Source organism: Melopsittacus undulatus, chromosome 4 (genome assembly GCF_012275295.1).
Source record: "Melopsittacus undulatus isolate bMelUnd1 chromosome 4, bMelUnd1.mat.Z, whole genome shotgun sequence".
Classification (NCBI taxonomy): domain Eukaryota; kingdom Metazoa; phylum Chordata; class Aves; order Psittaciformes; family Psittaculidae; genus Melopsittacus; species Melopsittacus undulatus.
The window spans coordinates 29,902,315-30,046,493 of record NC_047530.1 but is presented as its reverse complement, the minus strand read 5'-3'; the positions used below and the strand labels follow the sequence as shown (position 1 = coordinate 30,046,493).

General features: G+C 37.5%; 2 protein-coding genes across 3 annotated transcripts; one reads left to right on the top strand and one right to left on the bottom strand.

Annotated features, from left to right (window-relative positions):
* Positions 1-32,886: 32,886 nt before the first annotated feature.
* EFCAB11 (EF-hand calcium binding domain 11) lies at positions 32,887-92,528 on the bottom strand. Its single transcript, XM_034061304.1, has 7 exons — positions 92,470-92,528; positions 91,982-92,165; positions 90,666-90,763; positions 84,202-84,233; positions 82,958-83,061; positions 81,486-81,574; positions 32,887-32,986 (listed from the first exon to the last, which is right to left on the bottom strand). Exons 1-7 carry the CDS (start codon positions 92,526-92,528, stop codon positions 32,887-32,889), a joined length of 666 nt encoding a protein of 221 aa, XP_033917195.1.
* On the top strand, positions 92,208-139,388 carry TDP1 (tyrosyl-DNA phosphodiesterase 1). 2 transcript variants are annotated; one of them, XM_031049428.2, is made up of 16 exons: positions 92,208-92,260; positions 93,083-93,636; positions 95,149-95,192; positions 95,855-95,910; positions 96,888-96,984; positions 99,057-99,091; positions 99,808-99,900; positions 101,424-101,594; positions 102,796-102,874; positions 104,300-104,482; positions 105,165-105,213; positions 108,072-108,138; positions 113,712-113,819; positions 115,335-115,437; positions 125,611-125,725; positions 138,912-139,388. In XM_031049428.2, the coding sequence occupies exons 2-16, from the start codon at positions 93,087-93,089 to the stop codon at positions 138,983-138,985; spliced, it is 1,824 nt and encodes a 607-aa protein (XP_030905288.2). In that variant the 5' UTR covers positions 92,208-92,260; positions 93,083-93,086; the 3' UTR covers positions 138,986-139,388. The 2 variants fall into 2 exon arrangements, with proteins under 2 accessions (XP_030905288.2, XP_005149556.2); XM_005149499.3 differs by having other exon boundaries at positions 92,208-92,267.
* Positions 139,389-144,179: the final 4,791 nt, after the last annotated feature.

Below are 144,179 nucleotides of genomic sequence, written 5' to 3'. Positions count from 1 at the left end.
TCATGAAGCTTTGAAAATAAAGACTTTGTAAGTGTTAAAAGATTGCTGTCCTGATGTGTCATCAGGATATCAAGGAGTTACTATTTGCTCTGCAAGGTGCAGTTACTTCAGGTGATCCTGCACAGCAAGTTGTATTTTCCCCACTCGTGCTAAACTTAGAATCTGATTGGAGAATAATTTCAGTGAAAGGTGCAGGAGTCTTCTTTTCTTCCCAGGCTCCCCACATTTGCATGGGCCATGTCCCCACTGCCCCAAGATTGTGTCACGAGCCATGGTCCTGGAAGATTTAAGCTTTCCAACACAATTTACTGCCGGAGAAATGACACTGCCAGGATGCCAAGAAGAGCAGATGCAGCACACCTAGCTCTGTTTTCTGCTTCTGCGGCAACAGCATGCTATATTGGTCCAAACAGACATCTCTGTGGAGCAGCTTATGGGGAATCAGGATGCAATTGGAACATCTTTGAAGCCTGGTTTGTGGCTGACTGCTCAGTTCCAGCCTTATGCAACACACCACTAATTTGCTTTCAGTTGTCCCTAGTACCTCTTCTCCAGCAGTGACAGAAACAAGAGAAACTGTCAGGTTTGGAAACCAATTCACCCATAAAAATGTACAGTTTCAGAGAACGATAAGGGTACCTACTGTAGTACCCCTTCCTAGATACATATAATCAAGAACTGTTTGTAGTGTATAAGCTGCAGTTCAGATGCCTGTGGTCCAACACACTTGCGCTGGACACAATTCACTGCCTCTGGAGCATGGCCTGGCTCACGAGTGAGTTGAAATCCTTCTCTTGGAAGATAAATTAGTCCTCATTTAACCCTGGATGTTTACGGTTGGTTGTAACTCCAAAAGAGCTGTCAGCTCCAAAGCACATTAGAAACTGGAAATAACATTTGATGAAACAAAAGGAAAACAAAACAAAACTTTTCTAAGCTTTCAGTGAGAAGAAAGCCAATTCATTGGCGGACACAACAATGGAGGGCTGCCAAGCACACCGGTTGGTCTTAATATTCAGATGCCCAGATTTTAAAAAGCAGGACCTGGAAGCAGGTATCAAGTGTTATTTGGTGGTATCTCTTGCTACCCTATTTCTAATTGGTGAAGCCAGTATTTTCTAAGGGAGAAGCTGGCTTATTAGGATATAACAATCCTTCTAGTTGGACATGGTTGGAGAACCTTAGAAAAGCTCTACAGTTCTCTTCCTCTGGAAAGAAGGATGGAGCTTTACAAAATTCAGAATAATTAGTTCTTTCTCAACCCCTCTGGTATGAGATTTTATAGGTGACTTAGGTAAATGCATTTCATTATTCAAACACAAGTCTGTAGAAATTTAGGCAAACGTAAGATGTTCCTAGAAATACTATAATTCACTAAATGTTGTGTAATGTGGACCTAAAACAAAGCCCAAAGTTCTGAACGTTTCCTGGTTTGTGTCTTAATCACCCAATATCTGCAGTTTTATGGAAAGCCAAAGATGCTAGTCTCAACATATTACACATCCAAAGCCAGAGGTGGCAACATCATCTCAAATGGCTGCTGCAAGGAGTGTTTTCTATACCACATGCATTTACTCAAGCTGGAGGACTTCTAAAGCTTGTGAAGCTCAACTGTTTAAGAATTAGGTGAGGTTGCTTTCTGATCTTTTCAGCTGATTTTCTTGCTTAGCCTAGAGAAGAGATATCTCTGGTTTAAGGGATCTCTTCAGAGCAGTTGCTGAATTGGGACCTCAGGCAAAACAATCTCCAATCTGCTCTGGAGAGGAGACTAATACATAAGCATAAGGTTTTATGATTTTATCCACATAGATAAAAGTCTTTTGCCCTTCTAGTTTTGGAGGAACAGGCCATGCTGCAGTGATACCAATTGAAAAACTAAAGGCTTCAGCATTTTTTATAAAAATTCCCCAAAAATTAAAAGCTTTGTGCTATTAAGAATCAGCTATACAAACATCTGCAGAAAAGCAGTAGCTACAGAAACAGACTTAGACAGATGACCACTCACTCTGGCTTATTGTTTATCTGACAAAGAAACTACCATGTGCTCTCTCAGCCAAAATGACCCAGATAAGGTAAATCTGCATTTTTGTAACCATAACTGACTGAGACATAAAGCTAGAAATCCCAGCAGGGCTGTTTCAGCTACAGCAGCATTCCTCTTGCAGTTTCTGTTTTTTATCCTTATGCCATTCACATCTTCTCAGCTCCAAAATGCTGCCTATTTTTAGTACACAATTTGAATTAAAAATTAAACAAAATGGGAAATAGACTGGAAATCACTGTCCCAAAGCACTGTATGCTAATTGCAGACACACTACATGTCTTGGCCTCATTCTCTTTCCACTGAGTTGAACGCAAGTTTAACAGATCTTCATTCCTCACCTCTGCATTTGTCTGTTGTCCTTGTTTTGCTCAGTATATACTTGGTTCCTTCCTTTGCTTTTGTCTTCTCTTAGTTTCCTATTATTTCATTTTCTCATAACACACTGGTTCTTGGGCTAATTCCTAATGTGCTTGTAACGATGAAGCTCCTGTTGACTAATATGCTGAGGAACAGCTAGGGGCAGGGGGGACTGGGAAAGACTGGAGAGGGACAATGACTTCATACAGATGAAAAATTTAAGTGGCACAAATAAAAAGTAAAGCTGAAGCATAAAGCTTTTACTCACCCAGAGCTGCTTAGAACTTAATAGAAAATAAAATCCTTGTAAGAACGCATGAGGATACAATCACTGTCTATTACTCTCTTATATATAAAGCACAGTCATGTTGCCTGGTAATGCACAGGTGAATAAAAGGGGAAGAGTTTAAATGATGGAAATACTGAGTAACTTCCTGGAGCAAAGCAGTTATTCCATCAGGATAAATGCCTTCAAAGTTGGGTCCCTATTCCAAGAGATTAATAGCATTACAGTCTGCTCCAAAGACCTCCGAAATCAGTAGAGATCTTTCAGTCTGTTTTATCTGGCTTTTGATTAGCTTCTTAGCATAGACTGAAAACATGACAAGGTACAATAGAACTGAGAAACAAGGAACAGGGAAGGAAAGGTTTGCCAGATTATTACAGACAACCCTCATTAATTCAAGAGAATTATGATGTCAAGTCCCAAAGAGCTGCAAAATGTTTGCACTAATATGTTCTTTCTAATCCATACTTTATTTTTAAAGTGGAATCATTATGCAAGTGTCACCCAAAAGACCTTCACTGCTTGAGTTTGCTGCATTAGCCTTAAAGTTAATGCATTATTAGAATCCAGGATTACCAAGGTTAATCTGCCAATAGCTCTGCCCAAAACCACCGCAGGTTACATCTCTCCTGGCTACAAAAATCAAAGTCCAGACTCAGGCTCAATGTACCACAGAGCCCAAGCCCATCATGGCCACACACTGTGGCAATTGGCACATGCAATATTTTGGCAGATTGGCTCCCATCTCCTGTACCTTTTGTTTCTGAGTACAGAGGACATGCAGGCAGCACATGTCATACCCTTAATCTCCAGCATGGCTTTTGATAAACATCCTGTCCACTTTGGCCTATCAGAATATACACAGCTGAGAAGCCATATACATAGCAGCAGTATGTACGCAGATGGCCCTTTTGATACAAGCGGGTACCACGTTGCACAGGGGTGCCAAATTGAGAGGTCAGCTCAGAACAGTTTTTCTGAATAAGGTTCAAAGTATAAGCCATGCTTGTATGTCCAGACTGTACTATTGCCTTAGACAACACAGCTACCCTCAACTCAGCCAAGCCCAGCACGGAGGAAAAAAGCCCGCCACAATCTGAACGTCTGGAACACACCATTCCACCCAGTATTTACAATTGCCAAATACATAATGCTTACACTCAAAATGGCTTTGCAAACTACATTAGCAGCAGCATATACATGTCAGTGACGTGTTACAATCTGCTCAGAGAACCCTAGTGCTATGTGCACACAATAAATTAAAAAAAACCCAACACAATACAACTTTACCCCAGTTTAAATGGCCCAGGGAACATTCAAGCCACATCACATACTCTACTACAACCAAGACATTGTACCTTTTGGTCTCTTTGCCACAAGTCTGCATATCTATTGTTGTTGCAAGTAGTAGAAGGAACAGGATCAGAGTACCAGACTATCCAACTCCTCACAGTACAGATAGTCACAATCACCTTAACCAGGGCTCAGGCCTGATTGCTCTGCTAAAAAGGCAGTATATTAGCAGGAATACTACCCATTCAACACCTCACAAACAGGGCAGGTGTTTCTAGTGTCCCTGATGGCACAGTTAGAATATGTTGAAGAGCTGGATCAAGCCACGTGGGTGGTGCTGGCACCTGTATCACTCTTAGGAGTGAGGTTTGTCCACTGGCCAGCTTCAACCCACCCGTACAGGTTTAGCTGCTTGCAAGCACACTGCAATGATCAACCAATCATGCAGAAATGACAAATGCAAGCATGATGTTAGCAAAGAGTGGGCTCAACTCAAAGCTGATAAGAAAGTGTAAAGGTAGCCAGAGATACCATTTGTCTGCTTAGTCTTCTCAAGACAAAGCATGAGGTCCATAAATTCTAACTGGGTTTGGTTATAATGTATGAAGATCTTTTTTTACTGCAGTTAGCATGCACACATCACTGCATACAGAAAGTGTATGGAATTCCCTACTTTGCAAGCTTAGTGGTTATTTTCCAAACCTGAGTATTTTGGTCACCTGAAAACATCAAGTTATGACAATCCATGCAATGTGTTAGGGACACGTGCTGAGGCCATAGCCCAGTCAAGCCTGCCATACGTGAACCTTCCCATGAACTCAGGGCTAGGCCCTTTACTTGAAGAAGTAGCATAGGAGACTTTTGCACACAAATCACTTTTAATTTTGACAAAGAAATTAAACTCAGATGAGTGTTCGAGGAAGAAAAAAAAGGGTTAGAGTATGTTTAAGGAGGGGAATGACCACAGCTCCTCCCCTAGAGATGGGGAGTTATTGCCAAGTTCCTTTAGTGCAACAAAGCACAGTAATGGTGTGAGAAACTCATTATTTATATGAAACTAAGCAAAAACCTCTTTCCAAATATTGGCTCCAAAGGACACTTTGCTGCCAAGGCATACTGTGGACATGAGTACTTTGCAATGTGCCCTGCCTTTTGGTCCCTGGGTTCCTGGGGTGGTTTTCTACACCCTCCCTGCCCTCCTATGTGTCCAGTTTTCTTTGCATGGGAAGAAACATAAGAGTGGGGAGGAGATGCTGTATTTTCAGCTTGTACCTGTGCATGGGGTTTGCATATATCCTCAGAGCAGACACAGATAGAGTTCAGCGGATCAGCCTTGGGAGTCAAGGTACACGTGATTCTGCTGTCTTGACTCAGGCTATTTCTAGAGCTACAGAAACACTATAAAGAGTTGAACAGAAACAGTTCAATGCATGATTACACTGACTGGTATTTGATATGCAAAACTTGATCTATGTTCTTTAACAGACATGTTCCACAGTCACTCTAATATTGTGCCTTACAAAATCACCCATGCATAAAGCACTCCAGAAACACCAACACAGTGTCCACGGAGGGGAGCTGTTGCTGGTCCAACTTCACAGAGCAGCATGGCAGAGGTACGCAAAGGTGAGTGAACCTGTCACAGCAGGAAGCTCAGGCTTGTGTTTACCTAATATTTTGGGCCATATCAGAGCAGAAAAAATCACAGTATACCCAGGGAACTAAGTAAACAAGGAAGCTGCTTTAGGGGTGGTTAGTGGAGAGATGAGTATGTTTGCTTTAGCATCACCCATCAAGGGTTAGTGCATGGCTGCCACAAGGCAGGGCTCCACAGCTGTTTCAGTTCGTTCAGTCCTAAATGCATGCACACAGATTCTCCAGGGCATTCAATGCTTCACATGCTCAGCATCACTGCCATCCCTGTCAGGTTGTGCCTTGTGGTATCTCTTCATCGCACCTTTTCCTTACAGTGCACATGCACCAGCGAGAGTAGAATGAGAAACTCATGGCAAGACTTGGGGGGGAGAGAAGGAGGACCTTTCCCAGGGTACTGGGGTGTTGGGGAGCTTTTGTGGGGCTCCCAGGCTATGCAGCATGTCCTGAAGCTCAGTCCTTCATGGTTACCTCCAGCTTTACTTCCATCACTTCACAGGGCAGGGACCATCACATGCTGGCATGTGACCCATGGTGCTGTTGGACAAGGGATGAAATGCACTCAGTGCACCAAATCTCAGCCTTGCTCCCAGGTCAAAGACAGGCAGAAGAACAAGAAAAAGAAAGATGCTGAGGCCTTAATCAGTGCTGCTCCCCGGTGGTACCTTGTGGGGCACTGGCTGAAACTTGCTGCTGAGCTTTCAAAAGTGTGTAAGTACTAAATCCACTTCTGGGTATTTAGATTAAATTTTCACAAGTGGAAAGTATCTTGGACTCCCATTCCATGTCAACACATGGGACCATTTTAATAAGGAGATAGATTCTGTGTTCCTGTGCTTTTCAAGATATTCTCTCACTCTTCACCTTTTGTTTTATGCTTCAGATGTCATTTGAATAATAAGAGAATATATCAGCTGTTTCCCTGTTCTCTAATGCATTTTGAATAGCATTCTTTTCTGTTCTTTTAAGAACAATGTTAAAGGCACAAATCTGGCATGCAATTGATGTAGAAAATGTTTCAAATAATCAGCGATCAACAGGCATGTTTTTAGGACTTTCTTTTTTAATTCCTTCCACTTAAATGTGTTTAAACACAAATAAGTATGTCCTGACAGTATTTTCTAATTGAACATGGAAATATTGTTGTATCATTGACAGGAAACAGATACAAACAAAAGTGCAATGCTATTAGATGCAGAAATGTAAAAAGTAAACAAACTGGCTAAGTTAAAGACCTGAGCTCAGTTTTCTAAGCTTCATTGTCACAATAAAATGAGAATAGAAGAACTAAAATGTGTTGTCTGATATGATTGTTTCTCATAGCACAGAAATAGAGAAACCTCTATTCTAGAATTCAATAGGTTGAAATTCAGTGCTCCAACCCTCATCTCCACAGTGACAACCAATTTTTTATCTTTTTTTAACAAATACTCTTCTTTATCTTCTTTTTGTTTTAGCACCTTTTGAGGTTTTTTTTTCAATTTACATTGCATAAACTTTAAGAAGTTGCTTCTTTCAATGTGTTTTATGCTAAAATATTGCTTTTTTGGTTTGGTGGTTTTTTTCTGCAAATCCCACTTTGTAGTACCTCTGGAGAATATATACCTTCACGAGCAACAGCCACACAGCAGGAATGTGCACTCTTATTAGGCTGACTGGAGGCATGGTCACAAATCACCCAGATGAGTTCATTGTCCATACTCATTTTATCCACAGAATTATAGTTTGAGGTGCTTTGTCCAAGAAATGTGAAGGCCTTCCCTACAATGTCAGAAAATAACCAAGAGAAATAATGTAGCAGATGTAAGTACCTGGCCTGCACCACGTAAATATTCATCTACACATTTGAAGGTGAAATTACCCACACGGTTTTCAGGAGGATAGCGGGAATCATATCAATTCACTAGCATGCAGTCAATTCAGAAATAAGAAGTATGCCTGCTGGGCTCTCCTAACGCACCTTAACAGAGGTATAATAAAGTGCTATGTGAGCAGACGTTGTTACTGACTGACCTGGAGCACAAATGCTAGTGAGTTTTAAGGGGAGATGAGCTTGTTTGCTGGAGGAACTTTTGAAATTCCCACTTGCATTTTCTCAGTTGTGCCTAAATCTTATAATTTGCCCCTGGAACTGAATCAAACCATGGAGAGCAATTTGGGTTTATTGTAGTAATGGACAAATTGATGTTGCCTGAAGACAGCAAATGCTCCAACTGCCCAGGCAGCATCTCACACTTGCTGTGAGAAGCTGAAGAATGTATTTTTAAGCTGCAGAGCTGGGCAGACTTTGAAGAGGCTTGAAAATTAGATTGATTGAGCGTCATACACAAGACCATTATTCTTATAAAACTCTTCCTCTGTACCCAATAGAAAGATTGTTGTAAGCACAGAAATGTAAAGTGCTTTGACAAGAAAAAGCAACAGCAAGAAGTAGACATTGGCTGACTTCTGTAAACCTGAAAAGAATTAATCTTTTGAAAATAGGAGTCAGATTCTCAGCTGTGGGATAAAAAAGGCTCAGTTCTACTGTCTTCAACATAATTGTGCTGTCAGAGCCATCGACCACTGTGTCATAGTCACAACACATTCTTGTACTATTATCACATATTCCTTCTTTTTCAGCATGGGCGAAGAGACTGCAGGGCTGGATATGGTGGGGAGAGAAGTACAAAACAGAGAGGGAGGAGGAAAAAACACCATAGGGAAATAAAGAAATGCAATGAAAGAGCCCAAGCAACTGCGATGTTAGTCACTGTGTGGATGGGATTGCTTTGAGTACACAGAGTTGTCATGAATTTTAGAAGAGCCACACAGCATACTGAAAGGTCTGCCCTCAGACCAACTTTCTCCAGGGCATCAGGAGCAGGAAGCCAGTCTTCTAGAAACTCACCTAATGCCCCAGTGTCAGAATACATAGAAGGGAGACAAATAAACAGAAGACATATTCTCAGCCTACAAGGTACCAGAGGTTGCAACTAAGAGATGAACGCCATGTTGCTCATTTCATAGGGATTAACAGGGAAAACAAGCTCAATTCATGCAATAAGTAGGATTTCAGGAATGAATTAGAGAAAAAGAGCTTGGTCTAGTGGGGTTCAATGACTGTCTGCAGGAAGGGCCAAAGTAGGGTTGTAGCACAAGAAAGGCACAAAAGGGGCCTGGCTGGAGCCTGGCCCTGGGACTCCAGAAGTTTGTGTGCCAGTTGGGACACCAGCAGAGGGCACCAGGAGTGGCTGAAGCCGCTGTCGCAAAGGCCTTCTCTGTGTTCAGATGTCCCCTGCTACGAAATTACTTTCTTCCCCTTGTCCTTCCTTGCTGCCCTTCTCTACAAACCCACCCTTTCCCTGTCACCAGCTGTCTGTATTGAAAGCCTCATCAGAGTGCCCACATTCACATCATCCCCTCTAATTCTACAGCATACCTGCTAATTCTGCCTTTCCTTTTGCTGCCACTTCTCCCAGACACCCTCACCTAACCATGTGCATTAAAGGGGAGATGCTGGTGGGGTGGTGATATCTGCAATGCCTGGGGCACCTTAATTGACTGTGCATTACCTGCTCTGCCAGTTTTGACCACAGGTTTCTTAGGAGCGGGCACTATCATCAGCTGGAATCCCAGGACATGAGCCTAACAATCCATGTTCTGTATGAAGGGTCAGCACCTGGAAGCTGAGTGGTGAGTGCAAGAAGAGGCTTTTTCATGGCTCTGCTTGTGGGAGGATGGAGAAGAAGGACGTGAAGCTTGCCACAAGCCTGAAATGGGCAGCAGAGAATTTGTTTGAGTGGGACAGCAGCGTGTCTGTTGCTGACTGCCCAAGGAAACTGTGGGAGCTGTGGTTCAGAGCAAACTGGTGCTTTTGCTGGCTGCTGAGGATCCATTAGATGACCCAGCATGGTTGCTCAGCCAAGGAGGACCAGAGGCTGCAGCTTGTTGGCCATCTGTGCCTGACAGACTCCAGCCAAAACAGCGCCCCACAGGAACCCATGCTGATGCTCACTCTTTTTGGCAGGTAAGGAGGTAGAGACGAGGGAGGAGTGGTACAAAGCTCTGTCATAAGGAGGATTATTAGCATCTATGAATTTCTGTTTTCCTGTAAGAGCTGTGACTGATTGCACAAAACACCTCTTGCAGACAAAATCTGAAAAGCTGAAGAGTACAACATAAAAAATGCATGTGTTATGCAGAACCATACTTGTCTTATCGCTCTCCTACCTGCGGCACATCCTGTGTGCTACTGGCTTCATTTAAGCTATATTAGATTGAGGACTTATTTTAAAGGAACACCCACTATCTAACTGAGAAGCATTAATTCACATGGATACTTACATTCAAGCATCAAATATTGAACCCCTCATCTACTGAATTCAATGCCTGAGTAAAGGCAAATTTGTATCTGAATAAAAGCCTCTTGCATATTTATGAGACTAACAATTCTCCATGAAATATTAATGTGTCTGTCTAACTATCTACTTGCACATTAAAACTTCACACTAGCTTTCCTAACACATATGGCTGGACTTTAAGAGCAGCAACTTGTGAGTAATTCTCAGTTCAGCAAGGCATCAAGTGCCTGTGAGCATTTTTACTCCCTGAGTGCAATACTCCACACTTCTCCCAGCCTACGTATGGCTATTTACTTGTTCCCTTCTCTCTGCTTTAAACATCTGAGACAAAAAAAAAGTGGAGAAAGGGAACTGGGTAAACAGTATCCAGCATCCATCTGGCTCCCAGCTGTGAAACACTGCATGTGCTGTGAGTTGTATTTTTCCCTCACCTTCAGGTACAGAGGAATTCTCCCAGCACATCCCCATGCTGTGAGGAGCACAGTCTGATCACAGACTCTTCACATCCCTCATTCAGGGAAACCTCCTGGCCACTTCAATGGGAATCTGAGGAAACACCTCAGGCTTCCCCAGCTGCAGGCTGCAATGCTATAGCCACATGGAGTTGCTTGGAGCCATGTTTGCCATGACTGAGTCAGACCAGATGATGTAGTCAAAAGATAATTTGGGATTTGTAGATAATTTTAAAATGAAATTACATTGAATGAAGCATCAGCTTCATCAAAAAGCCAAATTATGCTGGAGTTAGCAAACATCACTCAGCTATGAACAAAACTCCGTGATTCCTTCTCTGTGCTTATTTGCTCTTTTCATGTCCTCTGCGTTAATTTCCCTGGAGTTTCCTCCCCCTGAGTACTGTCTGATGAGGAGAGTCTTGCATTTGGCCCCTGTTACACGATCTTCTGGCTGCCTGGTGACAACAGACATAATTAGCCTGAACAGGAGGGAACAGTAGAAGATAATCCTGAAAAATGACAGCTGCAAACATCCCGTGTGATAGCCCTCAGCGTGTGCTAATGACTATTTTCAACACATGCCAGGGAAACACAGTGCAAACATGACTGTGGAGTAGGCATTCATGAGACCTGGAGAAAGTAATGCAAAATCTTCTACCAAATGATAAACATGCAAAGAATCATTGTAGATAATTACTTGCTGACATATACAAGCAGACAGATCTTGGTCCATTTCTGCCCTCAATTACGTGGTACAGTGATCAGGCAATTTAAGGGGGATGGCACCTGTGTTAGTGACGGCACCCTGGATCCTCCGTATACTATAGTTACAGGAGGCAGGGCAAGTTTTCAAACTTACTTAAGCACAACTTACACTTAGTTCTGTGAACAAAGCATATTAAGCCTGCTGATATTTCTTTATTGTTCTAGTTTTATATATATTAATCATATCTAAGAAAATAAATTCTAATAATTATGCTATTATTACTAATTAAGCAAATACAAAGCACATAGCATTTTGTTACAGAAACGTACAATTTTTTGATCTTCCCATTCCTAAGAGTACTTACCTTAGTCCAGTGAATCATGTCTTTCATCTCCTCAGCCTTTCAGAGGATGTATCAGATTAGAAGAAGCTGTAACTTATCTTTACTGTAAAACCACTGAAATGACTTGGGCTTCTTGAAGATCAGTTGTTCAGCTACTTGTACTAGCCTTAAGAAAGGGAACAGATTTCTGGAACAAAAAATGTTCTGCATGTTGGAATACACCTATACATAGGCATTAAAAATGTATGTCTTCATTGCCAGGTAGGCAATGTAACTAAGCTGTTAAGTCCAAGTCTATTGATAATGTTTTCTGCTTACTACCACTAGTAATAAAATGTCAAACTAATTCTATAAGTCAAAAGTCATGGTTTTAATGTGGAGAACAAGCAAATAGCAAGTCAGACTGTTTTGGGGGACAGCTCAAGTCAGAGATTTTGCTATGTGGTGAGGAAAAGGGAATTTGTTACTTGACATGGCAATGCTTTTATGATTGTTGTGTATATTGACCTACAAGATTTACTGTGAGGCTTGCACAGTCTTTCAGAACTAATTTCCTTGCTTTTAATTCTTGTTTTGTAAATGCTGTGATAGATAATTATCTGTAGTCATTTCACAAATGTGGCTTTTGTAGGTGTCCATTTTCTACATTTCCTGGTTCTTCAGGTGTATTTTTCAGATTTTATTTTTCTGATAGATAGCTAGACAAAATAATAAAATAGATGGAGTCATGAAGGTCACCAGATAATTAAAAAAGAGTGAAGGTAGCAGAGGCTGTAACTGGATATTGATGTCCCATTGTAATTATACCTGGAAAGCATCAAAGAGCGAAAGTGCACTATCTGCACAGTATATGAGTTGTTGATGTACTCCCAAAGGTGTGGGGCACTGCAGCTGCTGGGTAGCACACTGCGTGCCAGCAGCACCCCAGCCAGGCTCTGCACTTTGCTCCCAGACGGCACGGACAGCAACGACATGCAGCACTGTGCAATGCATGCTCTGCTTTGACATCAGCTCTGCTATGGAGATATGCTCGCAGTTCTCAAATAAAGGCAATTCCCTCTCCATTGTACTATTTCTCACCTTGAATACTGTGTGATTTAGTATCATAGGCCTACCTATCTGTCTACTGGCATCTCTAAAGCACTTGTCTCCATAGTGTGATATCTTAACATTATACATGGAGTAAAATAATTACAGTAAGATTGCCTATGGACAGCTCATAATGGTGGCAAATATTTTCATTTATGCTACTATTTTGATAGGTAGTTTTGAGATAAATGATGCATACTTGTTCAGCTTCCTATGAAAAGGTTTGTTAGATCTTTTCCTTTTCCATTTTCCCATTTCTCCTGAATTTCCTCCCTTACTTCTTTCACATTGCCCCTGAAAGAAATGAGAACAAAGAAAAAGTCAGAATCTTTTAAAAGAGCATTTCAAAAGGCTTTCTAAAGAAAATCGTTGTGCTGGCTAAAAGAGTGTGAATTGCATCTGCTGTTGCTTAAATCACAGAGGACACTCACCTGTTTTAATTTTCAGCAAGGCATAGGACTAGATGAGGCTAAATAAGTACGTGAGCTCTTTTGCTGTCTGAGCTTATATTGTCTAAGGTTTAGTTCCATCCACTAATAAACAAACAGACCTGTTTTTACTGTTACTGTTTCTCGTGACAAGATCAAATAAATACCTAAATACAAATGGGTCTATTTAAAAACAATGATTAGAAGATAGGCATGGTTATACCTAACATGATATAAACCTGAGAAAACTATGAGTTTTTATCCTGAGACAAATGAGACACAAGACCTCCTTTTTTGAGGGACCACACTCAGATCAGAAAGGAGACTTAGACATAGTTATGCAAAAGGGACAATTCATTGAAATTATGAAAGCCTAATTAGAAAAAAGCTTAAATCATTTAAATTGTTTGCAGTGATAACCTGCTCTCATGCAGCTTACTTTTAAAAAATATGAAGTGTCTTTCCTTCTATTTGTATACTTTCCATAGACCTTAACTGGAATTGGTTTACCCCTTGGAATCAGATGCAGATCTATCCTTTTACCATATGGTTTAATAAACTCCCGAAAACCTGCTGGGACTCTAAAAGGCCTTTATTAAACTTCAGCAGATAAATAAGTATCATGTACATAACAGTTTACATTCCTATTTACAATCAAGTAACAACCACAACTTACAGCCATCTTTCTTCTCCAAGAAAAAGAAAGAATTAATTGTTGAGATTAATGGGTAAAAAGAGCTGTCATGGTTTAAGCACAGCCAGCAACCTAGAACCATGCAGCCATTTGCTTACTCACCTCGCTTCCTCCCACCGTTCCCAGAGGGATGGGGAGAAGAATAGAAAGAACGTCATTCCCACGGGTTGACATAAGAACAATCCAGTAACTAAGGTATAACACAAACCACTACTGCTACTACCAGTAATAATAATGATAAGGCAAATACCAAGGGAAGAGAATACAACTGCTCATCACCTGCCGACCAACACCCAGCCTGACCCAAGCAGTGATCTAGCCCTTCCCAGTAACTGCACTGAGTTTTACATCCTGGGCATGACATGCTATGGTATGGAATACCTCTTTGGCTAGTTTGGGTCAGGTGTCCTGTCTTTGTTTCCTCCTGGCTTCCCCTCCTCCCTGGCAGAACATGAGACTCAGAAAGTCCTTGGTCAGAGCAAACATTACTGAGCAGCAACTAAAACCATTGGTGTTATCAGCTCTGTTCCCAGGCTGAAAGTCAAAACCACAGCACTGCACTAGCTACTACGAAGGAGAAAAAATGACTGCCACTGCTGAACCGAGGACAAGAGGAAACTTGTAATTTACCTGAATCCAACAGGATCAAAAAAGAATTCTTAAAAAAACATTGCACATCTTTATATATTTTGGTAGGACAGTTGGCTGGGAAGCCTCCTCAGCTTGGGGGCACCAGACAGGGCCCTGGAGGACACTGGGGGTTGGCAGCAGGGAGCACACCCAGAGCTGTGCGGACTCAGGGAGCAGCAGGTTTCACGGGCTTCATGGGCTTCTCAGTTTAAAAAGACACTGAAATAATAGGATTGGAAATCCAGGCTTGAGGAAGAATTTACCCTGCAGCAAGACAGGGGCAGGAGGGAGACTGGTTTCCAAACCTTGTGCTCCATTTTGGGCCAGAAAGCTGAGTTTATCTATTGAAAAAGGTTATCTTGGTTTAGCTTAATATTAAAGCATATGAAAAAGACAAAGCTTTAAAGCCTGGACAGTGCTGATGTCTTTTCACGTGCCCACTTTGAAGAAAGAGAGGGATGTCCTTGACGTCACTGGTAAGCACTAGTTCCCAAATTGCTGCTCTGCTGGAGAGGGACGACTCAGGCTCCTGGTGGAGTAAGAACAGAAATGCAAAGCAGAAATAAATAAATGGATTAAAATTACTTTTATTGTATTTTAATTTATCCCTCATATCATTACGTTCTTAATGCATGCAGCATTCAGAAACAACATACATTACTAATAGAGAGAAATTTCAGATTCTCAGCAATTGATATAAATAAAGAACAGGTCTCTGTCTTTGAGCAACCGCTATTCTCTTTGTAATCATGATAGATGGTAAAGGATTTTCAGGGGTACAAAGACCAGTATAATCTATCAAAATTCTGCCATATGAATGAGATAACACACCACGTGCTGCTTCCCAAAACCCAGCAGCTTCATATGCTTGTAACTGGCAGCATCTTGGCAAATTCTTCTGGACACCTTAAGCAAAAAGAGGGCAGAAGAAAGTTTCTGAATGGCAAGTGTCAAGCTCTGCTTTCAGAAAGCTGGGGGCACAGGGAAGAGCAGTCCATGGGTTTCCATCAGCTCATCAGCGCAGCAAATGAGAGCAGCATCGCATCCCACTCACTTCCATCTGGTTCCAGGGAGCATTCAAACATTATCAAGGCAGTCAGAGTTCCATCTCCTTCACTAAGCACCTCTCTTTGAACAGAAAGTTTTCAAAATGGAAGCAGCCACAGCTTCCACTGAGATCGTTGGGGGTTGTAGCAACTTTGGATGTGTAAAAGACTGGGGGATTTTAATTTCCACGTTTAAATATTAACTTGGGTGTCTAATTTCAGGTGCCCAAGCCTTACAATGGGAGTCAAAGCAAATAAACATGTCTGCTCCCGACTCATACTTTTTGGAAAGCTGAGCTCATCAGATAGTAATCATGGGAAAGAAGGCTTCTATTAGTAAAACTGTTTTCACATAAAGATTGCTGAAGCAAAGCAATATACTTTTTTTTTTAATTTAAGTATTTCTTAATGTATTTACTCATACAAAATAACAGTCATTTCTAATATAGAACCATGTATGCAGAATAAATAACATAGTGGACTGGAAATTTTTCCAGCACATCTTTTCATATCCTCACTTCTGTTTAGGTTGGAAGCATAGTGTTGGAAGGGTGTAATGAACATCTACCCAGTAATTTATGTGACAGGAAATTGAATAACCAGTTCCTCAGCCATTATTTCTATGAATTTCCCAAGTTGTAAATGTATCAAAAGATAACAGGAAAACATGAATTCTGTTGAGAAAAAGTTTTTGAGGTATGCCTACAGGCATTATGAGAAAAAACCCCTCAGAATTATTCCGTTGACAGAAAACCTGCAAGACCAAATGTTTACTCATCTGATGATGCATTATCATGGTGCCTAAAGCATCTGAAAATGTTAATGATTTTAGATGCCCTGTCTTATGGGATAGCAAAAATCTAAAAAAAAAAAAAATAAAATTAAATGTTGGTTTCAGAAAAAAGCCACACATCTGCCACCAAAACCTCAGGCCTTTTACAAAATGTTTCAGATTGGGGGTCCAAATTGCTGGATGCTCAAAGCAGCTCAAACACTCAAATTTTAGCCAGTGGACTTGGCAATATAGAAATGAGTGGTTCTTGGTGAGGAACATTACTCTGACATGTCCAGAACTAGACTCTCCAGTATCATCTTTCAGATGTCCTGCAGATATAGGGCTCAATTTTACTTACCCAGAATTAGGATCAATACCATTGGGATTTCATAGAATTGGTTTTAAAAACTGGAAAGAATGACTAAACTTGTGAACCTGCCAGCCATAAATTTATAATCTGATTAACTATACTAGAACATGGAAAACTGTGGTTTCTTCAGTAAAGTTTAATTCCTGGGTGTGCTTAAGTTGCCTGAAACATCCTACATCAAAACCCTTAGCAGCAGCAAGCAGGAAGGTGCCTGTGTCCATTGAGCAGTAAAAGTATAAGATCCAATTCTATTTTTTCACTTTGACTGCCAATTTTATGTCACTTCATTTAAGCCTGAATCTCAAAAGAACCAATTCAAATTAGCCTTATAATTTTCCCCAAAGAATCTGCTTTAAAATAAATTGAATAGGAACATAAGATTTAGTAAATGAGTATAAAATTCAAGTGAACTTCTCTGAAGGAAAAACACTCTTAATCAGAAGACAAATAAAGCTCAGGTGCAGTAATGTATGACAGCTTTAAAAATAGTTTGTCCTTTCTGGTGGTTTAACATCAAACAAACTTCATGTAGTTGAGATGGCTACGTGTTTCATGCCATGTTGAGTTGCTACGTAAGACTGTCTTTTAAGGCAGTCATAAGACTCTTTTTTTTTTCAAGAACTATCATTTCATCAACTCTTAATGATGCATGGCAGAGCACCAGTGCTTTTGGACTTGTTTTTGTGTGGCTGTGGTTCAGAGTGAGATTTATGCAGTTTTTCCATCACTGACGTTGGCGTGATTTGTTACAACTTTGAATGTTTTCTGGCACCTGTGTGCCAGGGCTTATCCTCCCTAAGCAGCTGAGAGGAAGTCAGGGAAATTAATACCTGTGACCAGGTACCTTGATCACAGGCAGCGGGCACAGGCTCCCGATGACAGAGAAAGTGGGACCATGCAGCAGTCATCTCTCAATTCAGCTCAAACAGGAGGAGTAGAGCATGTCTGGCACTGGGCTGGAAATGAAGGCACAAAAGCATAGATAGCAGCCAGCAGAGTTGGCAAGGACAGCTGAGGATGTTCACCTAAGGTGATATTAACAGGTTTTAACCAATGACTGGATGTTCATCGGAGCACTGAGCCCAGATGTGAACAGCCCTTCTGAGTCTTATCCCCATCATTAATTTTCACTATGTCTCCTTGGCAATTCATTTAGCTTTCCCTTATAGCTCTGAATAGCAACTGCTGAGAAAGTGCTAAGTTTAATTATCCTACCAGATATACACAAAAATCATTTTGCATTCTACTTATACACAGCTATGTTCAAGGTGGAAAGCTGAGATTGAGGTAAAATTAATTCCAGACACTGTTTCCAGCTGCCAGGTGTTCCCGGTAATCTGCTTAGAGAAGGACGGTCAGGAGACAGGGATATTCTCCTGTGGATTCCTGTGGCTCTTGCCCTGTTGTAATCTTCAGGAAGTTTACTGGAAATCCATCTGAAGGAGGTGTCTCCTGCTTCCTCAGCACAGCAGCAGAAATCCAGGTCTTGCCTCGCTCAGTGCTAATCTGATGCCACACATTTACAGAGGTACCAAGTAGTCACTCGTGTTGTAACCTTTTTCCAGTAAAACAAATCAGATTACCTCCAATTTATTCCTTAAAAAATGCAGGGAGCAGGTGAATGTTCGGCAATGTTCAGCACTGGCAGATGCAGGACTGAGCTGAAAGTAGCAGTTCCCTCTCCTCGCTCTGTCCTTAGCTGCTGCATGGACTGTGAGAAGAGTTGCCCTTCATGCCACCAATATACCGACATTTTGAACCTTTGTTGCCACCATCCATTGCAAAATCATTACATATGGAAGACAGAATCTACATCCAAGATGCTGCCAAGACATGGCATTTGGGAGGAGCTGATGAGGGAAGGGCAGAATTACCTCAGGAGTCCTAAACACATGAAGACGGAGACTGGATTTTTTCTGCTGCAGAGGAGGCCTGGTATCTTTCCAGGTGGCCCAGCAGGACTGTGTGACCACCCAGCGCTGCACAGGGTGACCCGGTGTGGGAGACCATCTGCATCCGGGAGGAGAACAAACCCCACAGCAAGGAAATACAAATGCCCCAACAATTCACAGAACTCAGTTTTGTATCAGGACAGACTGTGCAACACTTCCAATGTAGATCCTCTACATTTCTTCTGAGCTTAAAAGAAACCACCTCACAGCGTGTTGAGGCAGCATGGGCTGGTGGCTCCCTGAGGGCCGTGGGAGCTTCCTGGGGTGGTGGGGCAGGGCCTGGCAGCCAGGGCCCATCCCATGGTGTCAGGGCAGGCCAGGGCACCAGGGACAGCCCCAGCCTGTGGACAAGGCTGTGCCAAGGCTGGGATGGGATATGGGCCTGCAGGTGAGCCCAGCTTGGCAGGGCCCACGGCCACGCAGGGCTGTGGGGAGCTGGAGACTGAGCCTGTTGCAGCCTTGCTGTGGGCAGGAAGGTGAGCTCAGGGGGAAGTCAGGAAGGGGCAGTCAGGCCTGTTGGTGTCCTCAGGGACATCACACCAGTTCTACTATTCTTATGTTTTACCCTCTCATGCAGGCAGATGCAGTACTGAAGAGCGAAAGCTCCTCCATGTATCTGACAATCTTCACTATTATTATTTTTGTCTTCTGCTTGAAAAAATACATTGCTAATACCCATACGGGCAATATGATGCCCAAGATGCCCAAGAGAGAACAAACAACAGGAGTACAAACCCTCCATAGCTACAGTCAGAGAAGTCTTCATTAAGGACACCTCATTATTTGCTTAATTATGCATTTTGTTCATTTACAGTAGAGATATTACACATAATATGGTGCAAATCCCTAGCATGCTCAAATACTAGATGCTGATTTTTCTATCCAGTCAAAGGAAAAACCAAAGCATCACTGTGAGAATGAACAAAAAAGTCCAATTAAATCCTTTGCCAGAATGTTAATTTCCCAAAGATAAAAGAAGCAAATTAATAATAAGCTTCTAGTCACCTCCCTTATCACTTCTGCGTACATTGAAACAACAGGAATCTGTGTTTAAAATGAACACTATCAGATAGGCAGGCAAATTTTAAAACTGATTTTAAAAAAACAAATGTATCATGATTCACCATTTTCCTATCTTAGATACAGGTCAAAGGGAAGAACAGCTAAGAGCACTGCTGCTTTGAATGACAAGTTATGCACAAATGTTGGTATAAAGGCACGGGAGATGAGAATTCTTCATGCAGAAGACAGAGGACCCAGCAGGGGCTGGAAGGATCTCAGAAGTTATTCTTTCATCTCCCTGCCCCATGGCAGAATGGACTAAGCTTTTCTTGGCAGGTATATGCTCAGTCTGTTCTTAGAGCCCCTCTGTTAATGGGCATTTGACAACTGCTCCAGGCAATAGATCCCTGCCAGTCATTCCCTGATCATTAAAGAGTTTTTCTTGCTTTAAAGTAAATCTCACTTTCCCCAGTTTAATCACGTTACTTTTTGCACTATTGATGGACATGAAGAAAAGGATTGTTTTTTTTTTTCATACCTGTAAGTCTTTTGTGTGTTTGAGTAATGTAACCATGTCTTTGCTCAGTTTTCATTTCTTCCTGGGATTTTGTCCAACTGGTCTGACAACACCCCTTGATTTGGGGGGACAAGGGCAATGCCACACACTCTTGTGTCAAAGGGAGTTTTGCCATTTACAGCAGTGGACTCTGGCCTGAGCCTCAACCACCTTTGAACTCTGCCATACCCTGCCATTTCCTCTGTGCTGTGAAAGTCCTAGCAATGTGTGATAAAATGGGCTACAAGTTTCACACTACCACTCCATGTTCCCAGTGAAAATTGAAATTTTCAATCCCCAAACTATTAGGTATCTTTCAGCCATATTTTCATTTCCTTTGTTACACTTACTATTAAATGCACATTTCTCAAGAAGTTTTGACAAGGCATTGCTCTTTTTTTTATATCAGGGTCCTACAAAATCAGGCAGGCTTACATTAGACACACTTCTATTTCATGTGAGGGACCATATCAGTGCTTTCATTACCAATGAGCTGCAAGCATCTTAAGCTGCAAGCAGATGGCACTTGAGCAATTATGCACATACATTATCTGGTGCAGGGAGGAGAAACATCAAACATGGTTTGCTAACCTACTGTTGCCCATGTGACTTTTGTGATAATACCGGAGACTGTTTCACAGAGGTGAAATATTTAGGTTTTTTGTTGATTGATTCAGGAAGGGGCATTATGGGTTTTGTAAAACCTGCAAAATTTGCAGCATTTGCATAGCTGGAGACAAGCAAAACTGGTCAGACAACAGTGGAGTAAGGATGTTATCTCAGCAGGAAGAAAGATAAACTATGTACCTTGTTCTTAGAGGCAGAGACCCTTTTAGACATGCGTGTGGAGTACTTTACTTTGCCTACTGGGATGCTGTGCAAGAACAGTTACTGCTGCACTAAATATTCCTGAAATAGTGATCTAGTGTGTTAAAGAAAATAATTTTTTACTGGATTAAGTGCAGTTTCTAGCACAGAGCCTTTAAAAGTCATAAAAATACAAAGTTTAAGATCACCTAGCCCTATATTGCATGTAAGCGAACACCGCATATATATTGTAATATACTGTAACAGTGTAACTGTAGAGTTAGATTAACTGCTGTGCTCTGAAAAGTGACTATAAAATGGAATCATGGTGCTTCTTGTTTACAGGACAGCAATGACTTTTGAATCAAATATAAGTTATAAGTAAAAAGATTCTTTGTGTAGTTGCAAATCTTCCAACAAAATTTCCAGCAGAAGTTGACACAACTAGATGTTTTCATGCACTATCATCAGAATTCAAGAGTCTGCTGACAAAATCTTAATTGACAACTCTGATTCCACTGACTATAGATGGGATATTGAAAAATGTCCAGGGATATTTCTCTGCTGTGGAGAACAATTCTAACACCCACAATGCACAATAGGTGAACTAGCTGAGATATTGCAAGCAGCTTAGCTTCAACAAATTTTCACTGACATGTCCTTATGCCTTGAGTCAAGCCCTAAGGTATTCTACCTTCACTGGTGCTGATTACAAATCACCAGACATTATTAATATTGCTATTAAAATCATGTCCATTGAATAAAAATGTATCAAGAAAAAAGATTTATGTTAATATAATTGCTTTTGTATGAAAGCAACTATTTAATTTGTTTGTGTATTTCCCTAAGTACTTCAGCTGCATTTCTAGTGTAATTTTCCAAGGTTTTCTCAATTCCCCTGAGATGCTCTGGTCAGCCTGATGTGACACTGACAGGTTTGGTCTAGTTTGTTTCTGGACCCTTTTCAATTTTATTCTTCAAGATAGTGTCCTTTGTAAGTCTCTATCAGCATTTCTGCTGCACAATCAGCAGGACTGCTTATAGACATTAATGTATTGAAACCTCTTTGTGTATAACAACTTTATCAACAGAAGTCTAAATTTTGTTTAGAATAGTGTAAACTAAATTCCTGCTGTTGAAAAGTAAATAGAATGTAGAAAGGAATTTTAAGCACTTAATTTTAGAGTATGAAGAATCAGGCTACCTCTGGAAAACATGAAATACAATCTGTTTAACATTTGTCTTGGCTTCAGATTCTCCTTCAGAAGAATTTTTAGGTAGACTTCCAAGGATATATGCTCAAAGGGTCCTTGCATTAACTGAGATTTTATCTCCTGGAAATCTCCACCTTTTCCTATCATAACAGGATGTTACATCTATAACCCCTGTGTAAAAGAAAGAGTGAAGAAAACCTCTGAAGTGAGAGATGGAAGATAGGTACTTCAATTATTGCCATCCACTTGGGAAGATGTAGTATTTCCTGAAACCTGAGGTACTCCATAGAAGTTCTCAGGGAAACCCTCAAATTTAAACACATACAAATTTACATAAAGATAACTATGCTTATGATCATCCTTTGTTCATTTTATACCTTTTTAGGAATAAGAAAAATGAGTCTAAGCTACATTCACACTCATTCTAACATTCTTTTGCAGCTTGAAAATGAAATGAAAGGGCTAAATATAAATAAGAATTGCAGATAATGCTTGAGACAATCCATTACCCTGTCAATAAGAAATCATAGTACCATACTTATGTCAATGGACACATTTCAAAAGAACAGATCTTGTTAAACAAACTTGATATGATTTTCCTATGAAACGACAAGTCTGGTGTATTATAGTTTTTTTGATATGACAGCCTCTTTGAGGCATTTGACTCAGTCCTAAGCAACATTTGGATTTTGAAATTACTGTATAAAAGCAACACAGCATGCACTATAAGGGATTCAAGTGTCTGGAAATGCCCTCATTTAAGTTTATGAGGAATCGTTTTCAAAATATTTTCTGGAAGACTCATTTTGTGATCTTTCTTTATTAATATATTATTCTTTAATGATTGTGCTAGTTCACAGATCAATGAAGACTTGCAAATAATGAAGTGCGCACCTCATTTTTTACCACATTTAAACACTTGATGCAACATGCAAACCACATCAGGCACATCTTTGTGAAATATAGGAATATGTCATTGGGAAACAAACAAAAAAAAACCTTTCAGCCTGAATAGATAGAGATTTTGAAGTAAAATACAACTGAAGGATTTTCTATCTCTTCTGTGTGCAAGTCCATCCTTGGATCTGTCCATCTTTGATACCAAGGTCCCTGTTAAAAGTTATAGCTTTGCTGAAAACATAATAAAAGTCATTAAAAAGAAAGTAGGTGTAAGAGAGAGCAAAGCTGCCACTGAAGAATTTCCTCTGTTGTCAGAGGCAGTGGAACATTATTTATTAGCAGCTGAAATCTCATCTCATTTGTATGCTTTCTAGAAAAAAGGAGTATGCTGTAAAAGAACAGTAAATGACATATCTATATAAAAGATCATAAATACACTTTGAAAGCCTTCTACTGTTTACATTTTCTTATGAGAGTCTACATTTTGCTTTTTCAATGATGACTGGAAGGGCCCAAGCCATTTCAAGTTTAACATAGCCTGTGTTTAGCAGTTCTTGTAAATGTAAAAGGTTTTTTGCCTTGTAAGCCTTTAACATTAGCAGTGTGTCCTCCAGGTTTCTTAATCAGTGACTGTGGATGCTGGGCCAGTATGAGGGGGCTGAACTGCAGGCAGCATCCAGGCTTGTGTACTCTTTCTAAATAGCATTTTCCATGGGCACAGTTGGAGACAAGCTATTGAACTAGATGGAGCATGGACATGACCCCACAGGGCATTTCTGAAGTTCTTATGATTTCAGTATGAAAAAGGTTACTGAACTTCTTTATGTCCCTAGGCCTATGTACACCATTTCTACACTTTTTTGTTCCATGCTACAGTTAGAGGACTGCCATAGAGAACAGAGAACTGCAATGATGAATCACTGCAATGGAGAACTGGTACAAATCAGAGAGCTACAAATATTTTCTTTATGATCCTACTGTTCTTTTTGCCATGACCAGCTCTCAACTAGAGAATCAACGTGATTTCTCACCCTTGACTTACAGTGCTCAGTTCCATATGTCTCAGAACTGGTCTTTTCCTAATCTAAATTTTATTACGTCATTGCAACTTGTAGATTCTGAGAGTTTTCATAATTAGAAGAAAAATATTATAACCATGACCATAATATAAACATAGTTTCTTACCAGTCTTTGTCAAGTGCATCTAATAAGTTTCATTACTGAATGATATTTTTAATAAATCTGGATGACTCACTTTCCTAAGTTCCAGAAAATTCATGTGATTTGCTAAGTTTAGAAATCTACAGCTGTTCTTATGGATTGCTCTGAACAGAGAAAATCTCTCCATGAAGTAGTCCCTGTCTGATCATAATACACCCAGGTTGTGGTACTGCATAAAGCTTTGAATACTACTTGCCTAGTAAGGTAGATTAAGCATGGGAGACCATTGCAGAGGGCTCTCGGCAGATGCCAACGAGGACTGCTCCACCATTTGGAGCAGCACAGCTGTCTCAGCACAGCAGGGACCAGGGCCCAAACCATGCTTCTAGGCAGCATTTTGCAAGATATTGCCCTATAGTGTATGAATACACCAGTGGTCAAGTACGAGTCTGAGGTCCTACCTCATGTCCTCAGTGAACTGTGGGCGTGAGGCTGCCTATGATAGGTGTCTGATGTTTAAAATTATTCTTTTCCTTATTTATTCATATGAAGTGTCCAATTTTTAAAACCTAACAATGGAGGCTGATTCCAGGAGGATTTTCAAAGCTATGTGCATAGTTAGTGCATGAACTATTACATTCTATGTGCATGAACTATTAGCTGGCACATAGGTTCCTCAATTGTTTTGCAGATTACAAGAACCGTTTATTTAGGTGCTTAAATATTGCAAATAATCTGACTTTTAATCTTTATTTCTTATTTATGATAGTAAAGTTATATCATGTATGAATAAAGGTCGTGGCAAAAATAAAGAAATCCAAGTACTTCCTAATATAATTTCTGAATGATTAACTGTAGATCCATTTCACTACTGAATCTTTAAAACATTATTATGAAAGTTATAAAACATAAAATGGGAAACATTGTTATGCTGCTATAAAAAGCCACAACTTCAGGAGTCAGCACAGCTCTGATCATCTCAAAAAGACTGTAGTAGGATTAACAAAAAACACAGAGAAAGGAGTAAATGTGATTCAAGACAACACCACTTCTATAATACAAGACATAACAGAAGGGTGTTGTTAACCTCTGGCTACTGGACACACAGAGAAATGTGTTAGGGAAACACCCCTACTTGGAAGAGGTGGACCTTAGGTCTGTCATGTACGACAGTTATAATTTTCTGGCATTTAGGTTCAGTTTCAGGACTCTGCTTTTCAGTTTTTATGTAGTGAAATTCTGTCTCTGTCCAGGTAGGGCTTTTGGGCTCCATCATCTGCACTATTCTGCAATTGTCCCTGTAGGTCTGAATTCAGAGCAGTATTAAAAGCTCCAGTAAAATGAGTTCATTTCACAAAGCTAGCTACGAAAAAGCCAAACAACACTGGCTTACCACACAGCGACCTGTCTTCCAAATGGGGACTTGGAAAACCTAGGGTACTTGGGGTCCTTCTTCAGTGCTCCTGTCTTTGGGCACAGCATATCTGTTCTGGAATAGGCTTCCCTCTTCCAAAACAATGCTGTCAAAAGTCAGAATTTCAAGTCATTCACCTTCCAAGGCCTTTTGAGACAGTGAAATGAGTCTGTGTGCTGCTTCTGCAGCAGAGTGGGTATGTAGAACATCAAATAAGTTGTTATTTGCACTCTTTTATCACTAGGATTTCATATTGCTAGCTCTCAAAATTGCCCTTAGCCACGAATAGGAATTCCAACAAATATATGACACTTACAAAATTAGTACAACGTTTGACTATGACATGATTCCACAGCATCTGTTACATCTCAGTATGTCACTGAATATTTCACAACTATTTAACATCTATCACAGCTTTCTCTTACAAGAAAAAATAAGCATTTCAAAATTATTTATAGTGTAAATACTCTGCAGCTACTAGGGTTTTCTCACTAGGCCTATCTCAGGTCTTTTAATGCAGCAGCTCACACTAAGATGAGCAATTGTAAGTGTCTTCTTTTTCATAGCTAGTTTGTAAGCCAACTTTATCTACATGCTTCAACTTTTTATTGTATTTAGTAAAGTCAATAGTAAAAGAAACAAATTTTTGACTTTACATGTTAGATTTATTTCCATTAGAACAACTCGAACAGAATTATATCTCTAAATGCAAATTTGACTGGAGTACACATAGAAATACCCTTCCTTGCTGTTAGTGAGAAATTTAATCTGACTAAGGCTGAGATTCCCACCATAGCATAGGTATCAAAGCCATTTTAAACCCCTGACTCCCTGGCTAACTCTACTTTAGCAAACACTTCAGTGCAAAAGCAGCAGTTTAGTGTTATGATACCAGTGATGCTGAGTCATTAGTTGAAATGTCCTCACCACACATTTGGTTCAAAGTTGTCTCAATAAAAGCTATGCCACAGAACTATGGCTTTCTTGTCCTCAGGATCCTCCACCCTAGGAATCTCCATGCCGCCCTTTTGTCTGTCTCTTTCAGAAAACAGTAGCATGTCAGTGCCATGTCCTCTTATGGTCTCAAAATGGAAACCAGCTTTATTCCTGTTTCTGCTCATTTCTTGCTGACACCATGATGCTGGTTGCCCAACTCTGCCCCCAGTCTAAGTTTGATCAGTATCCAAAGGTCCCACGGAATGGAATAACGAAGGTCTGGAGCCCTGGAAACAAATCCAAGAGGGCACTCTGGAGGCAGTGACACTGACATTTCTTTCAAATGAAAAACTATGCATTGAGAATGGACTGCCTTGCTGCTGTGACTATTTTGCTGATGGTCAGCTTGATATATGCTGGAGGACTTGGAGAACTTCATGGTGGTGCAAGCCTGTCATCATTCAGAATTACGTCTCCATGAGGTACTGAAGCATGTTTCATGTGTGCCCAGAGAGGTCTTTCAGTTTACATTCCTCCAAAGTGAATCTTGATTTGCACACACCATAATGCTTTGCAAATTCAACCAATGCACAGAATGTGGGGAAGATGAGGGGATTCACTTCAGAACCACACGATGTTTTGAACATTAACGCATGTGCAACTTCTGGGATCCTTCAAAATTCATCACTAATTTTTTATTTTTTGCAAATAAGAGGCTCAGATATAGATCTTTAAACAACTGTGGGAAAATGGGGAAAATTGGAGACCACTTGCTCCTGGCTCCCGAAAGTTACATTATAACGCTAAAGAGTACTTAGGGGAAAAGGCAGCTGCTACTTCCAGGGTGGAATGCAGCTGGCATGCACAGAATCTACCCTATGATAGCTCCCTAGGCAACCCTGCAACCTTGGCATATGTGAAGATAAACTGAACAGAGAGTGGAAAGGAGTGAAGGCATCACAACAAAGCTCTGTTATACTCCATGCAGGAGTGGGAACTTGAAGACACCATGTCCTGATAAACCACACAGCAGCTGCCAAACAAGGAAATTAGATTTGTATTTTTAAAAGCAAGGCATGAGAATGTTACATCCTTCAGTAACAAAGTATGTATGACTAGAGACACTCAAACTCCATAGGCACAGGCTCTGAAAATTGAAACTTGTGTTACAATGGAAATGCCTGGACAAGGGCCTGCTACAAGGTCAGGATGAACAACACTCACAAACAAAGAACTGATAGTGGGAGAAGAGGCTTTGCCCTTATGTAGGCAGATTAAGAAACAGGGCTAAAGAATTTCTAATCAGGAAAGACTATGTTTGAAGACTGGCACATCCTGGAAGCATATGAACACCAAAATATGGCTTCATGTGTCAGCACAACATGATTAGGGTGTCCTTTCAATGAATTATCCTCATTATACCCTCATTATAATACTAAAAATCACACCCACAGGTCAAAAGACCCCTGCCCAGGTCAAAAGACCCTTCCCTGAGCACGTGCAGTAAGAAAATCAATGATGTGACCTTATGCAAATTGACTGACCACTCTGTACATAGTAGGAGCGTTACAGGGAGTTACTAACCTGAAACAAATTGTATAAATATGAGAAATTAGGAAAGGAAAAGGAGGGAAGACTCCATCATGACTTCTGGGATCAGACAATGGGCTGAAACTATCCCCTCCTCCATAGGGACACCTATTGGGTAAGAACTTTATCTTCCATGGGTTGAATGATCAGCTCATGCTAGCTGTTATTAGTGATTACAGTCTGGCTGTGTATCACTTCAAGCTTGTTTTTGCAGACAGTACCTTATTACTGGCAATTGCTGAACCTTATCCTGTTACAAACTTGTTTTTTATGTAATAGAAGACTTCAGCTGAAGTCTGTTTTGTGTAAGTCTCCAGATACTTGAATATTTGAAATAAAGGATTTGACTTGGTGATGCTGCTGGTGCAGGTCCCTGAATAGGTCAGACGTATCACACTCTGATTCAGTGGGCTGTCTAGTATGCAGATGGGTTGGCTGAGGACAAGGGTCTCGTCTTTCTCATGAAACTGGCAGGCTGGTCAAATATGAAGGGTTTGAGGAAACCCCTCTTGTAATGTGACAGTATTGGCATCCGAGACAAATTTGGGTAAGAAGGTGCAAGCATTAACACAACCCTTAGACATATATTGTTGGTCAAGTCTGAGCCTAGGATTGGATCCAGCCACATCCAGCCTCTATAGTATCTGAGGATGAGCTGGAAAGCAAAGGGGTCCTTTCTGAATCTCATGACTCAACTGGAGGGTCTTCCTAACACATTTGTACACTGGCCTAAGTTGACCACCCATTCCGCAACAACAGCTGTGATTAAAAATCCACTTGTTATTCCTGCTTCTTATGGACAATGGTACAATGCATTTTCTTGAATTTCTGTTGGCAATCTTTATACAAAAAGTTATACAAACAGGTCTGATTCTTCTTTATATTTGGGCAGCCTTCCTAAAGAACAGTGTTAAGGAATCAAAGCAGGAATGCAGCTAGTCTAATTCATTCTGATTTTAAGATAGTGTTTCACTGCCAGAGAAGTTTAAAGCTGATATGTTATAGTAAATGAGAGTCATCCCAAATCTTTTCTTTGAACTGTGACATTTTGTGTATCAGCTAGTTACTAGGTTTGACTTGTCAGCCACCACGAACTCAGCTGATTAAAGATAGAAGGTACAGTAACATTGTGGCAAACATAATATACTATCTTTACACAAAGTTTTATTTTGGGAACCTTATAGGGACATACTGCATATTCTACTGCGCATCTTAATTTTTTATTCTTATTGCTGAATAGAAGGATGAAATATTCATTATTTGATATACCAGGAGAAAAAAAGTAAACAAAATATTTCAGTGAGGACAATCATGATACTAGGCTTAATTGTTTGCATTCTTTTTCAGTCAAATCTCTCCTAGATTTCAGTATACTACATTGTGCATGCTATCAGGAATGTCATGTTGCCCAAAGACCATAGTTTAACAGCTGCTCATTCAATCAATAAATAGAACCATTGAATGGTTTGGGTTGGGAAGGATCTTTAAAGATCATCTTATCCAACCCACCCTGCCAGGGGCAGGGACATCTTTCAAAAGATCAGGTTGCTCAGAGCCCCATCCAACCTGGCCTTGAACACTTTCAATGATGTGGCACCCAGAATTTCTCTGAACAGCTTGGCCAATTTAAATCTACCCTATTTCAGTTTAAACAGCTGCCCCTTGTCCTGTAACTACAGATCCTGGCAAAATGTCTAAATCATCCAAACCCTTTAAAAGGATGTTACAGATTACTAGATTTCAACAACTATAGTGAATTACAGAAGCCCCAGGGGAACAAAAGAAATATACTTGGATAGTATTTATGATTATATAATCTATTTGCTATAAATTGGAAGCAATAAGCTACATGTGTAAAGGATCAATTTACAGATAGTTTAAACAGATGATTCTTTATTTGAAAACTTGAAAAAAGTTAATATTCTTTTTATGGATATTTTTAACAAAGAAATCCTGCTTGTTAACTAACTAAATGAGGCATCAGAAAACAACAAAAAGTCTAATAATAATAAAGCAAATATGCTCATAAACTTGAAAAATACAGTATAACATGCTGGTAAGTAAATTCTGAAGATCCACCTCTGTTCTGCTCTGTACATGAACAACTATTTGTTAAAGAGCTACGGCTCTCTAGCTACTGCAACTCACTTTTTCAGTGCTAGGACACAATTCAGTTCCTAGGGTTGTGCCAAAGATGGCAGCCATCAAAGAAAAGAAAACGTATCTGAGCTCATATCATTCATATCATTGATGTCCTTCCTTCCATGCTTGGAAACGTTGCAGATAAGAATTTAACCTGCAATAGAGAGCATATAAAAATGAAGAGCATGTGGCCTCTTTCATCCAATAGCTGGGTAGCTATTCCTTTTATTGTTTCCCAAATCATTACTGAGAATAGGCTACCACCTAACCCACTTAATAAATGTCACTCCTAATTTTATCAATTTGTAGTGATAGCTGAAATGTTTCTGCAGTTTGTTAGCCAAAACCCACATAAGTACCAGTTAGCAATTTTTATTCAACTATTAAGTAGGAAGAGTGACACCAGGGCATACTCAGGCCCACTCAGCTGTGGTCATCTGCAGCTTCAGTCTCCATGGGAGAAGAAGCCAGAACACTTTGAAACCTTTCATACAGTTTTGTTCTAACATGGTAAAATAAATTCATTGGCCTCTCCTGGTGTTTATGTTCTCAGTAATTCAGGTTCATAGCAACATTCTAAATCCTTGAGAAAATTATGCTTGAGAGCATGAAGAAACAAAGGAGATAGAGAACACTTTCCCCTCTAGAGTTCCTTGCCATATATACAAGACACGTTTTTCTTAAAATTAAAAGCATATAGAGACTTTTGTCAGTTATAATATTTAACAGAAGACTATACTTGTACAATATAGCAGATATATTGTCAGATATTTAGACAACAAACTGCAGCTGCTCTAGTAATATAAGCCAGAAGCCACAGATTTTTTAATGGTTACTTATGAACTGAATAATTATTTTTCAAAAGCAAAATAATTAATAATAACAAAATTATATATCATAATAAAATAATACTTCATGGATTCAGTGTCTAGGAAGGGCCTAGATACCACAGAAACTGAAGTCTACTGACCAAAAAAAATACAATGCATGTAATATCACAGCAAACCATCATACATTTTTTTCATTAATGTGTCTAGACCTGCAGTGACTATCCCTTTGGGATGATAATTCAGTATCCTGCATCTCAGAAGAAGCTGGGATGATATTGCTAATTAATAGCCATGGTGATGATTCCGTTATAGAAACATTCATCTACTGGGAAATGGCATTTCTAAGGCAAAACCTCCAATCTAGTTTGCTCCCACTGATAAGCACATAAAGCATGATATTTGAGTTACAGCTCATTTCATCTAATGGATATCTGGTTTTTTTTTATATAGTATCAGATATACCTCCTGATATATTCAGTGTCTCCAGCTTCCTCTTGTTATTTATGTGTTACCTACCTTGGAATTAAAAAAATTAATAAAGATTTTACTTTGACTGTACCTACTGAGATACACACATATAATGGGAACAGAAAACACAGATAGATACCATTTTACAGGTACTTTACCTGTAAATTGTAACCTTGAATTCTTCACTAAAATTTGAAAGAAATTCATGACCCTCTTTAGAATTGACACTGTTTTTCTTACTGATAATTATTATTTGTTATTTATTTACAGATGTATTAAGTATACGCTACAGGCTGTAACTTTAAATAAAGAGGGGATTTATTCTGGATAGTTTCAAAAGAAATCTCTGATCCAAGCAACTTTACAACTGGCAGGTAAATAGAAACGAAGTGATTGAATGGACCAGATGATAGGACACAGTGCCTATAATGAAATCTCTATTACCTGTTACTATTAATATGAATACACAAAGGCAGTAGAAATCAAGTGTTCACAGATAAAATAAAGTGAATAAGAAAGATTTATTTCACTACAGCACAGCTGGGCTGGATGCATGTAAAAAGTTACAGCACACAAGAACGTCTCACAGTTACTGGATAAGAGAGAGAGAGAAGACAGCTTTGTTGGTAATGATAGATTCTACATTATGCTTACTTACCCTTAACTCCTGGAAATTCTCTAATCTTGCTAGAGTATATATATTCAAACTCTTCCCTGAAAGTCAAATGGAAGTTTGAATACACAGAATTTTCAGCCTGTGAAACTGAGGTTTATACTCTAAAGATTTCTTAACTCCATTTAAAAATTTGTTAAAAAAAGAAAGCTAAATATTTATGCTTTACTTTCTCACATACACAATTCTTTACAATTATTCAGAATTAAATAATGTATCTAATTAACCAATAAATATTAAATTAAAATAATGTATAATACATAAAAAGAGCAATATATGAGAGGGAAATAATAAAGGAAAGACAAATATATTACCGATTAAAAAAAGCCCAGGCATTAGTTGCCATAAATTTAATCAGTTTCTATACATGAGATATTTTGGTCTGTCAACAAAGAACTGTTGAAGCGAACGAGTAAATTTCAAAGTAACTGGAAATCGGAGTTGCTCCTTTTTCATCTGTTAAGTCAAAAAGAAAAAGTACAAAGTTTCAGTTCCTAACTAGAGAGATTGGGAATCAATTGAGATTTCAAATATTTTAAGTATTCTACCCACACTCATGTAAATTAATACACCCAACTTGTCAACAGTAGAGCTTCAAAGGCTGTCCTTCAGAACTACATTTACAGCCAAGGTTCTTAAAATGCTGGCTGAAACAAATGAAGATTCATTGATTTTTAAATATCTTGAGATCTGAAGTTTTCACTTTGTCTTTTCACCAGAGAATATTCCTTAGGCAAAGTACACTGGTGATACTACATTTTGTCCATACTTCACTGCAGATTCAAACTCTCTGAAGCTGATGCAATCATCAGAATCCCGATCAACTTCTCTGTAAAAGTAAAGAGATTTGGTACTTAAAACCCGAAAGACATTATGTAAAACAGACATTATATTTAGTTGAAGATTTCCAACACCAGTATTGCTTTTGAAGAGCTCAAGAGGTCTACTACTTGAATTTTATACAAAGAATTAATGAACTAGAAAAATGCTTTTTGTGTAGTACAACTCATACAAGGATCTCAAAGGTTTCTCAACAGGACAAGTATCATCATGTGTATTCAACGGGAGGTAAAAGTTAATTACAATATGACTTGTGCAACTTTAGCACTTTCTTTACAAATTTGGTTAGTAGACCTTATCCTTAATTCCCCAAATTCAATCACCTGTGGCAAAGTTCCACAAAATTCCATAACAGAACATGCAATCCAAGACCTCTAGGTCTTTAGATACTGCAAACCTACATTTAAAATTTCCCAAATTTCCCCTGACCTTCCACATGCTGCAAGCAGCTTATTTTGAAACAAAGATTATGTTAACAGAAGACCTGCAGCCCAAGGTTGTAAGAAAAGTAAGCTAACTTGTATATTTGTGTATGCTAAAGTGAATATTCCAATAGTCAAAAAAAGTCTTTCTTTGAAACATAAAAGCTGTTAATATTTATTTCCACAATATAAGCTGCTGGAAGATGGCAATTTGATAGATGCCATTGACACACAGGGTTTTTTAACAAACAGACTTTGCAAAATTATTTGATGCAGTTACAAACAAGGCTGACATACTAGTACTCTGTAAAGTATTTGTCTTAGTTCTGTTGAGCTTTCTTACTAGAAATATGACAGTTACAAAAAAATTAAACCATTAAAATGATTAATCGTCGTATCTCAACATCCTCTTATCAACTAGTAAAATATTTGATTGGTTTATACCAATGTACAGTCCACAATTTTATTCATAACCTGGAATAAAATTTACGATTACTACTGATCAAATTTACAGGTGACACAAAGACTGCTAGAATTATAGTGCTGCAAACTTTGCCATCATCATTAGTGTCCAATGACACCATTCCTACCATCTTGGAGCATGTAAAATGGGATGTATCTTCTACATAGACAAAATTAAAAATTCCAAAACTATCCATTCTGTTTAGCAGAGACACATTTTACTATCTTATGAATGCCAAGGAAGTTTCAAAGAAATTCTCTACCCTAAAGAAGTAGTACAGTAATTCAGTTTTAAAGAAAGCCTTACAGAAAGGGATAGAATGTCCTGTTTGACACTTATTCTAAAACCAGGCTTGACAAAAGCCTCTGTAGAACAGAAAATAATTTATTTACAACACCTTCAAATGCAGAAACACAGTTACAAAGGTTACCAAGACTTATATGAGAAAACAGAAAACTGTTTACATCCTCACCTCAGTTGCAAGCAGCTTCTCTAGATTATCCAGCTTTTGAGACATTAATGACTATCGAATCTTGGCACTAAAGAAAGATTCTGAAAATTATACTACATCTTCAATTATGTCTTTGCGGAAGAGGGTCTCTGTTTGGAACATGGGCTGCCCCTTTCCCTGAAGATTAAAATATTATTCTCCCCCTCAATAAAAATGACAAATCTTACATCTTTCTCAAGAATCACTCAGACTACAAACTTCCCACCTCTTTGGAACTTTTAATGTCATTTGGTAAGATTCATTTCATCTCTTGGCAATAAACAATTAGAAGGAGTGTTTAACTTTGTTATCAATGATCTATTAACCTCTTGTGAAACAGACTTGGACAGACATCATACAAAGTTCAAGCCTCATGGTGAAATGAGAAGCTTTACATGGCCTTAAACTAGACAAAATGACACCCTGGCATTATGGAAATATTTAAATGCAATTAAATCCTTCAGCTCATTGTTGGCTGTAGATTAAGATTAAAACATGATGATATTCTATTGCTTTTCAGATAAGGACAAGTTTGATATGATGATCACCCTTAATCAAGTCTTTACGGATAACATGACAGCTGGAGATGACCAGTCATGCAGTTTCTTATTGAAAGATATCCTTTCAAACACCGTATCACAAATAAATGCAAATTTATTCACTAGTGAAGGATGACTGCAGGTCACAATTACAAAATTGAGATGCTGCCCTGGAAAGCAGTGACTGAAAAAGACTGAGTCATATAAAGTTATCAAATGAAGTCTTATCTTCTATTGTGATGCTTTGCACAAGAGGGTGAATATGATCCTTCAGTGTATAAGGATAATATGCAAAACAAACACAAGACTGATTTTAGTTCAGAATACAGCGTTAGGAAAATTATGAAGAAAATACTACTTTCTGGTGCATGCACTTCAAGATGAATACTGTGGAACTTTAACTGAGGAGAACTTAAAAGAATTTATATAACTAGCATATTTGTAAGAGTACTGGAAAACGTCTTATAACAATAAATCAAAATATTCTGTTCAGAAAAAGAAAGATTGGAGAACTGATCCAATCAAATCAAGACCAGAAGTGTATCTCTAGGGAAAATATTTTGGGTAGCAAATATCCTTGTAAGCTTACAAGGAAAATCATGATGATAGGCACAAGTTGAAGCCAAAGCTAGAAAAATTTATGTTTTATTTTTTTTTAGAGATTGATCAGCTCTTGAGGTAACTTGCCCAGGGATACAGGAAGCGATACTTCATTGGTCTACCCTCCCTTGGGGTATTCACTGTACATTCAGGTATTTCCTAAACCACATATGTATGTCTGCATGTAATTATTCGTGATGAATATTTATTGCATGGATCTACCTAACAGCTCTTAAACCTATGTGAAACCCATGGCTTGAACACCTGCTCTAAGATTAAGTACCGCCTCTTATTTGTTTTGAACCTGCAGGTCATTTGATGATCTTTATAATTTATGTACCCTTCTCAGTGACTATTATGCATCAAAGGGTGCATAAAAGGAATCTGGTTTTAAAGATCATCAACTGAATATTTTTTTTTAACAAAAAGCCTATTTTAATGACAGTAATTATTATTATAACCTGTGCCATTTGCAAGTAAATTAGTTCATTCAAAGAAAAGGTACAGACTTAAGTACTGAGAGAATGTGTAATACTCAAGTAGCAATATCTATTTTCCTAATATGCTGATGTATTCTCAGAATTTAATTCTGGAAGATCACAAGTGTTTTAGAAGTTAGTGCTGACACTGGCTAAACTGAAGGTAATGGGAGTTTTACCATTAATTTTCACCCAAAATATCTGAGTTATGAGCATAAATCAGATCTTTAATGTTTGCATTCACTACATGGTTTGGGTTTGGAAGCTGCTTTTGAAAAACGAATCTCAACTTTACGTGGTGTTTATTCAACATCCTGAAAGTCACTAATGGCTCTTTGAATTAAGAATCCCTTTTTGAGTAACCTTTCAGCAGAGATTAACAAGACATGTTGTGTGATAAACAAATTACAAATAAACTGATAAATTAGCTGTTGTAATCTGAAGAAACACTACATTTATTTAAATGTTATGGATTTTTGGAATCTTGCCAAATGTAATCTGAATGCGAAAATGGCCTTGGAGTGTTAAATTTTCATTTTCATCTAGCTGAAGCAAATGATATATTCAACCTTGTGATTATGAAACTACTGTGTCACAGCATATTGACCTTTATTTCACAGGTCACTATTCATTTAGCACTCTTAGTAAAATGTATATAGATAGTTCAAGGTATGTAGTGCCTCGGGCAGATTGTCTGATCTTTCACTGAAAATTGAGTAATAATCAGCATTACAAGTTACTGACAGTGAGATATAAATTATTCTCTTATACAATTAGATAATTGAAGACTCCCAAAATCACCTAAGTGTATTTTCATAGGAAACTGGATTAGATAAATGGTACTTTCCTTCTGACAGGAATATTTTAACCATAAATCTAAGTAGAGGAAATGAATAACCTAAAAGACTAATGTTTAATATGTTTCCTCTTGAAGTTTCATGTTTATTAATTCACTGAAATGAGTACCCATCAGAAAAGTATCCACATGCAAATACATCCTATCCTTTTGTATTATAAACAGCTGTATATATTAATCAGTTACTTAAGCTTTTTCCTGACTAACCTCAAAACAATATGGTCAGATCTTGTAGTTACTGAGGTAAAAACACTAATACAGAATTTGGCCATAATATTTCATCTTTTTGTATGGAAAGACTCTCACATAAGCAGTACCTCTTAAAGTAGGAACATAATTTCTAATATACTGTATCTATCTGACTTATACACCTTTTAATTATTATTAATCAATCATATCTCTCCAAAACATGCAGACATTACCACTGAGTTGGCTTTCAACTCGTTAGCTCAGTAGGACAAGCCCCAGAAATCAAATAAGAATCAGGATAAATTAAACTTTGCTCAGATCTCTGATGCTATGGCCATACATTTGATATATGTAAGTGAAAAAGGTGTCTTTAAACTAGTTTATATTTCTCCACTATGTAAACATTTTTAGAGATCATTAATTATATGACTAAAGATGGATGGCTCTTACTTTTGCTTTGAAAGAACTGAAGTTAACCCTCAAGAAGGAAGTTTTCATTTAATCTATTTTATGCAGGCAGAAGTTTTCATAGAGATCAGTAAGATCAGAGACCAGATACATCACATAAATTAAATACAGGAAGAGAAATATAACATATGGGATACACCACTGAGAATGAAAACTTCAAGGCTCCTTCTCACAGCATTCTACACGAATAGGGGTTTCCTTTTGTTACTGCTCCAAATAGAAAAAATGAATATTTCTTTAGAAGTGATAGAAATGGTTATTTGACTTTCCAAATAACTTATTCTCTAATGCAGGACTTAAAAACATTAATGATACATTTAAGTTTGTGTAAATCAGCCCTAACAGATACCATAGCTAAATATAAAAGACTTCTGTGTACAAATAAAGTTAGAAATGTGAGGAATTTTAAACACTTGTTTCCAAACACCTTTAGTTTCCAGTTAACTGAGGTATTATGAGAAACAAATTACAGAGGTCCCTACTTTCCATGCACAGTTGCAATTTATTAAATGCCTATGTATGGAGGCATAATACATGGCATTTCATGCATTGCTATGTAACAACCATTTTCTCACAGCAGATAAAAATGAGATATACCACATGCATGAATAACTGTCCATGAACTACAGTGATTTTCTTAATTGTACATAATTTTTCTTGCATACTTAGTCAACAAAAACTTAGCGATATTATATACCAGTCCTCCGGAATTAGAGACAAAAGCATGCCAAGCACACAAGGCTGTGTCTTCAAATTCCCCTATTTATTGTAGCCTTACATATGAAATTTGTACACTTTTCTAACATACGTTTCCAAAACCTACATATCAAGTTCCCTGATATCTCATTCTCATAATTTAGGTGTATATTGTGAGTAAAAAGAAGTTGTGCATTTTCTTTAAATTACTTGCTGTAGATGCCCCATCCCTGGCAGTGTTCAAGGCCAGGCTGGACAGGGCTCTGAGCAGCCTGCTCTAGTGGAAAGTACCCTGCCCATGGCAGGGGGGTTGGAACTATATATCTGAGGTCCCTTCCAACCCAAACCATTCTATGATTCTGTTTCAGAGAAGTGCTAAGGAGTGCAGTTTCCTGAATTACCATGCAGATATCTGAACTGCTTTTAAGTACTGTGAATTCAGCCGTACTGTCTTGCAACTCTCACAATACATTTCTTGCCTCATTAAATATTTTCTACACTTCACATGCTGCATCTTACTTAGACACCAGAGGCCAGAAGGTTTGCTGGCTATGAATGATTTAGGCCTCAAGTCCTTTTTGCAAGTATTTCTGAGCATAGTTCTGTTTAAGTTCCCAGCACCATTCAGATCTAGCAGCTTCACTCTTATGATGTAGCTGTGACAATCCAAAGCCCATTTTCTATTAAAATAACATTTGTCATTGAACTATTTATGGAAATCTAATGTGAACGTCGCAGGGAGCCAGACTACACAGGAAACCCATGGTGTTTTCATAAGGTGAAGGCACCTAAGAACATCACTACTTCTTTCACTACGGTCAAATTATGTTAGTATTTGGTCCAAGGAAGCAGAAGCATGGAAGTAATGCAACTCACCTTGTGATCCAGGAATCTTCCTTTACTGCTCTTCTACTGTTTCTGACACTATCTTTCCTCTGTCTCAGTCAGAAAGTCTGGATTCAATTTCTAATGGAATTATTAGTTAAAAATTTATCATCCATTGCATGCACCCCAGTGATAAAGTTTTCAAAATTATGTTTGTCTACTGTATGCAAATTCTATTTAACCTTATTACTGATAGCCTTTTTTTCAACGTTGATTTGTTCTGTAGAGCCACTTCTTATAATGATCTCCCAAACCTCCTTGATGCACTGACATTCAAAACAGTATGGGTAAACAAAACTTGCCTCTCATCCTGCTGGCCCTCAACTTACTCTTTGTGACTTGACCAATGTTAAAAGCTTTGTTGGGTAATCTGTTGCATTCCTGCCATGAGTCGGACATGACTACTTTACTGCCTCTTTCCTCAAATTAAATGTTAAGAACATGGGGCTCAGAATTTCCTTTCATGTCTTCACTATCTGACTGAGAACTTCAATCCTGCATTCTCTGGGGATTACAATACTAATACCACCACCAACAACAAAAATACATATTTTTTAAGTCCATTTACAAATTCCTACTATATGTTCCCAGTTTTATAAATCAATACTGGCTCCAATAGGCAACTATTATAAACTAGAAAAATAAGTCATATTAACTAGAAATCCCCTTTTATTCTTCCCTGCTCTGCAAACTGCTTATGAAAACAGCAATAAAAAGAACAGAACATTTTCATAGACTTTCCAAATTACCAGCCTGTGACACAAACAGATTCATAAAAATATTCCATAAGATAAGAATACAATGCCAGAGAGTAAGCAGAAATATCACTTGAATATACATTAAACTATAAAAGACCATACAGACCTGTGGGTCTACAAGAGCTGCAATCCTGTATTTCACATGTGAATTGCTCTAAGAAACTCACTGCTTGACAATTATTCAAAAAAACCCAATACCACCCAGCAGCAAATAACTTGAAAACAATTGCTAGAAACAGCAGAAATTGATCTTAACAGTTTAAGAATAAAGTTTTCACATCCATAGTTTAAAATTTACTGTATCTTTTACACCCAAGTTTTATTGCTGTTACATTTATTTAATATTTTAAAATTAACTATCAGAGAACAATTTAAATCAGAGCCAAGTCTTCCACTGCATTTAGAACCAATCTAGAGTCACACTGTCACACTGATTGAGCAGTGAGAGTAAAAATTGCACATCATGCAAGGAGTCCCTGCCGAGGACAAAATGACCCACCAACTGAAGATTCAAGGATGACAGCTTCTTCAACAAGCTGCCTTCTCTTCTGATTAACCAGCTGGTTCTTTCTACTCAACCTGCTTGCTTCCTTTTCGATGGGATTCCTGCAGAGCTCCACAGCTGTTCTGTTACTAATGTGTATATTAATTTCACTTCTTTAAAACCTAAGTGTTGAGAAAAGCCATTCTGATCTTTAGTAAACACGGAAGAATTATGAAGGTAACCCTGGTTTTGCTTCCTGAAATGGGACATGCTGTTGGAGTACTAGCAGTCAGAAGTTTCAGTTAGGTAGGACTGTTTACGGAAGCACTTAGATTGGCATTACTATCATGGCAGAAATGCACTTTACCTTACCTTCGATGCTGTTCAAGCTTTAAAGATTACTTTTAAAATTAGAGAACAAATTGTTTACTAGCTGAGGGGAGAACTGCACCAACAATATGCTACCTTCAGTTGTTTGTTCTTTGGGATAAATGCTAACTAACTTGCAGACTGCAGGAAGACACACACACATATATTTCATGGGTTTTCTCTTTAAAGCTGCACTCTCAGATCTTGCAGGCTAGGTAGAATCAGATCTCAACAGTTTCAAATAAAACATATGCATTTTAAAAGAACAGAGTAATGATAGTGCTCCAGCACCCATTCCTCTAAATCATTCTTAAAGCAATGTTCAGCATGGACAGAATAGATACACTGTGGCATAGGATGCTATCTTTCTAAAAAGATTTAAAGTTAAGTACTGAAGGTCACAAGCACACAAATAGGCTGAGAGGTGGTGAGTTGAACTCGCCTGTTTGTCTTAAGCTGCAAACCCACAATGAAAACTTTGACAGAAGTGCAAATGTCCGTCTTGATGAATGACACAATGTTCTCACACTCTTAAATGTTTCTTCTTCATGAACAGCCTTCTTTTTCCTCATGCTTTCAAATGCACATCCGCTCATCTCTCTGTGGCTGCCATGTTGTGGCTTTAAGCTTCACAAGACAGCACACTGATGTGGTAGCACTACATGCACACACTTTAATCCAATGGCACATTCAAAAGATATTCTTGCTAGATCTTATTATATTCTTGTTGCCTACACTTTAAACTGAATACTACCAATCACCTGTCATGGTCTGAATTTATTACGTGACAGAGGATAGAAAGAGCATTACTGTCTCTGTCAGGCAATGTACAATATGTACCTCGTAGTTCCCTTTTTCTTCAACCTCATTTAAAATACAGGCATAGAGACTAAAAGAACTGTAAAGGTTTCATGACCTCCAGTGAAAACACAATGTAAGCATTACCAAGTTTCATCCTTTTATCATATTGCATCACTTGCAGTAACACAATGTCACCAAACTGCCTTAGTATTTGAGCTTATGGATAAAAAGCAAAATGTGGAAGCACAAACTGAGAAAAATATAAGTTGGCCATGATGTCAGGAAGGAACACTTAATGGAGCTTGTGGCACAGTGAAGCACCTACTGGCTGACATTCCACACTCCCATTTTGGCAAGTCAGTCTATAATTCAGAACTGATCCTGGACTTCTCTCTCTGACAGTAACTCTAAAACAGGTACAAGAATTCATCTTGCCTTTGCTGTTGATGATTTGGCTTCTGTAATACATGTTTTTGTCACCTTTCAGCTGGACTACAGCAATGTCATATACTGGGCATGAAGCCATTAGCCCTTAGGAAACTCGAAATAGTACAGAACACAGCAGCACATTTCCGCTGCAACCCAGGGTACTATAAGCACATCAAATCTGCTTTAATCTTCTACACTCACTCCATAAAATACTGAGTCAAGTTTTATGTCTTTGTCATTATCTTAAAGGTGTCCAAAAGTATAGGAACAGAATACTTAAAGGGTCAACTGAGAACCTGCAGCTCTGTCCCATTAACAAAAAAGCTTATTCTGTGTGGCAGATAGAGCTTTAACAGAGAATAGTCTAAAGCAGAGGAACAAATGCTCATAAGATCTAAAGCATCATGACTTGCTGTTGAGCACAAGAAGTAATTTTTGGATCTTAATGTCGATAACTAGTTCTTTTGTAATACTAACACAGCAGTTAGATTGAAACAAATTCACAAAAATCTAACAAGTTTCTCTTTGCTGTAATAGGAAACAATGAAGGAAAATAGAATCACACTTACATGTTACCCCTATTTGATCTGGAATTTACTTGGTTACAATGATAATGAAGTACATGTAAATATCAGAGTAGAAAAGCATTCTCTGTTTCTTCCAAATGTAGCGGCACTGCATGTCTTGCATGAACCAGGATATTCCATGTCAGTGGCAATTAATCTAATTGCAAAAAAAAAAAAACCCACAAACAAAACCAAAGCCAAAACATCAGAACAAGGTGTTTTAGAGCCCTTTAACAAAAAAGCAAAATAATAATGGAATGATAGAATCATAGAATAGTTAGGGTTGGAAAGGACCACGAAACACGAAACAGCATTAAGAGCCAATGCTCTACAATGTATACTGCTCCTCTTATGTAGCACAGTAGAATCACAGAATCATAGAATAGTTAGGGTTGGAAGGGACCTTAAGATCATCTAGTTCCAACCCCCCTGCCATGGGCAGAGCCACCTCACACTAAACCATATAACCCAAAGCTTCATCCAACCTGGCCTTGAGCTCTGCCAGGGACGGAGCATTCACAGCCTCCCTGGGCAACCCATTCCAGTACCTCACCACCCAAACAGTAATGAATTTCTTCCTTAGATCCAATCTAAACCTCTGCTGTTTAAGTATCAACCCGTTACCCCTTGTCCTGTCGCTACAGTCCCTAATGAAGAGTCCCTCACCAGCATCCCTGTAGGCCCCCTTCAGATACTGGAAGGCTGCTATGAGGTCTCCACGCAGCCTTCTCTTCTCCAGGCTGAACAGCCCCAACTTTCTCAGCCTGTCTTCATACGGCATAATAAGAGGCAATGTAAAAAATTCCAAAATACTTTAAAAGTTTGAGGACTAAAGTGAGATTTATTTTCAGGAGACAGAATTGTGAGTGCCTAACAGACCTAAAAAGTAATATGGGTGTTAGGCATTTTTAATAAGTCTATTTAAATTTTATAAAGACAGTAATATATTTCAGGTGATATAAAAAGCTGAATCTCTCATGCCATATCTTGTGTGCAAAGATTAAATAAAAAAACCATGGAAAATCCAGAAACATTCTATTCAGCAAAGGACAAATATAAATGAAAATTTCTTCAGGGACATACTAATTGTAGTGTCTCTGTACTAATTGTCAAAATGGATGCCATACAATATTAACAAAAATATTGGTTTTATCGACAAAAACTGTTCTGTAATCAATTCACCTTAGGAATACAAACAATGATATAATCTTCATGCAAGAAAAGCTTTTGAAAATTGAGGATTATTTAAGTAAAAGATCCTGCCTCCTATTAAGCCTTCTCTGAGACATCCAGTTCCCCTTCTGTATACCTGATTCAGTTACAGAAACATGCCTTAATTTCTTAATTGTATTTCTTAGTTTCAGTAAATGAAAATTGAAAACTTACCTCTACCATATCAGCTCCTGTTAGACAGACTTATACTCTAAATATCACTCAAGTCTTCAAGTAAGGGATAGTTACAAAGACTCATAAATAAATCTTAACATTAATGGAAAGAAATCCATCTGCCTTAAGCACTGCAATATGAAAAAGGAGATCAAATAATTTCTATTATTTCGAATATGAAAGTACTTCAATTGAACTATATAGTACCATCTTGAAGTTGATTATAAGATGAGAAATAGGACAGAGATTATAATCATTTAATCCCTTAAGAACAGGTATTCTGAAGAACTTTTGTGCACTTTGTGCTCAACAGTATTCTAGTATGTTATGACCCAGGTAGAAAAGAATTATAATGATGAAGAAAATTATGTTTCAAGTAACAGAGAATTTTCGCAGTAACAGTAAGTTCTGAAAAAAAGACAATATAAGAAAATTAACCCATTTAACAGATGGTGCCATACATGAATGCACCAATGCACTAATTGACAGTGACAAGTTCATGTTATCAGATGTGGTGAGGAGTTTTAACTTCAGAACTAATGTAGCAGAGATTAATACATACTTTTTAATCCTGAATGCTGAGGATATGTGTATATGGGACTGAGAGACAGCATGGTTTTGACTGTATGTTCACTGATACATTCAAATGAAATCCTAGCTCTGATTCCAAAACTTAAGGTGCAGACAGATGACACATGAATACCCAAGCAGCTTTGGTGTAGGAAAAGGCAGTATGTTTGCTCAAGAGGGAGTTTCATGAACCCCTTGAGAACAACTAAGTGCAACCTATCTGTCAACTTGCTGGAATTCTTTGCTGCTAACAGACCACAATGGAGCCCAAGGGAAGGGCATATCTGGGATATCCCAAGGTCTGCAGGAGCTGTTACTATTACTTTCAGGGAATCCTTCCTCCAAGGTGAGCAGCAGAATACCTCTTCAGAATAACTCCCTTTCTACAATGTATGTAAAAGAGCGTGAAAATGACTGTATAACCTTCCTATCACATAATATTTTTTTGCAACTGGCTTCACATTTTCAATTTCAATTTTGAATTACTTTGGAGAAACTTGTCTATTACTGTGAAATGTTTTAAAATGTTTTAACTAGATGCTTCTTAGTGGCTGAGTAAACAAAGAACCAACAGTGCCTCGCAGGGTCAGTCAAATTTGCATGCAGTCTAAAAAACTAGTATGAAGAAGAAAACTAGTAAAAATATCACTAAAGCAACTAGGACAGCAACATGTGATCAAACTTGATTTGTATGATCTGTTTTACATACAGGTTACCAAATAGTTATGATTAATTTATTTTTATAATACAGTATGTGGTCTAGGGAGGACAGCATTCAATATATGTCATCCCTTTTAAACCACAACACAATTTTCTTAAAGAACAAAATAAAACAAAACCACTGGAAAATCAGAACTAATATCAGTTGCTGATAGCGTGCAGGAGGTAGGAGGCATAAGCTTTTCATCACTGGCAACCCCGCACGCCGGGCCTGCTCACATCTTGTGATATGTTGGAAGTACTCCATCATATATGACCTCACTTGGAGTATTGTGTGCAGTTCTGGTGTCCTCAACATAAAAAGGACATGGTACTGTTAGAACAAGTCCAGAGGAGGGCCATGAGGATGATCAGGGGACTGGAGCACCTCCCATATGAAGACAGGCTGAGAAAGTTGGGGCTGTTCAGCCTGGAGAAGAGAAGGCTGCGTGGAGACCTCATAGCAGCCTTCCAGTATCTGAAGGGAGCCTATAGGGATGCTGGGGAGGGACTATTCATTAGGGACTGTAGTGATAGGACAAGGGGTAATGGGTTGAAACTTAAACGGGAAGTTTAGATTGGACATAAGGCAGAAGTTCCTTACTGTAAGGGTGGTGAAGTACTGGAATGGGTTGCCCAGGGAGGTTGTGAATGCTCCATCCCTGGCAGTGCTCAAGGCCAGGTTGGATGAAGCCTTGGGTGATACGGTTTAGTGTGAGGTGGCTCTGCCCATTGCAGGGGGGTTGGAACTAGATGATCTTAAGGTCCCTTCCAACCCTAACTGTTCTATGATTCTGTGATTCTACTGTGCTACATAAGAGGAGCAGCATACATTGTAGAGCATTGGCTCTTAATACTGTTTCGTGTATACAGCTGGTATTAATACACAACCCTTGACTTAATGAATCACAGAGATAGAGTTGTAATAGATTTCTATTAATGCTTCACTTGGTAGACTTATCACACTGCATCTTCTGTCTTCAGATTTACATAACTCTTTTCCTAGACTATGCATGAATTGTAATATTATTTTAAAGATGCAGTTTTTAAGGACAACTTCAGATACACAACTTTCCTATAGTATTTTATAGAAAAAGGAAGAATGTGACCATTGTGTTACATGCACTACTGGAAAAATGTCAACAGGGCTTCTTTTTAAAACTCTAGCATTCTTAAGAGATTTTGTAACTTGTAGTTATTAGCTTTTAATAATGATGATTGCAATAGATAAGAAAGGTTGTGGGAAAGAGTAAAAATAGCAAGATGTTTGCAAAACAAGAATCTGAGTATACACAGAAAGCATAATTTTCCAGAAGCACTCCACATTTTTTTTTTTAAAAATGCATCCATTCCTACAGCAACCTATAGAAAGCTACTTCACATTTTATAGATAAATGTTCTGGTACAATTGCACCTTCTAATATGAGGATTTAATGCAAAATCTAATCTAGTTGCATAGAGTGAACTAGCTTTCCCTTTAACCTTTTGTTTTCACATTAGAAATAAAGAATATAAACACAAAAATTGCCACACTTTATCAAATAATTGGTTTTATCTTGTACTCAGCCTTTGACAATTATCAATAGGAGGTATTTCAGGACAAAATACTAAAGTATTTGTAAGTACTTTTAAGTACTTTAAAGTATTTGTAAGTACAAGTACTTTTACTTGTATTGGCAAGAAGTACTTGCCAATAGTGCTAAGTATTGAAACAGGTATTCACAGAGGACTGTTCTTCCTTGTGAAGTGGCTGCCTTATATTCTAAGTGTTTGTATTTAGTTACCTAAATAAAAATCTACTTAACATCCTGTATTTTTACTCTTCACAGAAGCAAAAGCTTAAGCCTTTTCTGAATACTATTGAATATTACGATTTATATGTGTTCTGTGTTCCTGCAAGCTTCATTGCATTTTTTCACACGGTGTTTATATTTTTATTACAATAAAAGATAAATACTAGTTCAGAAAGAGTCCCTTGTCTTTTTTAACATCCTATTTTTTGTTTCTTTCAATCATGTATGTTCTTATTCAGTTATTTAAGCTAACTGATGTTAATCTTTCCAATTTCTTCTCACATGCAAGTTTGCCCTTATCTATAATGCTTTTTGCCTATTTCTGGATTTTTTTCATTAAAACCAAAGCCTTTCCAAGTCAGGAGGTAGAATTTATATGGTTTAAGTTATCATCAAAAGTTCTGTCTGCTTGAAACTAGTTATCTTGGTTTTGTCTAGCCACTGGAAAGAGGGAGAGGGACTTCCTGAGAGGAAGTCATGCAATCCTACCATAGGCATCTAAGATATGTGGGATGAATCATCTCCTGTAAATAGTCCTTAAAAGAAGATGAGAGATGAGACTATCTGTTTCCACTGAATCACATGGAACACCCAAAGGAAAGGAATAACAGTAGTTTACATCAGTATATAACAAATATTACAATATTGCTTTTTTCCTTGTTTCTTTTTCTTCCCAACACTATATTCATGTGTTTTCCATAATGCTCTATACAAGCAGAGATGTGGCTATGATAGTATGCAGATCATTTTCTTGAGTAGCTGCAGAGTTAATTTAGAACTGAGCATGCATGTGACTATTGCAAACCATTTCTTTGGCTGTATATAAGCTTGATTGTTTAGGTAATGGTGCTAATTTCCAACTAGGCTACTAATTTACTTTGCACTGAAGGTTCCATTAGATGTCTTGATAAAATTCACAATCTCAACAAAAATAATCTGACATTCTTTATTAACCAGTAACCTTGATATTCACCTCCTTTTAGTTAATAAATATACAAAAGGAATATAAAATTCAATCAGATGCAATCTCTCTATTCAAGTCTCATGTTTGCAGTTTACTGTCTTTTTTATGCATGCATTTTTCTGTTTTTCAGACATAGGCATACTCCTATGTCTACAACCCTAATCCTGAAAGCGCCCAAAGCTCTGATCAGCATGGAAGCTTGTATGGAACAAAAAATTAAATGTCCATAGAGAATCTGTAGTGTCTATGTGGAAAGCTACTACAGTGTATTTTTTCCCACCCTAAACTCTCTTTCTGAAAGTAAGTGTGGTTTTTCTCCTACTTCCACACCTGTTAAGACTAGGTAAAAAACAATTTAAATTAAAGACATGAAAGCAGTTAGGTACGCTGGATCTCCTGTACTCAGAAGTCCCAAGGAAAGTTAAAGAAATACTATTATATAGCAGTGTAGATTGCGTAAGAGGAACATGTGAAAAGGAGACAGCCAAATTGCAGTGGTATTTTAGAAAATTTAGCAATTCTTCTACCACATGATACTATTAACTTACATGTAAATTTGCTTACAATTATCTTTATTTATCAGAATTTGGTTTTCTCAATTACAAGAAATCTCTGTGATCAGATGAAACTGTTTATTTTATGTAGAAATACTGCAAACAAACTGTATAAGCTCTATAAGCAAAACAGAAAAATGAATGAAAGCAAAGTAGTAAGTAATGTCTATTTTACTCTTTAGGTATAAATACTATATCCTTTCCCATAAGTAGCAAAAGGCTTGTAGTTGCTCTGTAAATGAGTTACATTTCTGTTTCTCAAAGGAAATCATATACAATTGGAAAGGCACAGCATGAACAGCATCTAATTCCACTTAAAAAACTGATCTACGAATTCAATAATCAATCATAGAATCATAAAGAAGAAATATGGCTGGCAGACAGTAGGAGTAGTGTAGAACTGGAAGCCTGTGTTCAGTTACTGGTGCTTGTATTTATTCCATGTGTAACACCAGCCAAGCCATTGCATCTACTGTGCTCCAACTTTCCTGTTTATGACAAGGAGAGAATGCAACCTTTCAATCCCCCAAAACCTCTCATTATACACCTTAAAAGTGGCTGTAAGATACATCCTAGTCTGAGGACATAAAAGCTCCTAAGAAATTTACTGCACTCATCACTAAGTTAATTCATAACTTTCTTATAATATCCAACACAAGAAGACCTTTCTTCCCCATTTTGTCTAACATCAAAAAGATAAAATCACAGCTGCTTAGTAGTTTAACCACTAGCCAACTACAGTTAAGGGGTTGTTTTCCTCTTTTTGTTTCTACTTATGCTCCTTTTCCCCTGTTTTCACTCTTTTTTTATGGTTTTTTTTTTCATTGCAGCTACAGAAAAGAAGTTGAAGTAAGGAATTTGTATTTTGTTCCTGAAGACGAGACCAGGTCAACTTTCTCTTTTCTTGTAAGAGGTTTACAGCTTCTTCCCTAGTGTTGAGGAAACTCACCTTTGTATTTCACAATGGATTTAAGAGTTAAAAAGTCACTACTGAAATTTGGAAGTACTGCCTCCAGCACCTTTTACTAGTAGTAAACATCAGCCTGATGGTCTTAAACAACTTATCTGAACACATGGATTACTATAGTAAAGACTACAGATGGGAATTGCAGCAAATATCTTCATTACTTCATGAAGGCAAGCATCTCTGTAGCACAGCCCATATGTTGTAAGACAGAATGTAGTTTTCTATTTATTTGTATATGTACAAGGAAAAAAAAGTCTGTATCTGCATATTTCTAGCTCACCCAGTAATTATTTTTTAATAGAAACAATACATTAAATGCAATATTATAATTTAAAAAGAAGTAAGATAAAGTGACGTTTAACAAAACCAAGGGGAAAAAATAGTACATGCTAGATTTTAGCACATTTGGAGGCCACCAGTGAAAGTTTTTTTATGTATGAGATCAAAACAGATAAGGTACATAAAGCTCTTGCTTACAGGGAAAAACAATGCGAAATAATGGTCTAAATGATAAAAGAGTGCCTATACCTGACTTATGCAACACTTACTAGAGGTAGTGAAGATATTAATTCAGAATTTCATGAAGAAATTGCATGTGAATTTTTATTTTGTCAAGATATGACAATAATGGCAGGACTTTGGAAGGAAAAATGTTTGGTGACCATCATTCTCCAAAAGTAATTTTCTTCATTGCATTCTAGGCTTATTCATTTGTGCAGAACATAGTGTATTTAGTATTTTAGAAATTACACTTTCAACCATCATCAGTCCAATAAAACAAAATACTAAAGTGCTGAAAAGTGTATAGCAGTCTATGAATTCTGGTACGTAATTATGCAAGACAAACATTATACATTCATAGTGAATGGTATTTACCTTCTTTCCATCCAACTATTTATATGTTATAGAGAAGAGTCATGCTTTTAATTTGTAGCTTCTCACATTTTTACTATGCAAAGCAATGAAGCAATAAATTTGTTTGTAATGAAGGAGTATTTCTGCCTATTGAAATTTTAATGGTAGTGGCATCACAATACATGTTTAACCTCGTAACTATGAAAGAGAACAATATAACCAAATTCATATACACTCCAACATATCCACAAAGAAAATACAGTTCTGAAAGGTACAAAATACCATTAAACCTTTACTATGACTGTATTGCTCAGTTTATTGCTCACAGGTCATAAGTTCACCATATTTTCCAGTAGATTACTTTTTAAATACTTCTGTGCAGATAATATTGTTTTGATAATAATTTTTTGTATGAACTGTTTCAGAGAAAGAAAAACAATCTTTCTCATGTGTGAATGGGTTAGAAAGCAGATATGCAAACTAATAAAAAAAAAGAAGTCCATTTAATGTATCAATACAGTTTCACTCTACATGCTACCTGCTTCTCCTTTATTAACACAGTGGCATTTACAGCCAAATTCCCCCATCATAATTCTTGATTTTTTTTCCTTTCTTTGACTTTATATTTTAAAATCCATATTCAGCTTTGCAGACTACCTTATCTTTCCTACTATAGCTTAAATCATTAATGCTGCTAAAGAAAATACATTCCACTTCATTATTCTTTCCTTCTTGCCATCTCCTTCCTAAGTTCCTAATAAAACCTAAGAGTTGTATTTTGAACAGTAGCACCTGTATGCAATTTTCTTTGTTACTCCAGTTGAAAAACTTACTAGAAAATTATGAAGTTGTTAAGTTAGTAATGTTGGAAGATAATTATAGCTAAATGGTCTAAGTCAAATGATAAACATTTTGGATGTACAGCAACCATTTCTTTATCACTGTCTTTGGAGGTGGATAGAAATTGCCAAAGTCTAGATGGGTTGATAAGAATACTACTCCAAGTAAAGTACTATAGGAGCAATGGAAAATAGGTATTTCCGTAGCAGAAGATTCTGATGAAGGATATTTTTATAAGGATTTCAATACTGAGAAAACTAGCTGTTTTGAATCCAGCTTAGTCTTGGCAAGCAAGAACTAAAGAATGATGCTACAGTACTAAAGTGTAGGACATGGCTATGCCAGAACTGAGGTTCATAACATCCACAGATAGGACTGTCAAGCAGATTAAAGAAAAACTGACAGCAGAACTGAGACTTGCAAGCAGGAGTGATAAGGAATTGTGTATATAAAAAGTTCAGATAGGAAACTGAGATACTAAGTCATCTAGCCTCTGTACTTCCCTACCAAAGAAATTCTCTAAATTCTAACTGATTTGATATTGAACCTTTTAGCAAGTGATTCTGATTTTTATTTGGCAGCTGTTGCCCTGTCTGCTTACTCTTGCAGACAGGCCATTTAAAAGGTCCTTACTAAACCAAACATCTCATTTTGATACAGTGAAAAATTCAAGAGAAAGAGAGCAAAGTAATAAATATTTAGTATTAAACAATAAAATTCTTCACAAACAACATCAGACTGGCTCTATCGTTTCTCAAAAAATGACCTTCTTGAACATTTCCAATATTTAGATTACCACATATGTAAACACATTTTCAAAAGTTAATTAATAGCATTATTTCATATAGGTATAATGGTTTACAGGTAGCAAAAACATTGCTTACTACATCAAAGTCCTTACAAAAAGAAGAGTGTTTTTTCAAAATACAGAAACATAGTGTTTCAAATGATTCTCCATATGACAAGAGTGAAGTTGCTCTTTTATTATCCTGTAGTTGCCTAAAAAACCTAAAATTCAACAGATTACAGATGATTAACAGATTTATGGGGTTAAAACTAAAATGGCTTGCTATAACCATCTAATCTTTCCTGATGCATAACAGGCCTCAAAATTTCCAACCAATAGTGCCTCTGATGCAGTAAATGATTCAGTTCAGCTTTACAGTTAGTCAATTTAGGTTTTACCTTAGATATAGATAAAACAGCTTTATTTTCAGCAACCTTTGAAGAAATGAGAGCTGCTTTCTCTGGGATAGGTATCTATATATTCATTAAGTGTTTTAATGAGCTGGTTTAGATAAATGGATGAAAGCAAACAGCTTTGATCATAAAATACTATTTTACTGTTGGAAACCATCTCCTTCACTATAACCTTGAATTATATAGTTAAGGAATGTCACTTTATAGCATTTTATCCTGTTAAATTTAAACAGTATCATTTTATACTGTTTATGTCTGAAGTATTTGCATACATCAAAATAGTGTGTGAAATACAACATTGAAAACCCTAAATTTTGGTTTAGTAGACTCAGTCATTAGAATGTTTTGTGATAAAGATAAAAGATTAGCTTAATTTACAAAAATCCACTTCTGGAACACTTACCATGATGTGCAGCACTACCGGTCTATGAAGGAGACTAAGTGACATTTCTCATTTTCCTTGTACCTCAGCAGTACTGAGGTATAATTTTTACCTCTTTGAAGAAATAAGAAGTCTGTTACTCCTGCACCTCAACTATTTCATTTAGGAATGCTTTAATTCTTATGGATATTAAGCCTGCTTGAGTCATTGGTAAAAACTTTGGTTTTTACATAGATTTGAATAAACCATAATGCAGAGTATATTATGTTAGCAAGGGACTTACTTAAACATATACTGAATGCTTTCCATCACCCACAGACATTAGCCCTTTGTACCTAAGGAATCTAAAGTTAGCAGAAGGGCTAGCTACACTCCATGTTCATAGATGAAGAGATGAAAATACAATTCCTGTATAAAATCTTTATGAAATGTGTAGACATAAAAATACCCCTAGCATTACATATCAATCTGGCCATTGCTCAACTACAAAACTTGGTATCTGGAGAAAAGCTGAAAGGAACTATCAGACTAGATTCTGGTTGAATACAAAACATCGCACATGAAATTAAATATTCCATCTGACAGGTACCCTCACCAATCTTACATGTCTAGAACCATGGGGGCAAAGTCTCTGATGGAAAGATGCAAATTTTGCTATTGATTTCATTCAGCATTCATGTCTTGCACTATATTTTTCATGTGATATATTGCAGAAAAAGTTAATTCTTTTGCCTGCTGAACAAAGAAAATGGGATAAACCATAAATAAAAAGGAAAGTTTAAAGTTGTAAAAAACTGTATCACCAAGATTATCAAAGATATGGCAAGGTCCCAGATCATCCTAAGAATGGAACTAAATGTGTACAAAACCAACACATACAAAGCAAATGATTCCTAGAATAGCAGAAACTCACTAATCAAAAGATTTGCATAATAATCATCCATCTGTATGAAGCACCATATGGCAAACAAGACTGTAATTTCACTAAATATGTTTTCTAGGAGAAACATGTTGCTTGCATTTTCAACTAAGTAAAAATCCCCCAAACCTAGTCATAAACAGCTGATACACCCAAGTGAGGGGAATCTTTTGATGTGAATATGAGGAAGGCATGGAAAGCAGGATACTGCAGTGATCACACGTCTCAAAAATAAATTTCATGTGTATAACAGAACATGTAAAAAAACAGTTTCAAGGGGAAGAAAAGCAGTGGGCTACTGGAAATGAATTATATGTTCTAATCTTCATAGATCTTTTAACATGAACAATTTCAAGTTACTAACACATCAAAACCTGAATTCCATCTTAGCATTTAAGAGTACAAATAAAGTGAACACTTCAGTATGACTTACTTGTACACATTTGAAATAATAGAAAAGATAATCAAGATTACAAACATAGGGATAAGACCTACAACTGTATCTGTAGCTATAAATTCTGAGGTTATTAGTTTTGACAGCTTCTTCAGGAACAGAATCAAATTGTAGCATAGGTTTATAATTCATGCACCAATCTATCTATATTTAGATAGCTGTGCTTCATCAGAAACACGAATTCACTGATTTTATAGTAAACAACAATTTTAGCAAAGCAATACTTCAATAAGGTTTTTAGGAATGCTATGCACTGAGAGCTTTACTGGTTTTAAGCATTGATGAGGCAGCTTTTTACGAAAAGCATTTATTTAAAATAGACTATCCTTGTCATTATGATATATAACTCCATTGCTCACGTTTTACAAATTCAGGGGCATAGAGGAATGTCAAATCAAGGAAGAAACAGTATTCAGCAAAAGCTGAATGGGCCTGTTCTGTAGGTATCTTTTTTAAATGTGGTGTTCTGAGGAGTCTCTTTGCCTTTGAAGAGGAGGATAGGCAAATCTATTTTTGCAGGCATATATTCTTAGCTCTTTGGAGCTAGGTACATTGACAGAAGACCACTCAGTAAGAACATACAATAATGGAATTAATTTTTGAGGAAGAAACATGTTAAATCTCAAGCGATCTATGGCAGTATTTAAATAAAAGTAAACAATAGAACAGGAAGGGAGTAAAAGATGATACATACTAGACCAAATGATTGGAGAATAGTAGAATAGTAGAAATAGGTAGGATTCTTATATTAATCCAGACTTATGTAATTAAATGTCTAACTTGAAGTTGCAACAAAAGGAAGCACCTTACAAATGTCATTTTAATTTTTGGCACAAGGAACTCCAAAAAAACACCTGAGAGATTCTGTTGAGAACAGGCTAATTTTTGCCTCCACTAATCATGATTTAACAACTGGAGAAAGCATTTCCTACATAAAAGACCCTCCTGTCATCTGACCTCTGAAGTACTAGAAACTGCCACAGAAATTAAAACAAAAATAAATTGGAGAGATCTTTCCAAGTGAATCTAAAGAGATGTTACTGAGAACACAAGTGACCAAATTAGAAATCCATTTCATCTCTTTGGATGAAATCCTATCCCACAAAGCCAATAGGAATTTATAATTGTCATTGAATTAACCATTAAACTGAGAGTGCATGTAGATGGTGATGATTCAGTCTGTTCGGCAGAAATGCTACAGGCAGGCATCTCCCGCATTTATGCTTGGAGCTAAGATTTTTGTGAAGATAAGCAGTGCTGAACAGCTTTTATTACTTCTCGTTACTATTAGTTAGGGTTAGCCAGGAATAGATATCCTAACAAACCCAATTTTTAACCATCTAAGATTTCCAACGTAATTTCACATAATAAAGTCAAGATCCTCGGTCATATCCAGCACACACAAAAGAAACTGCTTCAGGCTCCAGATTTTTCTTAGGTATCTTGCAGAACTGCTACTACTGCTTATATATCTTAAACAGAAGAGGTAGGTAAGATAATTAGTATTGGCTGGTCATCATGAAAGATACTCATATAGGGCAGGTAGGTGCTTCTGTTTAAGGAAAGTCTCTTTACTGACTTTCCAAACTTCCTATGTAGTTGCACGTATCTAACATGTTCATTTTAATGAGCTCTACAAAAAGGTCACATTTGTGACCTCTGGAGCTCAAAGATCAACTTATCACAGTTTTACTTCTTGTTAAAAAACTCAAATCTATTCATATCATGGGCATTATATGACCAATTGTTTTAATGAAAATTGGGCAATACTGGAGTATGAGTCAAAGTGATGTGTTGCCTACAGCCCCAGTGTCCGTAATTGATTCATCTTTAAATAATTACTGTATCACCTATAACCCTGCCAAAGCATGTTTTAAGACTCAGAACTCCCTGAAGAGAATCATGTTTTATTACTAATTGGTGCTGAGAAGATGGAAGGAGGAGGCAGCTAGCTTTAGCTCTACTTCTTCAATGTTAGCATAGCAAGCAGGTAAGTATTTCTTTTTATGATTGTCTTCGGTGTTTCTAGATTTGTTCACTGCTCGCCTTTATGTAACTGGGTACCAAGCCTAACTGCAGGCTAGTACCAGGTCCCCAATGACAAAACCGCAAACTTTGCCTAATTTTAACATTTCTGGTGCAGTAATTTTAGTTTGCACTTTACTTTGCCTTCTGAGCAGAGTTAATGAAGGTGAGGCACACACAGAACCTGAGGCAAAATATAAAAAATACTCAATTATTTCAGAAAGATGGCAGTAGCCATGCAGTAGCTCTGAATTTGTTATGTGCTGCTGAAGTACATAGACCCATGCACATTCAGTGATCAAACTATGACGCTGAATGTCTTCTTCACAATATTAGAAAATGGAAGTCGAAATGGTTGGTAAAACTGTTGCAAAAGGCATGACTGAGGGGGAAAAGACCTGTCCAAGGAAAGAAGGATGACTTTGGGGTCACTATACCTACCAACAATCATAAATTCTGTTCAGTTTCTGTTTCACCTACAGATTTTAGGTTATCTTCTGTATGTCTCATTTCTGTGACTCAGTTTTTGATCTGTCAAGTGAGAATTAAACCCCTTATTTATTTCACATACCATTTCCCTCAGCTCTGGCATAATTCCCTTTGAGACTATAGCAATGTAAAAAGCCTGGATATATTGTCTGATAGTTCAGATTGCCTCTAAACGGTAGCAGTAAAAAGTACAGTCCTTACTGTAACTTGCAAAGAAACCCTACTTTACTGTGACTTGCAAAGAAATCCTAACAGCACTTTGTAAAACTCAGGTTTTGAGTCAAAAAAGAATACCAGACTCTTGAGAAACCTGTTACCCAAACATCATTATTAAAACTTGTCCTGGGTTCAGCAGTAGCAGTCATTTTTTCTCCTTCTTAGTACCTGGTGCAGTGCCGTGGTTTTGACATTCAGCCTGGGAACAGCACTGATAATACCGATGTTTTTAGTTACTGCTCAAATGCTTAGTCTGACCAAGGACTTTGTGAGTCTCATGCTCTGCCAGGGAGGAGGAGAGTCTGGGAGGAAGCAGAGACAGGACACCTGACCCAAACTAGCCAAAGAGGTATTCCATACCACAGCAAACAGGAGGTAAACTGGGAGTTACTTGGAAGGGCTAGTTCACTGCTTGGTCGGGCTGCATATCAATGGGTGGTATCGTACTCTCTTCCTTTGTTATTTCTCTTATCATTATTATTATTGGTGGTAGCAGTAGTGATTTGTGTTATATCCTAGATACTGGGCTGTTCTTATCTCAACACGTGGGAGTTACATTCTTTTTGACTCTCCTCCCTGTCCCTCTGGGAGCAGGGTGGGGGGAGGGAGGAAGAAATGGGGGGAGTGAAAGAGAGGGCTGTGTGGCTGACTTAGGGCCTGGGCTTAAACCACAACAAAACTATAATTGAATTTCACTCCTTTTGTCTAAGCTAAATGAGATGTGAACTCTCAGTAGCAATTATGCCTCATTGTTAGTATGGGACCTTGAATTTGGTTGGTTTTGACCCAGATCTAGAAACTATACATTTTGCATCTCACTGGACTGACGCACTAGCATAATTTACAGGACTGCTGCTAGCACAGGTCATGGCTATATATGTCTACATCATCCTATGAGCCTGCAACAATGGTTTTAGGAGTAGCCATGGATTCTCTGAGAATGGTGAACCATGCATACAGATATGCTTAGCAGCTGGGTACATTATTACACACATATTAGGATGTCTGAGGGCTATCACTGAGATTAACATGCTAATCCAACTGATCATAACTGTTCCTGAAAGCAGTACAAACAGAATTAGTCGTCTTCTGCTACTGGAACAGGCAATATGACTACTGTCTGTCAGACCATTTTTCTAATATATCTAGGGTATATTATTGAACACTATGCTTATAAATACATTTTACCATTTTTACTGTACGTTTGCAAATGCCAGCCTTCCATTTCTATGCAAAACATGCACAACATAACTAGAAACTGGGAGAGGAAGATACTGTATCAGATGTATTTAAAAAAAGACAAAAAAAAATCCATAATTGCTTTCCAGAATCCATTCTATGTTTAGTGGAGGCATAAAAATAGATACAGACCTCTTAATACTAATGAGAAAAGTGCAGTTGTGAGCAGAGCAACAATGTCAAGTAAGAGAACGATATAAACAGTAAAAAAGCTGCAGCGCTGTAACTACGAAGCATATAATTGATTTGAATATATCAAAGGACATCAGTTATAACTGCAAATAATTTGTAGCTGTGGATGACTTCCATACATGAACATAGCACATGCCTTCTGTGAAAAAGTAACCTGCTTGGTTGATGTGGGGCAAATAGTAGACATTGTCTACCTGGATTTCTCCAAGACTTTCAATACAGCTTCCCACAACCTCCTCCAAGAGAACCTGATGTGTTATGGTCTAGACAAGTGGCTGTGCAGTGGGTGGGAACTGGTTGACTGGGCACATCCAGAGGGTGGCTCCTTTTCAAACTGGCAACCTGTCACTAGTGGGGTCCCAAAGGGATTGATATTGGCCCAATGTTGTTTAATATCTTCATATATTATCTGGATTATGGGATCAGGAAGTTTGCTGATGATACCAAACTGAGTGGGGACACTTTGGAAGGGAGAGCCACCCTACAGGAAGACATGTCTAGTCTGGAAGAGTGGGCTAACAAGAACCTTACAAAGTTCAGTGCTGACAAGTGTAAGGTCTTGTACCTGGGAAAACATAATCCAGGAGTGCAGCACAGGCTTGGACTTCCCTGGCTGGGGACTAGCTCTGTGGAAAGGGACCTGCCAGTCCCAGTGGACAACAAGCTCAATATGATTGAACAGTGAGCTGCTACAACCAAGAAAGCCAACATGATGCTTGGTTATATCAACAAGGGCATCACTAGCAGACATAAAGATCCTATTTGGGGTTCTACTCAAAACCCATCATTTCACTGTCTAGTTTTCTACCCAACAACAGAGGAATTGGTCACCATATGAGTCCAGGAATAATGACAACAGCAGATGCACACTCCTGAAGTGTCACAGTTCTACTAATTGTCTTTGCTCAGGACTTTTATTAGGGTGTCTGCCTTAACAAACATATTTTTAAGAAGTTTATTTCTTTTCAGGATAAATTTTCTGTTTCCACAACAGGTAGTTTGTTACTTTAGGGAAGGATTTTACTAGGGGGAATAAAATTACCAAGGAAGTAGAAACACATAGTGTGTGAGGATTTGGAAAGTGCTTTAAGGATAAATTCTTTTTACATACTCTATAGCAGTAACATTTTACAGAACTTTCCTATTAAATCTAAGTCAAAGTTCTGGCTATTTTATTGTGTATGTTTGAAAATGGAGTCTCTTGCATGTTTCTTAACTCCCTGTTTGGAGCAATATTTGTTAACCAATTGATTCTTGTGCACATGCTGAAGTACCAGTCAATGGATCTTAGTAAGGTCTAAATGCATCACTGATTTATCTGTATAAGAAGGCCTATAGTTGGAATATATATTTGTAGAAGATTTAAAGACAGATTGAAGAGTCAAGATCAAAGCCCAAATCCAACCTAGATATTCACTATGGTAGAACAGTTTTCTGCAGCCAGTGACATGAGAGTGAGATGGATGAAGTCTGATTCCTCAGCCTAAGAAACCAGATACCCATTTAAAACTGATGAATTCTGGTACAAATCCAGATAAAGGCTGACTTTTTACTCGAGACTCATACAGAAAGGCTTGGCTCTCTGACCTCAGTAAAAGCCAGTATGTCTTAAAACTTTTCCAGTTTTTGCAAACGCACCCATTGATCTATACAAAATATCACTTCATAACCCTGTCTCATATTTGTCAGTGTTGTCATTTGTGCATTCTGTTACTATATCCATGAAAGCTGAAAGCCAGCTGCCAGTTCAAGGCCCTTTCGTGGTCCTTAAACAGTGCTCCTGCATAATGATTCATAAATCAGAAAATAATCGTCTTATCTGACAGGACAGTTATGTTGTCTTTCTTTCAGATACTAATCTAAAAGAGCAACTGTGTTAACATGTGATGTGTAACATTCCTATACATTCCAAAAACTGCAGCTAAGACACCAAGAGACAAACAAAACCAAACCAAAAGATATACATTTAATCTAAAGAACACTTTTAAAATCACAAATACTTTTCAGTGTTTCATTCAGAGATAATAGCATGAATAGAAACTCAACAAAAAAAGAAAATTGACATTTTTCTAATATGCCTCAAATATGCCTACTAGTCTTAGTTTTCTGGTCGGTTCTAATGAGATACATTTTGCTTCCATGAAACGTAGGAATGAAATCTCTTCTGAGAAGTACTATACACTAATTAGTTAGCTAGTTTCCACTGCTCATGCTTTCCAGAAGAACTCTACCTTATTCTACCTTGTTTGATTAAAAGATGACCTATCTTCAACCAATGTTTAAAGGCCCCCTGGCCAGTACAAGTGCAGCTATATCAAATATCATCTTACTTTTTATCCCTGCTATTTTTCTTTATAAACATCTGTAACCTTTTTCTTTAATTTCAGTTTTGCTGCTGGTTTTCTTGGAAAAACCCAGAGTCTGGGTTTTTACTTGCATAAAATCACAGAATTTTTTTAGGTTGGAAAAGACCTTTAAGATCATGGAGTAAAACCATTAACCTGATGCTGCCAAGTCCACCACTAAACCATGTCCCACAGGCCACATCTACATCTCTTTTAAATACCTCCAGGGATGGTGACTCCACCACTTCCCTGGGCAGCCTGTTCCAATGCTAGACAACCCTTGCAGTGAAGAAATTTTTACCTGATCTCCAATCTAAACCTCCCCTGGTGCTACTGGAGGCTGTTTCCTCTTGTTCTATCACTTGTCACCTGGGAGGAGAGACTGACACCCACCTTGATACCACCTCCTTTCAGGAAGTTGTAGAGAGCAATAAGGTCTCCCCTCAGCCTCCTTTTCTCCAGACCAAAAAACCCCAGTTCCTTCAGCTGTTCCTCATAAGACTTACTCTCCAGACCCTTCACCAGCTTCACTGCCCCTCTCTGGACCTGCTCCACCTCAATGTTTTTCTTGTAGTTAGGGGCTCAGAACTGAACACAGTACTTGAGGTGTGGCCTCACCAGTATCAAGTACAGATGAAAAATCACTTCCCTGGCCCTGCTGGCCACAGTATTTCTGATGCAGGTCAGGATGCCATTTGACTTCTTGGCTGCCTGGGCCCATGCTGGCTCACATTCAGCTAGCTCTTGACCAACACTCCCAGGATTCTTTCCACCAGGCAACTTTCCAGCCACTCTTCCCCAAGCCTGCTTTTGACAATTCTGACTTGGTGGCCATGAAGCTGCTTCTGTTAATATAACTGCAAATATCTAATGTAGCTGCAAATATCCTTATTATTAATGTAAACTGTCTCAACTTCTTGAATACAGCTAAGCTTTAAACTTTGGGTTGTATCTCACAGAATGCATTCTTTAAACAACTATTCTCTGGTCTGGGCCAAAACAAATAAGAAAAAGTATATCCTTTCAGCAAAATTACTTACTTTCTTTCTTTCCATTCTTTGAATTACTACCCTAATAAGGTGAAAAATTGAATTATAACATTTTATATCCATAATAGGAACTGGTACTATGTATCCTGATACTTACCTATTTCATAAACTAGATAGTCCCCAACTTTGTGGTCTCCTCTCCTGTAGAAGCCTAACCAAGTGTGCTCCAGTTTCCTTAAGTTCTTTGTAAGCTGGAGAAAGTGAGTGTTCAAAGGCAGAGTGTACATGTGATTTACACATTTCTATCCTTGTTCATAGTACTTTTCCTACCTATCTCGTTGGATATTTTAGTGCTCTTTGAAATTAATTTCACATTTGCAGTGGAAACTCAACATGAGGACTGCTTTTAAGTCAATAAAATATATCTGACACCAAATAATGATTCATTTTAATTTTTATTAGCTTTATTGTTGCACACATCTGTCATCAGCCATTGGGCAATTATCAATTATTCCTCCTAGATTTACCAGGAGCCTATGACTCCTCAAAAGTTTCTCTATGTATAACCCAGATAAATAACATTATGTAATTTGTAACTATTGCTACTTGATTCTTCATCTCCTATATTGGATTTTAAAACCCTTAGGCATTTCCTTACAAGTTTTCTGAAAATTAAAAATGGCCTATTTTGTTTAACTCTTTTATTCTCATTCACCATTGTACAGAAATACATTTTAACTGATAGCTAACATTATTGAAGTTTCCCCAAAAGTTATTCTAAAAAGCCTTCAAAAATCTTAGAACCTTGACTTCAGTTAATATTTATAGAGCACTTTGGACCCATAATCTTTCTTGAGAATAGACACACATATTTTTTAGTTCACTGTCACCACAGTATCATTAAGGTTGGAAGGGGCCTCTTGAAATCATCTAGTCCAACTCCCTTGCCAGCTAGGTTTGTCCAGAATTGTCTTCAGTTGGTTCTTGAATACCTCCACAGATGGAGACTCCACAAACTCCCTGGGACACCTGTTCCAGTGTTGGACCACCTTTACAGTAAAAAAGTGTTTTCTTGTCTTTCCACCAACATTTAAATATTTTAAGTTTAAAGTCAAGTTGCATATTGAAAATAATTTTCTAATTATAAAAAATCCAACCAACCAAACAAAAATGGAGATGTATGGACTAAGATTAATCTCAGCATTATCTTGGTACAGAATTCAACAACTTCTGGATGGAAAGTATTTTGGAAACTACTGGATCTATTTTTCCATGTTTTAAAGCATTCTCATGCAGTTATTCTACAAGCCTGAGCTGTGTCCTCTGGGAGACTTACTGTTGCTGTGTTTGTATACAGTGTTTATTGTTTCAAGTGCTTTGCAAGTCAGATTAATTAAAGGATTCATTTTGTTTATTTCACTGCTGCTGTATCAAGGCAGACCTAGATCTGATAAGAATATAAGTACTCTACGTTTCTACTTTTAGAGCACATTCCACTCAAAGTAGTTGATTTTCCTCATAGGGACCAATTATAAAATATGAAGGAAATGACACTTATTCACTGATACTGCACCTTTAAAAAGGCTAGCAGAAACAGTAAGAGAGGAAAGCTGATAAGAATATACATATTCATAGTGTTTTTGTTAGAACACTGATATATATTGGAGAACTTCAGTAAATTTTAAACAAAATGCATAATCTCCAAAAGACTCAAAATCATACAGCAAATCCATCCTTGATTGCCTGACTCTGCAACTTTAATATTCTTTTAAAACAAACCGCAAACATAGTGTTTCCAGGTTTAAAAAAAAAACAACAAGTATGGGTACAAAAGTATTTAAATAGCTTGTGATTAGAGTTGGATTCTATCCTACAACCAATTGTGCTAACAGAATATACATATGCGTGTGTCTATGTATTTATATATACTAACAACTTTTATTCTTGTATGTGGACCTAGAGCTCTGTAATGATGTCACAAATTCCTGCTCAGTAGGGAAATACAGAGTTTCAAGAGTTTTGTGAATTTGAAATATTCCATACTTTTTGGTGCAAATTTTCAAATATCCCCTGCAGAGTCCTTCCTAATAATTTTAGATTTTGGCCCCTCGTTACAACATGGCTTTATTCAAGTCATTCTAATTTTTATAGCCATAACAAATACAAACCCCTACATTTGAACAACAGACTAGAACTTAATTAATTTGATCTCCATTGTTACATGCCTGTTTTTCAATAATTTTGACTGATTGTGTACCTTATGACAATAAGTTTCATTTAACAACAGGCATACATTACAACAATATTTTGCAGCCCTACATTAGATCATGATCACTGTACGAACAGTTGAACTTTGTAAAAGCATTTATGATTATGATATTAATGTGCTTGCTGTTGCTGGTGAGAAATGCCATTTTGCAATGAGAAAATCAAGGCACAAACAGTTCAGCAATTTTCAGAAGAATATGTGAGAACTTATTACATATAACTTACTATAAGGAAGAAATCCTTTATTGTTAGGGTCGTGAGGTACTGGAATGGGTTGCCCAGGGAGGTTGCGAATGCTCCATCCCTGACAGTGTTCAAGGCCAGGTTGGACAGAGCCTTGGGTGACATGGTTTAGTGTGAGGTGGCAGGGGGGTTGGAACTAGATAATCTTAAGGTCCTTTCCAACCCTAACTATTCTATGTTTCCATTCTAACTTTTGGCAGGTATATAAACCACAGATCCTCTCACTCCTCTTACAAGACAAACATCCTACACACATTTACTGACCTGTGTATGTTGACACCCTTAGCAAAACATTACTAATTCAATGACACAGATTAAAAAAGCCAAACAAGGTTAATATTTATTTTGATAGATTTATATAAATATTCCATCATAAATTCCAAAACCGATTTGAAGACAGTTAAGTGAAGAACTGTACTAGAAGGAACTTTGTCTAAGCATAATAAAATGAACATTTAATAGTAACCACAAAACCACACTCTTCTGAGAAGTGATTCAGAGGCAGCAACTGTGGGCAAACTGGATTCTTGCAAATGCTTATTTTCTAAGTAACAGAAATAATTAAAAATCTGTGTTAATTCTATGTTACAAAATAAACTTTTATTATATTTAAAATGTATTATTTTGTGGAGTTTTTTTATATTTTTCTCTAGAGCAAATCCACATTTTGTATTTATTTTTCCTAAGGGTAAGCTATATTATATTAAGGCATTACTACAGATGAAGCTGCTGCTTTTTTTTTTTTAAGGTAATGCTGGTGGGGAAAATCAACCTACAAAGAATAAAAACATTTCAATATTTCTCTTTACATTCTCTAAATCTGTTTTACTCCATTTTTGCTTGTCTCATCTTTTTTGTATTCCTGGTGACTACCATACTATGCTATGCACATGCCTTTTTCCTTTAATTACTTTTTGTACTTACTTGTTCATCCACACTTTTACTGCCTGTTGCTAAGCAACATGCATAACATTAGGACATACATTCATTTATCTTTGAACACGATCTATTTCCCATTTGTGTCATTCTTTTCCAATACTTTATCCCATTCAATGTTGTTGATTTCCACATTTTTTCCCACCTTGTTCAGAGTAACTTGTCTAAGAATATCCACACAATTTTAAAAATTATTCCTAAACAGCCAATATAATTTTAATACTCAATGTTTCTACTCTTTTTTCATTTTTACCTCCATTCAATTAAAAAAACAAAACGAAAACCCCCAAACACCAAAGTAGAAAATGTTCTGTATGAAGACATGTATCTGTTAACTTGGGCAGGGGTATGAAGTAAAGAACAGAAGAGAGAGAAAGGTTACCAAAAATGGACTTGTAGGAAGGGCAAAAGATGATATGAGTTAATATCTAAGATGTATCTTGTTTCATAAATATGGTGGGGTCTTGGAGGTAGAAAAGAGTGTGAATTTCATGTAGTTAAGACAAAGGAGCAAATGTTAGATTTAAAACACAGAATGCCTTGGATAAACCAATTACTTCAGCACTTAGGAAATGGAAGGATTTGGTCCTATATGTTTCCTGAAAGCTACAAAGAACAGGAAACAGATTAACTTCAGTAAGCTTTCTCTGAAAGACTTTTAAGAGTTACTATATAGATATTACAGCTGTCTACTTTTAAGAGTTCGTATTAACATTAAAAATCAAAAAAGCTTCATTATAAACTACTATAGAATATGAAAAATTCTACCACCTGTCATCCTTCAGCCTCCCACAACTCTGTTCATTTTTGTTACCTTACATTCTTTCAGAGTCGCGTAATATTTTCATAAATGCTCTTCAAAAAGCCAGATGGGGTTATGGCAGGGTAGAAAGGGGTTAACAATGTCCTAAGGAATTAGCCTTGCCAAATAACAGATGCTGTTAGCATCAATCCAATTTTCTCTTTCAGAAAAAAAATTACTTACAGGAGCAGAAACAAGATGTTTAATGAGTAGAGAAATAATGAATCTAGACTTCTGTAGATTTGCTTCATCTGCCTACCACAATAACTTGATTCTTCAGTAACTTCTCACTTTAGAATACTCCCAGTTCTCTTCATGCTTCTCACCCTTTTCCTTGTTATTCAGCTCAGTAAGAAGCAGTATATGCCGCAAGTGACTGAAAAATCTATAAGTAAAATCTACATATATGTAGGACATGAGAAAATACAGGTTTAACATTTAACCTATTTCTATTTCTCAGAATGAATAAATAGCATGTTTTCTGCCTTTTCTGGAAAACAGTACATGTTGCGAAAATTTTAAGTTCTAGAAACTTGGAATTATTTAGAGTTCTATTTGTTTACAGTTTGGTTGAGATTGGCCAATGTATTAAAAATAATTAAGGCAGGATAGACAGAAAGTCTGAATATGTAAGACTTACTTCCCTAGAAAACCAGAATAGTATGTGGTGAAATAAAAAACAGAAAAACTATTGATCAAATTTGCTATATAGAATAAAAACTCAATGTCTTCCTGCTCCAGAGTGGGCAGCATGTTGTAGTTCACTTCAGCTACCCATTTTTTAGTCTTTCTTCTACACATCATCACATACACGATCCCTTCAAAAGGCCTCTAACTTTTGCACTGAACTGTACAATAAAGACTGACCTCTTGAATCAACACCATATTCCAGCAATGACAGAAGCATTCTGTCTCCCTCTGTGAAAGCATATCAAATGGCACCATTAGCAAGCAAGGCACAAGATATGCATACAATGGCAGTTTCACAATGGGTTAGCCTTGAATAGCTCTTGTGACAGAAAGCAGAAAGCTTTATTCTTTGTCATGGAACTTTATCTAGTTTTCCCATTTACTCCAAAAACTTGCTCCATATTATGCATGTCTTCATAGGACTAAGAAACATTAAAAGGGGTGAGGAGGAAGGAAGGAGAAATATCAATATAACAATTTCTCCTATGATTTTCTTTAATGTATGGTATTGTTCATATGCAAACATGATTTAGTCCATGATCTATTGATTGCTGTTCTTTCCCCAAGCTTTCAATGAATCTATAATTTCAACAAACTTCAAATAAAGCACCTTACTTTCCCCATTTTACATGTTAGGCCTCTGGCACTTTATAAAAAAGCACATAGATGCACTTATTACTTATTTCTCTGCAATCTGTTTAAATAGAAATTTCTTTTTTTCACACTATTTTGCATTGTTTCTCTTCAGCATTTGCCAGTTTGTCTTTTCTGTGTATGTGAGGATGGCATCTCAAACTAAGATAAACATGTACTTTTCTTCATTGTTATTCCCTGCAAGGCCAGCCCCACCTATACTGGCCAACAAACTTTCCTAGACCATCAGAAACCATTGGCAGCACCAGTATCAGCAAAACAAGACAACCAGATCAGAGACGCTGTATCTCTCTGGTCACCAAAGGTAAAGTGGCTGGACATCTGCCACCATGCTGGATTTCCATGAAGTTTCAGGTTAAACCAATTTCACCTGAACGACCTAAAGACTGTCACAGATGCTTCATGATTCCCCTTTAAAGCTGCAATAATGGATAATAGTTCCTTCGACATCTGAAGTATGTTATACGGTCAAGACACAAGGCTATGAAAGAGTTCACACCAGACTAGGTGTCTGCATATGATATCTTCTTATACTGCAAGGTCATACAAATTTTAAAATGGAATAACTTTATATGCACTAAATAAGCAGCAAATGTATATATGTCTCTGTAGGCTCCTTTATACCTCCAGCTCAGCAAGATGACATTATTTCAATTCATGCCAATCCTAAACTGAGAAAATCATAATCAAGTTTCATAAATAGATCAAAAACATTTTATAAATTTTTATGGGATTACCACCAGATTTCTTGACAATTATTAATTGAGTTCAGGACTTAAATCAGCATTTGTTGCTACCAAAAACTATATTAACTGAAGAACAGAAAGAACTTATTTCCAACTTCTATGGAGATGCTTATGTTTTCCACTCCTAAAAGTGAAAGTATAAAACAATATAAAAGGCAAAAATTTCCGAACTATTACAAGCTCTTAGTATGGAGAAAAGTTAACATGTGAGAACAGTCCTTTTCACATCCATTAAATTCCAGCTACTAACACTGCTTGTGGGAAATCAACATTCTATGAACACCAATGTTAGTCACTTGACTTCAGAAGCTTTAGCCAATAAAATTTATACCCTTCTCAGCTATCTTTAGGCATATATGTGAAGTATGATTATCGTTTACTTTTTTCTAAATTAAGGACATCAGCAAATGCAAAAGGAAATTCACTACCAGAAGGGGGCCGACTCTGAAAAGTTTCCAATCTTGAACAGTCTGGATTTTAAAAGTATGAAAAACAGAGGAATGAGCCTATAAAATAGAACGGCTGTGCTACATACATATGTGAAAGGAAGCTTGAAACACATTTACTAAGATCAGTCCTCAGAAAAAAGAACAACACTAAAGTGAGGATTGGAGAACAAAGTAGTTAACAACAATCTTGTTAATTAAATGCATCAGTGACTCCTTACTGATCTTTTTTACTAGATGACTCCAGACAAGACTCCATTTGAAGTGTTTATGTAGCACAGTTTGTCAGCATGAAAAAGTTAGGCTGAAGAATTTATTAACCTTCCAACATAACAAGCCAGGAGGAAAAGAATAAATAGTTGAATTAATTCTTTCATTTGAAACATAACATGCCCTTAAAATTACACTAAAAAGGGTTACATTAAAAAAATGTTATTTTCCACTACAGAATTAATGTAAGGAAATTATTAGGAACTTAAATTGGAATAACACTCATGCTTAAAAATTCTAGTCACAGCATATTATGTATATTTATGCAAAAGCAGAAGACAATGCCACTATGTATTGATATTCACTAACTTAGGTAAAGAATTAACATTGCATTTGGCATTGTAGTGCATATACCACACTAATGTTACTCATGGGAGAAAAATCCAGCTGATAAAGACCAATAAAAGGAGGAAGAAGATATGCTGCCAAGTTTGTGATTTAGATGTGTAAGAAAAACAGCTTAGTATTTAATAGATGAAGCAAGAGACATTGTCAGTTACAGTAGAGAATACGAATAAAAACTATCTTTCAAGAAAACAAGGGTTGTTCATTTACTTATTTCCCAAAATTATGATTCCAAAAGAGATTAGCAGTACTAAAAGTTAATAATCAGGGGATAAAGTCACACACAGAAAACACAGTTGACAGGCTGACTAGGAATATAAAAAGAAAATACATCTTTAATGCAAGATGGTTATAAAAGGATAATTATTTTTGCTTTGCTAAATGTACTTACCCGCTAAATTACAGAGATCATTGATTGATTTCTCAACACTAAAACTGCATTCTAAGCATGGAATTCAGCTTACTTTCAGCAAAGACTCATAACTGGTGTACAGAATAAGACTTCAAATCATGAAGGACTTGAAATAGTTTCTTCATCTGTTTCTTCAGGCTATTCAGCAATATGGAGCAACGGGTTACTGTGATAGGAAGATGAATTTGTTCCCCTGTGCTTTTTTGAGTGCAAGAAATATGGCCTCTGCATGTGTTTGAGCAACCCCAGGAATGTACTCCACTGCTTGCAAAGCAAACATGTATGCTGATGCCTTCTACCTACACAATTCCGAAAACAGCTTTTCAATATGCAGTCAATCAGGTAATTGATTGAAACATTGTAAGTTTGCAATTCCCAAGCCAAGCCTTTCATAATTCCTGTAAGATTGAAACACTTAACCAAACTCTGTAAAGAAAACACTTTAACTGGTATATGAGACTCCACAGTGGATAAAAACCAGAACACTATCTAGCTAGGAAGCCTTGGTGAATGCTAGACTGTTAGCATAAATTTGGAACTGGAGAAGGAAAAGAGGAGGGGAATCTCTTCTTCTGAACTAACGAACAGTCTGGATATCAGCAACATGCTTTAAAACATTAAAGCCTATTAGTACCTGATTATCAGAGGAAAATGTCCTGAAAGAGAGGCAACCACGATCCAAATTGTTGAACAAATTTCTCAGACATTTAGTGTTTGTTAAATATATGTAAGGATTTGGAGTAGATTGAATAGATAGACCTGTGATACTCATACAGCATGTCCCATGCTGAGATGGAAAAATTATGTCATGCCAAGTACTGCTAAGACATAGAGCATTGATAGTACATCAGATTCCAAGAAAAGCTTCTTCTGCTCATTTTATCTTGTTAATATCTGCCTGAATCCAAATATGAAATAATAGTATATTATGGATACAATATCATAGATTGTATAATATGAATTATAATAATTATAACTAAAATTATAATTAATAAGGTCATATCATGTTCCTAAGATGCCATATGATGATAGAATTGGAATCTTACACTTTCAACAGCCTTGCCTAGGCTGTGAAAATAAAGAAAAAGTATTGATCTAGAACAGTATATGTTCAGTGCAGAGAATGAAATTACAGCTGTTGTACAATTCTAGGATACAGAACCTGGACAGGCACAGTTCCAGGTTGAAATGGAACTATGAGGTTTTTATGGAAAACTAATAGTTTTAATTATTGAAAAGTTTCTAAGAAGTATGACATGATTCCTAGGCAATTTAATGTTGTTACAGAAATATGGAAATAACAACAGCATACCTACAAATAAACAAATAAACTACCCCATTACTTGCCTTACACCATGAACATCATCAGATGTTCCAAAGAATAATTATGGCGCACTTTACTCACTAACTAGTTTTTTTTCCTATTCCTATTTAATAACCAACATAGACAAAGAAGAAGAAAAAAAAAATAGCTGTGAATTCATAGAGAAGGGGTGGGATGGGATGAAATAATTTGAATTTACATGACTATAAGAGTCCAGAAAGCAAAGACCAATGTGGTGAGAAATTGCCATAGAAGTTATCTTTTTTTTTTGGAAAAGAAACAAGAATTTAGTGTAGATCAATTACCTTTCCTGCAACTGCTACAGTACACAAACAGAGAGAAGAAGTCTGAAGCCACAATTTCTGGTCACGTCTGAGAGAAGGAAGTCTAGAGTGGGCCAATTAAGGTCTTTTCACAGAAAGCTCTTTTCAAGCAAAATAATAACACAAGAGGGTATGTTTCTCCTGAATATGTGGCAGGTAAGTACTGTGAACGCTCAAGGATGTTATTAACAAAGGATCCTAAATGGCCAACATTTTCTTTGGAATATCTAAAAATTGCTCACAATGAGAGGAAATGGAATCCTCTTAACTCAATGGTTTGAACAAAGCTTTCTCTGTACCAGCTCTCTGGGAATTACACTGAAGCTTTGTGTGAAGGCCACACATGCTCTTTCTTATGTTTAGAAGTCCTGTATTTCTAAAAGAAAAAGCAATATAAGGCATACAGACTGCAAATCCATGAAGAGACAGAAATGGTATTTTGCTAAGTATTTGTATACTGTCTGGTGCAATGTGTGACCATAGTCATCAGTTAAATTACTTAAGTGCTACTGAATATCCTGTGACTTCTGAGGTTCTTGTGCTGTAACAGAGATCATAGAAGTACAGAATCATACAAAGCTCTGGGTTGCAAGGCAGCTCCGGATATCACCTGGTTATGTTGAAAGCAGGGCCCTATACAGGGCCCTCTCTGTCAGATTCCACCACTTCTCTGTGTAAGTTATTACAATGTTAATTCTCTTCAACATGAAGATTTTTTTCTCCCATATTCAGACAGAATTTCCCCTGACACAACTTGCACACATAGCCTCTTGTCATGGTACATTGCTGTGCTATGCAAGGTCCTTTTTTATAACCATATGAATGTGTGTACCAAAGACTTCTCTTTTGTAGCATCATGGATATACCAAAACACAAGATGCAGCATATGCTCAAGGGTTTCTGTAATCTTATTTTTTCTAGAATTCCACAATTAAAAGGGAATCTTGTAATTAAATTTATTTTAAGAGAATTTGCAAAATATACAAAAGACTTGGAGAAAAAATTCAGTGGAAACATTTTAAAACTTCATTAATCATATTAGATTATTAAATCTTTCAGGATTTATGGCATTATGATTTTCAAACTTCTGAGGAAAACATCACAAAAAAGAATGCAATAGCTATAAATCACATTAAACAAATAATTCTGAGCTAATGATTCTTGATTTCCAGCAGATTTGCATCTCAGGATTGACTGATTTTATAGTCTATAATGAAATCTTTGTCTGAAGCTTCTCTGCAATTCAGCCTTTATAAAGTCTTGTTTCCATATAGGGTCTATGATGCTAGTTAAGAATAACTCACAGTACAGCCCCTACTTCTGCTGGAGGCACGTACGTATCTCTCTTCGTCTTTGGTCACCTGTTTTTTTACAAAATTTGCAGAAATACAGTTATTGACTTGATCTCATCTCTTTGTGACATTTCACTGAATCCAGTCTGTAACTTCCAAAGGTACCAGTGAGAGGACACCCATTATCCTACAGGCCTTAGAAGAAGCCAGTTAAAAAACTCACAGAAGTTCTTGTAAAGCTGAAACAAGAAAACTTTTATAAACTTTGTACAATTCAGGAATATAAGGATTGAAATCCATCAATTAAATGCTATTAATAGTATGTTATCCTTAATTTAAACAGAATATTAAAGATGAAGTACAGGAGCACTATGCAGCTATGTCATAAACAGAACACACTGCCAGTTAACTTGAGAGCATATATTAAATCAAGTAATAACTTAGTCTGTCATGTTAAAAACAAATGCTGTCATCTGGTATTTCTTTAATCTGGCTATTAAGTTAAGATGTAATATTACAATATCCTCTTTTCTATTGTACTGCAGTTCTGATGCTGATTAGTTCCTTCAAAATGCAGCAGAGATTGCAAGAAAAAAAGAACAAAATCTGAACCCAAAAAAAAGTGGCTAACAATTTGACAGAATGCTGCTCTTTAATTATGCTGCAGACTGGCTCATTTTTATTTTTGTTACTGTTTTTTTCTAATATAAAGTGCCCCCAGACTTTGAAAACACTTCTTTGCAAAGAGTTAGTGCTATTCGTATTGTTTACTATTCATATAATTCATACTACATTATTCTATTAGATTAATTCCTGATTTTGCCTCAGTAATACTGACAGACATTGGGCTGCCCAGTTCTCTGCTTCAGAGGGCCACAACTGTAGGAACAGTGATTTTTTGCATTTGTGGACACTGACATTGTAAAGGACCAGCTGTATGTACCCAGGTCCGTGGGGCCTGACGAGATTCATCCCAGTGTATTAAAGGAGCTAGTGGATGGTATGGCAGGACCCTTATCATCTATTGAAGGTCTTGGTTGTCCGGGGTGGTCCCTGCTGACTGGAAGCTAGCCAGTGTTATTCCAGTCTACCAAAAAGGCATGAGGGAAGACCCAGAGAACTACAACATGGTAGTCTAACCTCAGTTCCTGGAAAAAATGGAGAAGGTCATGTTGGGTACTAGTGAAAGACATTTAAAGAATAATGCAATCATCAGGCACGTTGAACATGGGTTCACAAAGGGAAAGTCCCATTTAACTAATTTGCTATCTTCCTATGATAAGACCACCTGCCCAGTGGATGGAGAAAAGAGCGTAGCTATGGTTTTTCTGGATTTTATTAAAGCCTTTGATATCATCCCCCACAGCTTCCTTCTGGCAAGTTGTCCAGCTGTGGGACGAACAGGTTTACAGTGTGCTGGGTGAAGTTCCAGACAAAGGGCAGAGCTCAATGTGAATGGGGCTGCATCTGGCTGGTCACCAGTAGTGTTCCTCAGGATTCCATTCTAGGGCCACTCCTATTCAATATGTTTATCAACGTTCTGGATGCAGGAGTTGAATGCACCATTAGCAAGTTTGCTGATGGTACCAAACTGAAAGGTGCTACTGACTCTCTTGAAGAACAGGAGGCCTTGCAGAGGGATCTGTATAGATTGAAGCATTGGGCTATGATTAAGAAAATGAAATATAACAAGTCAAGGAAGTATTTCTTAATGAAGAGGGTGGTAAAACCCTGAAACAGGCTTCCTAGAGAGGTGGTCAATACTCCAGGCCTGTAGTGTCTAAAAGGTACTTACACAATGCCCTTAGTAACATACTTTAACTTTTGGTCATCTCTAACTTGGTCAGGCAGTTGGACTAGGTGATAGTTGTAGGTCCCTTCCAACAGAAAGTCTTTTCTATTCTACTGATAGAAATAAAAGAAAACCCTTCCAAACATATGTGGTTTTCAGTCTCTCAGCCTCAGCATACCTCACGAATAACACTTCAAATAGAAGATGCAGTTTATTTGCAAAAATAATATTTTTTCTTAACACTGGGGAAAAATATGTTTTTAATAAAAAGTATCTCTGAAACAGTTTAAGGAACATTTTCCCCTTCACGGTAGAGGTTCAGTTTTGGATAAAAATGAACAACAGTTGTTGTCATCATATAATGGCTGTTTAATAGTTTATTTGAAACTAGTCTGGTCAGGTCAAACTTCTTTCCAGTTTCTATCATCCAATGCAATTAAAAAATCATCAGCATCTGTGTAGGTAGCACCTGTAACGAGACCACCAAACTGAATAAATATAAGCTACTGCTAAAAGAACTGATTCACATTTGAGGCATGCTGACAGATGAGAAAAGAGATATCTGTGCTGCTATTACCCCAGATGTTATTCATAATAATAAAAAAAAAATCTTTGATGTTGTGAATTTGGTCTATTTTATAGCTGCCACATTCTAGTATTTTTAATTATATGTCACAGTTTTATCCCATCTGAAAGAAACCATCTTTAAAAGAGAGCCCCGAGGATATGACCAGCTAAGCATTTATTGTGGCATTAATACATTTTAATAAGTTGTATTACCATGGATGTATTATGGTAACTGGCCATGTGCATGTTTCTACTCCCTGGCAATGCAAAATAAAATCGATTCATGTCAGCTAAGAATGGTTCATGTTAAAACAATATACTCTGCATTTCAATGACCACTGTAAGAAGGCCAGTACAAATGGCCGGAGTGACAACAAAAGAGGCATGAAACAGTGACTTCCTTAAATTTGCTAAAATAATTGCAAATACTTGTTTGGACATATCCTTAATAATAGGAAAAGCACAATTTTTTAATTTAAATATGAATTTAATTTAAACTTCTAACTTTAAAGAGTATTTTAAGATTTATTAAATGTGGTATTTCTTCCCAATTTAGAAAAATGTATGTTGAGCTATTTAGAAGGAATAACTATGTGAATGCACCACATATTGTATAACACTCACATGCTAGGTTTGTTCTCAAACCTGCAGAAAATCCTGTGTGTGCTTATGTCAGTTGTTTTAGCACCCCACTTAGGCAGAACCTGGGACACATACAGCCTAAACTGTGTATTGGTTCCCTGTGTAATGAATCATGAAATAGGTACTGCCTTGAAAAAGAAGAATTTGTGTTAGGGTACAGCTTCTCAACATAAAAATAATTTGACTCTTATCCACCTGAACACCTTTTTTAGATTAATTAGGAGGATCTCACTTTTTCTCCCAGTTCCTCTCTATCTCACAGGATTGAAACAGGGGGTATTGTAAGAGAGCTGCTGGATTTTTGTCCACCTTACTGTGCCAGCTAAGGACAGGTAGGAGACTCTGTTGGATTATTTTTATTTTCTGTCTTCCTGGAGTGAGATACTGGTTACAGAAAAACATTCTTAACTCCAGTCCCTGATAGGAGATTGTAAGTAAAGCTGCTGAGCCAAGTCCTTTACAATTTGATGTTCAGTCTAATTTACCATCTTCTTTTATGAGTTTTAGGGTGATGGTGTATTATTTGTGGGCATGGGACACATACTTTTAACCCATGATTTAAAAAAAACAAAACAAAAAGTACACACACTGATAAGCATGGGTAGACAAAAAATGGATCTCTTCTATTAGAGATGGTTCTCAAGAGATAAGGAAAAGACTTGTATAGGTGATGAAGTGTGATAAAATGAAAGGCTGCAAGACAGTTGCTTAAGAAACAAGAACAACAAAGGAATAAACTACTGCAGGCATCACCAGAGCTGGAATGACATTGTACTGTGTACTATGTTTCCATGGCAACTAGCCATTGGAAGATGAATGTCTCATATTCGCTGTGCTCTGCAGTACATGTCTATAAATCAAACTTGCATAAAAGAGCATAAGATTTCTTCCATGGGGTGGCTCTGAAAAACAGGTTATTTTCTCATTACTATATAATTACAGAAAACAAATACTGGACAATTAGGTCATTTTTTTTGTATGGAAAGTACCAATACATACAAAAGTATTAACATACCTCAAGCATGCAATCCTATCAATCTAAAGGCACAGCAGCATAAAATGCAGATCATGATTGCCGCCTTTTCTTCCTTAAAATCTGATTTATGTTTAGTAGCTTTAGAAACTGTACGAGACTTTTCTGCCCACTTTTGGTTTGTGAGACATTTTTCATCATTTATAGGTTCACCCACGTTCACACGTGATTGGTGATTTGAAAGCTTAATTCTGTCACTATTTCCATTATCATGGTATAAGGATTTAGCATACAAATAACCTATTTTTTCTAAACAAATGATACAGCTAAGACAAACATATTCCCAGCAGCAATAATTAATAATACTGTTTAATTCAAACATGGCATCATATTCACAACAAGAAAGAAAAACAGTACTTGAAATATTTTTTTAAGAATTTGAAGCCCACTTTAAAAGACAAAATGTTCACATAGAGGCAGCCATTTATCACAAATGATTATTGCAAAAGACTTGTCACATTTCATATCCATGTAGCTACATGCAGCAGCGTTATAATAAAGAAATTCTCCTGTGTGCTACCCTTTGCAAAAAGCCCCGTCATGAAAGAATATGTCTTCACATAATTACATTAGCAGGTACCTCTGTAACTCTGTGCCAAGAATGTTGAGGTTTTTATGGTGTGATGGCATTTTAATCAGGTGCACACCAGATGTATGAAAAAAAGCACCTGAGCATTTTGCTCAGTATAACTGCAATATTATCTCAGAAACAATAAATGTTGTGCTACTCTTCAGACAAGATTATGGTAAGTTAAAACAATCAAATATAAACTGAAAACTCACCTCCATTTTGCAAGTTTAGCAACAGCTAACTGTGGTATTTTACAGACATTTATAAGAAAACAATCCCCCAAGAGAACGCAAATCTACATTAAATACTATTTTATCAGTTTGAGATGGAAATAGATATATATATATTCCATCCTATTCTCATGGAATAAAAAACCCCAAACCAAACCAAACAACAAAACCCCAAACCCACAAACCATTTACTGTACTTAAAACCACTACGGATTCTCTTTAGTTTGTAAAATAGAGCATTTAACAACAACATTCCATCCTGAAGTTTTATTACCAATTCAAATAAATTCACTACATCTTTACACATTTATAAAAGAATATATGATGTTAAAGTAAAGCAGAGGTATTAACTGTGTGTTTCATAGCCCTGTATTCCAGTCAATACAATACTGCCATTGCTAATAACAGGCCACAGACTCTATACAGAGATTGTAAGGTCTGAGGACTGAGGCTTGTCAGACTTTGTCTGAACTTGCTTGACCTGCCTGGAGATTTTAATTGCTTTATCTGTTACAGCAGCTGTTTTAAGGACTCAGTGGCTATGTCTAATTTGTTCTTCTTACCTTTATACAGTATAAACATAGCTTTATACAGACAATAGAAAAAAGAATTTCTTCTGCATAAAATGAAATAATTATGAATTTAAGATGTTGATATAGAGAAATAAAGACCAGAGACCATTGGGTGTAAAGACACAGCATACAGAATAGAAGAGTACAGGCATTGAAGTTAAGATACAGGACACTGGAGGACCAAGACTATAAACAACTCACCAACAGTCAGTTAAAGAAATGCAGACACAGGAGATGGACAAAATGGTTTTGTGGAGAGAGCGAAGAACAAATATCTAAAATACATCATATGTGCCATATACAGTAAATTTGGATGCAACATGGGCTTGCAGAGGAAGAGGAAGGTGTAAATTGTGTTAAAAAACATGAATACCATACTCCTTCAGGTGAAGAAGTCAAGAATAATGGCAACTCACCCTACCATGCCTGCCTTGAACCTATCAACCTCAGGAATGAGAGGAACAATAGAAGACTCAGAATAACACCAGAAAAAGGAGTAGATATTAGGTGTATAATTGCACTGAGACTTTTTGTACCATAATATTCTTTATTTTCTTTTTCCTTTTTTTTTCTCTCAAATCTATACAAATAATAAATAATTCTGTAACTAGACTGCCAAGATTTCAGTATATACTAAAAATAAATATGGGCTTTATGTAGCAGGAGTTTCTCCTTTGTAGGCATAAAAAGATTTTGAGCATAACAGTTGTTTACAACTAGGTTAGGAAAATAATCTCTTATTCTTTAGCTTACTACATTATATTAAACATTCTAGGACTACCTTGATATTAATAAAATATATGAATGATAAGCTCAAGAATTCCGTTTTCAAGTCTCAAGTTTGTTAAAGTCAGTTCCACTGACTTTATGAGCATTTTTCCTCATTATGAGCATTTTTCACACCTACAAATCAAGTGTACTTGATCTAAAAGCTAAATGACTGCAATGGGGATATTCATTCTTAATGTAAATCAATTACTGATATTCTTATTTCCCAGTCTTCTCCATAGCTTGAATATACCTGTTTTCATTTTTGTATTTAATAATATGTTAAGAATTACATTCTAGCAGAAAATAATTCCCTGATCTCTATAATAAGTAGAGAAGCTAAGAATTACATATGTACCTTTAACTTTTTGCTACTTCCATTTGATTCATTTTCCTTTTAGCTTTTGTGACACTAACTGCATACTAATTAGCTTATTCTGTAATATTTCTTTCATTTGAAATATAAGAAAATAATACATGCAGCCTTTCAAGTTAAATGAACCCATGAGTTCCTGACATGGTTTGGAAACAGCATTTCCACTGAAGCGAAAGTTTTATAAATAAACATTAAAACTTTTTTTTCATATAAAAATGTCACAAAGCTCTGAAATACACCAATTAAGAGTGGTTGGGTTTTTTCTTTTTTTTTTTTCTTTTTTTTTGTCTATGTCACTATGTTTCACTTGAAAATTTGAATGCTTTTTTGAGTTGAATCTCCCAGCCTTCCCCAAAAATTGTACTATGGTTAACATCACAGTGATCACAGTGTAAAACCTGCATTCCTTCCAGATAAAATTAAACTGAAAGATGTGCTCCCAGCATGCAGCCATGTTATTCCAATTTTTAGTTATCATTCAGGCTACTGACCAGACTAGGATTAGCCCAAATAAATTACACAATGAATGGCATACACATTCTGTACGACACAGCTTCCCCAGCATAAATTTACTGCCGCCCACACCTGATCCTTATATGCTGTAATAAACGCTAAACAGATATAGTTTTAGAACTCACACCTGATCAGTCATGACACCTAAAGATGCTAAACATCTTACATATAAAAATATTATCAATTATTTTATTCAATACAAAAGAAATGCTTTAAGACTATGTTCACTCCCAAAACTTAATTTTTATCTCTGTACTAAAAAGAGGGAAGAACAAGAAATATATCTACAAATATGAAATTGTGTACATTCTGTTTTAGCAATCCATTGTTATATGGGATATGGATTTTGTGTCACAAATACCCTGAAACTTCTGACAAATATCTACATCTAAAATATTTCCTCTGTCTTTCTTTTCATACAGTTTTAATCCAATGGTACAGCTCAATTTAGGACAAAAGTCTTAGTTCTATTTCCCTACATAAAGTTCAACATATACATCAGGAGTTAAAAGTAATATCCAAAAAGGATTGGTACCTCAAAGAGGATTTGGGACTCTGATACCAAATTACAGCTCTGAAGAGTTCCACACAGTTCTGGCCTGTCCAGTCCTGGAGAAAACCATACTGAACAATACTTTTTTTGCAATTTCTTCCAAGAGTAGCCAGAGAAACATTCAAGTTTCTTCTTAAAAAATAATTTTTTCTATGTTTCTTTTCAGGTACCATACCTTGGTCATATATATGCAATCTTAAGCTTCATTTACTGGACCATGATATTTACATACTAATATGCTAACATTAGAGCTACTGCCAATTGTGATGCGTCTTCCTTATGAGATACATATACCCTAACATTTGGCTGGACTTCATTTCTTAAATTTATCATGATTATACTTTAAATTGGAAATTGAGGAGTTTCATTGACAGAAAGATGGTCCAAAACTTTTCAGAACTATTTTACACTAGGAACCCAAATCCAGATTTATTTAATAATTTTTCAAAAGAGAAAGATAGTCAAAAGAAAAATAAAACAATATGAACAGCAACTACATGTGGTTTTTTAACTTAAAGCATTCATATTCAAGAAAAATGTTTTAATCACTGGACAGAAATATTGGGAGATTAGATCCCTTACCGAAGGATAACACCTCAGTTTTCCTATTAATTTCTTGACAATATACCAAAAAGTGATAGTAAAATCACTGGGACATCAAGAAAAATATATCAACTAATTTTTAAAATCTTCTTAAAATAATTACTCTCCCCCAAATACATTACATCTTTATTGCAAAACCACAGGATTATCACCTAAGACATTTGTCACTCTGCATTTAAATTTTGTTATTGTATGCCAGTGGCTTGAATGATGTATAGACCAATTCCTGTTCTGTTATAATGTTTTGCACCGTGACTCCAGATAACTGCAAAAAAGAAAACCAACCCAAAGTCCAACCCCACCTTTTAAAGATATTGCTCAGCAAGCTATCTGATGCCAGGTCTTTAAAAGTAAAGCATTTCTCTTCATGACTGAGTCACTTCCAAACAAACCATGCACATTACAAAAAGAAAGAGTCATGCTTTGCAGTGCAATATTTTACAAACAGTTTTAATGTTCACTGACAATTGCAGAAGATCAATTTTTTATGACCTGCAAATTACTCTCAAAACTTTATCCTTTCTCTTCTGACCCAATCTCACCTTGCAAGAAATCTCACCACAACTGCCTTGCAATATGCACTACAGTTTAACTGAATTTTTCGAGAGACAGTTCTTGAATGCAGATTTCCTGATTATAGGAGGAAAATGTAAAGGTAAGTAATTTTAGGCTTCTTAAGTAACAAATTGTTTTTTGTATCAGGTAATAGTTATTATTTTAATTATACCTATTGCTTTTATTATTTCTAATTGTACAAGTTATATTTATTATATTATTTTAAAATATTATTTGTACTTATGCTATTTATTATTAAAGGCACTGAAACAGTAACATGCTTAAGCTTCTATGCTCAGTTGTGTTATAGAATCTAATAACTTCAATTAAATGAATTATATACAAGAAAAATCAGCTATCCAGGAATAAGGACCTCTTTGTTAATCTTGCCTGAAGGCTTCAACTATGATTTTTTCAGGTAACTTTGGAGAAATAGAATTGAAAGCTCTGTTGAAGTCTTCGAAAGTCAAAAAAGCCTTTTAAATCAAGCTCAAGCAAGAGACAAACAAAAAAAAATAAATGAAAGTTGGTTTTTTTATTACTCAATACAATTATGGTTGCATGCGAGCTAATCAACTTACATTTCTGGAATTATTGTGCACTCTTTAAGTTACTGCATTTGAAAAATATTTTAGGATGTCTACATTATGGACAAACAATCTAAAAAAGATTTTATACTGACAATTCCTTTTTGCCACTGTGAATCCTGGTCAAAAGTACTGTGTCAACAACATCTACAACCCTCTTCTTTAAGTTTTAATTTTAAAATTAGACATTTTGAACTGAAAATTTCAGATTTTTAAAACATTAAAAATAGACTCTAAAATACACAAAGTTACATTTAAAGCATAATTTTCATTGACATCTTAGTTACTGTGAGCATTGTGTTTCAAAAATTTTCTTTCACAAAAAAATTCTCCTTCAGTTTAATCCTGCTGCTGACTTAAGATCATTAATACTTTATTTTACAGCAATATCAATTGATCAGTCACTTTAGCTATGAATTCACTTCCAGATCCAACTGGAAAATAAAATATCTCAACCAGGACTATCACAGATTGTGTGCAGCAGATAGCAAGACAAACAAAGCACAGTGTTTGAAACAGTTAAGTCCTTTGAAATAACTCACTAAAAATAACACTTCAAAAGGTACTTTTAGTTCATAGCAGAAAGCTGAGTGGCTGCTTATCCTATCATCCCAACATCTGATCTGCCATATGTTTCACTTTCCCTCTTTTCAAGGACCTTAGTCCTATCTCAAGGTTAGGAAGGAAAAAGCAAAGAAACATCCGAATCTCCATCACCTCAGAGGTTCCTGATGAAGTTCTCTTTTTCTTTTTCAGTTTGTTGATGGGAGATCCTCAGCTGTCCAGCAGGAATGAAAAAGAATATTACCATATCTAATTACCAACAAGAACAAGAAAAAAAATCCTTGTTGTTTTGGTTTCCCTTTTTTGGTTCATAAGAAGTAAAAAAGATCTAGAGTCATCACCAGGGTCAGAAATCCATAAAATATGTGGCATAAATATGTGAGTGGAGATACACGAGTACGAGTAACAGAGACATAATGAGAGGCAGTAACATCAAGTAGGTAGGGTGAATGGCTAGAGATTTCTTTTAACAGCTGGAGTAGCTCATAGTGCAACAGACAATCCAGAGGTACCACCTACAACGCCACAGCCTAATGACCTTGACTTTATTTATAATGGTATCATCACAATGTTTGTTAGTCCAGTAACGTTGCTCTTTGCAGCATCCAGGACATCTCATCTTAATTTCTTTTTATTTCCTTCAGGTGTTATGTTTTGCTTAATTGTTTTAGAATTAAATTAATATTCCAATTATTTAGGAGAAAGAAATGTATCTTGCACATCAAAAGCTGTAAATATTTGTCTTGTTTCATTACTGTGTAACTGTGCAGTCTTCTTTGCACTCAACAGATTTAAAAAAAATTCAAATAATAGACCTAGTAAAACGTAAAATATGAAAACTCTGCAAAAAGAGTCAGTTCTTTCACCTTAAAGATATGTATGATTGTGATTTACTAATTATGAATACTTCTAATTATATAAATAAACAAAAAAATAAAACCAAAAGGATAGTCTTCAAAGTTAGATCGTGGCCATACAAACATTTCAATAGAGTTTAAGTTTTCTCACATATTTTCTGTACTTGTGTATAATGCTTTTGTTTACTTCGACTGTTTTCTTCTTGTTACCTTCCATCTCATGTTTCTTTGCACTGGAGAGAAACATGGACTTTTCTAAGTCAACAGCATTTGCATGCCATGGATAAAGATCCAGGCTGCATAAACAATCTATCTGGCATCACTCCCTGCAGTGAGAGAACTCTGAAATAATCTGTAACTTCAGATATACGTTCCTATGAAATTCATAATAAAATTGAATGTAAAAGTAGATTGGTTATTCCTCCTGTATACTGTATGAAAGTTTTTACTTGTACATTTCTCTTATCCTTTTAACAAACTGAAAATGAAAGAAACTGAAATACAAACCCAGTTTGCAATTTCTTAATTGACCATTTATTCTAAAATCAAAGTGAAACATTAACCATTAAGAAACAAAAATCTGCCCCCCAAGAGGTCAGGCCTCCCCATGAAACATGCAAAAATAGTGATATAAAAATTTTGCAGATACATATTTTTTTGACAAAATACATCCCACTTCAACTCAATATTTAAACAAAAAGAAACGCTCTTTTCTCATAACCTACAATATGCTAGTTTTAAACAATTTTGTTTTCCTTAGAAGGCAACATGACTGTATCCTGCAGGAATTTTTCTTTATCAAAAAACAAAACATAAGCTCTGCACTTATCTCTTTTGATTCATTCATATCCTATTCTTTCTGCAGTGGTTCAAAAGCATAACTCCTTCAGCTCCACCTGCTGTCTCAATTCAAACCTTAAACTTCAACCTTACGGATTTCCGGTATTTCCTTCCTTATTTCTTCTTGAAAAATCATATATTAAGATCTGTTACAGTCTCTGTTTCTGGGATTATGGAGTCTTGCTGCTTTCAACTGCTAGGTTCACTACATGCACAATTTCTTTAATAACTGATGTTGCCTAAACATACTGAACTTACTTGCATGAACAGCTTTCCATTCAATTGGATAACTATGGAAGTGAAACCATAAAAACCAGTATAAGCTTTTCACTTATTTTTTTTTCTCTTTCAGAGTAACATATGAGCGCAGAAAATTATAGCATACAATTTTCCTTTTATAGAATGACTCCTATAATAGAGTGCCGCCTATTCATTGATTTTGAGAGTTGGCAATTTATGTGCTACTAGAACAGGGCTGTAAAGCTATCTTGACACATAAAAAGGTCATCCTAAAAAATATGCAAGCCATAATCTATCTTCATATCTTAGTTCACTGGGGTTTTTTGTTCAGGCATTTACATGTGGTTGCTCTCTCGAAAAAAAAATCTGAGTAAAATCTTGATTCTGAATTTGTTGCCTGAATTAAAGATTTACAAGTAAGGGTATGGTTTAATGAACACGAGTTTTGGCATCAGTGCCAGAATAAAGAGAACTGACCTCCACAAGGCCCTTCAAATGTATTGATACAAATACTTGTTGGGCCATATGGCACAAGGGATGAAGAAACTTACTGATACAAGCAACCATATTTTTTTACCACTTCATTTTTTATATGAATCATTTCTCCAATAAGACTTGCCTTATGACCCCACAAACAGATGTATGTGCATAAGTGATAAGGTAAAGAACATTAAAAAAAAAACAGAACTGTATAAATGGAAGGGTTGTTACATGACATATTTATTGAACTGTGGTGTAAGACTCCAGTATTTGCTAAGACTCCAGTATTTGCTCAAGTAAACTGGGCACAGTATCAAGAAACTGTTAGAACCTTTTTCATCACTTACCAACTCCAACACTAAAAGTGACTTATAACTTTTCTCTATCAGTAATCTATGTTATGTTGCAATTAAAAACTGCCACTTGGAGAAGCAAGAATTAGCTCAGGTTAAATGTAACACAGAAGCACTAAATATTACAAAACTAAATGAAACCATATGATCCTTTTTCATATCCATGGTCAGCTCATTTATAGAAACCTAGAATCATTTAGGTTGAAAAAGGACATTAAGATCATGGAGTCTAACTTTAAACTTAGCACTGCCAAGTCCACCACTAAACCATGTCCCCATGAGCCACATCTACACCACTTTTAAATACCTCCAGGGATAGTGACTCCACCACTTTCCTGGACAGCGTGCTCCAATGCTAGACAAACCCTTCAGTAAGTTTTTCCTACTACCCAGTCTAAACCTTCCCTGTGCTACTTGAGGCCTTTTTCTCTTGTTCTATCACTTGTTACCTGGGAGGGGAGACTGACACTCACCTTGATACCACCTCCTTTCAGGAAGTTGTAGAGTAATAAAGTTTCCTCCCAGACTCCTTTTCTCCAAGCTAAACAACCCCAGTTCCCTCAGCCACTCCTTAGAAGACTTGTTCTCTAAAATCTTCACCAGCTTTGCTACCCTTCTCTGGACCCACTCCAGCACTTCAATCTCTCTCTTGCAGTGAGGGGCCCAGAACTGAGCACAGTATTTGAAGTGCAGCCTCACCAGTGCTAAGTACACGAGGATGATCACTTTCCTGGCCCTGCTGGTCCCACTGTTTCTGATGCAGACCAGGATGCCATTGGCCTTCTTGGCCACCAGGGTACAAGCTGTCTCACATTCAGACAGCTCTTGACCAACACCCCCCAGGTCTTTTTCCACCAAGCAGTTTTCCAGCCACTCTTCCACCACCTGTAGAATAGCATGGGGTTGCTGTGACCCTAGTGCAGGACTTGGCACTGAGCCTTGTTGAACTTCATATCATCACATACATTATTATTAGTCTACATCCAGTTCTTCAAAACTCTTGGGAGTCTAGGCTTAAGATGTTTTAAATTTATGAATGAAAAGGTGTAGGAGGCATTACTGAATCCATCTCTACCTTGAACATAGAAGATGTATCATGGATGTTTTCTACAGAAGTGGCAAATCTAAGCTCCTGCACAGTTTCCATTTTATAGCAATAGTATGTGATTTCACTACTCATAATAATATGATACTCTCATAATAATGCATACTACACAACAGTATCATCTGTAGCATTTATGTAAGGAACTATTTTATTCTAATTAAAACCAACTATTTTTCATTCAGTAAACTAAGTATATATATAGTCCTAATAGAATCCTAACCAATATAAAAATCTTAAACTAAGCATGCTTAAACAAACATGCTTAACTCTTTATAGATTGGAGGTCAACTACACACAAAAGAAGAGTAATATTCAAAATTAATTTTTGGAGCACCAACCCCCAGATTTGTTATTTCCTTTAAACAACAAAAGAACTTTCAATATTCGTATTGGAGATCAACTACTTCTTGAAGCCTAATTTGATCAAAATTTGTTCGGTAAACCTGCCTAAAATAAAAACTTTAATAAAAAAAGTAGAGAATAAAAAATTAGAAGGAAATGCAAAAAATCTGTTTGCATCATACAGCTTCTACAACTATCCTGAAACCAACTCATTACTGCCTGTCGTGGTTTAAACCAAATCCGCACAGTTCGCTCACTCACTCCCCCCCTTGCTCCCCCAACTCCCAGAGAGTTAGGAAGGAGAATCTGAAGAATGTAGCCCCCACAGATTGAGATAAGAACGGTTTAATAGCTAAGGTGTAACACAAATCACTACTGCTACTACTACTACAAATAATAATGATACAGCCAATAACAAGTGAAGAGAATACAACACCTCACCAGCCACCGCCCCATAACTCACCCCATCCTGCCCGACTGAGCACCGACTGATACCTCCTCCATCCCCCCAGAGCTCCAGCCCTTCCAGGTCTCTCCCGGTTACATCCTGGGTATGACGTGCTATGGTATGGAATACCTCTTTGGCCAGCCTGGGTCAGGTGTCCTGTCTCTCCTTCCTCCCGGCCTCCCCTCCTCCCTGGCAGAGCATGAGCTCAGAAAAGGCCTTGGACAAAACCAAACATTTGAGCAGTAACTCAAAACACGCTTGCTATCAGCAAACGTTCTCAGCCTGAAAGTCAAAACACAGCACTGCACCAACTACCAAGGAGAAAAATTACTGCTACTGCTCAAACCAGGACACTGCCTCATCTACTATGTATCTCCTTTACTGTATTTCCATTGGATCTTACCTCACAATTTTATCTGATAGGAACATAGGAGTAACACATGTTGATTAGCATGTTACCAAGATTCATTAATAGCCACTAATACTAGTGTGTTACTAAGTTTTATTAATAGTAGAAAAGCAAAAAGCTAAATGACATGATGAAAACAGAAACTGAATTAGGAGGCGGCCAAGAGATCACTGGAAACATTCGAACAATGCAAGGAACAGAAAGGGAGCATATAGCTAAGAAAGCAGAGGTCCACTTTGGGCTACATTTATACTGCTTTTTAGCATGATGGACTGCTCATGAATCCAAACTCTCACATTTATATTATTAGAATACAAAACTGCACACAGTTGCAGTCCTGGGACAACTCAGATGAGAGGAGACCACACATCAGCAGCTTCTAATGCAACCTACAGACACTCTGTTCTGGAGAAGAGAGGAGCCAAACATGCCATGACCAGATAACCTAAGACTGCATGTTCTATTTGGTCTGCAACACTTTCCACATAGACTGTGTCAGGCATGCAAACAGACTAGGGAGTCCTTTTCAGAAAGCTTTGATAGGATATGCTAGAAGAGCAACTGGAAGTTGTAAGCAGCCCTGAGCTCAGATTGGTCTTCTGTACTCTGGATGTCAGGGTGCCCTGCTGTTGGCATCTTGTTCAGCAATAGATGCCAACCTACCAGTGTCCTGATATGAAGGTACAGAGTTGTGTCAGGGAAAACACTGGATGTTTTTGGGAGCTTGGCCTCCTAGGCACCATCCAGAGAGTACTTTCAGTTAGATCTAAATGCAACAGTACCAGGAACGAAACTTCAGCTGGAGAAATGACATATGCTAATGACTGCTATTCCTGCAGTACCCTTTTCATCACAAACATTTCACAACTGAACATGCTAGCTGAATGGCTATTGAAACATGAGATCATTTTAGATCAGTTCAAATAATTTTGAGGAAAAGGGGATCACTAAACCAAACTTCCAGAGGAAAAAAACGTTAGCCCCAGAGACACGATTCCCACAATGCTGATAGTTCCAAGAAATTATTATTTTTTTATATGCTAATAAATATATTAAATATAAATACAGTATCAGTTCAACAATTTGCTTGGTCTCTTTCTATTTTCATGTTTTCCCACCTACTTGTTTCAGAAGATTTAATTTTAAACAGTAGTAAGTTCAGAATCTCTATGAATAACCACATAAAAGTAATACTTTAGAAAAAATGAAATCGAATTGTTATAACAAATTATTTTGAAAAAGCGAGTAGGAAAGTGCTCAAATTCGCAGGTTCCACCTTCTCCAGTAAAGAGTTCGTGAGTGACATCTAGTGGGTAAACATAGTATTACCTTTAAATAATAGAAAAATGAAAAACATGCCCCCCCCCCCAAGATGCTGCAACAATTAACTAAACATGCTTGATTGCAGTTGATGATGCTAAGTAATTGCTATTTTTACTAAAAAAAAAAAAGTTAGTATATAGCGGAGTTGAGGATACTTAAGTAATGTGTGCACACCATTCCCTATTTCTGAGAAAACCTCTTGAAAATAGTCTCCTTGCCATGGCTGTTCTAGTGACTTCAAAGAAATACAAGAGCATTTACTATAATCTGGAATTTTAATAATATTGGCAAAATAAAATGCCTAATAACGTGCTTAAGAACTTCATGCTAACAATCAGCTTTTAGGATTGCAATTTCTGCATCTGGTTTCTGCTTGCTGCACAAAAAATTGTGTTTCTCAGGACTAGATTAAAAACCACCCAGATGTTGAAAGGAACACTCAAAAGGCCCAGCCATCAGCAAAAAAAAAAAAAAAAAAAAAAAGGCATGGCTGTGCCATAAACCATAGTTAAAGGACGTTAGTTAAAGGTACGAAGAAAAGTATCTGTCTACCAAGGGCTGTTCACAAAGAGTAGTCATTGGGCAAAAAGCAACAGCTGCTGGAATCGGGTCCACTTAAGGAGCTAGCAAAACCTAGACACAGAATCAGTCCTGGAACAAACCTTTTTAATTAAATTTTTTGCAGCTGCACAGACAAGATGGTCCACAGCCAGGTGGTCACAGCACTGCCTGCAGACACAGAAGGTGTGACTTGGCACCTTTTCAGGAAGAAATAACTAAACCTGAACCTCCTTTTTTCTCAGGAGTCCTCCACTTCAATTCTCTTTCCAAAAAGAGCCATCAGTGACTTATGCACAGAACCTGCTGTTGTTTGAATGCCTTAAGCATGTCTTGAGTATTCCTATTGGAAGAAACATTCAGGGAATGTAACAGAACAGCTGGTTTTTTTCATGAGGGTAAAAATAGACAGGAGAAAATAGATAAGGGGAAGCTGAGCATTTTTCAGATTCATAATTCAGCAGTTAAGACTCATTTCAGAAGTCTAAATAATTTTAGGCCTGGTGCTAGATTGAGAAAATGTTTACCCACAGCTGAAGTGGATCAGAGATGAATACTTTCACAGTTTAATAAAACATTTCTGTAGCTTTTACTTTTAATGATCATAGACAAAATTTTGTTTATGACCTTGTTAAGACTATTTTCTTAAAATAAGGATTTAAGTAAAAAAAATAAAATTAAAAAAGTAGTCATAAGTGGTCCTTGGGGAAGGAGATTGCTCAGATTGGAGAAGATGAATCATAATTTCTATGTTAAGTATACTTTTTAGTAAGTTGGTCAAGCTTGTAAGCTTGTGTTGACATGCCATGAGAAAGACAAACTCAGAGTGAGCTGTATTTACTCTGAAATCTTTCATGTTCTTCATGCTCCATCATTTGGAGTACTAGAGTAGAAATTTAACTTCCAGAATTACATGAAGCCATACAATTTATCCTGTATTTTCTTGTGAGTATACAAGATATTATTTCTCTCAATAAACCTTTTTTTTGTTAAGATTTTCATACAGCTATAGATTTTTATTAGAGAATGAAGACTAAAAATGCCCAACTGTTACTTGAAACCAAAAATGGCTAAGTTTTTGCGAACACATGTTTAATATTAGAACACACGGTAGTTTCAAATCTACTGACACCACTGAGTAAATAAATGGCGTGTACCACTAATAGAAACCAAGAACTGATCAATAACAAGCTCAGTCAGTCACTTATTTTATATATGTTGTATGAAATACATTGTGAAATACATCACGTATGAAATACAACGCATCCTTCTGCTCATCACAGGAAAGGTAGGGGTTTGATTACTTTCTTTTGAAATAAATAACTCCAGGAAGCTAGTTATTTCTGTTTGCCAAACCTTCAGTAATCCACTCCAATTAGTGTGGATCAGTTGGTACACAAAATTCATGACAGTGAGACATCTATATGAGCTGGATCTTCAGAACATAAATGAAAAGATGTGTACACCTTTAAATGTTCATAACCAAAAAACATTACTACAATACCTTTCAAGTCCTCTCTGATTAAATAGCCTTTGTTATCTTTGCCACATACTTGAAAAACCTACAGAAAGAGAGTTGCATTAAAAAACAATAAATCCAACCTAATGTTGTTTTACTTTGAATGACTGTACATTTATCTTGAATAATTGAAAAACTAAACCAGGCACTTGCTGAATAAACTATACTAGTTAAAAAAACCAAAATACTGAAGATTAGTTGCATCTCTGTCAGAACTCTATACATCTACCCTGTTATACTACCTGAAAATAGTCTGAGTCCATTTAATTTTTAAATGTTTAAGTTAAAATAAAATTTTCCTACTTCTACATCTTATGTGCTTATTATGAGAAAGCTTTTTGCAGACTTAGAATATATGGTACAGATTTCTAAAACAAAATTACATTAAATTTATTTCTGCAAGATCTTGATTTTTTTTTTTCCCTTGGAAAGTGCCAGGCATCTTTAATTTTCAGTTAAGTCTCTACATAGACAGGACCTGTGAGACTGGAATGTAAACATAGTCAGAAGCCATTAAATTTTCTGAAGTACTATTAGAAAACAGTGTTTCTAGAGTCTATATTAGACAAGAGATTATGTGCATACAAAACCATGCAACGTTCCTAAAAGGTTTTCCCACAGAAGACCTTCAGCAATGGTTATAATAAAACATTTCATCTCATAGTACCGAAGAGTATATCCACAGATTGTTTCAGGAAGAAGCATTAAGTGCAACTTTGCAAAAAGAACTAATACAATTCCACAAACAATCGTATATTTAATCAATGTATTCCTTGGTGTAGCTTGTTGTGTTTAAACCATGACACTTGCCCATTTTATTGCATACCGATATAAGACATTATTTGTCAACTGCAGTCACTGGCTTGTAACAAATTATAGTAATTAGAAGCAAACGCTAAAACAGTTAATTTTGGTGGGTAGAGCAAGCTTTGATGTACTTCATGCTCTTACTTGGATAAATTTTACACCTGTTTTCCTCCCACTTCCTTCTTGAGGTCACAACATAGTTATCTCATTAGCGGGACACTTCAGATACAGTAATTAACACCGAGCTGAATGACCAATTATGCAGATACTGCACCTGCCCTAATCTAATATTACGGTCAGATATTAATTTATTAGATTAATTCAGGTCACTAAGAGATTACTGCTTTGCCGGCGTAGCAGCATTGAGGAAAATACCAGAACTGTCTGAGCGACACCCGACACCCGCTAACCCCTGGCAGACCGGAAGAGCCCTTCAGGCCCCATGGGGCCCCACGGGACGGAGCCGCCGCTCCTCAGGCCCCTCACCGGCTCCGCTGCGGTAAGCGGCTGGGAGCCGCGGTCCTCCTTTGGGGGCGGCCGCGTCAGGCCCCGCGCTGCCTAGCAACCCTTGCGCCGCCGCTAACTCCCAAGCGCAGCGCGGGCGGCGATTGGCTAAAATCAAACGCGCGCCATTGGCTCTGGAGGAGGAGAGGGGCGGGGTTCCGTGGGGTAAAGGCGGGACTCGGCCTCCTTCTCCCCCTTCCGGGCTTGGAGCGGGCTGGAGGTGTCTGAGGTAGGAGGTGAGCTGTGGGCCACCCGGTGGTGCGGGCAGGGTTGGGCGCTGGCGGCTCAGCCGAGTCTCGGGTCTCACCAGGTCCCTGCTGCGGGGCCGAAGCGGCCCTTGGTGCCTTGGCTGGAGCGCTGGGTCGCTTTCCCTCAGCCGGTGGGCTGTCGCCGGCGGGCAGGGCGGTGTCAGCTGCTGGTCACGCTGCTCTCCCTGACTGCAGTTTCTGACTTTGCGGGGGGGTGTCGAGGCCGGCGAGAGCAGCGGTCCCGTCCATACGGCCCTCGGCGTTAGGGGTGGCGGCGCCAGGGCCGCTCACGCCTTCGGAGTAGAGGAGAGGCGCGGCGGAGGGCCTTGTGGGGGGCTGCGGGCCCAGACTCCTGGCCCCCAGGGGTAGCCGGAAAGAGCGAGCCTAACTCGGGCGCCTGTGTCTCCTCAGCAGAGCGCGCTGGACTTCCCGCCCCCTCTCTCCCGCCTCGAGCGTTAGGGTCGGTGTGAGAAATACCTGCATTATGCAAATTGCTCTTTCGACTTCAGAAATGCTTTCCTGTACGTGCCCCTATCTAGCCCGTTTTCCATGTGCGGGTTTCTATATTGGCTGCTTCCCACTTGATGGTTGCTCCCACTGCACATGCTTCTTTGTTTCCTGTGCACAAGTAAGGAACCAATAAGCCTTGTACACTGTAAGTTTCCCTAGTCAGTGGTCACATGGAGATTCTGCTATATATAAAAAGCACAGTTCCTCAGTAATAAGTGAAACAGACCTGAGCATAGCAAGAATGCACGTTTTTTGTGGTTTTGTTTTTATTTATTTATTTTTTTAATCCCTAGGAACATGCTTCAGGAAGGTGCTCATGGAAAATGGACAGTGTCTAGCAGTGATGAAAGTACTGAGGAAAATTCTGACAGTGAAAAACCATCTACATCTTCAGTATTGGATTCTGTACATGACACAACAAGTGGACCACAGTATCCATGCTCTGAAGCAAGGAAAACTGCTCACAAGAGGAAAGCTTCTCCCCTGAAGTTCAGTGATAAAAGCTTTTCTGCAGAAGCACCTTCAGCAGGAAAACAGAGAGCTAGCCAAGAAGGCTCAGGCTGGTGTCTTTCTAGTAGTGATGAAGAGCCTGAAGATCAGAAAAAACATGCCCACAAAGAAACAACAGTGAAAGAAGAAAAAACTGCTGCACCTAAAGAACAGTCTCTGAAACTTTGCAAAGATGATGAACTCTCAGAGGTTCAGAAATCAGAGGAGTATTATGAAGCACCCAGTGAAACCCAAGATACCTGGGATTTGTTGAATGGAGGGAACCCCTTCAGGTTTTTTCTCACTAAAGTCAGAGGAATTCATCAGAGCTATAATTCTGGAGCCCTGCATATAAAAGGTGAATAAGTGGAGTCTACAGAAGTGGGCTTTTGGGAGACTTGTTTGCAAGCAAACACTTTTTTTTTACTTTAAGGGTGTTTTTAAATGCATATATTGCTTTGTGTGACTGAGGCTCCGTATCCTTAATGTCCAAGTTATAGAAATTGGTTGTTATCTTTGCCTTTCTTTTAGAAGTAGTGTATAAAGCATTAATTTGCTTATGCTGATTTTGTTGTAACTTCTGAGTTACGCTGCACAAATCTAATATGCATTTACTAAAGGCAAATAATATGGTGCTGCTTATCACTGCTTTCCTTGTGAGCTACTCTGGAGAAAAACTGCTTGCCTTTGTGGGTCTAAAAGGGGTGGTTTTCTTGAATGCCTAACTATTGTCCCTGAGGAGTTGCTTGCACTTGCCTTCATGCTGCTTAATGGTTTGGACTTAGTAATTCACTATTACTTGGTGCCATACAAAGTAGTACTTCAGAAGTCCTGCCCCTGGGATTCATGGGACCATTTCAGTTCAATTAGAAGTGAGTGTAAGTCATGATGGAGTGAAGTCTTTGGTGTGTAATACTGATGTTTCTGTAATGCTGTGCAGTTGTAGTTTGATGTATGGGGCAGCAGCTCTGTGCACCTGGAAACATCCTGTCATTCAGAAATGAAATGCCATATATCACAAGACAGAATCGGAAACAAGCATTCATAAGAAACTTACAGAAATACAGTAAAACGAGGCAGAAAAATTTTCTAGTCCTTTGAAGAACAATGAATGACTGAAGACCTGTACAATTTGGTTGTAGCTTTTCTTCAAGATCATGTGTTCTCTATGAACATTGATTATTGCTTGCATCTTGATGTCAGAGATCTCAGTTGCTTTGCTGCTGTATGTCTATCTGCTTTGTGACTTTATTGTGGCTTTTGGCCTGTTCTATTTTAGGAGTAGTTGTCCTGATAGGTGGTTAGTTGAGCTCATGGAGGGGTGAGGGTGTTTTTGTTTAACCAGCAAAACCAGATTTCTGTAGATATAGGGCATGAAATAGTTTGTCTATCCCATAAGGTGTTTGTAGATGATGTTTTCAAGTTGCTGCTGTGCTTCAGTTATTGAGGTTTGTTCTGTTTTAGTATGGATGATACACATGCCCTACAATCAGTCTGCAACAAGTCTTTGAGCATTAACTATGCTCTTATTGCTTTTACACAGTTCTTCAAGCCATCTCTATAGGGGAGAGAGTAGTTTGATGTTCCTTTCTCCATATGATCTTGGTCTTTCTCCTAATGAGTTTTTAAAGTTTGTTTTGTACTTTTGAGAGGATCAATGCTTTTTTTAAAACAGAAAACTGTAAGGGTTTTCACAGGAGAATCAGTGACCTGAATATTCTGAGCAATAAGTTTAATTGTGAATGTCTCTGTTAACACTTCACCTAGTGTGTCAACAACCTGGCACTAGTGGTAGTTTGCAAATCTGTTCAAGATGCAAAATGTTTACTTGAACCTATTTTACTGAATTGTATTTTGGTATTTTTAATAGATATCTTGTCTCCTCTTTTTGGGACTCTGGTTTCTTCTGCTCAGGTGAGTTTCCTGATTGCCAGATTGATTTCACTAGCTGATTTCACTTTATTGACAATAAGCTTGATAATCCATGTTTGTGCTTTGTAGTTATTAGCAAGGAACCTCGTTTAAAATAGAGAGGAAATTCTGTATTTTCAACTGTATAACAATTTATTGATATACAAAATCATCCCATTTTCTGCACAGATTTCAGTCAATTGTAAGAGTGCTTTCTCCCCATATTTTGGGGAATGTGCAGCTGAAAATGTGTATTTATGTGCAGGTGTTTTTTGTTTGCTTGTTTTTGTTTGTTTGGGCCTTTTTGCTTTTTAAAACTGCAATCTGGGAATATTTTTGTTATTGTATATCAGATTTTGTTGTCGTTCATGGAATAAGCACATGGCAAAGAGATGGTTCTTGAACCAAAGCTTTTGTATTATGTGCGATTCTTTTTTTTTTTCTCTGCATGATAAATTTTCTTAACACTAATACTCAAATTCATTCTAGAATTGAAACATGGAAGAAATCATGGCAAGTTAAGATGATTTTAGAACATTCTGTGCATGATATAAGTGGTATTGAATGATGACTTTAAGTAGAAAAGTTTTTTGCTGTAGTTAATTGTTCTGACAAATGATGCTTTTTCTTTGTAATGAATCTGTTTTCTTTTTCTTATGAACAAGTTTAACTACTGCATAGATGTGGCCTGGCTTGTGAGACAGTATCCGCAGGAATTCAGGTATGTTTATTTTACTAAGATGAAATGATACTTTACAAAACATTATGTTAATATTGACTGTTCATTGTAAGTGAACAATAAATACTTGTTTGCAGTTGCAAATTGTGTATGTGTAGACTTTTGGTTTTCCTTGTGTGCTTATTTCATGGTCATAGTTCTCTATGAATAGATTTCTTGCCTTTTTTCAAGACTTGTTAAATGATCAGAGTTCACTATGGCTGGCTTCTGATTTTTATTAACACTTAGCATGTCCTATTGTGGGCTACGATGGCAATGCTGTAGATTACCTGTAAAGAAAAAACAAGCAGCTTTTTGCTATACATTTTACTGAGCCAAGAGCAAGATAATGCAAGAGAAGGGAGAGAATGTAGAAAGGGCACAAGAAAGCTATGCAGAAATGATCAGGATGTCATGGATGGGTAGGGTTGGAGTTGCTAGATATTGGTCATGCAAGCAATTATGTTTGCTTTCTGATGGTTGGAACCTACTGCAGATGAAGTGAGTGTATGGCATACAGTTTTCTCTCCTTTACTCGCATTTTACTAGAAATGCGGTAGAACTGCAGTATTAGGAAGTGAACATGAAAGTGCTGCCAGAATAGACTTAGCCCCCTCCTTTTCCCTCTCATTCTTCCCATTTTCTCTTTAAGGTAACAGTGATTAAGTTGTTCTAGTTACACATTTTGTCTTATCAGTATTTCCAAGAGTTTTGTCTGTTTCCAGTTACACAAACAAGAGGGTTTTTTTGTTGTTCCCTCCCCCTGCCAAGTTTTCTAGTGTCTTTCTCTTAGAGGTTCTATTGTAGTTACTGCTTCTTGAGTTAATAAAGCACATAGGTTTTTTTGAGGATTTTTTTGTTTGGTATTTTTTTTCCTTCTTGCTGTGCTATCAGATTTAGGGGCCAGAAGTCATAGCTACATAGAGTGGTTTAGGCTGCTTACTAATTGACATGTTAACAGTAATCTCCTTTTATTTAAGGAAGAAGCCATTGTTGATAGTTCATGGTGAAAAGAGAGAATCTAAAGCTGAATTGCTTGCACAAGCACGCCCTTATGAGAACATCAGCTTTTGTCAGGTAATTAACAATAGTATTGTCCTTTCGTTGAAATTAAGCCTTCTATTGCATTTAAAATCTTGTAATGGATGAAGAGTCACACACCTTATATGGGAAATCAAGAATTTGTTATGCTTTAAGGAGTATATTTACTAGGACCATAGGAGCATGGTAACTATGTTCCTGGTCTTACATGATTATGGTAGACTGTCACCTGCAAAAGTTTTACACAGAACAGCTGCCTACAGAAATGTTATGAAGCTCACAGAAGAGCTGCAGACATTCTTCACTAACACGTTACACTCAAACTTGTAATCTCTGAAAAGCAAGCACTTTTTGTATGAAGTGTGGAACTTAGTCCTAGTGTTACCTTAATCTTAAGTCTCATCAAAGAACTATTATTGTCCAAATATCATTTACAGAAAAAATACTGTTACGAGTAATTTCCATAATACTGTTAAAATTGCTATCAGCACACTTCCTGGCACGTAGCACTGCTTACACTTTTGCTGTCCCCAAGTCATGAAGTTACTAGCTTTGGCCTCGGGGAGGGTTGTAGTTATGGCTTCTTGCCAGCATTTCAGGATTTTGTTAGGTGGAGTATATTATTGATCATGGGGATATCTTGTTCTTTGTTAGAAGAATGATCTTGGGATTTTCTTTCTTCCTTCCTTCTCAGGCAGTCTTGTAACTAAGCTTCCTAAAGATCACTGTATTGATGCCAAGCAAAATGAGTTTTCAAGGCCAGGATTTCTGGGCTGCTGTGTGCTATACTAGTCAGGTGTTTGTGCTAAGTTGTGGAGTAGCAATGATTTTGTATTAAGATTTCAAATGTGTGAACACTACATGTTTTTGCATATAACATTCCCTTTTCACACAGCAAGAATTTGAATGTGGTATGTCCCATATGACAAGCTTGTCAGTGTATTTAGTAGCAAGTAGTAGGGTAAAAATGGTGTTTCTGATGGTTTTCCTATCTGAGTATACTGCTTCAGATTCTTCTGGTAGTCTACATGCATTCCATTATGTTGGTAACCCAAAATGAAATGTATTTTAATCTTATCCTCCACACTCATGCTAAGAATAATGGTGGAGCCATCACTGGCTAAAAGTACCTTCTTAACACCTATAATTCATGTTTCATTCTTTAGCTAGCAATTGTGCTGTAAATACTCTTAAAAAGCAAAGTGCTGATTAAAAAATAAACATGAAAAAATTGTCTGGTTTTGGTTTTCTTGCAGTGTTAGCTGTTAAGCTGCTTGTAACAGTCATCTGTGCTTTAGAGTTGCAGGGTAGTTGAGGTTGGAAGGGAAGCTGGAGGTCAACCAGTCCAACTCTTCTGCTCAGGCAGGATCACAAAAATCCAGTTGTCCAGGACAACATCCAGATATGCTTTGAGTATCTATAAGGATGGAGACTCAATAACCTCTCTGGGCAACCCATGCGAGTGATTAGTCACCCTCACAGTAAAAGTGTATCTTGATGTTCAGAGGTAATCTCCTGTGTTTACGCCTGTTGTCTCCGGTCCTGTCACTGGGCACCACTGAGAAGAATCTGGCTCCCTCTTCTTTGAACCCTTCCTTCAGGTGTTTATACCCTTAAGGTACTTACACTTTCTGCAGTGTGGCCATGTTTTTTCTTTAGTGGGGAGTCCAGAGATGGACCCAGTACTGCATGGGTCCAAAGCTGAATAGAGAGGAAGGATCACCTTCCTTGAGCTGCTGATAACTCCTAATGCAGCCCAGGACATTGTTAGTCATCTTTGCCACAAGGGCATATTGCTGAAGTTCCTGCTGGACACTATGTTGAACAGGAACCAGCAAAGCTGACTGTTTGCAAAAATACTGCTCGTAAGAGACCAGAAATTCTGCTGGAGCAGTTCCACTAGAGTTGCATTGCCATTTAAAGACTTAGCTTCTAGAAGTTAGAGTATATTTAAAGCTGTTAAGGGGAAAAATAATGTATTTTGTGATCTGTCCACTAGAGAGCAGTGAAATGAAACAAAATGAAGCGGCACCTCTCCTCCTTTAACATTCTTGCATATAGGGATGCACAATAGAAATTTACAATGACTGGCTTTTTTATTTTTTTAGGCCAAACTGGATATTGCATTTGGAACTCACCATACGTAAGTAACAGACATGGTGCAGAAATCTCTGCTTCTAAAGATGACCATGGAGTTGGTACATGCAGTTATTGTGACTGGACTAGCAACTAATGTCTTAATCTATCTTCCTATCCTATAAATACTTTATTACTGTTTATAAACATATAAACTTATTCTGAAGGCATGATACATATTCATGAAACTTTAAAATAGTATCTTTCATGTCCTATGTGTATCTATTGCATTTATCTGCAATTTATTTTCAAGCCATAAAACTAAATTTCATAGAAATTTCTGAGTTTATGGTAGATAAACAGCTTTTTTTGCCATCCCAGTGGTTAGTTATGTACATACGTTCCTTTAAAGTAGAAGTTGGGACTTTGAGAAAAGACTTGGGCTGTAATAAAATCAGCTGTAAGCAAGGGCCTTTTAGTCTTATTTATTTTATTTTTTTTTTTTAAACTTTCTGCAAAGGAATAAGTTTATCTGAAGAACATGGCAAATACAGAAAGTGTTCTGCCAGTATTAATTTTTTGCTTTGGCAAATCAGTTGCATGAGATGTTAAGCTGTCCTGTGGATAGTCTGCCTGCCATATGACCTTGGCATGCACATGGATTGAAGTCTGAGTGTTTGCACTGAGTTTTGAAAATAATTGTCTTGGAGTATTTTCATCAATTGTTAATTTCTCCTACTCTATACTTAAAATAGGCAGTTTTCTATTTTTTTTTCTTTAAAGGAAAATGATGTTGTTGTTGTATGAAGAAGGTCTTCGAGTTGTGATACATACATCCAATCTTATTGCTGATGACTGGCATCAGAAAACTCAGGGGTAAGCAACAATCTCCAGCAGATGTATGCTTTCTTTAATACTTTCTGTAGGTATCTGCTGCTGGAGACAGGACACCAGGTCAGATGATCCTAGTGCTACAAGTTTTACACTCCTAAAATAGAACTATCCTGCAAAAAGAAAAAAAAAATCAGACTCAGAATGATGGTAGTTGTCTGAGCCTGAACTCTCCTTGCTTTCTACTGTAAACAAAATTGTCCTGACCGAGCTGCTACCTGATTTAAGATCTTTTATTATGCAATGCTGTCTCTTTATGAACAAAACTGCCTCACTGTAACCTATTCTTTGTCCAGATCTGAAGCAGCTATTTAAAAATTACTTTAGTACTGCAAGAATAATGTGACTGTACAGATGTTTGCTGTGACTGTATCCAGAATGTAACCTGATAAATGGTGGGCACCATTGATTCCAGTTCATATAGTATACTTTCTTTGGAAGGAGTTTTCTTCCTGTTTTTATTTGGTAGAAGCTTTTAAACTTGCCAGCTTGGGATATAGTTTTGTTTAGAGCACAAAAATAGGACCAAGTGACATATTGATATAATGCCCATCAGGCTCTTTTCTTGGCTGTTCTTACAGATACTTTTTTTTTGTTAATCTCCACAGTAACTCGGGGTATAAGATTACTCCATTAAACTAACTGAAAATAGCTTTTCAGAAGTTACTGTTGCCTTGACATCCATTTTTACTGCCATTAAATGCAGCAAAGTTTTGAGGCTTTTTACTTGTCTGCAGCAAGCTCTTATAGGAGACTGAGTGGCAAAATTATAACCACTGATTTTTTTGGTCTTTAAATCTTTTACTTAGGGGATAGCTTTAGTGTCTTTCGCTTGTTAGCCTTTCAGAAAGGCAAGCAGGCATGAAAAAATCTATTTGGATGCTTAACAAATTGTCCTACTTGTCAAACATGAAAACATTTTTCCCTTTAGCTTTTGCACGCTGCCTGTTAATACACAGGCAGTATTACCAATATGATGGCTCACTGGCTTCTCTGTTTTATAGGCTTCTGAATTACAAAGGATAGTGTCAATGCATTTTAAAGTTGGCAAGGTGGAACCTTTGGTTTCAATGGTCTCAATGTGTGACTGCAAAGGAATGCTATGTGCTTTCACCTGTGTATTTTACCAATTTATCCCACCCTATTTTACTGAGATGGGATTTTTTTGAGAGTCAGGTTATCACTGTGGGCTACTCTTCAAGTTGTTCAGAACTTGCATTGTTTTAATCACGTAGAAAATCTTGGTGAAAGGACTACTGGTTGGTAAGTCTAAGCTTGAGCTTTTTATCAGTGGTGACAGCTGTAATTATATGCATGGATAAATGTGTTGAGATTGTTTTTATTTGAAAGTATTAATTTTAACAGTATTGAGTGTAAGACTTGATGAATTTGTAAAGGTAAGTTGCTTTATAGTTACTGTCGCAATAGATCTCTCTAGTATTCATTTACGACCCTACTAAAACTGTGTGTTAGTGTGGTGTCCTTTGTTTTTGTGGCTTTGTTTTTAGAATATGGTTAAGCCCTTTATATCCAAGGCTACCTCAGGGAACAAGTGATTCTGCTGGTGAATCTGAAACTAATTTTAAATCTGATCTAATAAGTTACTTGATGGCTTACAATTCTCCTACACTCAAGGAATGGATAGATCTGATTCAAGAACATGATTTTTCAGAGACAAGGTATGTTAACTTATACTTCTAATAACTTGCATGCTTTTTTTAACAGCTTACCCTGTTTCAGACTTAAATGCTCAAATGATCTCATATTGAAAGCTTTTTATAGTTATGCAGATTATGTTGAATTGCTGCATTTGTTTTCTAAACATACATTTTAAAGGTATAAAAGAGGTGTCTCAGCAGGAACTTGATAGAAGGTAGCTGAAAGTACATACATACATAACTTTGCCTGTTACAGGCATGAATTGTGTCTGGTAGGCAATGTTATGTTAAATAATTATGTACTTTGTCTTCAGTCTTCTCAGTATCACATTACCTGTATAACTTGTAAATTAAGCATCCTTAATTGTTTTCTTTAATAGATAAATCTTGCATTTTTACAGAAATGTTGTAGTTACTTCAGACAGCGTAAATTTTCTTGGTTGCTTAATAGCAGTTTTATAAGCTGGCAAAAATTAGTTGGAAAAAAATGAAAATGGTTATAAACTGTGGTGGGAAAAGACTGGCACCTAGTTTAATACTGTAAAAGAAGTGCTTTTTTTTTCTTTATATGGGGTCTTGCAAGATTGGAGGGGGTAAAAAAGTATGTACCCTACAGCTGGGTGAGCTAACAGCCTTAGCTGCTGTTCTTATTCATGCTGTCACTGCCTGAGCATGCACAAATTGGCTGAGCCCTAGCTGGTGTATTTTTATATGGGTTAGGGAAGAATCGCTTACTGGGTTAAAGATCAGTTCCTTGCCATATAAAATATGCAGGGGACATAATCTATGGATAGATCTATGTGTGAGATGCAGTAAAGAAAGCTTCTTAAAGCATCTGTGTTTTTGTGACTCTGCCGGTCTATCTTCTGTTTTCAGGGCCAAGTCAAGCAGGTTACTAAAGCATTATTAGGAAGGCAGTCTAAAAAGCCGTACTTTGCATCTGAACTAGTAGGTGCCCACATGAAAACTTGTACCCAAATCTGCTGATTTGAATGTAGCAGTAAATTGGCTGTAACAAATCAACTTTTTGTTATACTGTAAATCTTAAGTGTGAAAGACTAAACATTTCTGGTTGCCCTTGTATATTCAACATTGCTAATAGGTTTCACTTGAATACCTTAAGTACTTGACAAACCAGAATACTCCAGAACTGTAAATAACCTGGTGTTGTGGTGGTTTTTTTTTTGTTGTTGTTTTTTTTTTTTCTTCTTTTTGTTCTTAGAGTATATCTACTTGGTTCTACCCCTGGACGATATCAAGGTAGTGATAAAGAAAAGTGGGGTCATCTTAGGCTGAGAAAGGTATCAAAACTGTAACCTTTTCTGCTAATATTTTAACTGCAAATGCAATTTTGGAGAGCATTCTGTAGTCCTTCCAATTTTTCCAGCTATGATCATTTACAGTTTAAGTGAGCATTAACATAAGCTTGCAACTTATGGTGTAGACTTTCCACATAATATTCCTGGGCAGTATTAGCATGGTCAACTTGTGGTCTGAATTGTCCTGTGCTTGCAGATATCTGAGGAGTCACCATCACTCAGATGACTTTCCTACCTGCTGTTGGTGTTTCTAACAAGTGTGACGCTATCAAAACCCAGTCTTCTGTGGCTGGGAACGAAATATAGCTGCCTTCAAAGGCACTTGCTGAAGAAAGATATGTTGATACAGACTTGCCTGCACATAGGGAAAAGGCTTATTTTCTTTACTTAAATGTTAAGGACTATTACAGTTCCTTCTTCCCTAATGACCTGGCAAAAAGCCATCAAATTGAAAGCCAGTTTGCACATGTCATCAACCTGGTCAGGTTTTAAGTTTTGTTCTTTTATGCTTCTAAGTTGGGGTCTGTTTGATCATGACAGCAGGCCTGCTGATAACAGATGGGGTACACCTGTCTCAGATGGGAGAAAAAGGATCTTTACAGAGGAGTGAGCAGGGCTCATTGGAAGAGCTTTAAACTAGATTTGAAAGGGGGAAGAGAGAAAATCAGGCTGGCTAGAGATAAAGGTGGGGAGAGCATGCCAACATATTTTTCTTAGTAAGACAATGAAAGCAATGAAAAAGCTTGTAAAGGCAAATGTTTCTGAGATAAAAAGATTATTTTAGTGACAATGCAGATAGACCTGGCAATACTACACTGATGACTGAAGCCATTTAGTTGTGTGGCCTCTCTAGGGGGGGTAGGGGGTGGGAAAGGTAAATCTCATATTTGTCTATATCCATCTGTTTTTAATGTGACTTTAAATTCCATTCACAGCTAACAAACTCTTCTAAAATCATTATTTTGATTTTCTCTTAAATTGTTCTTTTTTCCCTCTTGATGCAAGCTTCTATTGTAGCTGGGGCTTTAGGATATGAGAGGAATTTTATGGATAGCAGCCACCAATTATAAAAAGATTGTTCTTTAATTTATTGTGGCTTCTAAAGCTGATTTTTGATGTGTTTAGGAAGAGCTGCTTATATTCTTTTTAGCCATCATTTAATGGCTGGCTTTGGTGCCTTTTGGATAGAACTTACGATGTTTGATCTTCTCTTGAAGGAACAGTGGGTTTATTTGGACAGCCTGACATTTTATTGCAAAGTTAAAATGATAGTGTGAATGCTAATCTCTGTCAGGAGTGAATTATAGATGTTATAATAGAGGATTAAATAACAGGTCATATTAAACCACTAATTAAGGTATTCCTTGCCTGTTGAAGTTTTAACAATGTTTTAATTTCCATCATTAGCTTTTGAAAGAGCATGCTTTGTCAATACCAGCGCAGGAATCCTGGCCTGTTGTTGGACAGTTCTCAAGCATTGGTTCAATGGGAGCTGATGGGTCCAAATGGCTATGCTCAGAGTTCCAGGAGAGCCTGGTGGCTGCAGGCAGAAGTGTGTTGGGTCTTAAATGTGATGTTCCAGTTCATTTGGTATGTCTTTTAGATGCTAGCGACCTTTATTTAACATTTGTTCATTTGTTGTTTAAGTCTTAGTCACTGGTTTGCTTTTAACTTCTGGAAGACGTGAATGTAGCTTTCATCCTGAAATCATAAGAATGCCACTTGTAGTATAAAATATACTGTATTTTCCATCTGCATGACATTAGAGCATATATAATCAAAATTATATCCTTACTCCATAGCTTGTCTCAGTTTTGTAGATGCAGCTGTTCCTGCTCCTGAGATGTAACTGAACCCTGAGTGATTAATACCTAAACCAAATTATTTTCTAACCTGGTTATTTGGTTATTAGCACAGTTCAGTGGAGGAGCAGGAGCTTGTTAAATCAAGGAGAAAATGCTGACAAATATTTGAGCTATGAGTCTAAAATCTCAAAATAATGTTGACCACTGTGGAAGGGGTTGAAGCAAGACTGTTTGAGTCTTGCTAGCTAATTTTGGTAAGCTCTGCAAGAGAGTTAAAATATTAAAGACTTCTTGTTACTGGTACACAACGAGTTTTAAGTCACAATGTAATTCTGTTCATTCTGGAAAATAAAGATTATAAGGTTTTTGTCTCAAGTTTTCTTTTAATGTGTTTTTTGTTTGAAAATTGGTAGCTTGTGTATTTAGAGCTGTGTTATTAAAGCTGCTTTTTTTTCTCCTCCATGAAGGTTTATCCTACTGTGAACAATGTGAGGCAAAGTCTGGAAGGCTATCCTGGTAAGCAAGTGATCATAATGTTTTGCAAAATAATTTCTCTGATGTTGAATGAACCTGAATTTCTCAGCAAAATGACAGCTTGATAGAATAGATGGCAGTAGAATCTTTTAATTAGTCTTAATGGGGCTCTGACTCCAGCTCTCTTATTTTGATTGAATTAAAAAAGCTTTGTGGGCATTGATACATAATGGTTGCTGTACAGTCATGTTCATATGTCATTGTATAGAAAAAAGAGTTCATCTCGGTGTTCTAACTACAGTCATGCTTCTGTTTTGACAGAAAGTTCAGGTTTGAGTGTGCCATGTTCTCCTTGTCTCTTCTTTGCAGTGTCAGCCTACACATTACACACAGTGGAAAATAAGATGTTTCTCTACTGTTAGTCACTTGTTAATATTATAACATGCAGTTGTTCTGTTCAGTCTTCCCATGTTTGTGCTCATGAAGTCAACATTTTGTATAGAAAGCATAGCCCCAGCCAACCTAAAGAAGGAGAGCAGCTGTAGTATTCTGGTGCAGTGAAGCTTCTGTTTCTCAAAAGCAAGCACTTACATGGGTTACAGCCATGCCTAATGAGGGAGTTGTCTGATGTCAGTCATAGAATCTTAGAATGGTTTGGGTTGGAAGGGACCTTAGAGGTCAGCTAGTTCCAACCCCACTTCCACTAGACCAGGTTACTTAAAGCCCCATCCAACCTGGCCTTGAAAAGTTCCAGGGATATGTCAGCCACAATTTCTCTGGGCAACCTGTTCCAGTGCGCCACCGTTGTCACAGTAAAGAATTTCTTCCTAATACCTAATCTAAATCTGCCATCTTTCAGCCATTCCCCCTTATCATGTCCCTACATATTCTTGGTAAAGTCTCTTTTCAGCTTTCTTGGAGACCCCTTTAAGTGCTAGACGGCTGCTCTAAGGTTCAGCCTGGAGAAGAGAAGGCTTTGGAGAGAAGCCCAATTCTCTCAGCTTTTCCTCATAGAAGAGGTGCTGTAGCCTTCTGATCATCTTTGTGGTCTTCCTCTGGATTTGTTCCAACAGTTCCGCATCCTCCTTATGCTGGGGGCCCCAGAGCTGAATGTAGTACTGCAGGTGGGCTCTCACCAGAGAAGAGCAGAGGGGGAGAATTGCCTCCCTTGACCTACTGGTCACACTTCCTTTGACACAGCCCAGGATACAGTTGGCTTTCCGGGCTGTGAGTGCACACTGCTGGCTCATACTGAGCTTTTTGTCAATCAACATCCTGAGGTCCCTCTCCTCAGGGCAGCTCTGAATCCATTCTCCACCCAACCTGTATCTGTGCTTGGGATTGCCCAGACCCAAGTACAGGACCTCTGTTTATCACTGGTTGAGACCACATCTGGAGTCCAGCTGCTGGCATCCCAGTACAAGACACACTTGAGAATACTGAATCAAGTCAAGGAAAAGGCCACAGAGATAAGGGATTCGAACAGATGTCACACAAGTTGAGGCTGAGAGCACTGGATAGTTCCTCAGCCTGGCAAAGAGAGCTTTACTCGAAGACCTTATCAATGTGTGTAAGTACCTGACAGGAGAATGCAAAGTAGAGGTAGATTCTTTGCATGGTGACCAGTGAAAGAACAAGAGTTAATGGACACAAATTGAGATACAGGAGATTCCAGTGTATGTTTACAATAAAAATGTTTTCTGATGTTTAAATGGAACAGGTTGCTCAGAGTTTGTAGCATCTCTTCTTGGAGGTACTCAAAACCTGCCAGGACACTGTATTGAGCAATGTGCTCAGTTCAGCCCTGCTTTGAGCAGGGAGTTATTCTGTATGATCTCTCTCAGCTACTTTCAACTTCAGCAATTCAGCCATTCTTTGGCATTGTTGAATCCGTACACGTGTTGCTGTTCCAAGCTGGATACCTATGCTCCTGTGTAGTATGGAGTACCTGTTGAACTCTTCTAACAGTTGGTGTAATTTGAACACCCCGAAAAGCAATGCTTTGTCTTTCATTTGAATTGATCAGTGCTGGGATATAGAAACTGCAGCCAGTGAGTTTCTAGGTATATATGGTTCACACAAGTAAGAGTCTTTTGAAATACTGATAGTCTATACCACCTGTTTAGCAAAGTTAGTAACTCTTGAAAGTCAGAGGTGCAATCTGTACAATGGTTCCTTAATTTTGTTTCATATCATAGAATAACTTGGTGAATTACCTAATTCTGTATTAGTGCAAATGAACAGCTTCATAGACACCTGCAGCTAATGAATTCCTGAGAGTAGTAAAGCTTTTGTAACAGGTCCTTATGGTGTCTTCTAGGACAGGTTAAATGCAGTAGGTTTTGTGTTTGGTTTGTTTCTAATACACAACACTAATATTCAGTGTAATCAAGATTCTGATTCTTCTTTGTTAAATCCATTTCAAGAAATCACTATCTGCATTAGCAAAAGGCCAAATCAATACAAATAAAATTTTATTAGAAGTTCTTGCTTTTTAAAATAATGTTGTTTGGTAGTCTTTTTCTGAAAGTTGGTTGTTTTATTCCCTCTAGCTTGTATGGTTAATTATTCTAATCTGTTTAGATCAAGTTGTATCATAAAAAATGACCCATAAATGTCTATCTTCTAAGAGGACTCAATTCTGTAGCATGTGTAGTTTCTTTTCTTCCTAGTGTAAATCTGCTACTTAGTGTTTAGAAACTTGATAAATTATAGGCTTGAGAAAAAAAAACAGGAAAAAAAAACAAACAACTATATACCATTTTATACTACTGGAATATTGGAACCATTTTCTGAAAGTAGGTCATGAGGATAGTAGAGATAGCTTACTCCTCAAGATTCTTGCTGCTTTTAGAATGTCTTTCAGAAAATAAATGTACATGTTCTATTTTTTCCTGAAGCTGGTGGCTCACTCCCATACAGTATACAGACAGCACAGAAACAGCTGTGGTTGCATTCCTATTTTCAGTAAGTAGAACTCAATTCTTTGTTGGTTGTTTTGTTTGTTTATTGTGGTTTTTTTTCTTAGACTGTATATTTAAACTTAGGATGCTGTAGTGTTCAAGTGTTAAAAGCAAATAAAGGGGAACTTGTCAGAAGCACTGTATTCTTAAACTTGTTAAAATAAAAGCCTTTGGCTCCTGGTCTGCTGGGCTTATCTTCAAAATGTGCTACTTACCTGTTAAAAATGATACTGGATACTGTTGCTAATGGAGGAGGGCACTACCAGATTTTGGATTCTGGGAACTCCTTTTAAACTTTCTGTCTCTGAACTGGAATAATGTTACTCTTCTCCTCTTTCTCTCTTTCTTAATTTATAGTTTTATTTCACTTTCCCACTTATGCTGCAGTATTGACAGGATGTTAGCTGGGGCACAATAGGGCTAGCAAGGCTTTTTTGAGTGCAGCAGTCCTGCTGCAACAATTGTTACTTGTGGTAATATCTTTTGTTAAAGGTGCCTGATGTTTTATATTAAGAACTTCTATTTTCCTGTACTGCTAATTTTGCCAAATTCCATGTTAGATTTCTCCCTCAGGCTGAAGCTTTAAAAACTTAGGCGTGTTTTGAGAACAATGGGAAAAGTTGTTTTGCACAGATTAAAAAAAAAAAAAAACAAACAAAACATAAATCTGGTAACATAAGACCACAGCTTCCCCTCCTTTTCACCAGAAACTTTTTAACTCTTCCATGTGGAAGTTGTTCTGGTAAGATACTTCACCCTTATATAAGTAAGTGTGTGAAGTTGTATGTGTGTGTATATATATTCAGAGGGCTGAGAATACAGTAACTATTTGCAGAAAGCTTCCTCCATTCTGGAGTGAACATGATTACTGCTATGAGCCTTGCTGGTTGATGTCCAAGGAATGGAACTGGAACACAAAGCGTGTGAGGCTTTGTTTCTCCTGCCTTTGAAGTGTGCTCTCAGCATACTTAGCAAGGGAAGAAAGCTATAGGTACCTTTTGAGATTGTTCAGTCATGATTCAAAAAGTGAGATCATAAAACTGGGGTGCTTGTGCAGTTTTAATTCAGTTTCTATAAGCATATAACTGGTGAGAATATTATTGGAAGAAAAATACTTTTTTTTTTCTCTTTAGTGCACAGAATGTTACTTGATAATGACCTTAGCCATTAATTTATTCATTTTCAATGAGAAAATGCTCACGTGCCTGTCTTATTGGGTATACTGTGGTCCTGCTTTGGTGGCAGAAGGGCTGTTTTAAATTCATCTGGCAATTTGCTTGCCAATGGGAGTTGGCCCTGCATAATTGCTCTGTAGTGACCACCCAGATACCTATGCTTACCCTGCAGTAATACAAGACAGTCTTCCTTGAGGAGGCCTGCATATAAACTATTACCGTAGAGCAAATGATACACATCAGCTTCTTATCTGTGGTAACCCAAGAAACACAGAAAATTATAGGTCCTGTTTCAATAGATAAAATATGTGATAAGATCTTCTGAAGACTTGCCATAATGCAAAGCTTTGGGTAGTAGATGGATTAGAGGAATTTGTCTTTACTTTGCTGGAAAACAATACAAAACCAGCAAGAAACTAAGGATCCTACCAGAGTTGAAAGGAGAGAAATGCTTCTATACTTGGAGTAAAGGAGAAGGAATAGCTCCTTTTTACAAGTAGCGGGAGATTTTAATGGTGTTGGTAAATAGTGTCCTATAGCCTCACCTAAAGAGGTAGAACCTCTGCCCTAGGCATACAATTTTTATGTCTGTGGTCTGCTTTTCTGTATCTTTTGCCAGTTGAGTGTATTTAACCTGAAATGGCACTTTGAATTGTAATTTCTCAAAAGAATAAGGCAACTAAACTAAAACTTAAGATCAGAAAAGTGAAATCAATATTAACAAAGAATTACTAGTCTGCTTTGTCAGATTAGCTACTGTGTAAATGGAGCAATTTGCTCAGTTTTCTCTCTGGTAAGGTTGCTGTGTTTTTCTTTTCAGCATTCGGTATTACTGATTGATAAGGAGAGATTTGCAGTGCTCAGTGGTTTTTATTAGTTGCCACTTTTGAAACAGTTGACCAGTTTTAACAGTCCATAAAACATTGTATTTTAATGCTTATTGTAATTGATTGGCTTTTAATACCAAGTGCCTTATGTTTGTGCAGTTGCCTTGTCATATTTCAGTTTTCAAAGAATTGAAGTTGGTTTGAGAAGAGTTTTTGACTTGCTGTTGACAAGTCCATAATCATAGTTTTGTCACAGCTTTGTGTTCTTCAGGCCTGTAGAGTTTTGAGAACGTCTTTCTTCTCAGTTAGAAGAACTGCAGTGTTTCCCTAACATCATAAATGAGAGATACAGAGGACTTGCTGTTCTTTTATAGTCAAGACTAATGGTGTGAGTTGTTTTAACTATGCTCAAGCCTTGTTGCCAGTATCTTGAAACTGAAAGCCCATTCATTGTTTGAAGTAAGAATTGAGTGATGGAACAGGTGATGTTGTAGAAAACTAGTTATTGCTGGCCTGGTTATGGGTTGAATGTGTCTGCATTGTGAGTTTTCAGGATGTTAGGATTATCTGGCTTCCCTTTCTCTATAACCCTATTTGTAAAGGGGCCTATGTCTACTCATTTACCGCATTTGTGCAAGGAATATCAGGCACTGGTGGCAAGACATACTTGCTTGTGTATGTCTTCCAGCATTTAGCACTGTGATTGCTGTGTAGTCTCCTTTTCAAACTCAAAAATTCACCACAGAATAAAAGAAATATTTGTCAAACACTTAAAACCATATGTTTGGAATTTTGCAAGTGGTTAATAACATATAAAAGCAACAATTTGTAACCACTCACATTTGTAGTACAGTGCGAGTGCAACATGTTTTCTATATTGCACAAGATACCTTATTCATGGTAGAGAACACTTCTCTTCCTCCGCCCTTCAAAAAATACTATTGGGAAAATGGAGGGATGGAAGGGACAAAAGCTGTTGTATTGTAAGTATTAGAAAAGAGATTACCTCTTCATTGCACCAAATCATCACATTAGAGGCTATGTAATTAAAAAGAATAAAGAAAAGCTACTGATTGGAATGCCGCAGAAGACTGGGAGTAGCAGCGAATTACTGCTAAAGTATCAAATTTAGTGATTTAAAGTCAAAACTAAGCTCTATGGGTGATAAGGAGTTCTAGTCCTAGGAGTGTAAAAATAACTAAAAAAAAAAAAAAGGCAGAAAGGCTTTCAAGTTTACAGTTCAAATTCTGATAATATGCCTTTTCTTTACCCCATACTTGGGCTTTTAGTTTACGTGGTACCATGACCTCTAACTGTCAAAAAAGCTGTGATTCTGCTCCCTAAGATTTCTCAAGGCTCATTTCATTTAACTTACCATATTTATCTCTGAGACTGAGTATGCCTGAAGTTTACTGCAAGGTGAAATCAGTCCTGTTTATATCCTCTGCCAGCTGTGTTCTTATGACAAGTTTACAGCTTAAAATGTGTTAAAGCCAATTTGACTATAAGTATCCTGAAATTGTTTTATTGGCATATGCTTTCATCTTTGCTGTGTAAAACAATTGCACTTGTATTTTACTTGAGGCTTTTTTGTAATCTCTTTTTGCCTTTTTATTATCTAAAATATGCCAGGGAAATTCCATGGTGAGGCTGAAATTTAGCTGTATTAATAGATTAAATGAAATATTGTACCCATTTGAAACCACTTCCAATTCTTTTGGCTTGTCCCTCAGTTATGCAGTTTGGAGATAAGCCCACTTTTAGGGTGAAGAGCAAATATTTAATAAATACTTGTTTGCTAATAGTGCTTTTACCAAAATCATTTGAGTTTTTCTGTAAGATATTTACAATTTCTAAAGAAAGACAACCCTAAAACAACAAAAATCAACCAAGAAAAAAAAATCAGAACACACACCCAAAAAACTAGTCCTGATCAGAGAACATAAGCACTTCTCCCTTTTTGTCCTTACGTATTTATGCTGTCCTACTAAAGAAAATGTGGCCAAAATGCATGCTTCCTTTTCCAATTTTAACTTTCTGGAATACCAGTTTCAATCACTTGTAATTGGAACTAACTGCTGTTAGAGTACTGTGGTTAGTAAATGGAAGAAAAACAGTAGCACTGTTACTAAAACACAGTTTGCCCTTGAGTAAGGCAGTGAGGTCTAAAGAAAACCGGTATTCAATTCCCAATTCTACTGTTTTCCTGGTTTTCATTCCTGTAATGTGACTGGAGTTACCTAATTATTTTTGTGCCTTAAACTTGTTTTCCTAAACTGTCAGTTGTGAGATAAAAGCTGTTAATAAGAGCCTTTGACTTTGTATAGCCTTGCAGTCTTTCAACATGGAAAGTGTAGAGACCTGTAGGGAAACACAAGTTTTGTTAGCTGTTTCTGTATCATGCATGTCTTGGTCTAGTCTCCAGAAACAGACTTCAGTGTGGCTTGCATCAAAATCTAAATATGTCTAGTTTGTTCCACATGCACATACAGTGTTTCAATTTGCTGCTCTTCAGGAATACAGCACCAGTTCTCAGAAACAGTTTTCTTTCCTTCATCACTGTATATGGTTGTTCAAGTAGGTCTTGACCCCTGAACTGTAAAACCTCTTAACTCATGTGAAAGTTAGTCCTGAAAGTCAGCTTAAGTAAATAATTCCAGCCCTTCCACTGCAGTCTTCTCAGGCTTTTAAGTGAATGCACTGAAGTTCACTTAAGAAGCTTTTAAGAGCTGATTGATTCTTTATTTGCCTTTTATAAGAGAATGCTAAATTAGGGAAGTAAGATTGTGACAACAAAATCAGAGCCTATTATGTTCCATACTGAGAGAAGTGTATGAAAATGTGTATGTAGAAGCCTTCTTCCTGATTGTGAGTGAAGACTAAGCTGAGAATGGAAAGTGCTTCTAAATACCATGATTATATACCTTCAATTATGTACATGTATTTGATGCTTGTTTACAGTTGTGTAACACTGATGCTGAATTAGGCCAGCAATGGCTTGTTGTTTTAGACTGGTTTTTATATATACACATGGATATGACCTCAGCTGTACTAAGCCCTCCAATGTCTTAGTGGCTTAGAGGCACAGAAAAGGGAAGAGAAAAGGGGTAGTGTCAACAATCTATCAGTTGCTTCCTTTTTCTACTTCATGTATAATAAATTGTATAAGCTTGGGGAATTTTGTAAGGTTTAATTTGGTGTTAAGTTCCTTTGCCTTAAAGGCATGACAGTCTTCCAACAAAGAAGTACTGGCTGTAAGTTTGGACTTGGTTTGTATCCTAGCTGTAGTGGAGGAATGGAAAAACTCGTTAGGAGAGTCTGATATACCGAGGAGAATTATCTGTCTGATTTCTTTGTAAAGAAAGGAAATCCTGCCCTTCTGACTACTAGTAAGGTTGGATTTCAGGATTAAAAATTCAGTTAAAGTGTTTTCAGCCTTTCTGCAAGGGAAATGACTATTAAATGTGACAAGTATAGTGTAGTATTACTGAGAACATGGCACTGTAGTATGGCAAGTATGTTTTTTAGACCTCAAAATAAAACTGTATATGAAAAGAACTACTTTTCTTTTCTAGCAAATGGTCAGCTGAAATCTCAGGTCGAAGTCATGCTATGCCTCACATTAAGACATACATGAGATCCTCTTCTGACTTCCAGAAGATTGCATGGTTCTTAGTTACAAGGTAAATGACTAACTATACACTCTCACTTAGTCGCGTAAGAAGTTCTTGTTTAATTGTAGGCCTGGATGAATTAATGCCATAATCCTTACAATGCTGTTAAGGAGTGCTAGGAATTTTTGTCTGTATTTAATGTTTCTTCATTGCATTGCCTCTTTTGGGGCTGCAGGTTGCAATGATTGTGTTATGGACCTGTTTGCAATCACACTATAATGTTATCTGAGCTTTAACTGCCAATTTCAGGCTTCAGCATCAGCTGAAGTGGTAAGTATTTTTAAACCTTGGGTTAAGTTTTTTTTTTTAACATGCTGTACATGAATGTGCAGGTTTGTAAAAATAGACACGGATTAAGCTGAAGTTTATCCTTATTCTGCCTTATTGTTGCAAAGCATGTAGATACCTAACATTTGGAATCTAACCTTTTGTCAGATTGAGCTGTTCAGCAGTCTAGCTTGAAGTCTAGCTTTGTATTTCTATTGTTTGGTTCTTAAAGAAGCTGAATGAGGGAGCAGAAGTTTCTTGACATGAGGGAACACTGTCTTATTGTGAATGAAAAATACACTCTGTTTCAGTTTTGCCAAAACTGAATTTTGTGCAACCCTATATGTTACAGATTTTGATCTTTATATCCTTACTCTTATATGCTCAGTCATTTTTCTTTTTCCCTCTTTATATTCTGTCTAACTTTCATCACTCACTGATATTGCTGCCTGTAATAGCAATAGTGATTAAGGTGCTTTTAAAAGGATTTAAGTTACTGAAATGTGATGCTGAATCCACCTAATACAGAAATTCATGGTTGCTTCTTTTTTTTTCCCATGTTTCTTATTCCACAATTTGGTACTATCAAAAAGCATCTGGGATATCAGTTAAAATGTAATATTTAAGCTATTGCATTTTGCTGTAGAAGTAGACTTTGACAACAGAATCGCATTTATTGTTTGACTCCCAACTTGATCTACTTCACAGCACATTACTGAGGAAGGATTAACTACACCATGGTGTAGTGCTGAAAGCACACTGAAATAAAAATACCTGAAAAATACTTCATAAATATATCAAAGAAAAAATGCCAGCAATGAAAGGTACTGTTTAACACTTGCAAAAATGCTCTGTACTTAATGTACTGTAATGTAACTAGTCATAACTGAGCTGGCCTTTAATCTTCCGAAGTCATCAAACTAGCTATTTACCAATACCAAGTTCCTTTCACCAAGTTCCTTTCTGAAGAAAGAAGATGGAGAGAACATTCAAGAGGTTGGATTAGTTTTGTAGATCTATTTGACACAAGTAGGATTGTATAATTATCCACATGTGCTTTACAAGTATGCTTCTGCTGCTCCCACTGTGCTGTAAAAATAGCAATAAGGAATAAAACCCAAATTACTTTCTATGGAAAAGACTCTTCTGGTAGAAGTGAAGTTCTCTTGCTAGAAGTGTATTGCTACAGCTGTGGTACATGATAATTTTCTGCTGTGAAGATTATGCCTTACTGAAAGGCTTTCTTTCTCTTTGCAGTGCCAATCTATCTAAAGCAGCTTGGGGAGCTCTGGAAAAAAATGGCACCCAACTGATGATCCGTTCTTATGAACTCGGAGTCCTTTTCTTACCTTCAGCGTTTGTAAGTTCATAGTTCCAAGTACAAATCCTGGGACATACTGAGAATCTGCAAATACTGATGAATGCTAATGTGACTAAATCTACTTACCAGGTTCTGTGTTTCCAGGTTAGAAAGCTAATAGCAAGTGGAGTTGCACAAGTTACCTTGTCTGTTTTCCTACACAGCAAGAATGGATTTAGTGTTGATGTGACTTTTGTCATGTTCCTGAAAGGCAGTAATAATTTAAGTTGTAATATATACTAAAAGCTGGTGGAAAGGATGATCCAGTCTCTTTTGTGGTTCTTAAAACTAGGTTGTGAGTGCATATTCACATTGAAGTGATGTGTACGAGTTGTAACTTGAAAAACAATTCCTAATGGTACACTGATTGATGTTGTTCTTTCCCCAAAATGCATTTGCAAAGTAATGACTGTCTCAAAACTTTCTGCTTTGAGGACAACTTTCTAATGTGTCTGGGAAAACCTCTGATGCAAATCTAAGAACACCTTCATAACAGGCTGCTCAAAAGCTGAAGGATTGTATCTTCTAAAACTAATGTGACAACAGTCTCAGTCTGTAGAAGACAGGTTTGACCCAGAATAGCTTCTAGTGTGTGGAGGATCAGGAGACATGAAACCTTTTTGTGATAACTGAGGTCCATCTACCTTGTAATCTAGTCTTAGTGCAGTTGTAGCAAATGCCATGGGGATTAGCACAATAAACAGTGTGCATGTAATCTCTTTAATGTATGTTCCCTATGATTTTTAAAGGCTCTCCAAACAATGATGGCTAGTAGCCATAACTTGGATTGTTCTCTTAATACATCAAGTTTCTTGTTGAATTACTCTTGCTGGTTTTTAGCTCTCTACAGATCCTGTGGTAGTGAGTCCCATGATTTAATTGTGCAGTGTATTTAAGAGAAAAGTTTCTGTTTAAGATTTTTTGTCTTTAGATTTACTGCCTGATAGGGGGGAGATGCAGAACTCTTGTTCCTTTTTGTTGATTCTGCCTTCTTTCTGGTGAACCTACAAGTACAGAAATGTTACCAAGAGTAGTTAATCTGTGAACAGAAACCATTCAAACTGTCCTGTATGAAAATTCTTATTTTGCAGAGGAGAAATTGCAAGTTTGAGAAAAGCATTTATATGCTGAAAGTCCATAGGAATATTTTTTTCTGATGAAGAATACATCTTTCCTAGATAATGTTTATGGGTGTTCACCTAATGTCTTGTAATTTGTTGATTAGTAATGTAGTCCCAAATGAATATTTACTAATAATATAACATTGTAAAAATGTGTACCATAACTGTAATTGTGGTCTCCTAAGATTGCAATATTCAGATTGGTTTCTGGTTGTATCTAAAGAACCCCTGTATCTCACTTGTAATATGGTTTCTAGTACTGTGAACCTTAGAGATAATCTCAGTCACTGTTCTCCAGCATGGCTTATGTGGAAGAAGACTTCTAGCAAAAATACATTGATCAGACTGAAATGAGAAAAAAACCTACAACTTCCTACAGTATGATGTGTTGGTTTTGGTATCACTGCACTCTAAACAAAAAAAAAAAACCCTGCCAACATCATTTGTGTAAACAAGTAATAATATCAGAATAATGAAGTATTGGGGGAAAAAACTGTGCAAACAGATTTAACAGCAACTGACCTTAATGGACAAAATAATGTTCTAAGAAGTTGTCTACTGTTATTTCTAGATGCTGCCAAGCAACGAATTTACAAATGGTACTGGTATGATTGCACATAGTGAATGAAGCTTTTTGATCACCAGATCGTGTAGTCATTTTACATAATTTGAATATTCCTGTTCTGGCTCTGGTTTTCCATGCATTGTTTTGGAAAATATGCTTCAAATGGGTAGAAAATCAGCAATAACTGAGTTAGTCTTTTTGCCAAGAGTGGTCATACCTATTTCAGATCTGAGCAATATGCAAGATTTTCATTTAAACCCAAAACAACCCACAAACCACCACCCCCTACCATGATAGTAGCCTGTCCAAGGCTGCTCTCACTCCCTACTTGTACTGGCACTAGTGCTCGGCAGATTCCTTGTGCTTTAAAACAGCTCAGAGTGGTCAAAAATTGCCCAAGTTTTCAGTATTGTTCCATGAATCTGCTTAGCAAGTTGAGTACTGATACAAGGAAGATAAGAAGGGCAACTTCAAGGGGGTAGAAAGCAGGGAAGTGAGTGTAGGATCACATTGAGATAACATTCCTTTGGCCTGTTTTTGGAACCAGAGCCTGTGGAGAAGACCAATTGGTGAAGTTTTGTATTTTCATAAATACATGTAAATTACATGTGTAAATGGCTAAGGGCTGTCTGAGGAAGATGTATTGTGCTCTATAACTTGTAGAGCCATGGCCCCAGGTCTTTCTGTTTTTGTCACACTGATCACTTTAAAGTAGTCACTGTTAAGGGTGTAGAAGGTTTTATTTTGCTTCATCAAAGGAACAGCACAGAGCTCTCAGCGGCCAACAGCAGATTCTTATAGAAAAGTATAATGGTCAGGCATGTAGTTTATCCTTAAGATGTCTTGACTTAGAGGCCTCATCTGTTAGCATCTCTTGTCTTCTCTCAAATGCCTGTAAGTTTCTGGCTGAGTTCCACAACAGAGCAATGTTGTATGAAGCACAGAGTTCTGAAAATTAGTTTCATTAGATGTTTTTCCCTTCTTTCATTGAAAGACATAGTAACAGTGTGTCCTGGGTTCAGCCATCTGGGAGCAGGGGGAAATAAAGGGTGAGTGAGCTTGTGACTGCATGGTTCTGAGTTACTGGCTGGGCGTAAACCACAGTGCTGTGGGATCCCTATTTACCTCTTCCATACTACTCTTTCTATAGACCTTTATCTTTTGGTAAGCTGAAGCTCCTTTAGCCTGCTCAGTTGCTCCTAGGATAGAGATTGTTTATTCTTACTGTTTTTTTCTATTTTTTTTTTCTTCTGTAGCATTTGGGTTGGGAGGGTAGTGAGTAGGGGGATGAAGGTGAGCATGTGATCCAAGTATAAATCTGGAGAAACAGATGCAGATGTAAATCTGTGATACAGTGTTGTTCTCAAGGCTCTCACTCACTGAGTCTGTTTGGCCTGCTGCACGTTTTGCAAAGTGGTATGTTAATAGGCTAGCCTCTAGTTGTTTTTCAGCTACTGAATGAGGAAGTTGTTCATCCAGAATTGGCAGAAATGTGTACATGTAAGAAACCGTAATTCCATTATATCATGTTTTGTGGTAAATTTTAGTTTGATTTTGTTGAATAGTGTAATTAAAATGTATGCAATATAGTGATGCTTAGTGCAAATACAATACTTTCCTTACAGCCCTCATAACTCTTATGTAAATAAGCACACAAATGTGCTTCTGTACAGGTGGCTGTACTAAAATTTGCCAGTGTGCGTGAGATAGTCTTATGTTTGAGTTTCAGACCTCTTGGAGCACAGCTTAAGTAAAACTAATCTAAAACTTGGAAGTATATTTAACTACCTATTTTGGAAGAGAATACTTAGTTCTTTTCCTCACAGTTTCCTAAATATTGATACTTAATTGTGAAAACTGACAGTAGTCACATGATGTGGTGTATATGGGAGCAAAGTGGGGACAAGGGCTGCAGCTGTCTTTCCTTTCTTCACTGGGAAGTACCTGCAGAGACACCTGATAACAAGGAGGTAGTCAGAGACAAATATTAATACTTGCCTTATGTATGTGCAGGCCTCTGATATTCAAGTTGAAGTGCTTAGCCTGTGAATCTGTTTCAGGAATGTACCCTGCAGTTCAGTCTGCATAAAAAATGTTTCTTTGATAACTTAGTCTGTTTGTTGAGACTTGTTGGTTCAGTGTGGCTTTAACATACTATCTGGCAGAGTAATCTTAGGTGAAGATAATGATGAACTAGGAATAGCCTGACACTTGTAGAAAATAGATTTTTCTAAAGTATGCTGGGTTTGGCTGATTTTGTTTGCAATTAAAAATACACAGAATACAAACTAGATGAAGTGCTTTGAGATGTGACTGAGCGTTCTTTGGCCTCGAGAGACTCGGTATGTTCTAGCTATTAGAATGCCAATTTAATACTGCCAATTTCTGATAGCTCTGTTTCTTCAAATTGCTTCATGCAGCTTGATCACAAAGCTAATGACACTTATTCTGGTAAACATTAAGACTTAGCATTGTAGAATCACAGAATAGTTTAGATTGAAGAAGACCTTAAAGGTCATAGAGTCCAACCATAAAAAGATTCCTGGCAGCAGTGCAGTTTGAACCCATGCTCGCAAAGAAACTAAAGCCTTAATCCAGTGCCTTAGACCAGTTGGCTGCAGTACCCTGGTGGATTTGGATAGCAAACACTTAATATTCCCAGTCTTAAAAACTCCACGAACTCTGCGGTTTGTGCCTTCTATTTTCTGCTGAATACAAATTTGGAAGTGGATCATTCTTCACTTGCCATCTGTTGACTGCAGATTTTCATCTGGTTTTTAAAATGCTTCCAGAACTTACGCTTTGAGGTTTGGTCTTGGCCTCTCAGGCTCTCAGAAATATGTTGAATGGTTGTTCTCAATGTAGCAGCAGCTGTTATCACTTACAGTTTTAGTGTCTAGGGAAAAATCAGCTGATGCTGACATTAGATCACATGCTTCTCTTTATTAAAAAGTAATGCTTGTAAAAAAAGATTGTGTCCTGTGTTTGAACTGCATTTCCCTTTCTGCTCCATTTCTGTTTCTCACCTCCTACATTTTTACTCTCACTTGTGTTCAGCTTGCTCTTTCAGCTGCTGGGGATTCCTTACCAGAGGCTGAAATAAATTTCATCTTTAAGATCTAAAATGTTTAGAGTGCCCTGTCATCTAACATTATGGAGTTCTGGGAAGCATGCTGCATATTTTATTATTTTTATTTTTTTTAATGAACTCTCTAATGGAAACCTTTTTTAATAGTCCCTCTTCACAGCTTTCATGTCTGGTAAGGTTCTAAGAGAAACTGAGCTTGTAAAATATGAAAATTTGTGGAATACTTAAATTTTCTAAAAGGTCTGTTGTACAGCCAATCAGCTTTTGGAAATAAGTCAGAGAAATATAGCAGTTACTGTTAAACTGAAAACTTACCCTTGACTGCCTACAAAGTGCTGTCAGATGATACAATTATATCTAGATAATCGGTCACAAACAATTAACACAGTGTTGCAGAGTCTGAAATACTATAAGGTGAATACTCAGTAGTAATGAGTAATACATTCTTTTATAGTTCTTGTGGGGATGAGTAAGCTGCATCTGTGTTAGAGAGCAGCCAGCCATTATGTGCATGTCTGGTCATCAGAACTGAACTTCTTATATTTTTGCTGAGTTCAAACAACTGAAACAAGCACCTTTGGTCATAGCTCAACTTAGACCAGAACCAAAATCAAGTAGGTTAAGCTGTCTGACTGTAACATTAACTTCCAAAGTAATGTCGTACCACTTTCTTGTTTGGTTTATATAGTTTCATATGAAGTCGTCTGTTCTGTATGAAATGGAGTGGGTGTGGGGAAATAAATACAACATAGGTAAACCAAGATTTTATATGTGAACTTTAGGATGTTAAGCCTTGCTTTTAGTGTTCACTGGACTGCTGCAGGATTTTCTAAGTCCAGCAGTAAAGACTCCCAGAGGCACATTTTTCCAAGCTGAGGAACTTTGGATTTTGTCCTGGTTTCAGCTGGGATAGATGTAATTTTCTTCCTAGTAGCTGGTGCAGTGCTGTGTTCTGGCTTTAGTCTGAGAACAATGCTGATAACACACCAATGTTGTAGCTGTTGCTCAGAAGCGCTTACCCTGATCAAGGACTTTTCAGTCTCTCATGCTCTGCTAGGGAGGATGGGCACAAGAAGCCAGGAGGAAGCAGGGGCAGGACACCTGACCCAAACTAACCAAAGGGGTATTTACAGCACAGCATGTCATGCCCAGTATATAAACTTGGGGGAAGTTACCCTGAAGGCCCAGATTGTTGCACGGGCCTGGCTCACCATTGATCAGTAGGTGGTGAGCAAATGTATTGTGTGCTCCTTTTTTTTATCATTGGGGTTTATTCCTACTTTTTATTATTGCTATATTTTACTTTAATTATTAAACTGTTCTTATCTCAACCCACAGGTTTTACCTCTCTGCAATTCTGTTCATCACACCAATGGACAGAGAGAGGGAAGAATGAGTGAGTGGCTGTGTGGTACTTGGTTGTGGGTTGACAAGCTTAGGAATCCGAATTTGTCTCTTCTTTTGGCTACTTACAAAGAAATGTTTTGATACACTTGAGTAAAGCTTTGTTTTAAATAAATCACCTCAATTTTGAGGATGGATTTTAATTGTATATTTTCCTGGCCAGAGGAACATGGTTACTGTAAAGTTTGTGTGCATCCTTAATTCCTTCCTGCCAAAGCTAGTGAGTTTTTAAATAGTTTTGCTGGGCTAAAAATAGTTTTGGGCTAGAAAATAGTCCTAAAAATAATTTGTTTTTTTTCTGTTTACTGGCACGGGAAAGGATAGTCTCATAATCATCCAGTGGAATAATCAGCTGTGTCCTGCTTCAAAATACTGTAGTGATATCAAATTGACTTCCTGAAACAGTATTTTTTTTAAATAGTCTGCAGTCTGCCTTGGATTTAGGGAAAAAAAAAAAGGCTGGGAAGTAGGATTTTAAAAGCTGTTCTACTTTTCCATTCATCCTCCCAATGCCTGCACGATGCTAATGTGCTATAAAGTTGCATAAGTCCAAAAGAAAAAAATGCTTTCCCAACTGAGAAATGTATTTCAACCCTTCAAAATACATTGCTGTAAGTTTCAGTCAAAGAACAAAATATGGGTACAGAGGGGAAAAAAGAATATAATTTGGCTGAGGAAAATTTACAAGGCAGGCAGATATTTTTCAGGCAAGATCCTACTGATTTCTTTTTTGGAAACAGCAATGAGAGTTGCCAACATTCAGGAAACGCTTAAAACAGACAAAATGTGTGACTTATTACAATTTCTGTGTGAAGACAGACACGTGAGAGTTATTTTTAAAAGCATGTGAATCTCCTCAGAGAGCCTTGTTAAAAAATGTGTTCCATAACCTAGATTCTTACTCCACAGTGCTTTGAGGAAAACATTTCCCGAATAGAAGCATTTCCTGAATAGAAGATCTCTACAGGTTAGAGCTTGACAGACAAATAAAACAACTTTAGGATCAATTGTTGGAGTCTAGTGGGATTGAAAGACGGCATCAGAGAAGAAAGAAGACTCTTAGAAGAGAGGAAAATATAATGGGTGACTACTGACGAAGAGCAAGGAAGAGGAAGGCAAAGGTGTAGAACAAGAAAAAGAAGTGAAGTACCTGAGCAGAAACACTGAAGTAGTAAGAGGGCACAGAGGGTAAAAAAAATGCAGCAGAAACAAAAATATTACTGGGTTGAAAAGAAGATAGGTAACAGAAAAAGAAATGAGATTAAAAATGTCCTATAAGTGGTGCTGTTTTCTTTCATGTGTGAAGAGCACCCCGAGCTATGAATTGGAATGGAATACATGTGGCATAGTTCTTGATACTGGATTTAAACTGAGATTTCTATTTATGTACCTAGAGGCCTATGTGAAAGGTGTTCTACACTGATTTGATAACTATGGTTACACAGATTTTAAACTCGGATGATGCTGAGGGACATGTGTGTAACTTGTCTGCTCTTGATCAGGCATGCGTATGAAATTAATTGTAAAATAGGAACCAACTCAGTACAGCAGAAAAACTTTCTGTGGCATTCCACATTTCTGCCATAGCTGTGTGTAGAAGACAAGAGAAGCTTACAGGTGCTTGAGGCAATCAAGCCTCATACAAGCCATTTTAGTTTGCAATTTACATGTCATCTTAAGAGTAATATGTAGGGCTGCACACCACCTGGACTGAAACCTGCCTACTGTGAGTTGTTTGCATTTGTTTTAAACATACTGCTTGGCACTTAAAGGCTAAGCTCTACAAAAGGCTGTACCCTGGTTTTAATGAGGTTATATGAAAAATCCACTGACCTTAATGGTGTAAGGAAGAGAAATTTAAAATGGCTTTTCATTCACAGAAGACCTTCAGCATAACCTTGTTTGCTTGTTTTCCCTGTTCTTTTATTTGAAAAGGCAGTGGCTTTTATGTAATCCCTGAAATAATACATGTTGTTTCTTACTTCACAGCTAGCAAATTGTTACTTCAGGTTGAGGGACAAAAAAAGCTTCTATATTCTAGAGGAGCTTGTTGTATTCCCTCTCTGTTTTTTTTTCCTCTCCCTTTTCTCTGTTACTATGATTCCTGAATATCAAAGAAAAAGGCATAAGGCTGCTTTCCATCCAGTGCTTTGTGTGTTCATATGAATGCCTGCTTCCTCTAACTTAAAATGCTAACATTTGATGAAGTAAAACTTCAGCCAAGAAGAACTAATAGTATTGTGAAAGTATTGTATATAGATGGGACTATCAATTCAGACAGCATGTATGTTTGAATAATATGGGATTTTTTTAGTGGTAATTAAAAAATGTGCTTGTACTATCACAAAACGGTAATCCAGTAAAACTTGGACTCGTGGCTACTACAGCTTGGATGATGCATATGTTAATGTTTGGACATGAGCCAGCAGTGTGAGCTCACAGCCTAGAACACCAGCTGTAAAAGGAGTGTGACCAGCAGGTCAAGGGATGTGATTCTGCCCCTGTACCCTGCTCTTGTGAGACCGCACTTGGAGTACTGCATACAGCTCTGGGGCCCCCAACGTAAGAACAACATGGACATGTTGGAGCAGCTTCAGAAGTCTGTGCAAAGAGCACCTCTCCTTTGAGAGGCTGAGAGTGTCAGCCTGGAGAAGAGAAGACTTGTAGCAATCTTTTAGTACCTAAAAGAGGGCCTCCAAGAATGCTGGAGAGGAACCTTTACAAGGGCATGTAATCAGAGGACATGGAGGAATTGTTTTAAACTGAAAGAGGGTAGATTCAGACTAGATTAAGGAAGAAATTATCTACTATGAGGGTGGTGAAATACTGGAGCATGTTACCCATTGAGTATGCTTGAAACATTCATGGCCAGGTTGGTGAGAGCTCTGAGCAACCTGATCTAGTTGAAGATGTCCCCGCTCATTGCGGAGGGTTGGACTAGAGATGACCCTTAAAGGTCTCTTCCTACCTAAACTATTCCAAGATTTTTTTAGGAAGAAAAATACAGTTCTTTGAATTTCTAATTATTTCTAATGTCTTAGAAATAATTAATAAAAGATTGATAGCCTTTAAACTCATAATCTGTTCTAATAAAATTATACTTCATTGACAATAGGCTATTGGAAATCTCAGCATTACAGATTTGCTTTTGTGTAACTCATAATTTATAAATGGGATCCAGTTTGTCTGGAGAAATGACAAAGCAGTATCATCTACTGAAGTTACTTGAATTGCTTGAAATCTGTCTGCTCTTGTATTGTGTTACAGGTTTTTTTTTTTGTAGTCATTTGAAATCCACTGTTGTTCTAATGTGAGTGTAGTCTTTGAAATTTTTATGCAAGCAGGTACAAATCTTCATTTAAGTCTTTTAGCATATATGGCTAGTGTTATCGAAGACATCTGAAAAGCACCGGTTGCAAGACTTGTTTCTGTATCAGAAGTTGAATTTTAGTTCATGAAGCACACTGAACTTCTAGTACGGTCTGGATGAAGCTGAACAGCAAAGAGAAAACTTTAAAAGCTTTTCCCTTTAGTTAAATATTTAAATGCCAGAGGTGTTTTGTTTAATAATTAATTTTATTCCAATGTCTGTAAGCATTTATGCAAAAGCAGCAACATCTTGTATTGACATATGCTGCCCATATGGAAGCCTATCACAAAGACCTTACTCAAATTAGGTAGAATTGTTTACACAAGCAAGGCCACAAGTGTGTTTACCTAGTGAATGTGGAAAAAGATTGGTATATGTGTAAGGGACTGAGAAGGTAGAGCGTATCCATTGTGGACCCAAGCCAGTGAATGTTAAAGAGGAGAGCCTGAAATAGTAGTAATAAGAGAAGCAAGCTGAGTTGTTTAGGAAGCATCTAATCTCAATAATGGAGGGAAAATAATTGGTTTATTAAAGTTTATTGAGAAAGAATCTATTGTGGATTATGTTTGTCTTTTCTCCCTAGAGCTACTAAATCTTTCTTCTGAATGTTTCCCTTCCTTCATAGGGATTGGACAAAGGTTACTTTCATGTGAAAGGAAAAATGCGTTCAGAAAGTGATAATCCAGCAACATACTTTCCTGTACCTTTTGACCTCCCACCAGAACAGTATGGAAGCAAAGGTAAGGTCTGACTTCAGAAAAAAAGTTGGTGTATTAGATATGAAGCAAACTAATTTGAATAACTCTGAGTCATTGGAATACTGCTATGTTCTAAAGCTTTATTTTAACATTTTTGTGGCATGACTGCATTTCAGGTTATATCAGTCCCACATTCAGTTTGTGATTTCAAAGAAAGAAACTATACAGTCTTTTTGTGCTGTTTTTTTCATTATCATTTAAGTTTTGGATCAACAAACTGGATACTACCTTTTCATTCTTTTTCTGAAATTCTTGCATACATTAGGAAAATAAATATTTTTATGGAATTTAAATGCTTTTCTGCAGAACTGATGGGAGAAGGAGTGTTAAAAGAGGACTGTTTGGAAGAGAGCAGGTGTTAGGGGAAAAAGCTAGTCCTTTGGAAGTGGGGTGAAAAAGAAATACCATAGAGCAAATGTGAAAGAAACGCTGTAAATTAGAAGGTGGAAAAGTTGCTTTTGCTCCATTCTGTATTGCATAGTTTAAGACTTTGTTATCTTAAAGATCTATGTTGAAATCCTCCTGGAGGAGCAAATGGTTATATTTCATAACACTTGAAAAGGCTTTCACGATCTCAACCTCCTTAGCTCCTGAGACTCTCTAGAGCATGCAAATCAGGAAAGTGCTAAGTATGTGCTGCTATGAGATGATGATGACCCCAAAGCCTAAAAATACATTGAGGATAATGTTGTTGATGCACAACCTGCATTATTTTGGGGTTTATAGTTTTGTTCTTTAAACTAATGAAAAAAGATTATGAAAAACTTTTTCTGAGAAGCCATAATCTAAAAAAGGTGTCATCTACAGTAGACCCTGAAATAATGGGTAGTAATAAAGAGCTCAGGAAAGACAGTATTTATAGCAACTCAGATCTTTGAACTAACACAGGATGCAGGGTGAAAAAATATTTAAAAGCTAAGAAGTAAATAGACTTGTATTTTTATTTACTATGTAAAACTCTATCATGTCAGAGTGACTGAAGTCTTCCAGCAGGATGAGAGCCTGCAAGCATGATGCTTCTCATAGTTGAAGTAATAATTTTTCGGCAGCATCATTTTCATGGGGTAGCCTGTAGTAAACAGCAGCCATGAGGTTTTCTTTGTTGGTTTGATCTCTGATTTTTTTTTTTCACCAGTGATCTCCCAACCTGCTTGGTGCTGTTTTTCAAACACAGCTCTGCACAGTCAATGCACTCTTTTTCTTTCTTGCATTGAGGGAAACCTCCCCCCTTCTTCTTCCTTGCCTGTAACTTCTGAACAGTTTATAACCAGTGATTGTAGTGCTTCAGTGATCTGATTGCGGTATTGATTAGATCACAGCTTTTCAGCTGCACAGTGGCTTACAGCTCCTGTTTGTTATCCAAGCTGTGTGTGTTGGTGTAGAAGCATGTAGCTGGACTGTCACTTTTTAAGAGGGACAAGCCCTAATTCTTCTGCAGCATTTCACAAGTGTTTCCCTGTTGGTTCCTAATTCATCAGCAAAAAGGCCCTTGCCTCACTTGATCAGGTGAATCCTATCAGCTCCCAGCAAACCTGGTTTCTCACAGATGGATCCATGATTATAGAAGCCAAAGCCTTGAGTATGGCACCAGCTACACAGCCAAATGTTCACTTGTTCAGTACAAGGCATGCTACTTTTGTAACTTGCAAAGATAATTTTTCTGCTTTAAGATCTTACTACTTAAAAGAATTCTTAAATTGCATTTTGATTTTCTGAAGAAAAAAGCCTAATGTAGAAGTGCTAGTGCAATATATTATACTGGTTTAGTGTAAACCATGCTGTGCATTTAAGTACTGTGAATGTTGTTTGGGGAGTGGTGGCAGGAGTTGTGCTGGGTTACTAGCTAACTAAAGGGATAAATACACTACAGCTGCCTGTTGTGCTCTGAGACATGCATGCTAGCTAATGGTTAACTGATGCTCAAACTGATGGGTTTTGAAAGTTTTTTTCTAAAAAGCCATACTTAAGTTTTTGCAAATTTTGAAACAAAAGATTCAAAATCAGAATCCATGTGTTATATACTGTCATCCCCATGCAAGAATGTAGTTGTATAATTAGCATTGTTCTTGTTTAATTCCTGCATTTATCCTAATGAGTCAGTGACTTTTATGCATGTTTCAACAAAAGGTAAAGATTTTTTTCCAAATCCTTTTTTTCTGTCTTTTTGCATGGAAAGCTTATTGTTGTAGAGAACTTACTTGTCTGTAGTTCAGCTTTTGGGTCTCATATTTCTCCCATCATATGAACAGGTGACAGGATTCAAGTTGTCTAGGCTTTGGCAATGGAAGCAAAGTCAACTATCTGTGCCTTTTCACATCTCTTTCCTGAATATTCTGTTTCAGTTGCTCAGCATCCTGGTGGAAAAGATGTTTAAAGAATTCCCATGTTATGGGATGGACTCGTAAAATAATTTGTCTCTAACAATACACTTATCAACTCTCAAAGTCCCTGGAGACTGGTATAAATAGATTTGTTTTAATGGAAGCAAAAATGCAACTAATTATTTTTTTCCCTAAAGAAACCATATTGCCTGATCCTTATAACTGAAGGAGAAAAGGCTCTGGGGGTTTTACCATGAACTCGGATTCTCTAACTGTGGGAAAGCAAAGTACGTATGCCTTTCATATAATCAGAAAAAATCTATTATGAGCAGGAGGGAGAATAAGTGGGTGGAATAGTGAACAGATAGGAGCAGGGCCATATGTTTGCCATGTAAAGTTCTAAGTAGAGGATAAGTATACTGAAATACATTGGATTTTTCTTGTACTTGTGCAAATTCTTATCTTGGATCAGAGATACTCAATGTTACAGAATTATGTTTTTATCCAATGTAACAAAGTGAAAGAAAAACAGTTCCTTAGTTTGTGGAAATAATTTAATTGTAAAAATTCTTTGTCATTCTGTCACAATGGCTTTCTGTCATAGTAATTGGTGTTTATTAGCTGGGACTAGATTTCCAGTGTGAAAACTGTTACAGTGAAGCAAGTGCATCTTGAAAAGCAATAAAATGCATGTCAGGACATACAATGATGAACTCATCAGTAGTGATGTAAACAATCTGGTTTCAGCCATCATAGTTTGTGAGGTTGATCCACAGTCTTTTAAAGTCCATTAAGTTCAATAATAATAAAGTAATTTGATCCCTATCAGATGTCACTGGTAGGCAATTATGATATATCATGTCTTTGACACATATTTGGAGTTTTCCTGTTGTTTTCATTTAGCTTGCAGCTGTATTTCAGACTTGCACAAAATCACATTTTACAATACATGGGCAGGCAAATTCCATCTAGTTGCACCAGAGTTCTTTGAGCTTTGTGAAGGGAACAGAGAGTAAAATTCAACCAGGTCTCAAATCAGAGCTGGTAACAGCATGGCCACATCGAGATAAGTTTGTAGTATTTCTCCTTTAAGAGAAATATTTTCACGCTGACTAGATAATTTTAACTACAAAGGATGAGAAAAAAGCCACCAACAAACCACACTATAATGCTTGAAAAAATACTTTTGTACCTAAAAATTGTCAGAAAATAATGATAAAGTGATTAATTAGCTCAATGAATCAGTGAATCTATGGTTTTACATGTATTGTAAACCATACTGTTGTATTATAGTAAGCGTCGGGATTTTGGGCTACTTCATCTGTTTTGTGCTTATTTAGGGAGATCTCAGCATGTGAAACATTTCTGTAACTTTTGTCTGCATTGTTTTTCTGTGAGTTTTCGGATGTTTTAATCTCATGCAGTTATTGCAGAACTCTCCTACAGCGCTACTGAAAAGGGATGAGCTAAAAATATATTTCTCATCAATTCTTTGGGTTGTGACTGGGTTATAAGACAGGAATTTATATAAGCTTTTTCTGAGCTTTCAGTTCAAAATGCTGTAGAACTGCTTAAACCTTCTGGAAGAAAACCCCATAAAGTAGGAGGGTAAGTAATCTCTGTTAAAAAAGTTATTTCTCATTCAGTTTCCTCTTCAGTGTATGTATTTATATCAAGGAAGGAAACTGGCTGTGTTCATTTGACTAATACTATACAGAAAACATGTATATACAAGAAAATAAGACAGGTTCCAGCTCAGTTCAGCTTAATCTAAAGTTAGAGTGAAACTACATATTATCCTCTATAAATGCCAATTATATGAATTACATTAGTTTTTGGTTATTTTGCTCTTTGTTAAAGATTTCTTTCCTGAGCCATTCTCACAATTTGTAAGAATGTATTAAAAATGTATTGCATTATCTTCCAGTGCAAAATGTATTTCACCCTTGGTAACTGGGGACTAAAGCTGTCAAATCTCATGCTATGAGAGGGTTGGATGGTGGTGGGCTGATGAGATGGAAACTTGCTTTAATGCACGTTGAAGCATTGTGGAGAAATGAACAGTCCACTTAGCAATACATTAGTTCTCTGGCTGAAGTTTTCAACCTCTGACAGCTGTGATTTCATATTAAGAATGCACAAAAGGATCTGTAACATGTCTCACAGGAGCAGCTCACTCCCTTGTGAGAGGCCATGCTCATTATTCAATATTCCATTGCCACACTTACATGAAAGAGTTAATTGACCTTTTCTTTGTGTCTTGAGCTATTCAGTGCTTGATATTTTATATAGTTTTCAATCAGTGGGAATTGGGAGTGTGGCAAAATTACATGTGGCAAATGTGTAGTGATTTCAGGAAACAAGTAGCACTCCATCTAGTTTATTACACAAACTGCTGTTGTGTTGAATAGAAACAAGAAATACTTCATGGTGTATTTGCCTCCAGCTCTGGCAGGCTTAGATATTTGTGTGTATCTTGTTATTTAAACAATGGGGACAATTTTCATCTATCTTGCCTTGTACTAGTGACAGATTTCCTAAAGGAAAGAGATGGGCGTTTTGTCTGGCTAAGCTAGAGGAATCCTTTCTTACTCCGAGCTCCCTCACAAGAGCTGGTGATGGTCATATAAGCTCTGGGAAAATGTCACTGTACATGTTCTCTACCTTTCTTCTACCTTTATTTTCTTCTTTTGTCCAAAGTTCTAGAATTTTATTTACTTCAAGTAAATTGTCATTTATTTACTTCACCAAGTAAATAAAATATTTTCTTAAGAAATTAAGAAGGATGACTTCCGGGGAAGTCATTTACATTTTTCAATAACCTCCTTTTTTTCAATTAGTATTGCATAGCTACATGAGACCTGTATACTCCAGAGTTTGAAAGAACTTGACTGACAGCATCCTATATGAATTTATAGAGAACTTCAAGTCCTTTCAGTATGCTTAATATGGTAGAGACTCTAAGGTAATGTCCTTTCTTTTAAGATGACAACTGGAAGCTAGTCCTGTTTCTAGCACAAGTGATACTAATACATTGAATAGAAAATATTTCATTTATTTAACACTCAAAGTAATGGTAAATATAAATCTGAGTACATTTAGAAGTTTCAAGCAGCAAGTATACATTGTCATTGTAGTTCATATAGTGAGGCAGGTCAGGAGCAGGGGTTGGAACTGATCTCAGTCTGTATTGGCATACATTTCCTTCTTAGGTGGAACCAAAATGGTATTACTGCCATGTAAACCTGCAGTTTGACATTGAAGCTCTCTTAAGACCGCTTGACATCACATGCTTCCTCAAGTTGCCTCCCAGAGTCCAAGTGTAACATTTGAGTACTTGGCAAAACCTGGTTTTCTTAAGGGTTTTTATAATGACTATAAAGAAATTAACACATATGAGAGGAAAAGAATAAAAGAAAATGTTAGTCTCACCATTCAGTTTGACCACTTCTAAGTATTGTTTTGATAGCGTTACAGACTGGCATTTTAAAAAGTGCTTTATTTAAGTTATTCTTTTTCAGGGTAGATGTATGATGCCTTAGTCTAGTCATTGAACTTCCATGTGATTTGCTCTGTCTTGTGCAGAGCGCAAGATTCACAGCAGAAGTCTGAGGAAATGCAACAGTATGTCATCCTAGCAGATCAGAGTTAAGGTTGCCCAATTCTACCTGGTCATTTTTCCTTTAGACTCTTTCTTCCCAGCTACTTTAAATAACCAGTGCAAAACAGTTTTATTATTCATGATATACATAGAATCATAGAATAGTTAGGATTGGAAAGGACCTCAAGATCATCTAGTTCCAACCCCCCTGCCGTGGGCACGGACACCTCACACTAAACCATATAATCCAAGGCTTCATTAAACCTTGTCTTGAACACCGCCAGGGATGGAGCATTCACAACCTCCCTGGGCAACCCATTCCAGTACCTCACCACCCTAACAGTAAAGAATTTCTTCTTTATATCAAGTCTAAACCTCCCCTGTTTAAGTTTGAACCCGTTACCCCTTGTCCTATCACTACAGTCCCTAATGAATAGTCCCTCCCCAGCATCCCTGTAGGCCCCCTTCAGATACTGGAAGGCTGCTAAGATGTCTCCATGCAGCCTTCTCTTCTCCAGGCTGAACAGCCCCAACTTTCTCAGCCTGTCTTCATACAGGAGGTGCTCCAGTCCCCTGATCATCCTCGTGGCCCTCCTCTGGACTTGTTCTAACAGTACCATGTCCTTTCTATGTTGAGGACCCCAGAACTGCACACAGTGCTCCAAGTGAGGTCTCACAAGAGCAGAGTAGAGGGGCAGGATCACCTCCTTTGACCTGCTGGTCACGCTCCTCTTGATGCAGCCCAGGATACAGTTGGCTTTCTGGGCTGTGAGTGCACACTGAAGCTGACTCATGTTCATTTTCTCATTGACTAACACCCCCAAATCCTTCTCCACAGGACTGCACTGAATTTCCTTTTTGCCCAACCTGTAGCTGTGCCTGGGATTGCTCCAACCCAGGTGTAGGACCTTGCACTTGTCATGGTTAAACTTCATGAGTTTGGCATCATCCCACCTCACAAGTGTGTCAAGGTCCCTCTGGATGGCATTCCTTCCCTCTAGCGTATCAACAGTACCACACAGCTTGGTGTCATTGGCAAACTTGCTGAGGGCACACTCAATTTCATTGTCCATGTCAGCGACAAAGATATTAAGACCAGTCCCAACACCGATCCCTGAGGGACACCACACGTTACTGATCTCCAGCCGGACATTGAACCGTTGACCACAACTCTTTGCGTGCGGCCATCCAGCCAGTTCTTTATCCACCGAGTGGTCCACCTATCAAATTGATGACACTCCAATTTAGAGACAAGGATGTCATGTGGGACAGTGTCAAATGCTTTGCACAAGTCCAGAGAGATGACACCAACTGCTCCACCCCTGTCCATCACTTTTGTAGCCCCGTCATAGGAGGCCACCAAAGGCTGTCACCAAGCACCTTGTTGTTTTTCATGTGCTCTAGCATGCCTTCCAGGAGAATCTGCTCCAAGATTTTGCCAGGCACAGAGGTGAGACTGACTGGTCTGTAATTCCCCAGGTCATCCATTTTCCCCTTCTTGAAAATGGGGGTTATATCTCCTTTTTTCCAGTCATTGGGAACTTCACCTGACTGCCATGAGTTTTCAAATATGATGGCCAGTGGCTTTGCAACTTCATTTGCCAGCTCCTTCAGGACCCACGGATGGATTTCATCAGGTCCCATGGACTTGTGTACATTCAGGTTCTTAAGATGGTCTCGAACCAGATCCTTTCCTACAGTGGGCCCAAGGTCTAAGTTTTCACAGTGCCTGCATCCGCCCTCCAAGACTTGGGTGCTGCAGTCAGAGCCTTTGCCAGTGAAGACCGAGGCAAAGAAGCCATTCAGAACCTCAGCCTTCTCCAAGTCCTGTGTAGCCAGTTCTCCCGAAAGCTTCCGGAGGGGGCCTACATTGTCCTTAGTCTGTTTTTTTAGCTGCTACATACCTATAAAATCCCTTCCTGTTATATTTAACATCCCTTGCCAAGTTTAACTCCAATTGGGCCTTAGCTTTCCTAACTTGGTCCCTAACTACCCTGACAACATCCCTGTATTCATCCCAGGCCACCTGTCCTTGCTTCCACCTTTTATAAGCCTCTTTTTTCTTGTGAATTTTTCTCAGCAGCTCCTTATCCATCCAAGGAGGTCTCGTTCCCCTCCTGCTGCACTTCCTTCTGGTCGGGATGCAACACTCCTGAGCTTGTAGCAGGTGATCCTTAAATATCAACCAACAGTCTTGGGCCCCCTTACCCTCTAGGGCTATATCCCATGGAACCTTGCTAAGCAGGTTCCTGAAGAGGCCAAAGTCTGCTCTCTTGAAGTCCAGGGCAGTGAGCTTGCTGCATGCTCTTCTCACTGTCTTGAGGACCTCGAATTCGACCATCTCATGATCACTGCATCCAAGACTTCCCTGGAGAGTCACATTTCCAATGAGCCCTTCCCTGTTGGTGAGCACGAGGTCAAGCAGGGCACCTCTCCTTGTTGGATCCTCTACTGCTTGCAGAAGGAAGTTGTCTTCCACACAATCGAGAAACCTCCTGGATTGCTTGTGCCGGGCCGTACCAATGCCCCAGCAGATGTCAGGGTGGTTGAAGTCCCCCATGAGAACAAGGGCCTGTGAGTGTGAGGCTTTTCCTATTTGCCTGTAGAGTTCTAGTTTGCACCTTTCTCTTGTTGCAGGGAATAACATACACATTTTACATCTGGCAGTTTTAAAATATTCAGATCATTCCTACTCTGAAGTGACAAAGGACCTTGTTAATTTTTAGCAGGTAACAATTGTTGTGTGCAACATGTATGTTATTAACTCCTTGCAAATTTGAGCAATTCCAGTTGAATTGCAAAAGCTCATTTGTGAGCAAAAGATGTATCTTCAGGGCAAAACATTTGAAGAATTAAAAAAAAAAATAAACTGTCTGGTAGCTAATAGTACTACTTTTACTATCTTGACAGATAAACTATGGAGATACAACAATCTTCTGGAATCCTCTGTTGCTAACCAACAGATTCAGGCTATCATAGCAAAAAAAAAAAATCAAACTATAAGAAAGATGAATGTATTGATGATACTAAGAAAAAAGAAATAGACCAGTAAAATTATCAGAGTTCTTTTGAGGAAAATCAGATAATTATCCAGTCTGGTATTTGGGAAACATGCACGCAACAGCCAGCCTTCCTTTACAAGATATCTTTATAAACAATGTTTCTTCGTGCCTTTGATAATACTCATTTTTATTTCCATCTTGAATCTTTCAGATGAGTACAACTATTTTGTTGTGTGAAATCATCTTCTTGTTGAGCTCCATTGTCACATTTCAGTTGCAATTACCTCTCTTATCAATACCAGTTGACATGGTCCTCTCATGAAATTACAGCATTTCATTTGTAGTGCTTAGGGACTAATTGCCTTATCACTTTTGTTAAACCCTGTTGAGAAGTTTCTTACAACAGATGTACATTGCACAAAGAGATGCAACCCCAGGGTGGTTTTGTACCTTTGTGTGGGAAAAAGTACAAGCTGCTTGCTGTAGTTGAGGAATATCACTTAATTTGTGATTTGGCTATTACACAGTTCACTGACTAAGCAAATCATCTGCTGTATGGGAGGAACTTGAAAATTTAGTACATAAGTACATCAAGGGCTTTTTTTAGAACAACTTGGGAAAGGCCTCAGAAAAGTGTTGAAAGACTTTTTCTCATTGAGAAACAAAGCAAATCCTGCTTTTAAGCAGGTTTTTTTTTCTTTTTCTTTATTTTCCCCAACAAGTGGTCATTGTCCTGACCTTCAGGAATAATTACCTTGTCTGTGTATATTGTTATAGATCCCACACCTCTACCCCACCTGTCTCCCTGTTCTTGAAATCTTTCAGGTACGATCTTTGCATTGAGAGGTGTTCCATTTCAACAAGATGAGTTGCTTTGTAAATACTGTGCTCATCTAAAGGGAGGGGAGAAAAGAGAGTGGAGTGTAGTGTGCACCTCCTGCAAATGCTGAAAAGGCGAACTTTCCAGCCTAACACAGCAGGGAGTAAGTGTTAGAATGTATATGTGGAATGACTTGAAGAGCTCTGGTTATTTGCTACTTCAAAGCTAAATTCTTCAATTGGAAGACTCCTAAAGTATCGTGAAAGATAATGTAAGAATCCAGTTTCTGCATTTAGAAATCAACCAGGAATAGCTCTCATCCAGATCTCAAGTGCAGAAGACACTTGTATTTTCACTGTAGGAAGAGAATCACAAAGATCCTTAATTGTATTTTATACTTTATTGTTCAGTTGCATGTTCCTGTAATTCACAGACTTTTCTAGTTTTGGCTGTACACACTGTACTGCCATCTGTCATATTTATGAGAACATGAAGTTTTGAGATGGCTTTCTGGTGTGTTCCTGACCTACACAATATACTGCTTTTGGAAAGTACTGTTAAAAATTGCAGAACAACCTTGTTCCACTGTCAGTTCATGATTTCTTGTTCTGTAACTTGATCTCAAAACGTGGGAGACTGAGTGATTGAGCAGGTGTACTTGAAATAACTTGTTTTTCAGGGCCTATCTTTAAATGAAATGTGATGGTCTGCTCAGTTGTGAGAGAATCTTCAAAAGTCTGCCTGACTGAAATAGCACTTTGAGATTTCAGATAATCTTAAAGTGGCAGTGGGGTAGGAATGGCTCCGTTCATTTGACTAGTGCTAAAGTTTTGCTGCTTCTAAGCAAGGCAAGAAGGAAGCAGTGGTACTATGTCACTAATTTTGTATCAACTGCAGCTTATTGGAATTAGTGTTACCAGAAATTAAGAACTGAACTTGAACTGTGTGGAAGTTAGGTACATTGAGCACACTTAAAAAATGTATGTAATGGGGCTGTAAATAGGGAACAGTTAACCTCTACTCCCCCCCTCTTCCCTCGCCCCCAGAAGATAAGTGCTTAACTTTCAGAAGCCTGGCAATCGTTTTAGTGTGCAGCAGTAAGTTGCTATGATCTTACAGTATTTGTACACAGGCACTGTCATTCTCTTGCTGATACAGCTCCTGTTAAAAGTGATAATTTTAAATTTGATCTGACACTTTAAAAATTCGTGAATTACTTGTTTCAGTAATAGTTTTGCATGTGGCTTATTAAAATAGTATCAGGTGTTCTTAAGCTATCTTAAGAAAATTTTATTAAGATAGACACAATAAAAAAAGAACTAAATTAGGTATTGAAGCCTCAGAGTGCTTTAAGGGGTAACCAAAATAATTTCTGTACATCTAAGTCTTTCTCTTCCTTTATGTTTTGCTGAATGAAACAGAGTAACTGCAGATGGTAGTGAAGATGAATAGGTCTAAGCTGCTTAGTGGGCTCCAAGTGATAGATTCCAATGATTGAGTGGGACTGGATTTATTCTGATGTCATAGTTTAGAGGTCAATGATAAAAAATGAATGTATGCTTGGAAACCTTAATGCTTTTTGCAGTACCCATTCTTATAACTATTCATGTTTGCTAAGTGGTAAGGTAGTCACCGAAAAGATGAAAGGCACATGTAACTCTCAAGCACGAGACTGATAGAAGCAGCTTAGGGAAATAATTGTTACCTTTTTGGTTTGGTTTTAAGGTATGACTCAAAGTCTGGATGTTCTGCAGTTGATTTGGAAACCTGCAGACATTTTCTGGCAGTGCATTGATTTAAGTGCTGTAGGTTCTTCTGGTTTCCAGTACAGTTTATTTTTTTGTGCTTGAAAATCACCTATCCACTGTAACTAAAAACTAGCGAACTACTTCTTCCACTCAGAAGCTATATAATGATTTTAAATTAGGGGAAGACATGGATGGTTGCTTTTATTGTGCTCTTATAATAACATAATGTGAAAGATTGCATTTGTTGCACAGGCTGTTCTTTGGTGATTGCATACCTGTGACTTGTAACATCCCCATCACTTGTCTTATTAAACTCCACTTTTTCAAGTCAAATACATTCAATTTTCTGATAATTTAAAGTATTTTCCTATTAATTTCTTACTACTTTAAACAGACACTTCTGTAAAACATTTGCATAGCTGGAATATGTTTGACTGCAGCATATGGAGCTACCGTGCTAGAATTAAATGCACTCTAGTGGCAGGTAAATAGCAAGTACATGCTGGGAATGCTCTCCCTGCCCCATGTTTAATTGGTGCGGTACTTGTCAGTGTGCTGTTCTGCAGTTTATACGTGCCTTCATTACTGCTTCTGTCACTTTCTTGTTCTTCTCTTCTTGCTACAGTAATTCTCACTTAATATATTGTAAGACCTGGCACTGGATCTTGTAAACTTAAAATTGGACAGCAGTAATCATGATAAATAGCTTATCCAAAATTTGAACTGACAAGTGTATCAAATCTTCTTTAGCGAGTGTATGTAGATGAGTAGCTTGGTTTTAATAAACTACATCCGTTATCCTCAGTACTATTCAGTTTAATTGTATGCATTATACAGATTGATGTCACTGTCTTCCTTAAAGGCTCATTTTGTAGGTGGAAAAATAAGCAGGCAGGATTTATATAAACTTCCTGTTTGAGAAAAGTCACTGAAAGGACTGAAGGATTTTTCTCTGTATTTCAGTAAGAGTAGCCTGAGAGAAATGGAGTAATAGCTAGGCTTCATACACTGGGGGCTTCTGCAACATGTCTGTGGTTGGAGGAAAAGTCTCAAGCAGGTTACGGAGCTAGCAGTTGGTTCCTGCTGTGTTGTCTTTTCTCCTTCCCAAGAGTAGGAAGGACTTCTGTATTCTAAGATGTGCAGGGGAAGAACGGTCTGCTGCAAACCTGTTGCTCATCTAAAGATGAAACATTTGAAGAAATGAGGTCTGAACTTGAACATTTCAGACGTCAGGCAGAATCATTCTTGGATACTGAATTCTTACTGTCTGTGTGAAAAATACTGCTACACTACTGCACTGGTTGATAATTCCATTGGGTTAAAAGATGTGCCTATGGCCCAAAGCAAATGTGGCTGCGTGACTGTTCTTGTGTGCTCTCTGAAATACAATTTCTTTTGTATTTTGAAATGTAGATTTCTTTTACAGCTGGTATGGAGTATGTTGGGTTTTAATAATCATATTCAAAATAATATTTGGGTGGAAATCAAAGCATTTTTAAAATTCTAAATCTTATTTAAAAAAGTAGCTGAATACAAAATGTCCAGTAAACTTAAATGGCACATGGGGTTATGTGAAAATCAATGTGAATTTTCATCTTTCTCCAAACAAAGGGGAGGAAGAGGATCAAAATTTTGCATTTAATAACTGAATAACTGGTTTTGGTTTCGGTTTACAGATCAACCATGGATTTGGAATATTCCTTACACTGATGCCCCCGATACACATGGAAATATGTGGGTTCCGTCGTGATTGTTTCCAGTATTCTGTGATGTTTCACTTACTGACACTGAGCCTGCCATGCTACTTGCAAGACTACTTATTTCTGGGATTTAAGCTATGATGTCTGTTGTAATGGCTAATTTGTAGTTGAAAGAAATATTAAAGTGTTGATAATGGGAGATTCGTGGAGGTTCAATAACCATATTATTAGAAATGAACCTGCATTTTTTAATACTTTTTATATGTTTTTTTCCTTACTATGGTTCTTACATGCTTTTCAAGATTAAAACAAGTTTAGACTGTTCTCAGAGACTGCAGTTTTATCTGTACTGAACTTAAAATTTACTGTTCTTGAGACTGTTGGCCCCAGGAGCTGGAATAGAAGTTGTTGTATGTGAAGTTTAAATAAAATAAAGTCAGTCTTGTTTATATATCGTTCGTTCCATCTTCTTCTGTGTACATTTCAAATTGGATTGAAGTTTCTCATTGAAATTATCACTGCTAATGCAAGCTGTAATTGGTGGTTTGGCTTTTTCCAGTATTTGGCTTTTTGCCAGTTATTTCCTAATCCTCTGTGGGTTTTTGCCCCCTGGGATACAAGTACTGTCCAAAATACTAAATTGAAGTGGATGGGCTTGGGTGCTGAAGAGTACTCTTAAATAGTGCTGTGGGATGTGTGAACAGGTGGTCCTGCAGCCTGGAAATCTTGTAGTGTGTTTCATTCAGAATTCCCTCTGCATCACAGGTAACCATACTGGGTAGCTGTTCCTCTACCTCATTCATTTTGCAGTGTCATTCCCCAAGATGGTTTGGAGTACACTGGGAGGGCACTATTTCCTAATGTCTAATCCTGATTCACTCAAAAGTTACCATAGAAAAGGTGTGTGTTTAGGAAATTGTCCTGGCATCTGCTTAGCAAAGAGAAATTTTCTTTTGTTTCCTTAGAGTGTCGCAGACCAGTCCACAGAGAAGCTGTGAAGTACTTCTTTTCCATCTTTCATATCCTTTCCCTTTTGTTCTGCCCTTTCTGGTTACATTCAAGTTCTCTGGTGCAGTTATCAGGTGATTTTTCAGGCCAAAAGATTATGGATTTGACTTATTTTGGGGAAGACCATTGTACAGCCTCTTATTCAAAGAGTAAATAGGGCTAGATAGTGGAATAGACTTGCCTGTAACAGGAATTTTACTTGCTTCACAGCAAAGGAACCTAGGTGTTTAGATTGTTTATTTCTTAGCTTGTGTTGGCAATTTCAAGGGCTAGTAATCATTATTATTGCTTTATCTGGTCTTGAGAACTTTGCAAATAATATGAGCCAAGTACAGGTCAGAGTGCAACTGGGATCTCCATGGAACAAATAGGAAGATTGCTTTCCTCTTTCACCCTCAGTTTTGTATGCAGAGTCTTTACTGTTCATGCTACATCCAGAACTGTTTGATCCTGTCCCTGATAAGCCTGGGAAAACAGGGGTCAGGGAAGGTAACATGAAAATGGAGTGATGGCTCTAAAAACTGAAAGAACAAATTAATAGCCATTGTTATACTTTCTTTGCAAAAGAGTGTTTACGTAATTATTTCTGAGAGCTACCGAAGTTCTAAGCAGGAAGGTGTCTTCATATGAGGAAAGCTTTAAGAGTTCTAGAAGGTGGGCTAAGAATTAATGGACATTTAGCCTTAATTTATGAAGACTGTGATTTATTAGTTACATATATGAGTATTCCTATTTTTGTCATAGAGTGGTTTAACCAGCTCTGAGGCTTTACTGGTTAAATTCCAGATGGATTTTTTTTTTTTTCCAGGCACCTGGCATGATTTAACTTCAGCTCTCAAGGGCTCAGGTTAATGTAGTGTCAGAACATCCTTCCAAAGCCTGTTGGTGGGAACAAATAAACCAGATAATCAGTCCCGCTAGGAAAATTCAGGAAACCTTTCCAGTGCAGAGCTGTGACCCACAGCAGCTGGGACTGTGATTTGAGCATGGAAGCACTTGTGATTCTGAAAAGGTTGAATCTCCTGCCAGGGCAACATAACATTGTGCAGTTTCTGACTGGAGTCGCATAGTAAAGCAACAATCTGATTTTGGTTTGTTCAAGACTGATATATGATGTATCTGGAGTTTTTTCACCATACTTGAGATTAAATCCAGCATCACAGAAGGTAAGAAGGCGTAAGAAGTAGCATGTGCTTTTTTCTGTGCTAGGTGTGCAAACATGCAACTGTATCATTCTTGTTTGGCAGCTTTCTTAAATAAGTCCATGTGCTTTTTTTCAGCAATTAGCAATATGTTAATTCCTTGTGCTTTCTTCTGTGTAGGCTTTCTGTGGTTTTGATATTTCAGCCTATCTTCCATAAACAAATATGAACACAGTAACAGAAATAACAGCACAAAAAAATGCAAGTAAATTAAAATTAATAGAGATGGGATACCAAGAACTGAATATTGAAATCACTAAATTAATGTAATATATAGATGCGCACTGTGACATACGTTGCCTATTTGCTGTATGTATTTGAAAAAGCTAGAATAGAGATGTAGTGTTCATTATAATACTACATGCTACCTAATCCCACAGATATTTTTACTGACATCAATAAAATTGCTGACATTTTACAGCTGTGGAATTAATCAGTGTGGCCTAGGATGTCAGAATTTTAGCCAAACACTGACAGTAGTCACACCATTCCTCTCTCTTATTTCTGTGTTTCTTTTAACCTGAGCAACTGTAACTGGCATTCTGAAGGGCAGAAGAAACAGCAAAAAGTACTGGAGGCTGAAAGGAGCTGTGTAAGTTCAGAGAAGTAAGTCTGTATACTAAGCTACAGTCTTCATGGCCTTGACTTTTTTCTTTTTGTAATACACTGGCTTTTCTGCTTATCCATATATCAAAATGTTATCTCTACACAAACGGATTCCCAGTCACTGCTTTCTAAATGTTGCTGGAGTGCTTTCAAGCTACAATGTTGTTGTATTAAGTAGAGTAAAAAGTTAATCCTTTAGTTGAAAGTGTTTTCCAATGCTTAGAATGGAGGACTGTGAGGGGGCTCCTGGATTCTTTTACTTTTTCTGACTCTATTCTGACTTTACACACACTGATTCATGTGTCTCTGACTCTCTTAGCAAGCAGATCACTGCCCTACACAGGTCTATTGCCAATAAGCATGAATAAACAAAAAACTTCACTCTGAACTGTATTTGGTTGTTGAACAGTTTGGAAAATTAAGCTACCAACCCAGTGGTGATTTTTGTACCTGTTGAAATGCTGGAAGATAGCATGCAAAGGGGCATCTAGAAGTGGAAGTTGTTCTTGAGGAGCCTCCTCTGGGACTTTTAAGCGATGTCTATCTCTGCCTCACTTGCCCAACTGTAAATTTTAATTTGAAAATGTCTTCAGATAAAAATACCCCTATAGGGTATTAAGTATAAATTAAATATTATCTTCTGTAGGAAGACTGAAATACAATTGTGTATATCAGCCACACTTTAGTAACTGATGTGAAAGAGGTGGAAAAACTTCACATTTCTCATCCCTGAAAATCACTACTGTAAAGGCAGGTTCAGTTGTCTTCACTGCTAAGTGTCTTCTGTGTTGTAAAGAATGAGTAGACTAGATAAAGGCAAGAAGCAACATTACAGTTGAACATGACCCACCTTGTGCCCAGACAGCCAAGAAGGCCAATAGCATCTTGACCTGTATCAGTAATAGTGTGGTCAGCAGGGCCAGAGAAATTATTGTCCCCCTGTACTTGGCAGTAGTGAGGCTGCACCGCAAATACTGTGTTCAGTTCTGGTAGAGACACTGAGGTGCTGGAGTGCGTGCAGAGAAGGGCAATGAAACTGGTGAAGTATCTGGAGAAAAAGTCTTACGAGGAATGGCTGAGGGAACTGGGGTTGTTTGGTCTGGAGAAGAGAAGGCTTAGGGGGACCTTATTGCTCTCCACAACTACCTGAAAGGAGGTTGTAGTGAGGTGGGGGTGTTGGGGTCTCCTCCCATATAACAAATGATAGGACAAGAGGAAACAGCCTCAAGTTGTGCCACAGCTTTAGATTGGAGATGAGGAAAAATTTCTTCACAGAAATGGTCATCAAGCATTGGAGCAGGCTGTCCAAGGAAGTGGTAGGGTTGCCATTCCTGGAGGTATTTAAAAGACCTGTAGCTGCAGTGCTTAAGGGCGTGGTTTAGTGGTGGACTTGGCAGTGCTAGGTTAACGGTTGGACTCAGTGATCTTGGAGGTCTTTTCCAACTGAAACCATTCTATGATTCTTTTTTATTTCACATTCGGTAGGACTCTGTTAGAGATGCAATCTGTTTGAAACTCTTAGCAAAGCAACAGGGACAGTGTTGGCCTACTGTCAGTGCCCCAAGTGTCACATATATTCATGAAGTTCCAGGATTTTTTATTTTTACTTTTTCCGTATAAGTTTGTTAACATCCAGTTTAAGTTCCAGAAAGAGTTTGTTCAGTATCAAAGGTAGCAGAAGGCTGCTTTCTTGGCTCTTTTAGCAAGATATTTCATTATGTATAAAATTTGCTCAAGAGTAAATTGCAGCTCTCCCACAGCTTCTCCAAAGATAAGTAGTTAAGTGTACCAGCTTATCACTTCCAAAGGAGATACTTAATTAAAAAGTACTGACACTGTCAACAAGAGTAACTAGATCTTTGTGAGTCTTCCACAGTAATTTGCAGATGCGTTAACAATAGCCCTGTTCTGACTAGATATTTGTTGGTAATCATTACTATGGTACTCAGTGACTGTAGCTTTCTTAATTACAGGGTTATCATCAAACATTATCAACAGAACTTAGGCATTGATTTTTGTGGGTTTTTTTTCTATTATTTACAGTCATGCTAAGCCTCATCACCACCAATCTTTTAGTCACTAAATACCTGCATACATAGACAGTAGGGAGCTGTGTGCTTGTGGTGCCAGGGAGTAGAGCAAACGCAGCAGGCTTCCTGATGATGCCACAAGTGCATGTGCTGAGGCAATGCATTCAGTGTTTCAGCTTACTAGATGTTAACTTCTGTTTGGGGTTAATTTAAATGTCAGCAACATGTTTAACCATTTTTTTAACTGAAACTAAAAGATAAATTGAGGTTTTATTCCCTATGCCAGTGAACACACCCATTTCTTTATTCCATCTTGCTTAAATGCTCAGATGGGTGACTATATCATTATACTGTTTGTGCCCTCCACACACTCAAGTTTTTCCAGCTATCCACCCAAC

What these genes read in the sequence shown, in the direction of transcription:
- TDP1 (XM_031049428.2), top strand. Translation starts at nt 93,087, where the DNA reads ATGCTTCAGGAAGGTGCTCATGGAAAATGGACAGTGTCTAGCAGTGAT. An exon ending in CATGATTTTTCAGAGACAAG is followed by an intron (nt 101,595 to 102,795) that starts GTATGTTAACTT and finishes TTTTGTTCTTAG; the next exon opens with AGTATATCTACTTGGTTCTA. An exon ending in AGAACAGTATGGAAGCAAAG is followed by an intron (nt 125,726 to 138,911) that starts GTAAGGTCTGAC and finishes TTCGGTTTACAG; the next exon opens with ATCAACCATGGATTTGGAAT.
- EFCAB11 (XM_034061304.1), bottom strand. Translation starts at nt 92,528, where the DNA reads ATGGACGGGACCGCTGCTCTCGCCGGCCTCGACACCCCCCCGCAAAGT. An exon ending in AGGAGCGGCGGCTCCGTCCC is followed by an intron (nt 90,764 to 91,981) that starts GTGGGGCCCCAT and finishes CTCTTTCTGTAG; the next exon opens with GTTTTTCAAGTATGTGGCAA. An exon ending in ATCATAGTTGAAGCCTTCAG is followed by an intron (nt 32,987 to 81,485) that starts GCAAGATTAACA and finishes TTACTTTTACAG; the next exon opens with AGAAGTTGATCGGGATTCTG.